The sequence below is a fragment of the Podarcis gaigeae genome, assembly GCF_964106915.1.
Source record: "Podarcis gaigeae genome assembly, chromosome: 1".
NCBI classification, from domain to species: Eukaryota; Metazoa; Chordata; class Lepidosauria; order Squamata; family Lacertidae; genus Podarcis; species Podarcis gaigeae.
Window position 1 is genome coordinate 56,683,591 of NC_139678.1, and position 144,179 is coordinate 56,827,769.

The following is a 144,179-nucleotide window of genomic DNA, read 5'->3' on the forward strand; positions in this document are numbered from 1 at the left end:
AAATGCTTTTTAAATGTTACTAAAAATGTGGGTGCTTGTCAAGTAGCTTTTACTCAGAGTAGACCTATTGAAGTTAATGAAAAAACATGACTTATTAAATCCATCAATTTTAATAGCTCCGCCTTGAGTAGTAGTTGAATGCTACCCTGCGTGTTTAAACATCTTATTTCTTTATTTCATAGTCTCTCATAGGCTGCCAGACCCTCCAAGTGTTCCTATTTTCCATGGACATCCCTGATTTAGGGAAGTCATCCCGGATTCTGATTTGATCCTGGAATGTCCCACTTTTCTTTAGGATGTCCCTATTTTCATTGGAGTGTATGGAGTTATCCAGCCCCCGAGCCATCTGAAGGTTTTTTTTTTAACATTTAATGTTCTATTACATTTTTATATATGTTGGAAGCTGCACAGAGTGGCTGGGGCAACCCAGTAAGATGTGTGGGGTATAAATAGTAAAATTATCATTATGGAATGGGACGTCCCTACTTTCATTGGGGCAATGTTGGAGGGTATGGGCTGCAATCCAAATCATGCTTATCTGGCAGTACGTTCTGCCCCAGTGAATTCAATAGGACTTACTTCTGAGTAGACAGGAATGTGATGTTAGATTACTTGCCCTCCTCACAATATCATGACATTTACTGGGTGTCTACTAGCTGGGGCTGAGGGCATGGGTGTAGCCAGGATTTTTGTTAGGGGGGCAAGCCTTTTGTTAGGGGGGGAGGAACCTCATTTAGCTATGTAATTTTATTCATTTTTATTGATTTAGGGGGGCAGCTGCCCCTCCCTGCCCCCCTTGGCTACTACGCCCATGGCTAAGAGTTCTATTTAGACACAGTAGTTTAAAAATGGCCTGCAATGGAAGCATGCAAGTGGTTAACTGAATCCATGAGGCATTAAGCACCTGGTCTAGGGAGATCTTTGTTTTGCCTGAGATGGCCCCAGACAGCATTCCACAGCTCTCTCCTCACCAGAGTAGGGGGGAGGCAGAGTTTGCCTTCTAATCCTTGAAACAATAATAAGCTGCATTGCAATCACTAAGGGCTGGTTGCCGGGTTCCAAAGACTCGGTTAGGAATTTGGAGTCTACATTCTTAAGTGGAAGCAAGTTAACTTCAGGGACTCTTCACATGAACAAGCTAAAATGTGAATTGAGGTCAGATAAGCTGAGGACTGCTTCACAGAACTGGTGTGTGCCCCAAAACTCCTTGATGAAGCAGGAAAAAAAGGAGGAGCTCTTCTGATCTACTCAGTTCTCCTGCATGCAACAGCAGATAAGTTTCTCTGCTGTGATAGGAGGAGAAAGACCACCATTGAAAAACAAACAGGTTAACTGGAAGCAAAAAGGATCAGTTGTGGTTGATTATTTTGACACTCACTCTGCTTAGGAATTTAAAAGTGCACCCATATTTTCTGGTTTGCAATCTGGCAATAACCTGCTGCATGTCGTCCTAGTGAACACTAATGATTAAAGGGGAAATGAATGTCACACGATGGGTTCCAGTGGAATATGATGACACATGGTGGGCATCCAGCAACAACCACATCATTTTTACACCATACGATGAGGCCCTCATGAATGTCCTCACTGTGTGCCTCCGTCTTTTCAGTTGTCTGCAGATTAGCCATCTTGCCAGACCTTTGCAAAGACTTTCATGAATTTATGGTCCATTGACTGTACTCAACATCTAGGACTAAGGTAGGCCAGTGCAAAAAGGACCCAAGAGTCCTGTACCTTTAACATGTGGAAGAGAAGATATCAGTTGATTCAGCTTTTCCCACATCTGCAGGTTAAGCTGCACTTGCCAAAGTGCTCCTTTCTACACAGAAGACAAACACACACACACACTTTTCTATGTTTCCAATCCCATTAAATCAGGGATAGGGGACCTGTGGCCCCTCTCCATGTTGTTTGACCACAAATCGCACCATTCCTGACCATGCTGGCCACAGCCAATGAGAATGAGAGGCCACTGGTTTCCCACTCTTGCTCTAAATGCACATCTGTAAATGAAACCAAAATGAAACGTAAATGAAATGAAACCAGAAGTCTTAAAGGGAAGATTGGCCCTTTGAAAAGACTGCCTGGGAAAGCAAAACACCATTTATTCAGTGCAGTGCTTCAGCTCTAGATGTAGATGAAATGCCATGCACCTGTCATTTTGTCATCTATCCATTACTCTGTCTGTCATTTCCAAATGCATAAGTCCTCTGAAATTTCCAGGGAATGCTCATTTTTGGGAAAGGCTGGCCCCTTCCTCTCTGGATTTTAATATGGTTTGCAGCATCTCCTTTTTGCAAGCAATATGCACTGAATTTGTTCCCCACTTGGACTTGACTTTGCATAACAGGCATCAACACTAAAGCCCCCAGAATTTATAGACTTCCTCTTGGACCCTGTTTGGATTGTGTCTTGGAATTCAGATCCTAGGAAGCAAATGTGCTTGAGCCAGTTTTCATCCTCTCGTCTTTGCGACTGTTTATGCTATTACAGGATCCTATTACGACGTAATCCCGCCTGCTGTTAGAGAGGTTATGTTTAATAGAAACTTTGTGCAGAAAAATAAATTGAATGCACTGAAAAGAAACACTCACCTAAAGCTTGCAGGACGGCACAAGTGGAAGAAAACATTAATAAATGTCAAGCAGGGGCTGGATAGCAAATCAAATATTGTACAAGCAAGATAAATTGAAGAGCCACTTTGTCATCCAGGGCCCAGTGAAGTGGTCCAGCTTCCTTCCCGTAGTTACTTAGCCAGATGGAAAGAGCGGTTTAAGCTTTCAGAGACATTTTACAATGGCTTGTGTTCCAGGTGAAGCAAGTGGAAAGTGGAGCACGTGGTATACAGGCTTGGCCAAGCCTCTTGCTGTTCTTCTTGACTTCCAGCAGGACTGCTTGTCCTTTGAACCGCACACAGCCAGAGTCACAAAGCTGAGCAGATGTGGCTTCCATCGCTATTGTAGTAGCTGCCACCACACAGGTGCCATGACAATGAGAGAAACCGCTTCTGAGGGATATGTTGCCAGCCTGACTTCTTCAAGGCATCACTGGCTTCATATAAGGAAATAAATTTGTTAAGCAAAGAGGTTTATAGGCTTCTGTGAAGGTGAATGGAGACAATGGGGCACTTTACCACCATTTCCAAGTAACCCAGTTGGTCACCTTGGGCCTATTCCAAACTCTGTTTAGGCCTGCTACTTTCCCCCAGGGAAAATGCATGGTCTCCTGCTGAATCGGAACAAACAGCAGTCAGGTTTGCCACAGATTGCCATTTGTTCCAATTTAGCACTAAAGAGTGCATCTCCTGGGGGAAAGCGGCCAGGTAAAGGCAACACTGCTTGGACACTGCCTAGAAAGTGCAGAGCAAGCAGAAAGCTGCTCAAACCCATGGTTTCTATGTATGGGACAAGCAGAAGTGTGGACGAGCCCCTTGTCTTGCTGAGCAGTGAGGAAAATCATGCAAGTCTCCAAGTTCCTTAGATTCCTATAAGAGGCGGGCAGTGGGATGAGAGCCCTTGCTTTGTCACTGTTTTGGTTGCCTTCCAGTTAGTGGTGCATGGCTGTACGAAGCAAGGAACGTTTTTGTAGCAGGGGCTGCATCTCACACCTTCTAGAACTCTAAAATACCTGGGGAGGATCCATGGTTGGGGAAGGGCTGCAGCTCAGGGGTAGAACAGCTGCTTTGCATGCAAAAGGTTTCAATCAATGGCAACTCCAGGCAGGGCCAGGAAAGCAGGGGGGGCCCATGTTTGAAGCCTCCAAGGAGTAGCTGCCAGTCAGTGTAGACTACGCTGAGCTAGGGGGACACAGTATAAGGCACTTTCCTATACAAAATGGCTCCTTGCTTCACACGGGCACTTCCCACAAGCTGGAAGGTGACAGAAAGAGGGATGGAGCTCATGCATTTGTCCCCGCTTGCTCCCCTCCACATACCCAGTGTGTTTGCTTCCCTGTTGGTAATGCCTGCACAAGGCTATTGTCTTTACCACTTGGCAGGATGACGCAGTTCAGCAGCTTGCCAAGTCATCACATAGCACTTATTAACTTCCTCTGGTTTCTAAGCAGTTGCCCGCAGCAACCCTCACTCCCTGCCTAGTGCAGGGGGGGGGGTGTTAACCTATTATCTTTCCGATGTTGTTGGACTTTGGCTCCCATCAACCCTGGACACTGGCCATTCTGCTGGGACTGATGGAAGCTGGAGTCCAACAACCCTGTCCTGGAGAGAGCTCATGTTCAGCTGGCACCACATGCCATGTTTTGAGGCCTGAACGGAGTTTTCTCCATCCCTCCCTCATGCTACTTGGTCACTTCTTTTCTGTCTTCTTTCTGTGTCAAGGGTGCACACATTATCCATTTCTGCACAGCCATGGAATATAGTACTGGGCTCAGAGTTCATAAAATAGAACATTTTAGATTCCGTTTAAACACACACACACACACACACACACACACAGAGAGAGAGAGAGAGTGTGCTTTTTTTAAAAAAATGTTTAGGGGTTCTCTCATTTTCCTACTCATATTGAAATACTGCCCCTCAATGAGGCCAAACCTAGATTCACAAAATGTTTAGGGGTATGCGCCCCACTGCATCCCGCCCAGAAAAAAGCGCTACACACACACACACACACACACACACACACACACTCGGGTTCTTGTTTCCATGGCTAGATAGAGTGTGCAAAAGTATGTGGCAAATCCCTGATAAAACTCTTGGCAGACAGAGTGAAAACTTAGTAGGATTTACAATTATCAGAAGGGGCGGGAGGGGAAGTTTGAATGCCTCTCCCACAGCTCTTAACAGCATCACCCCACCCCCTTGATGACCCACAGGAAAAAAAGAGAGCAAAATAAGTACAGTGGTACCTCGGGTTACAGACGCTTCAGGTTACAGACGCTTCAGGTTACAGACTCTGCTAACCCAGAAATAGTACCTCAGGTTAAGAACTTTGCTTCAAGATGAGAATAGAAATCATGCTCTGACGGCGGGGCAGCAGCAGGAGGCCCCTTTAGCTAAAGTGGTGCCTCAAGTTAAGAACAGTTTCAGGTTAAGAACGGACCTCCAGAACAAATTAAGTTTTTAACCTGAGGTACCACTGTACGAAAACTGGCTTCAGTAAGACTGGTTATAACCTGCAAGCAGAGAAGCTGAATTCTTGACTGTTTTAGTTCAGAGCCTCGCAGATGGCATTCCCTACTTCCTGCTGAAATTTGTTGCAGAACTCAGTTATGTTGTGGGGGCTACCAAGATGGTCAATCCACTAAGTATCACTTCCCCCTTATCTATGCAACTGACTTTATTTTAAATATACACATATATGCAGACAAAATGCAAAAAGGTGTTACATGACTGGAGCCCTCTTCAAACTCAGGGGTTGCAAGGCCACACTTTTGACTCACACCCACTTGATTTTGTAGCTTGTGGTGACTTCCTTAGTCTAGATTGTTACAACAGCCACCTGAAAGATGCTATTAGTTTCACAGAGAAAACATTCAGGTACCACACACACACCTCAGTGTTTTCCCCACTGCAGAGTTAAAAGCAGTTTCAAGAGGAGAGGTTTAACTGAGAAGAGTGTAGCTTCTTTCCCAAGCACCACAACCCTGATCTTCAAAGTAGCCATGTAGGGCCTGCTAATTAGTTCCATACATATCTAAAGTAGGGAGAACCTGATCCCAGGTCTCCAGCATCTTACCTAGTTTATCCCCAAATGAGGATCCTAAGACAGGCTCCCCCCTCCCCACCCCAAACCATCACCACCACTTGGGGTTGATTTCTAGAGCCTCTGGAATTTACATACATCAAATCCTGCAGGAGGCAAAAGACTCAGGAAGTTTTAAACAAGGCCTGTCCTTTCATATGAACCAGGATTGCATTTGCAGTTCCAGAGACTAGAATAAGATGACAAGGTCCATCAATCCACATGATTTGAGGGAATAAACTGATAACCAGCTGGCGCTGGGAAGAAATATTCCTCCCAGCTAGAGTAGCAGTGCACTGCTCATTTCCACAGAAGGATTTATTCTTTCCCCTGATCCAGCATCACATCTTACCTTTCAGTGGAGAGGAGACTGTCAAGTTTGGATAGGTAGTTTATGAGCCACTTGTTATGTGGTTTCCCAGGACTAAGACATTACTGGGACAATAGACAGCAGCTGACCATGTTAGTGAGTCCCATTGAGTTCAACTGGGAAAATTTAAGCATATGCTTATTCAGCTTTATTTATTACATTTCTACCCCAGTTTTCCACTAAGGGGTCCAGGGTAGCTTACATGTTCATCGCCCCTCTCCATCCCATCTTCAGTACAACAACCCTACGCAGGGGCAGCACATCCTATTTTACCACTTGGGATAAAACAGGAAGTGTCACTCCACCCAGCTGCCGCCCCCCTGTCCTCCCACCTCCATCTCTGGCAGAGAAGCAACGCCAGCATCGGCACTGGTTTCTGGTGAGATTTTGTGCACTCCATGAGATCTTGTCAGAAACAAGTTTCTCCACCAGTGCTGATTCTTTGCTGGCGGTGGAGGTAGCAGGGTGGGCAGGGTACCTGTGGCAGCACCACCTCAGGGGCTTCTGCCGCCTGAGATGGCTGCTTCACCCCATCTCATTGTTGGGATGGGCCTAACCCCATGAGATAAGTTGGGGTGAGAGACAGTGAATGGTCCAAGGCATTCAGTGAGCTTTGTGGCTGAGAGAGGCTTCAAAGCTTAGTACCCCAGTCTTTAGTTCAACATTCTAACTCAGGTTGGTCAGCCTTGAGATGATTGCATAGAAGATGATTAATACAATAACAACCACCTATGGCCCTCCAGCTGTTGAATGATTCCAACTCCCATCAGTTCCAGCCAGCATGGCCAATGGTCCTCCCAGCTGTACAACATCCCCATCCCTGCCGTGTTTGAAACTCCCATTGTTCTAGGTGCATTTTGATAAGTTGCTGTTTTTCAATCCCATCATTGATGGGGGAATTTTCTGCTAAGAACAGATGAGGTGGCTCATGTGCCATTTGCAAAGAGATAGTTCACCAGAATCCATAAGGAATGATTAAATTCTCATTTGCTTTTATTTAATAATGATGGGCCAGATTCAACTCACCTGGGAGAAGCCAGCAAGGACTCCTACTAGCACAAAAGGACTTATGCCCACTCCTCCTCCTGCATGCCCCCACCTCCTCAAAATTCACTCTGGAGGGTCCGAAAAAAACCACCTGCCCACCTTGAACAGCGCATGGATGGAAGGAAAGTGGAGATAATTCCATCTGGAAATCAGAAAATATGGTGCTAATAGAATGATTGTATCAGTTTGACACTGAATTCCATGCAACGTATTTACCATCTGGGTTTCCTAATGTTCTACTAATAGCAGTTAGCAACTGAGTATTTTCATATCACCAGAAAACTCTCTCTCTCACACACACATTCATTTTTCATCTTCATCCATTGCCCTTGGCAGCTGTTCCACAGGCACAAATCTTTGAAAGTAGGGATGACTAACTTGTGGGACTCCAAATGATCCTGGACTCCAGTTCACATCGGCCACAGCCAGCATAGCTGAGGTTCAGGGATGACAGGAGCCTAATAACATCTGGAGGTCCACAAATTTCCCAGCCTGCTATAGCATCCCATTAGATATTTGGCCAAACTGCAGTGATGACCACCTCTAGCATCTGGCTACTTATGTATCATTAAAGCTCATGTGTTGGCAGGGGATGGGACTTTCCTAGTCCAGCCTGCTGACAAAGCAATGGATAGGGATGCTCATGCAAATGTCTGTGTTTCAATGGTTTCTCCAGCCCAAATCCAAGACTACTGATGGAATAAAAGAGGTGCTATGTGTACAGTGTATCCTTGGCTTCATATTGTCAAATCACTCTTCCCAAAACTGGCTGCTAGAATTGATTCTAAGGCTGCAGGAAGCAGAGATGCTTGCCTTCCATCGCATCATTTTCATCGAGCCAAAGTGTTTCAGTATAGTCCTTTGGCAGAGGTACGGGGTGAATTTCTGCAGATATATAAAAATATTTAATATGGCTGTTAAGAGTGTGCCAGTTCTGTCACTGATTTTTGTCAGTGGATGCAGGCCAGGTTGCACTGAAACCCTGCCACGAAAACTTAAGTTATGCAGAATTAAAAGCATCACGTATCCTCAGCTTTCTGGGAAGAAGCTAACAATAGAGTCGCTTTTTTTCTTAGGAGTGGCTTTCTGCACAGTTGAAAAAGAACATGCTCCCTACAGGATGTTGTGCTACAGACCCAAAAGTTCACAGAGGTAGTATACAAATCCCTGCTAGAGGAGAAGGGCATATTTTTTTCCTTGCTCCAGTCCTGCACCACAGTTTCAGAGTTGACAGGTTGAAGAACGAAAGGCGCACAACTAGTGAACAGATCTCATGGCTACAAATGAAGCTTCTGACCTTTCAAAGCGTTTGACTCTTCACGTCACCCCAAGGTGAGTAATGAGAATATATCACTCTGCTCTGCTGTGATTTGTTACGGTTTGATTTGTGGCTTTTGTAGATTCATTGGGAGTTCATATCTTCATTCTTCCTGAAACACTAGAACTCAAGAACAGGGGTAGGCTTGCCAAAAACTGGAGCAGAAAGATTTGCAGAAATACCTTGCTTTCCGGGATATTAAAAAAGATAAATGGTCAGTAACTGAGCTGCGTGTGCCTATCTTCCTCCCGACACTCCTGAGACTTAAAAAACATTCACATAACAACATGTAAGAACCTTTTGCTGAAGCAAGAGAAGTATAAGGCAGTACTGCAGTTCTTATGTTTTCTGTCAAGGATCACAGAATTGTAGAGTTGGAAGGCACCATAGTCCAGCCCCCTGCAATGTAGGAATTGTCAGTGTTTGTAAAAAAAGAGAAAGGGTTCTGACCTCCCTTTGTCGCCCCAGCCTGGTCCTCGGACCCTTGTCGGCATAAAAGAGTCCATGAGAAGAGTATCCTTGCAGAGTACTTTCTGCTTTTATTCTTAAAAGTCTTTCTGCAAAAGTGACTGACCAACTGTACACACACCAACACTACCAGCTTTCACTAACTAACCAACCAACCAACCAACCCAACAACAAACTAACATTTCTCACTCTATATAGACAACCCGGTGCAGGCCGCTGACTCATGCTGACCCAGCTTTTTAAGCATTAAAGAAACAGCAGCCAACTTTTAGCCATGACAGGAATCTTTTGCCCAACACAGGGCTCGAACTCACAACCCTGAGATTAAGAGTCTGGTGTTCTACTGACTAAGTTATCTCAGTCATTTACGGTAGTTTTTGTTCAGATCTCAGATATTGATCGCCATCTCTACTTTAAAAAGGAAAACTCTTATCTATTTACTTACATTTATATCCCATTTTTTGAGAAACCATTGAGCCCAAGGCAGTGTTCACGTGGTTCCCTGACAGTTGCTACATCATCTCCAAAACTCTCTGCCAAGGCTCCTGTGCTTAACAATGGGCTCTCATTTCTGTGGTGAAGCAGTGATCGGGTGGTACCTTAAATAGTATCAAGTTTCATATTCTTGCTTCATTCTTTTACCTTTTGAGTCACTATGGCATGGAAGGCCTCTCCAAGCTCCTGGAATAGTTGATGGGGCCCGTGTTCGCATTGAAAACTGCCCTCAGGCTTACACTGACTAGTAGGCTTTAAGCTGCTGCCTCTTCCCTACTGCCATTAGCCAAAGCAACAAATCCGAGTATCTCTCCAGGCTGTCTGCAAAGGGCTCTGCTTACCATGGCTCTCCTTTACTCTCTGGTGTGAGGCCCTGAGAACTCCAGAGACATGTCTGTCATGCCACTACAGGTAGCTTTCTGGTCCACCTTTTCAAACCAGCAACACTTCAGAGGAGCTTCTCTCATTTGATGGCAACATCTCCTCTTTTGGGAAGAAAACCAGTGCACAAAGGAAGGCAAGCAATCAGAGCTGGACCAAGGCATATTGTTATCCCAGGATCTGAAGAGTGCCTCTCAATTCCCTTGTAAGCCCGACCACATACTACATAAACTCCTATCTTTTTAGTCTATGTAGCAACAGCCTCCCCCCTTTTTTTATTAAGCTATGAATCATTACAAGGGAGGCTGTTTTCTGGTTTCCTGATAAAGGCCTCTTCAGGATTCCTCTGAGCAGCGCAGTCCCTGTCAAATCAAAACATAATTCAGCCCAATCTAAATAATACATCAGCGCTTGCACAGCATGGCCTCAGAACAAAATGGAAACAATGTAATTCTTTCGCTCGTGGACTAATGTGGTACTCGAAGAGTTTATGAGAAGCTGCTGTAGCAATCATGAGGAATAGGGCAGGGTTTAAACTGATAAAAATGCATTAAGCAGAAACCCCGCACATTTCCACTGCGCTGTGTTTAACGAATGTCCTCTTTCCAAGTTTCATCAGGTGTTCTGGACAGCAGAAGACAGGAAGAAGAGTCTGGAAATGATTCCAAAAGCATTAGGATGATTTTCAGCCTGGGATCTCCCCAGTTACAGATTATTGTAGGGTTTCTAATTTTGAAGTGCAGTTTTCACTTGAAAACTTGTATCAGGGTGAAACTTTTTAAAAAGAAAAATCTGAATAATTCAGTGATTAAATATGGTTTTATTTGAAATATGCCCAAAGTCCCTCTTGCAACTCTGAGTTGCTTCTGAGAGCAAACTCCTAAAGGGAACAGGAAACTGACATTTAATAAAAAGCTGAGCACTCGCATAGCCGAGATGGTCCCCACACAATTGCTGAACGTTATTACAAAGCTAAATTTCCCAATACATTATTTCCTTTGCTTGCTTGCTTGCTTTTAGAGAGAAAAATCTTGACTTCTTTTTAATATACCCATTGATGGTTACATGATGGTGTTTCAGAAATATGGGGCTGCAACAGCAAAATTACCATCATCAGCCAACAGAATAAAAAGTACTTCTGTTTGGCCCATATTATAACCTTTAAAATGGTAACCACTCAGTATTGCAGGGGGCTGGACTACATGACCCTTGGCTCCCTTTCCAACTCTATGATTCTGCGATTCAGCCCTCCTCTACTCTTTCCCCTGGACAAAAGAATTCAGCATGGGTACCTGATCCCAAAAGGGCAAGGAGGACCTCCAGAGCTGTAAAATCCCATTTCCTGGCTCTACCCTTCTGCAAGAGCACCACACTTGATGGAGGAACCTGTGCAATGCTGGATTCTTGCAGATCTTGCATATCAAGCAATGAGACTTTTCAGACAGGGCAAAAACCCAATGTGAGTTGTCATGTAGCACACCAGAAACCTGAGGCTTTACTAATCGGATATACATGGGGGATAAAATTAAGCATTGCCTGGACTCAAGAAAATGGGGGGGGGGGGAATAAAAAACAATGAATGCCTGTAGATCTCTCAAATATGGTGGGGGCCATTGTCTCTCTTGTGTGGTGTGGTGTAGTGGTTAAGAGCAGTAGCCTCGTAATCTGGTGAACCGGGTTCGCATCCCCGCTCCTCCACATACAGCTGCGGGGTGACCTTGGGCTAGTCACACTTCTTTGAAGTCTCTCAGCCCAACTCACCTCACAGAGTATTTGTTCTGGGGGAGGAAGGGAAAGGAGAATGTTAGCCGCTTTGAGACTCCTTCAGGTAGTGATAAAGCGGGATATCAACTCCAAACTACTACTACTACTACTACTACTACTACTACTACTACTACTACTCTTCTTTCTTCTTCTTCTTCTTCTTCTTCTTCTTCTTCTTCTTCTTCTTCTTCTTCTTCTTCTTCTTCTTCTTCTTCCTCCTCCTCCTCCTCCTCCTCCTCCTCCTCCTCCTCCTCCTGGCTTGGTTCATAAACCAAATGCCACCAAAAAGCATTATGTAAGGTCATATGTGTGTTATCTCTGCAATGGCCCTTTCCCATATGCAAGGCATCAATTGATGTTGCTGTTATTAAGTGATAAAGCCAATGTGCAAACAGCCCGTCGTCATTGGAGATGGCGAGTGCGCTTTGATAATAATTTGAACCATGTGTCTCAGCAATAGGTTGGTAATGTAATATTAACTTCCAGAACAGAGACAGCTCATGGGGCTCATCTGAAACCCATTACAGTAGCACAGGAACTGACACAGGAGTCGTTTAGCTTGAACACTTGAGAGAGGGGGTGAAGCAAGCACACACTTGCCTTCCTCGCAGAGCATTCCTCAGGAGATTCAAGTTACAATCTATTCTCCGTCTGCATCGGTTGAGTTTTTGCATCTACGTGAGAAGTTATTCATATTGCGTGGTTCCCCGAAAGTCACCCTGGACACTGCAGTTCTTAAAACAAATAGCAGCTAGGCTATTTCCCCCCTGTATAAATATTTTATGTTTCCAGAATGAAGCTACTACAGTTTGGATAATGTAATGCGAAGGACGCAAACTTCAATTAAGGGGGTGGAAAATAATGACTGCACTGAGTGCCTCGTTTGGACAACCATTTGAGGCACCATAAACCGTGATTTGTGAAGTTGTGGATGAATATTGGGGCTGGGCTCTCCTCCCCTCGCCCCTCCTCACCCCATTCTGTCACGTGCTGCCTTCGGCACAAAGATCCTGACTTTTATTAAGCAGTTCCCCCGGGGGGAATTTAGGCTTAATATTGGTTAAGAAACCCTTTTGAATATTAATATTATTGTTGAAACACCTGGTGCTCACCATCTTACTTGAACTCCTGCAGCTATATATGCATACACTCACGAGTAGAAAAGTCCAAAATAATATTCAGCGTGGGTTGTTTAATCCATAGATAGGAAATGGGGAGACAGGGGGAAAAGGCACAGAAATAAATGCACACTTGTCTTTTGCCTTAGCCTCAATGGCTGTGCTCTACCTCCGTGGTTAGAGCCAAAAAGCCTCTCAATTCCAGTTACTGGGAATCACAGGTGCACAGAGTGCTGCTGTTCTCCTGTCCAGCTTACAGGCTTCCCACAGGCACCTGCTATGAGAACAGGATGCTGGACTTTTTGGTCCCTTGGCCTGATGCAGCAGGCTTATGTTCTTACCCCTGTAACTACTGGAAATATTTCTTCTCACCTCACCTCCTCGCAAAACGGATACAGGCAACTCCCCATTTGCACGTGTTCTAGTGGCACACAACTGCCTAGAAGTGCTTTACTTTGCTGTTAGAAGAAAATATTGAACTGGTTTCAGACCACAAGTTATGCAACCCATTTCTGTTCACTGGAAACCAGTTTCAGACTGGCATGGATGTATTTGAAGCTTTGAGCAGAAGCTATTAATATTGAACCATGCGTCATCTAGTCCTATGCTTTATTTTCTCTTACTTAATTAGCTTGCTCTTTGAAAGGAGGCTAATTTTCCGGATCAAATTCCCTTGCCTTTGTTACTTTTCAATATATATTTTATGAACATATTTATGTTGCTACTTCTCATTAGTATCCTCATTATCTCTCAAGGATTTATTTGTCAACATCTTATTTCAATAATTAAGAGCAGTTAAAAACAAACTAAAAGGCTGCTTTCGTTTTTTAAAAAACAACAACACCCCATTTTAAATCATTTTTTTCTGGCCTAGAGTCTTCACTTACAGAATGCATTTCATTTCTTTTTTTGCAGCTCAACATTCTTATAATTGATACTGAATTTAATATTTTATATGCAGGCAGACAGCATCGCATCTCAGGGGCAAAAGGCATTTGCACTATTTGATCTGTCGTTTTAAATGGGAGCGTCTGCTGGGAGTGTTGGCAGTGGCTTGGACACACTGCAGAGGGTTTGGAGCTGACCTTTTGCTTAGGGAGCTCTGCCACTGGATTCTTTGCTTAGAAGACCAGAACTGAATTCCGTGTCATTTTTACTGAGCCAAAAGTGAGGAAGAGGTGTCACTCAGCCCAGGCATGAAAGGAAACTGATATTGTGCTAATAGAGGACCCTGGGCAAACGGTGTGGGGGTTTGCCATGCCGACAAGACCAAATAGAAGCTTCTTACTGAGAATAGCCATCGGCTCAACGAAAGGCAATTTACCCCGGAAAGCCCTTGTGTAGCCAAAAGCTTCCTATATCCAATAAACATTTTATCACCTCCTTCAGAGCATGTCTTCAGCATCGTATCTGTGATAGACAAGAAAGCCTTTTCAGATGATTAAAAACCCCTGGATTTATTCCTTAATGCTGCCCTTGCTCTTCTCTATCCAAGGGTAGTAGCATGTAGCTGCAGCGGACTTTGCAATACCACTGTCTGCCTCCTAAAAATACACACCCAAATACTGTTGAATGATGGGCACACAAGACTTTAGGAATCTGTATGCCAAGCCACAATTTATGGGACGTTCTGTGTTGTAAGGAAAGGTGGTCACTGGCAGAATTCTAGGAGCCCCGTGTATTTAATTGTAGAATTGCTGTTGTTTTAATGGGATTGTTTTATTACGTATTTTAATTATATATGTTTATATTTAAATTTTTAAAATGGGATTTATTGTGCATTTTAATTATGGATGTTTACATTTTTATGTTTGCCTAACTGGTTTTTATACTTTGGAAACCACTTAGAAGTCTATGCTGGCATTCAGCAGTGTGTGGCTAATATATATTGCTAATAACTGAGGTGACGAAAGTGGCTGGGTGACATTAATGGTTCAGTATGGTAATTTCCATTGCAAGCGCTATGACAACTAGCCTGTTAGGTCCAGCTGCGGAAAGCTTAACATCATTTTCATTTAATACTCTAAATTCCCACTCCCAATTCCAGCGAACAACTTCACCTGGGAATACCAATTCTCTGCAAGCATTCTTGGTCTTTGTTGCTCTCTCTGGGTGAAAAGAGCTGAATAAGCACACCTGCGCTTTACTGATACAGCAGGTGACCACAAAAGCCACTGAAAACAACCAATTGCTTACCTGTAACTTTTGCTCTTCAAGCAGTTATCTGGTCAGACACTGCTGGTTCTTTACCTGTGTAGTACCTGGGAATCTGTCTATAGAGAAGTAGCTGTATTGACTCCTCTCGGGTACAGACCTTCATATTTCCTGTGCATGAGTCGAGGAGATGGAGGACAACCTTCACAGTTTTTTCCCTACAATGCTAGGAAAATTCCAGCGCCCCAAAAGCCACGACATCATCAGTAGGAAAGGAGGGCGACTTTTGTGACTCCCCAAGGTGCTTAGCCTAGAAAGTTATAGGTAAGCAATTGGGTTTCCTTCTTTGTGCAGTTATACAATTGGTCAACTGACAAGCTAGCATACCTAGAGGTATGTGCTGAAACAGATGCTGGAGAGCAGCTTTTCCATCCAATGTACAACACTGAATGAATGTCAGAAGAGTGGCCCATATGAACATCTTGGAAAGCTGTGAGAGAGGGACTCTTTGAGAAAAAGCAAGAGACAAATGGGAGGCTTCAGAGGAACGTAAGAGCATCCTGCACAGTGGCCAAACAGATGCATATAGTAAGTCCAAAAGAAGGAGCTAAGCACAACATTACTCTCCCCTCCTGCCATTTCTTCCTGCTGGCTTTCAGAGGCATATTGCCTTCAATAGACATAGAGCATAGTCTTTATGGCTAGTAGCCACTGAAATCCTTTTGGGAAGACAGCAGAGAGGGGGTGTTTGCCTATATTTTAGTTTTGTTTTGAAGTTGTAATTTTATTTTTTCAGAATTACTGGTATCTCTTATTGTCTGTTTTCATACAAAGCACTTATTGCATCCTTTTATGTGTCTGAGGAAAATAAGAATCTCAAATATAGTTGTCAATCATTATATAAAATTTATGATGTTTTTCAGATGCCGCTGGAGAACTATTGGCTTGAAAAACCATCAGATTCATCTCCTGCACTTCTGGGCCAAGAAAGGTCTGCCCAATCATGTGATAGTCACATGATTCATGCACTTAAATGTATGGTGTATAGTAGTCTCATTGCAGAGAAATGACATGCAGAGTTCAGTGGAGTGGGAGGCCAACCAGAAAAGACTCTGAGGTGTACCTACCTGGAGACAAAGTCAGCATTTGAAGTAAAGGTCCAGTCCTAAAGACAAGGAAACAGCAAACCATGTGGTCAGATGATCCAGGGTTCAGGGAATATGATGATCAAGGGTCAAGATGAGCAGGAAGCAGCACGGTAAGGCCAGGAACTACAAGCATAGTTTCCAGCATCTGACTGCTCTCTGCTTAAGGCGGCTGAAGCCAGCTGGTTCTCATTGTTGCCTTTTCCTGTGTCCTTGAAAGCTGATCAGCTACAGGTGGAGGAGTCGCTCCGCCTTCTCTCCCTTCAGACTGCTGTTCAGCAGGTGAAGCTGACCCCTGCCCATGACATGGTGTGTCAAGTAGCTTCTTCACCCCACTCTTTCCAATGTGTGATGAATGGAGGGCTGAGAAGGGGAAGCCCAAGTGCCAAGTATTCCACACAAACTCTCAACCCAGAATGATCTGTGCATAGGCTTCCCTTTCTCAGATGCCCATGCTCAACATGTTGACACATTGCCCCTTTCTACGCACAGATCCCCTTTTGCATGATTAACACCCCAAAAGGGACTTGTGTGCCTATTTTTTCTTACTCATTAGATGCCTTCTAAATGCTCACAACCAAATTCTAAGTGATAAGTGATGGAGGAATGAAATATTATCCCTGCAACAGAAGCACTATGTTGATAAAAGTATGCCTGGAACCTGGAACTACACATTTCTTATGTGAGCGGGGGGGGGGGGGGAGCGGGAATGGCCTGGAAAGGCCCTCAGTATAATTTGCCTCCCTCCATCATATATCTCTGTCCCATTCTATCTACAGCACAATGACACTTCCTCTAAATTTTCCAAGGATTCCATAGGGTTATCAGCAAATGGAGAAAGGCTAACTGATGGCTTGTAGTAGAAAGGGGGAAAACTGTGCCCTAACAAGTGGGGCCTAAGCAGAGTATATGCCTGTCATGGAAAATCACTCTTTTCCCCAAGATGTTTTGTGTCCCCACATTTCATGCCCCTGAGCTACCCAGTTCTGTGTTACTACCAGCCTTCTAATGAAATTTTCTGATTCCTCCCAAAGCCCTCCAAAGTAGAAAGGAGGATAGCCTAGCACACATATGCATAAAGTCATACTGTCTCTCTCAGTACCGGGGTCCTTCAACCTTCCCTTTACAGACTCCTTTCACATCCCTTCCAACTATACAATTCTATGTCCGAAATGTTGCCAAACAGCTAGGCATGTTCATGGGTTTGAGAAATGTGCAAGTTCAGCTCAATCTAGAACGCAGCAAGTGGAGAAAATTGTTTTTATTGATAATGGAGAGATATAGGCAAATCATAACATAACACAGGCAATTGTGTGTGGAAGACACTAGCAACAGTAGAAAAGAAACAAAAAGCTAACTTCTATAGACAAGCCTTACAATGGGGTTGTTATATGCCAGACAGTCTTAATTGCATATTTTAGCAATCAGATGGACAAAAATTTCTGCTTGGAATTCTGACAGCATCTATAAGCAAAAACAAAAAACAAACCATTCCTGCCCCACCCACAAAAGATCCCAGGAAAAGGGGATATATATCTTAGCCCCATGGGAGCTGGCTTCTAGGAACTGAACCAATTTAAGATGCTAACTTCAGTGCAAGTCAGGTGGCCATGACTATTTTTTAAATAAAAAAATTGCCTTCACTTACTGTGCTAAAGAGATTTCCCAGCTGTGTTTCCTTAAAACATTAAAGAGTCTGGACTTGCAGAGTTTATCACTTTCAAGTGTCAGCCTCATTGATAAGGCAGGGGTAATTGGTTTGGGCCAGGGACGGTCATTTCAAAATGTACTGGCATCTCACCAAGTGATTTCCATAGCAAAGGACATTGGGCTAATTACCTGGAAATGCACATTTAAACCATTGCTTCCATATCGCTTTCAACTTACCTGCCTTTAGCATGGCAGAAGGAGTATGTATATTATCAACAAAAATAAAAAATAAAAACAGATCCTGAAAAAGACATTTTTGTAACAGGCAGTGGGGGAGGGCAGTGGGGAGCTAAGGCTGCATTGTGAAGGTAAGTTCACAGAACAATACCTGAGGACGTTCAAGGTGTGCTGATGTCATCCATCTACACTGGACTTTATGGGATGCTTTCTCCACCATGTAGCTCTGCTATCTGTTTGCAGCACTTGTAGCATAACAGTCCCTCTCTCCCCTTGTTACTCGATGATAGCAGCACTCAGGACACCACTTTCCACAACCACCGCTGCATGGATGCTGGCCAATGAGTCCTTTCAGATATGTCCACCTTCGTAGTATTCTGAAGATCTGAACTTTTTCTAGGGGGCATCTTTATTCACTGAGCCTCTGTTCTAGTTTGAAAGCATTAACTTGAGATGTCTAACTTGCTATAATTAGAAACCACCATTCTTGCACTTCCTTGATAGTTCCTTAAAAAAATACAACACTCCCAAATCCTTTCTCTAAATAATCAATTATGCAGCTTCCTCAAACATTTCCTATGTGGAAAAACATTTGCTTCCACCTTTCCCTCATAAGGCTCACAAGTTTATTGCTCTCATGTTCCATGATAATTTTAAGAATATTTTTAGGCCACCTTTCAGGGTAGAAAGTCCACTCAAGGAGACTTAAACAAATTGGAAGTAATCAAAACAACATAGGAAGCTGCCTTATGTGAAGCCAGAGCACTGGTCCACCTAGTATGGTCTATGCTGACGGGCAGAAGCTGTCCAAGGTTTTCAGACAGGGGTTTCTGCCAGCCTTACCTAGAGATGCCATTCGGAGCTGGGACCTTCAGCTTGTGAAGGATGTGCTCTGCTATGGTCCTTCCCAGAATCAGTGCCAGTTCCAAACACCACGATGTACCACCTTCAAATTTTGAAATTTTACTTCACCTACAGGACAGCTGTGTATGTTGCAAAGGGCGCAGTGTTGGCGAGACCCCAGCCGCCAATCATCTTAATTTGCTCAGAGACCTCTGTTTAAATTAGCATATGCAAATTCGCATCATGGGCTTATGCCCTTGAAGCTTTTAAGAACCTAGAGGCGCCCCTGTACCTAACCCTCAGGGTCTGCAACTGCAGTCTGCTTCTAGCAAACAGGCTCACTGAAATGGAAGGACATCTCAAGATCTAATATGGTGTGCATTCACAGATGATTCTTGTTTTGCCACTTTATTATCATCATTCGTACTACAGCATACATTATAATTATTCCTACTTGCCTAGAGCAATAACAATTCTTTCCAGTTTACTAGAAAAACTGCTCAAACCACTTGGGTTGATATACAGGTACACATCAGCAGGTAAAACTCCTATTAATTGTATACAGAAAAGCTTGAGGAACAAATTATCAAAACAGACATGATGACACTTCAAGGTCAGGAAGGCAAATAAAAAGTCCTTTAAAAAGAATTGTGAAGTTTAATATATTGGTCATCCCACACTGTAGTTTTTCAGGTTTTCAAAATCTCACAGAAACCCATAATGAGAGTTGATTCTAAAGGTCTGTAGCTTGTGTCTGATGCATTAGGCTCATATATATACTAAAAATAAAATGACACTGTTCCAAAGGTTATTTATAGCGAAAGCATCTTTTACAGTTAATTAAAATTTTATTCTCAAATATATCTTGAAAGCCTAATTTTTAAAAAGCAAACTTTTATTTCCCCCCATCTTAGCTGCACTGAATGATTGAAACCTAGTCGAGGACCTTGCAACTAAAATGAAAATATGAGCATGCTATTTCCACTTTTTACTGTGATGGCATTTTATATTCATCGTAAGCACCACGTTTTCAGTCTTGTCTTTGAGAAGATTGTTTGTCAACCCATAGAAATAAGGTGATTGATGATTGAATAAATCATTAGGCGTGAAAAGAAGTGTGCTTGCAAAGGATGTGTCTGGGAGAAGAGACAGGTTGTCTCGGAGGCAAGAGAAGCATACGGTAAAAGGAGAAGGCGACTGTTGTTTCTGGCAAAGATTCAGATCATCTTCCAAGGACTTCTTCACCGCAGGAGTTTTCAATGTAGGACCATCCTCTGCAAGGGAAAATTCCTGTGGGTAAAAGGGAAATAGGAAAGCATGGCGTGAATTCTAGGAAAGTCGCCAGTTTAGGTACTCTGACAGGGATGGGGAACCTGTGGTGAACCTTCAGATGCTGGACTAGAACTCCCAACATGCCTGGCCACCAGCCATGCTGCCGGCTGGTGCTGATGGGACTTAGTAGGTTCTATGGATTCAGGAGAGAAACTCAATACTATTAAATTCTGCAGAAAAGCAGTCATTTCATAACTTGTGGTGGTTGCTCTGCTCGAGGAGCTGGGTTAGAGGAGAGAGATGACCAAATATCATCTGACAGACCCAGGATATATTCCACTGTGAGTGTTTTGTGGCTACTATGATGTTACTGGGTTACAAACCATTTGTAAATTTATTGTTTCCACAGGTATTGTTATTTACAGTAGCTGTCTGTACCACTACATCATCCTTGACACAAGCCTTGTTGGTTGCCTTTATGACTATTCACTCACCATCTGTGGTGTGTGATAAAGGGAATATTTTGCTGCATACCATATTAACTGTAAGCTATAACCACTGCTTAAAAAAAGACAGTGGGTTTGGTTATTTGGAGCTTCCTTAGAGGGTAAAGATACAGCATTATGTCCTCTGTCAAAAATGTGCATTAGAGTCCATGCGAATGGTGTGCAAGTATATTCACGTACTCTAAAGGAGAAATTGTGCCGAAGTAGAGGATTTGACTTCTGAGCATCTTGCCTTTCTGCCTCTTCAACACTATATTTAAAACTCCTGACAAGAGTGTCTTCTCTTACAATAACCAACCTATAAAATCTACCTCCCCTGAGACTTAAATACACACACACACATCACCTTCTTATCTTGCTTAGATCTTTCAGTCTGATCACTAGCCAAAACCCTGGACCAAAAATGACTTAAGAGAAACAGAAATAAGTTGAACATGCAGTTGGAACATGCTAGGGTCTAGCAGGTCCCCACTGCAAGCTAAATAATGTGTATTACATTGTGGTTCTATCCTTCCTAACTCCTTTAAAGAAAGAAGACAGCATTCTCAGCCCAGCAGATGTCTTTGACAGAGATTAAATTTTAACCCATGGGTAGCTCCATGAAAAATGGGTTTTCAAAACCTCTGTGTTCTGAAGGATGCTCCTGAGATGATTGACACAAAGAGCTTGTTAAATTTTCAGTCAGCCTCCTGCTTCCTGCAAGGGCAGGACTGTCAGTTCTAGATACAGAGACGTTCCATCTATTCACAGAGCAGGTAAAAACACAGATAACAACCATGTAAGGTTTCTGTGACACTGCTCCCCATTAGTCTTTCCCACCCATGGCTCAACGAAGGTTTGGGGGCTTTCCCTGCTGGGACTATGTAACATTTCCTAAAAGGATGTTGGATTCAGGGTGTGCCAATACCAAGTCCTGCCAGCAAGTTCTGAACTAGGATAGATTTTTTTTACTTAAGAGTTACACCTACATATTCAAGTGTTATTTTTGGACATAACTCAGAGGTCAATGTTCTTTCTTTGGTCCAAAAGAACACCGGTTATTCCTTCAGCTCATCATTATGAGGCAGAGACACAGCTATCCACAACTTCTGGCAATCTGAATTTGCTACACGCCTCCAATATCTGCATGCTGGACATAATTATTAGACTAGAACTGTAGGGTTGGAAAGGACTGTGAGCATCATCTAATACAGTGGTACCTCGGAAGTCGAACGGAATCCGTTCCGGAAGTCCATTCCACTTCCAAAACATTCAGAAACCAAGCCGCAGCTTCCGATTGGCTTCCGGGTTTGCGGCGTTCGGGAGCCAAAACGTTCAACTTGCAAGGTGTTCAGGATCCAAGGTATGACTGTACAACCCTCTGCAATGCAGGAATATGCAACTAGCCCATTGGGGGATTGAACCAGTGACCTTGGCGTTATAAGCACCATGCTCTAACCAACCCAGCTAACCGGCAACTGCAACGTAACCCCATGGGATTTAAAGGATATTGTTTTGACTTCTATACAAATGCCTTGATGTTTCATGTGATTTCCACTTTCCATCTGATTCTGCCCAGTGCATGCTTCTAAAAAGCCCTTGCTACAGCTTTGCATTTGCCCACTTCCTACTTTGCAATGGCCACATTGTATTGAGCTATCTAGCAAGGACCTAAGCAGCAAGTTTGAAAAGGCTATTATTTATTTTGATGGCTTGCTGAAGTCAGGAAAATAATACCCTCTTTTAAATGCTGTTGCAGAAAAGAGTCAATTTTCATTTTAGTTAGCGACGATCAGGATCTATTCCTAGATTTGCTGAATAAAGATTTAATCATTAATTCCGTGGCGGAAGCAGAGGCATCACAACATTGGAGTAAAAGCAGGCAGGCTTAGATAGATCTTCTCTGCATTGTGGATTCTCCCCTCTTCCCCTAATCCAAGGTGTCTTGTCTCAATATCATTGGACCGTCACTAAACACCTCACTGTGTTCTTCACAATGCAGAAGCTCAGCACCCTAGTCTGGAAAGCTGGGAGTATATAATTTATTTTTTTGTTTTTGGAGCACTTGGTCTTAGTCTCAAGCAGAAAGAAGCACAGCAGGAAAGTCAAAGCAGATTGTGGATGTTGGGAGGGAGAGAGATGAGAAACGTAATAAAACCAGTCCCATAAATTTAGGCCAGGCAAAGGTTTCTAGGAAACAAGATGCGAGTTGGTGGAGACGAGACAAGGCGAGCCACACCATGCATAAAAAGCAAATCCTCAGAGCTGATCTCCACCCCTTCTGCCATTCCAAGCATATCTATATGAAAGTGTTTTGTGAGCAATCGGGAAACGGTGCGACCCTGGAGAAATAATTAAGAAATGCGCTCTACTGGCTGGTGGCATCTGTCCCGAAAGGGAACAAAGTGTCTTTTGTGAAGCCTTCTCCGCAGGAAAAAAAAAAAGCCTCCTAGAGTTTGAACAGCATCCACAGCCTCCCCTGGAATTAAACCCAAAGCAAAGCTTTATTGTTCCCTTTCACTTTGACTGCCGCGTGTGGGGGTGAAAAATCCCAAGAGGTTTTAAAATATTACTGATAGGCTAGGCTTGGCTGCTTTTTTCCCAGGACATGAATCAACTTTATTGCGAAAAACAAAAAGCCATTAGTGTTATTGAGGCACAGACAGTGTCGGTGAATATACGCAGGGGTGAAGGGGTAAACAAATACTTTCAGCAGCATGAAAATACGCTTCTGCTGTTTTAAAAATGGACAGAAAAGGGATATTTTAAAGAATTGCCCAGAAAGTAGTGTTGCAAAAATTTCAGGCATGAACAAAATCTTAAGAGGTAAAAGATATGAAGCATGCCACTTAAATGTCCTGAATCTCAGGTTTCAAGGGAGGGATGGACTCCAATTCTTGCATTATTTTGGGATCCTTCGCACATGACAATTCCTCTTAGTAGATTAGATCCTGTCAGTCAGATTCTCAAGTGCCCTAAGCAACGAACAAGCTTCACTGCTTTCAAGACAAGAGACTGGAGGAGAGGTTATAAAAAATAAAGTCTGCCGCAGGTAAGCCGTGCTTACATGTCATAGCAGAAGGCAACTCCATTGCATAAAAGAATGCAAATATTATTACTACTACTATTAATATTATCCATGGAGTTTTCTTGGCAGGGATAATATGAGGGCACAAGGAGAAGGGGATGACAGAGGATGAGATGGTTGGACAGTGTTCTCGAAGCTACCAGCATGAATTTGACCAAACTGCAGGAGGCAGTGGAAGACAGGAGTGCCTGGTATGCTCTGGTCCATGGGGTCACGAAGAGTCAGACACGACTAAATGACTAAACAACAACAACTATTAATATTATTACTTATTAATAAACACTCTCAACATGTCTCAATCACAAGTAGATAAAAATGGAGTACTTTTCCCTAACAGATCTGAAAAGACTATCACTGCATCAGCTCTAATTGGTTAGACATTTTGAGATATAAAAGTAGATTCCTTATGGGACAAGTTAGAAACAACTTTAGTCCAATTGATTTCAATGGTAAGTAAGTTCAATTAACTCAATTTGAATCCAATTCATCACCTTCCTGATTTGATCCCATAATGTTTTCTGACCGTGAAACACATTGGTTCTGTTGCTCTACAACAGCAAACATAATAAAAGACCTTTACAACTTTGGGGATTTTCACATCTCTTTGGTTGCCTGTGAATTGGTCAGTACTCCTGTTTCTCAGCTGATGTGACCCCAAAAATATCTCTGCGATGTTTCACTAACATTATGGAAGCATCAAACACATTACTTTGACTTTTTAAAGACTTGTTTTCCTGGCCACAGGACAGATCACAACATGTTCTTGTCTCAATTTATCCTAATGATCTTGTGGATTAGATTAGGCAGAGAGATAATGACTTGCTCAAGGCAACCCACAGAAAGCTTCTTGGCTCAGAGAGATATGAATTCTGACCTCCTACTACTCAAACCATATCTCTAACACTTACCAGGACCGCACCATACATTGCGTGCCTGTATTATAAAGTTGTAGCTGCTAGATAAAAAAAAAATACCTGCACCATGTCCTCAGAAGCTCAACAACCTTTGCTGATTCAACAGGGTCCATTGGCAGGCGAAGGATCGTCATCGTTGTATCGCCTATTCCTTTGGCAAGGACTTGGTGAAGGGAGAGAGTCAGCCCTAAATGGGGGGGGGGGGAGAGAGAGAATAAGCAGAGAAGTTTTCAGACTTGCCTTTAAACCTGTGAATTACAGTAGGAAAAGGGATTATTACTGCATGTGATGTCAAGGCCTATGGTGTCCACACATTCACACCAGAAGTATGAATACCTAGCTCATAGACTTAGGCTGATGTAAGGTATATTCAAAATGACATCAAGAACTTCCCATCAAAGGCAAGGTGATGGCCATTAAATGGCTAAGCAATGCTTAGCTCCAAGAACACACATGCACCATATTCCAACCCAACAAAGATGGTGCTTTCAGTAGTTGCATTCACTGTTCTTCTACAGCTTCCACAGCCTCAGTGAGGGAGGAATACGGCTGCTTACTGCTATTGCTAAAAAGAAAACATCCCTTGTCTTAAATACTACTAGCCTCCCAAGTTAGACCAAGAGCTGGCAGCTGTTCTGCAGTGATTAAAGGATTCACTCATCTTCTAGTGCCTTGCCTTGGCTGTGCATTACACAAAGTTTTTTTATGCTATTATCACATAGCTCAGTCCCACTAGTTTTAAGGATTCCATCAAGTTAAAGGATTCTTTAAAATCCTCAATTCATTTTTAATCTTAAACCATTGATCTCTCTCTGTTTATTTCTTAACACTTCTTCCTAAACAAGGTAAATCTTTATGAAACACCTTGAAAAGGTTCAGCTCAAACAGAAAATGATGGTTAAAGACATTCCACGTCAGGCTATTCATTCATTTAGGCCTAGGCTGGAGTCCCCAGAAAGCCACTGCCAATCAGAATACACAATACTGATCTCTCCCACCACTTGCTACTAAATCCTTTAAAGTGGAGATGGCAGGAACTGAACCTGGGGCTTTCCGTTTGCAAAGCACGCCTTCTAACCCTCAGCTAACCACAGTTTGCCAAGATATTCATACTCATGGAACAATGGTTTGCTTAAGGTTTCAAAGCAAAACAGGAGCAATCCTTCACTGCAAATCCTGGCCTTTTCTGCACAACTATAGTTTATGCAAACCACAGTTTCCTGAGTTCAGACACCACAGGAAAGCCACGATGCCACCATAGTCTCTTAGCCTGACATGACATGGTTTGAACCTTGGATCTTCTTTTTTAAAAATAAAAAAAATACTTTATTTAGAATTCAACAATAACAAAGGAAAAACCCACAGTAATTGCTACATCAATACATTACAATTAACCAATTTTAACAATATATAAATAGTAACAGAAAAATTACACAACATCACTTTTAACTTACTTAAGTTTTCATATTACACTTTTATGTCTTCATCTCTTTCTTAACAAATCAAAAAGAGACAGACCAAGAAAGGAGGCACAAAAAAGAAAAAAGAAGAGGAAAAAGAAAGGGTGGATAGAATAAAGAAAAAAGAGAGAAAAGGGGGAAAGAAAAAAAGGACAAGAAAACAAAATAAACACATTTGACTTCTGATTAGACTCATTGTGTTATTATTTCTACTATTTTTTCACACACAGATTGTATTGCTTTCTCTGTTTTCGTCACATATTAAAAAAAATAATATTTGCTGTTTTACAAGGATCATTCTATTTCTGTCAGGAGATATTTGTTATTGTACTGTTTTTCCAGATACTCCATTCTTTCTGTACTTTCTGTTTTGGATAACCTCTAATTCTCTCTGTCATCATGGCCATCTGTAAATATTCTATCATTTGGACCTGCCACTCATTTATCATAGGTGTTTTGTCACTTTTCCAGTTTCTTGCAATTAAGATCCTGGCTGCTACTGTTGTGTACATAAAAAGTGGCCTAATTTCTTTTTTGATTTCTGGTGACATTATTCCCAGGAGGAAGGTTTCGAATCTTGGATCTTCTACAGGCAAGGCATGTGTTCTCTAGGGCTACACCCCCTTCACACCAAAAGAAAAACTCGTATCAGGCATTCCTTCTTCCCAGGGAACCCACACCTGTTCTCCAAAGTATCCTAACTGTTGGAGTGATAGGGTATACAGAACAAGTATATCAGTCTGAAGTATAAATAGGGTCTAAAATCAGATAACCATTGGGGGGGGGTGTCATGCAATCTATGAACCTGTTTTCCCCCACTGTGAAAGTATGTTAGGTAGACTAACAGTATGTTATACCTTGAGCACAAACTGGTGTCTTGGTTCAATGAATTGTGTTTGCGGGTGGAAAGGAAGGAACACAGCTCACCCAAGTAGGTCAGGATTTGCAGCTGGAACAGCCAATTAACACATCTGTTTTTTTCAGGTTAGCCTTAAGGAGAGAGGGGGGACAAAGTTTGTGCAGACTGAGAAAAAGCCTCTCACAGTAATTAAGTGAATTGGGGTTGAATAAACTAATACGCAGAATCAATGAAGATAATGAAAAGATGAGATGGGAGTTAACAGAGCAGGCAATAAAACTGAAGCAGATGTGGAGAGAAGGCAGTATCTAAGCATGTTGTAGACATAAGCAAGAGGAAAATGAGGAGCACCTTTCCCACCCAACGCAAGGAATCTGGTTAAATCTATACACATCTGTGAATACAAAATCTGCCTTTCTCATGAGACATCCGCTTGTGGCATGACCTGCCGTGCTCCAGCTGTGAGCAGCTTTCAACAGATATGCATCCACATCTACCAACACTCAGGGAAATGAGGGCAGCAACCAATTGCAGCAGACAGGTATAACAAAACAAAAAGCAAAGCAAAGCAAAGCAAAACGAGAAAATTAGACCAAGTTAGGGAGCATTTGTATTCCCAGCATGAACACTGGCCATCTCATGGTCCCTAGAGCATTGGGCAACCACTTTGTGTTAACCTGTAAACAGATGTTACTCAACTTATGGGGCAGACCAGCCTCTTGCTCTCATTTGCCTCTTGCTCAGCAGAATAGCAAAAGCTAAGTCTCAGGCACCGTGGTTCCTTACGGAAACTGAAATACAGCATCACATAAGCAATAGTATAGGTGCAGAGTTAGTGTGATGGGAGAGGAAGGCAGAGACTTGGGGGTTCAGTGGGACTGCAGACTGCCCCTTGAGCAACAAGGCCCAAACCAAAATAATTCCCTCTGAGAAACCACAGCCTTCATTCCCCCTTCTACTCCTCTCACTTTTAATACACCATGATTTTATTGCTATTTTCTGGCCGTCAAGTTTATGTAGCTTTTTGTTGTCACTGTCACTGCTTGTACACCTGCATGTAACCATAAAGGTTCGGGGGGAAATCAACAGGCAAAAGAAAGGTGGCAGGAGGGGTGCAAGTGGCACATCCAATCTGCCGCAATCCATTTCTGCAGAGCGGCAGCAGAACGCTTGCTAATGCAGTGAAGATCCTGGGAAGTCTTGAGTGTTTTGTGACACATGGCGAGATGCTCCCCAGTGTATTCATCTTCCACACAGTCTATTTTACTGCCTATCCATCATCTGGAACAGGCAAAAAATGAGAAAGAAAAACCCACACCAACCAACCAACCAACTCCCCTTCAAGGTGTCTTGAGAATGAGTTTATGTAAGATATCATTCAAGCACATATAGCTGTAAAGCTACTGCTAGGGGAGAAATGCTGGTGGGGGCGGAAACATAGGTGGGATATTGGAAAATATTTAACAGCCAAAGGGGAGGACGTGGCATCAGGAAGCAGAAGCAGGAGACAAATTCAGGAGCTAAAAATCAATGAACTGCTTTAAGGGCACTTACAGATTTGATAAAGATTGTAGTATGTAGAGACTGAGGGCATTTCATGAAAATGTAGCCCCATCAACAGCCCCATATATACTCCCTTGACTCTCCAGTTGTAATCTTAATGGTGGATCATCCTAACTCAGAAAAGAAGTGATGCAAGGCTGCTCAGAGCCCGGCCTTCCACTCCAGCCTCACAACTGGAAATGGAGTCGCAATGGCAATTCCTCTGGCCTGGCAGAAAGATGTGCTGCAATGCACAAGGAACATATGGCTCAAGAAGTTTTAATAGAAAGGAAAGGATCAAACAGACGTGAAACCCCACTGAAATGCAAGTGTAAATGGGAACTCCAGGTGCATACCAGAGTTCCCATACCCATCACAGGGAAAGATGATAAGTAACTCTTGAGATATTTCATCATCTGACAACTTGAAACTTATGCTATTCATTGAGTGACACCAACAGTAACAACATGAATCACCATGTCCTTGTTAGAGGTGCATCTTAATAAGCATTATGAAGGACTGGTGTACACTCAGCACCCACAGTCTCCATGTACTAATGTCTACAGCCTACACCTTGTTTTCATAGAGTCATAAGTGTTGGAAGGGAACTCGAGGGCCATTTGGCCCAACCCCCTGCCATCCATGAATCTTTTGCCACGGCAATGTAGGAATCTTTTGCCCAACGTGGGGCTTAAACCCACAACCCTGAGGTTAAGAGTGTCATGCTCTACTTCCTGAGCTATCCACAGGGCACCTATGTTACACCTATGTCTACCCTTTCTCAACAGTTCATTGGGAGTCCTTCTTCATTCCCCCCTTCTCCATCCCAGCACTGGTAGTTTGCAGGTACCCACTTTGAAAATATCCCTTTAAGGTGGAAATGCTGAGGAAATATAGGGAGCTATTGTCCGGACTCAACCTACATATGATTCCAACTGCTCCCAATACATTAATTGATCTGGATGTAATGGCCTTCCCTTGGAGACAGCTGGCATTTAGTTTTAGTCATATTGGTCTTCTATAAATGATTTTAATGGTGTTGTTGGGAAAGGGACTTGAAGGCACTGAGATGCGGGAAAGGGATGTGCACCTGGTCAAAGTGCTCAGACCCTAAATGAAGCAAATGATGTCATATGCTGAGTGGCCATTTATGGCCATGCAACCAAATATACTGGAAATGGGATGATGGAGTCAATGACCTCATCCTGTTCTTTGCTTACACAGCCAGAGGTGGTGAGGGCAACATGAATAACTCCATCAATTTACTTTCCTATATTTTTCCATGGAAGCAAAATCATTTCCCTTAGTTGTTGGACTAAAGAGGATTCCAGAATAGGATGGGGAGGAGCCGAAGGAATAGCCTTCCTGTTCTAGGAAAGGAAAACAGTTCAAGACACAGGAGGAAAACTCGCTCTTCTTACTATGAGCTGCTTCATACAGTAGAGATTTCTATACAGATTGGCACTTCTGTGTAGAAAATAGCTGCCGTGTCAGTCGGGGTTTTCCGTTCACACCTGTATATGGCAAAACGGCACATATCTATACTGCATTCTTCTCACGACAGTAGAGCTTTCCCACAAAGAAGCACATGAGTTGGAGAGGAAGAGAAGGGGGGAAACTTGCAGTCCTTGAACTGTTTAGTTGAGTGGGGACAGGGGTGGTCTGAAGAATGGATGGGTGGGTGGGTGGTCGTGGCACCTAATCCCTATAATCTCACCTAAATCCCAGCAGAGCCACCACCAGCCTCCCTCAGGCAACCAAAGCTCCCACCAATGCTGCCTCAAAAGTCTGTCTTATTTTGGAAAGAACTCAGCTGCTGTGGCTGAAAAGGGAGGTGGGAGAACCCACCCATCCCACTTGGAGAAGCAAGGATGGACACTCTGGGTTTCCCACTGGTATTGAAGAAGATTCCTGGCACAAGATGCGTGGATGGGGAGTAGAAAGAGTTCTGGAAGCGAGAAGAGCAACTAGGAAGGGCACAGGGAGGAAACCAAAAAGGGACTTTTGTGCTCTCTAAGGGCATGTTATGCTGGGAGTGGAGGCAGTGGTCCATGTCTAAAATGAATGGTGCTGGGGCTGAAGCCCAAACAACTGTCACACCATGAGCCTGCACGTTTCTAAATTTGCATGTGGGCATGGATAACTTCCAATTGCTCAGTAGTCAAGATAATGTGCTCCTAGCGTACTCAGAGGTATTTTCTCTCACACATTCAAGGACCCAGCCCTGGTAATTGAAAACAGATCCCTAAGAGCCCTAGTATAATGAAGCACCATTCTTTTTGGGCAGAGGAGTTCCTTACAGGTATTTCATTTTTTGGTACCAAGGTAATGTGTATGCATGGCAATCCATTGCAGGTAACTCGCATCTTGAGTGAAGGTTTGGTTAAGGGGGAGCACACATATACATACAAAAAAGCCAGGATCTCCTGGAAAGGGATGCTGTTTGCCTGGCTTTGGGAAAGAGCCATGAGGGCTCTGGCAGTGTCCTAGAGCCCTCACGCCTCCTTACCAAAGTCTTGTAAGAGCTTGGCCAGCTTTGGGAAGGCGGGGGGGGGGGGGAAACTCTAGGACCCTGCCAGAGCCTGGCGCCTCCTTCTCAAAGTTCATGGACCTCACTTACCTGACTCTGGGCTGGGGATGTTAGGGCTCTGGGATCCTGTGAGGCAGGTAAGCTCACAATCATCACACACAGAGAGAGATTCACTTTAAAGGGGTAGCCAGTGAGAAAATGGGGCTGCAGCAAAATGTCCCACACAATCTTCAGACATGAGCGTTCTGCTATTGTCATCAACAGAGTGGAGTGGACACGCCAGAGAAACGTTTGGAGGCTACAGACCCAGGAACCCTAGATGTGCATGGAGGGGAAAGTGGTTGAGTTTTACATACTGATTGACAAAAGAAAGCATCAGGCAAACATCTCCCCCCCCCACCCCTCTTGTGGCTGTGACCTGTGGGTGTGACAGTGTATGTGAACTTCTTTATGCATTTCCATGCAGAAAATTAGACATGTGTGAAGCAGCTTCCAGGTTCTATCTTTCAAAAAACACAAGCTTGAAATGTAGATGGGGGGGGGGCATGTTCACAGCAGCCCTGTTGAAGGCAGCAAAAAACGCAGCTGTTTCAAAAGCAGCTCACAGACTCTGCCGTGCGTGGCGCATTCTCACCTCAAAAGCTCTCAGAACAATTTCTGTACATTATATGCAATGATGTTTCTTTGGAACGGCAGCGCGTGTGCCACTCATTAGCATGTCACCAAGAGCAACATCTGCAGTGATGAGCCAGAATTATTATTAGTGCTCCTTCCACCCAGCCCCTCTTTTATCACTCCCCCTATGCCTCCAAAACTTATTTACCAGAAAACTGACACTCTCGCTGAGGAGATCAGATTCTGGGAATCAGGGAATATGACAGTATTAGTAGAGAAGCTTCCCCAAACCCTCTGATGCTCTTTATTAATTTAGAATCCCATGAATATCAATGAAAAATTGAAGAAAAGAGGCATAAGATGCTTGTCTCTTGTGAGGGGTGAATGATGTGGCAGGTTTCAGTCTTTTTGCATGTCATATTATTTTATATTTTATATTTTGCTCTATGCACTGTGATGCTAACATAGACAAGCATATTTCAGGGGAATAAAATGATTTCTAGGTTGTGATTTCTGTATGGTCAAAACTCCAGATTGGGCCAGTACATTTAGTACTTGGGTAGCCTTGCAAAATAAGGAGATGACACAGTTGTTTCCTGTTTCCTGTATGTAGTACCTTTACTGCTGACCCACCTTCTCCTTGTTGACCACCCACAGGACTATACTGTCCCCAGAGCCCGCAATTGTCAGCAGCACACATGTCCAGAACTAACTTTGCTGCTCTGCAGAATACAGAAGTGTTGGTGTTTTATTCCATACCACAGTGCTGTTAACAGCCTATGAAACAGAGATATACATCAGCTGATTAAGACCTGTCTCTGTTGGATCGAACCAAGTGGTTGTCTAGCACTTCTAAGGCCTGCTTCAGATGTAATGGGGAAACCCTATATTCCTGCTAGATGGATCCCTGACCCCTCCATGCACATCATCCCTGACCCCTCCCATACCTGCTGCTCCTGGTATACAAAAGATAAGAGGAGGTTAAAGCAAAAGAGATACTTCCAAAGTAAACCATATGTTCACATACACATGTAAACAGTCCTGTTCACATTCAAAAGTGGCTTGTTTAATTGATAGCTCATTAAAGGAAGCCAACGTTTGAAGCCACAGTTTGATCTTGGCTTCAGTTTAATCAAACTACAGTTCCCAATGCCTGAACAGGTCAAGGAACTGTGGTTTGTTTTGAAAGTGGAAGCAGATGCATCCAAGTTCCTCTTGGGTGCCAAGACGGAGAGAGCAGGGTGGAACACCTGAACCCAAGACCTCATTCACATGGCAGGAAGCCATTGATGCATCTGAACTGGGGCTTAGCAACAACCAGTTAGATGCCCCTCAAAAGTTCAAAAGCAGAGCAAAATAGATCGTCCCCTGTTCTCTGGTAATCAAAATCTTAAAGTATGGCAGCAGCAACGCTCCAGGGAGTGGAAGAGTGAACCTTCAGCTGAATAGCCACCAGTACCCTTCCCAGCAACCTATTAACAATCAATCAGTTTGATTGTACGTCTTTTCCAAAGTCAAACAGATGAGCAAATCTCTCACCTTTGTGGAAATTCTCCTGATTAGCTGGTAATGGGATGTGTGGCTTGAATAAAATTAATCTGTCCCTAACAGCAAAAAGCTTGTGCAGCAGAGATGACAAATAGCCGATCTAATTCACCTTCATATGACCAAACTTCCATTTTATTGCATTCAGTCTCCTCCCTTTCATCTCTACAGTAGCTACTCACAAACAATAATGTCAGAGAAAAATGTGCTAAAACAGGAAGGGGGAAAGGACTTTGCAAGTCCTTTCACTGGAACTTCAGGATTTGCTACTGAGAAGCTAAGGAAAAGGACACAGAAAAGTTTTTCCCACCGGAGTGTCTGCTCCGATAAGACCTTGCAACTGACAGATGAGAATATGCTGTGCGCTTGGTTTATAAATATATCTCGTCGTCCCCCCTTCCTACATACTTATATATTACTTCAGTGCTTGGACCAGGCAGAATCTTCTCTTGCTGTCATGCTTCATTCCTCAGAGTGCAGATTAAAGGCAGGAAGCAAGGAAGACACTGGGATTAGCCTGAAGTTCTCCCTTGAAAATCAGGAGACCAGACACAAAAGATTCTTGGGGACATATGAACAAGCAGCTGACGTCTGTCACCACAGACTGCCAGAACATGAATAGACATGTTGGGACAGGGCTTGCTTGTCCCTGTATCCAGAGATTTGAAACAGCAAGGCAGCAGGTTGGTAAACAGAGGCGAATTCAGAAGCCACAAATATGCTGGTATTCTCAAAGATTCTATTATGCCACCACTTACAAGACATTCAGCAGCAGGCCTTTGTTTTAGTTCCACTGCCAGGGGAACTGCATGGTGAGGTGGCACGACATAGGGTCTTCTCAGTGGTGGCACTCTGGTGTCTCAAATGCCTTCCATTTGAGGATTCACCTGGTGTTCCATCTTACTTGAGTTTCAAGCTCTAGTTAAAAACCCATCTTTTAAGCCAGGGGTTTGCAGGAGGTTGTGATGTGGTCAGCCACTACTGTGTACAGTAACACAATTGCTGTATTACTATATCCCCCCCTTTTTGTTTAAAACAAACACAAAACAACTGCATACAGTCAGAGAATCATCTCTGTGCTATATTACTATGAATTGTTTTTTTTTTTTTTAAAAAAAGGGGTTTAAATTGTAACATTTGATATGTGTTATAACCCACCCTGGGATATGGATGATGGACAGACTTATAAATAGAAGCAAACAACAGTAATAAAAAAATAAAGGGACTCGGGTCCTCTCTGACCTCTTTATTACATTCAACCTTCTTCCTAAGAACTATATAGCACTGGGAAGCAGTTGTAGAATGATTTTTACACATCCTCCTGATCCACAATTGTTCTGCCCCTCAAGCTGGCCTGCTTATCAGTATTTCCAAAGCTTCCTACAACAAGGAAAAGTCTGGTGTTTTGATTAAACTTTGAAAGGCATTTGGCTGTCCAAATACTGGAATACTGGACTAGTCTGATCTTGCTGGTTCCAACCTTTGTGTTCTTATATGCTCTCATGTCCTTTAGCAAGGCAACTTTGCAAATAGTTAACTTGCCAGTCTGCTCTGCAATTTGCCACCTCTTTTCTTTTCTTTTTAAATACATTTTTATTAGTTTTTAACATATTAATTAACATTCATACAACAGAACTTCACATCTTATACAATATTTTTTGGACTTCCATCAACGCCTCTGATGATTTTCCATTCTTATCACTTATTATGCATTTCTGAATTTCATATTACCTTTAATTGTCTTTAATAATAATTCTCCTCATTGTCTTTTTTGCAATATTTCCAATAATTCACCCTACAAAACTTCTTGCAAATCTACTAGCATAATCTGTCCATCACAATAACATTTCAAATAGTCCGTAAATTTACTCCAGTCTTCTGAGAATCTCTGATCCCACAGGTTTAGAATCCTTCCTGTTAGTTTATCTAATTCTGCATAGCCCATCAATTTCATTCTCCACTCTATTTGCCACCTCTTTTCTTTCCACCACCTCAATGGCATCCTGAATTTTCCTCAACTAGAATAAATGCACTTTAATTGCCATGATTTCAGTGGAATTCAGTACAGGTACACCTGAATTTCCAGAATTGCATCAAAGGATTTAAAAAATAGCAGTACATGGTCTACACTAACTCTTTGAGGTGAAGTTGTTGCTGCTAACTGTTGATTCACAGTAAATGAAAGTTGTCTGCCAAAAAGATACACATGGAAATGGCATTGTGTAAGGCATTCTAGGGAGCAAATTATGATTCACTTTGATTATTCTAATGATCCTATAGAAATAATCAACAAATTTCTCCTTTAATATACCACCAGATGCCTAGCTCACAACTCACAGATGGGCTGATGAGATGGATTCCTAGCTCTGGAATTTGTTCTCTCTTCATGTTAGGAGGCAAACAAAAATTGAAAATAGGGGGCATTCATGTGGTTTGGGGTGTTTTTTTGGGGGGAGGTGTGTGTGTGATAGCTGTCAACGTTTCCCTTTTTTAAATAGGATTCCTCACAAGAAAATGAAAAAGTTGACAGCTATGGTATGTGTGGGTGTGTGGGTGGGGGTGTATGTTTGATTGGACTGCTGGAGATGGAACAGATGGGGTTTTGAAGACATTCTGTATGTACAATTCTCTAATGGAATATGCTCTTCTCTTCCCAACTAATGCCAAGATCAAACTCTATTCTGGTTGTGTTTATCACAGTGAGAGATGAAAAGCTGGAGCTCGCTCACAGAGGTAAATAATCGGAGATCAATCAGCTACTAATGGAGGGACCACATCATTTTGCTCTGAGTGGGAAAGGCATGCTGGTTTGGCAAAAGAACAGTCTTCTTGATCCTTCTTCTAAAAGCTACCCATAGAGGTAAATCTATTTTTAGCTAGCTCTTGCCAATTTAAATGCAACCTAATGATAAACCCAAGCATGCTGAATATGCAGCTCGAGAAAGAGACAGACTGTGAATTCTCTTTTTACAACAGACAACTAGAAAAAATAAAGATTTTGTATTGAGGAAAAACTGCTGTAAATTTGCTAGGCACTGTTGGAATATTTCATTTGCATAGAAATACAGGAGCTGAGAGTGAGAACATTGGCCTGCCTGTTCTAGCCTACTGTGACTAGCTGCAATTCTCCAAGATCTCCGGCAAGTGGACTTTTCTCTGTCCTGTACCAAAACATATTTTAACTGGAGATATTAGGGATTGAACCTGGGAGCATGTTCCTTCCTTTTTCTTGAGCATTCAAATTTTCACACTATATTATTGTCGCTGCTGCTGCTGCTGTAGCACTTCTCCATGTGCAAAGAATTTTACACCGTTTATCTCAAGTTGCCTCAACCAAATCCTATGAAGCAGGTTAGGTTGCAAGATAACTATTTTCCCCAAGCTATTTAGTGAATCTCTTTATGTTAAACCAAGCTAAAAAAATTCAAAAACAAAGTAAGGTAGTAACTGCTCTAAAATGCACTTAGCGACACCCTCCTGCAATATGTTTCCTCAGCATGACGGTTGCCATTCAACACAGCGTTAACATTATTACTATGCCATGGATGTCAAGCTAGTTTGAATTCAGCCTTGCTCACTGACAAAACTGACTGGCAAAAGGCAGCACACAGGCAGCCATTTCATTGCCCTTATGAAAGCCGGCTCTGTGTTGTGCTGCTTGCATTCCATTTCTTGCAAGCTCAAAAATACACTGCTCTAAATTATAAGTGTTGTATCTGGGAAGATGCAAGTGGAAGGGTTTTTTTAAAAAGAAGAAGAAGAAGAAGAAGAAGAAGAAGAAGAAGAAGATGATGATGATGATCATTAGGAGCTCCACCACCTCTGCTCTTGATTGCCAGAGAAAGTTCAGGGCAGTGACTCATCCAGTCACTTGGTACAGCTTTGATAATGCATAAAATTACCAATAAGGAGTCAGGCTCATGCCACACTGCAATCATAGGAGAGGCTGAAACATGGAATGGACTCACTCAGCTCAGTATAACCAGTTGTTAAGCACTGTTATTCTTTGAAAGGTTTTATATTCTGCCATAAGTTCCTGATATTCTGAAGTTCAAACTGAATTTCTTCAGCGACAAGGATTTTTCTCATGGTCCAAAAAATTGGCTTACTGTGCTACCTCATGGTAATGTAATGTATGTTCAGTAAATAAGACACAATTTGGTGGTCAGTCAACAAATGTGCAGAACTATCTTTTCCTCCTGGTTGCCTTCTTTCTATTTACCTGACTATGTGTGTGCCAAATGTCCTGTAATGGAACCAGAATATGCTTCTTGTGGAACAAATTTAACTTTCAACTACTTGAGTTATAAAATGGTTCCAGAGTGCAGTAGCTAGGTCAACAAGGGCAAAGAATTTGATTTCCATTTCCCAAAATCAACTCATATATGGGTAAAAGTAAAGAGTCCCTGGATGGTTAAGTCTAGTCAAAAGCGGTGCTCATCTCACTTTCAGGCCAAGGGAGCAGGCGTTTGTTCACAGACAGCTTTCTGGGTCATGTGGCCAGCATGACTAAGCCGCTTCTGGAGCAACGGAACACCATGATGAAAGCCAGAGCACACAGAAACGACATTTACCTTCCCACCACAGCGGTACCTATTTATCTACTTGCACTGGTGTGATTTGAACTGCTAGATTGGCAGGAGCTGGGACAGAGCAACGGGAGCTCACCCCGTCGCAGGATTCGAACCACCGACCTTCTGATCGGCAAGCCCAAGAGGCTCAGTGGTTTAGACCACAGTGCCACCGGCATCATACATAGGAAGGGACTAGAAGAACAATAGGTAAATAAGCCTTCTTAGGCCCAAACTCAAAGGTTGTGGCATTCTTTCCTCAAAGCAGTACGAATACTCTGCAATATCCCTTGGAACGAAACAAATTTCAAAATGACAAGAAGACATATTACAGTTGGTGCCTTAACACACACACAGGGAAATGGGCAATCCGAGAGACAAAGCAAGGATCTCTACAATCAAAAATCCAATATAATTCCTCAAGGGCAGCTATCCATACAAGCCTACACACAGCATCAGGCTCTTCTCACTGCTTTACTTCAGAACACCATTCTATCACGCCAATATTTTTTTGATGCAGCAGAAAAAGTGAAGTCATTATTTAGCTTGTGCTCAGTTTCTTACTGATACTTCCTGGAACGAAGCTGCTAAAAAACCTAGCTGTTGCTCTTCCACTGTTTCATTATGCTTAGAATGGGGCACACTGATCAATGTGCTGACATGGCATAACAAATCACAATCTTACCCTGATGTAGCCAATAGCTTAGTCCAGAAAAGCTGCATCCAGATATAAGGAAGCAAATATTTAGGACTGGGATGTGAGAAAGAAAATGAAAACATTCTCACCAATTTCCTTCAGGCAGAGTGCCTTTTAACAGGCAAGAATTCCACCAAATACCAGCAATACCAGATCTTCACTGAACACCCCCAGCACTCAATGTCTCTTATTGTATACATTACAAACTGTGTTCTCAGAAACTTCAATCAGATAAGGTTAATGTTAATTGGAATTGACACTGATGGAGAAAATGGTGGAATAGGAGCTTTCTAGAGCTCTGGAAAGATGCATGGTGTTGAAGCAGGAGACCCAACCGTTTGAGCAGATTCCTGAAAGTCCCAGCAAAGGCTAACAAGGCGAGTTAGACCCCTTGGCTCCCAAGTGCTGGCTGCTGACCTACTTTTGGAGCAGAGCATACCACAATATTATGGTAATGTATTCCGTGTGAGCCAAGATATACTTACTTGACTCTAATTGTCCAGTCACGTTGTAGTAAAGTTAGTAATATTTAGAAAATTATTCTTTGGTCAAGCAAAGAGAGTGAGGCCTTGTGGGAGTTTCATCAGCCACAAGGACCCTGGGAAAGGAGTTGTGTATCTTTAAAACCCCAGACTAGCTGACTCCTCAGCTGAAAGGTTTATTAGAACCAAGGAAGTCTTGATTTAACACCTGTGTTCGAATGTGTGAACATCCCCCCTCCCAGTGATGCTATCTGTCCTTGAATTGCTTGGGAATGTATCGCTGGTTAGTTTCCACGGAAGGGAGGAAGCCTTTGATTAAAAGTTGAATTCTAAATTGGCCCAGCTGTCAAAAGGTAAATTGATTGACCAGCAAGCCGATCATTGGTGCATTCAAAAATAATTTGAGTCTTATGATTGGCTTGAGAGTTACGACGCAGGTTGCGAATTGGGAATAAAAGATCAGAGGATTATCTGCTCTTTGCTCTTTGCCTTACTCTGCAAACCGCAAAGATGCCAGGCTCTATTGTTCCAGCTTAATAGGCCACTATTCATCTTTTGAGATGGAGATCTTCAATCGTCTTCGACTAGCAGAGTCCTAAAGAACTTCAACTGTCCTATCTTTGTGTTAGAGTTGTGAGTATGTAGACTTAGTCATACTATACCAATTTGTTATTTTCTTATCTGTAATGCTCAAAAGAAGTGCCTGCTATTTTAGCATGTTTCTTATGTTATTTTAAAATAAATCTTTTTAGTATGAAACTGTTTTAGTTGTGTGCCTTTCCGGGGGGAATAGCTAAGTCCTAGCCTTACGCCTGGTTACGCTCTACCGTAGAACTTCAGCCTGCAAGACTGTAGATACAGCTTGTGGAGTAGGGGGACGGCCAAGATAACGGGTCACAGCCTTCTCCCTGGGTTGTGATTTTGGGTCCCCTGGACAAGAGGGAGTGGTGGCAGCTCTACTGAGACCTATTTGTTGTGTTTGATAAAAGTAATACGTCTGCCAACCCTGCCCTGGTGCGTCCTTGCCTGGCCGGAGAGCAGAGGCAGGAGAAGGGAGGGGCAAGAGGTTGGAGGCGACCGTTACTACACACGTCCTGATTTGAGAAACTTATATACATTTTTTTTCAAATCAATCTAAGCTATAATTTGGGTAACATTTGCATCTAGGCTTTGCTTCACCTCTCTTCTCTTCCCTCAACAGAAGAAGAGAAGAGTTTGGATTTGATATCCCGCCTTTCACTCCCCTTCAGGAGTCTCAAAGCGGCTAACATTCTCCTTTCCCTTCCTCCCCCACAACAAACACTCTGTGAGTTGAGTGGGGCTGAGAGACTTCAAGGAAGTGTGACTGGCCCAAGGTCACCCAGCAGCTGCATGTGGAGGAGCAGAGACGCGAACCCAGTTCCCCAGATTACGAGACTACCGCTCTTAACCACTACACCACACTGGCTCTCCAGATGCCTTTATGCTTTGCCTCATCTGTATCTTGGACAGTAGTACCTCAGGTTACAGACGCTTCAAGTTACAGATGCTTCAGGTGACAGACTCCACAAACCCATAAATAGCACCTCGGGTTAAGAACTTTGCTCCAGGCTGAGAACAGAAATTGCGTGGCGGCGGTGCGGCAGGCCTCCTTTGCTGAAGTGGTACTTCAGGTTAAGAACAGTTTCAGGTTGAGAACGGACCTCCAGAACGAATTAAGTTCTTAACCCGAGGTACCACTGTACTAAAGTGTTTTTGGAAGCGGATACACTATCTTGTACCAGGTAAGCTATCCCACCTACAAATAGCTATTTATTTATTCGTTGATCACTCACAGCCGAGTAAGATTGTCTTCCATAAACACGGTCTTAACCGTGAGTCCGTAAGTGACCGAGGAGGCCAATTCTGGATCCACACATCCTTCCATGGTGGGGACAAGAGACTCACCACATGGTCTTTATAGCTATATTTCAAGTCTACCTTTGCAACAAAACCATACGGCAAGCAAACCAGCCTCTCAGTGTTACCCTCTTGTGAATGCTGCTGCTGCCTTTTGACTACTCATGTCTACTTATTAGGTGCCCAAACATGGGACATTTGCTGGCATTCTTCAGCCAAAGGACGCAGCAATGAGTGGAGAGGTGGTAAAGGTAAAAAATGATGGGAATGAACCAACACTGGTATGCTCATCTGGGTCAGCACTGCACTGTCAAGTCTCTTTCTATACTATATCTGTCTAAATCGCTGCAAAAAATGGCAGGGGGAGTCATATAAAAGCCTTCATGTGTTATAGTGGAGACAGTGTTTTCTTTTTCTAAAGGTCACGTCAGGAAGCAAGAGACAAAGCAAATGCCAACAATTACAAATTTAGTTTGCAATGGGGAATCTCTTTTCGGTATTAAAAAAAGCCATTTAAAGCACTTATGGGAGCACAGGGCTAGAACTGGTCAAAAGATTTAGGTCTCAATGCAAGTGATACACTGAAGAATTTAAAAGACCTTCCAACAGCTTTATAGATTAAGACAGCAGGTCTCATTCTGGTATTTATTGAGGTATCTGTATGGTGATTTTGCATTCTAAGTGTTTTACATCTGAGTTCCTAAACAAAAAGGCACATGTTAAGCTGTTATTTAAGTTGGCTATGGAAAGTTTACTTATGTGTAAGAGAATACTGTATACCCACATAAGTGAAAAATTAACTAAACATAGTAAGTCTTAAACTAACAAATGTACCCAATGGAAATGAAATCCCGCTGTTGGGAGTTATTTCACTGAAAAGCTTGGTAATCACTGGTGTCAATTACCGATATTCAAATCACGGCCAACACCCTCCTGTGTTGCTAGGGCCAGATGTACAGACAAAGGTAGTTATCAGTGGAATGTGCCAACCCTTGTATGAACAAGTACTAATTATTAACCAACAGGATATACTTCACTGAACTACAATCTGCCACTGTTTGCTTTGAAATCCAACTATGCCATTCAAGAATGGACTTGCTTTCATTCTTAACACAGCAAGAGTGCAAGTAAAAGGTTGCACTGCAGCCTCAGAAGTCTCCAACACACAGTCCTGACACATATATCCTAAGGGGTTTAAGCAGGCAAAAGAAGAAGAAGGAGGAGGAGGAGGAGGCCTTCCTCTGTAGATCTCTGCCTGAATAAGGACCTGTGTTGCAGCAACTCTCTACTGGAAAGACTACAGTTGAATTCTTCCAAAATCTTGTGCCCCCCCCCCCCATTCCACTGTAGTTCAAAGCAATTTGCAAAACCACACAAAGTATTTGAACACCTTGCTTCTATGATTTTTTAAAATACATAAATAGGAACTGAATACAGTCAAACTGAATGCAGACAACCAAGGTGTGGCTTAAGATTGGCTGCAGGAACTTCCTGCACTCAAGTGGAAGCTGCGTCGGACTTTTGGCTTCCGAAAAGTGTTCGAAAACTGCAACACTTACTTTCGGGTTTCTGGCATGTTTCTGGTTCCCAAAACAGAGGTGTTTGGGAACCGAGGTTTGACTGTACCCACTTATCATAAATATATATAAACTGCATCAAAACCCCACCCCACCCTAGCCTGGTAGTCTCTTTAACCAACGGCAAGGCTTATGAACCCATGATTTGTTAATAAATGCAGGAGGTAGTGAGCAGGGAGAGGTCATTCTCTTGAAATAGTCTGTTTTTCCTTGCTTGCCCAGTTCCAAAGTAATGGAAATGCCAAGAATCAGACTGTAAGATCTGTACAGGAGGGGTGGGGGGGGGGGAGAGAATGTTTTCAAGGAAAGAATTTAGTAAGAAGAAAATTAAAATGTTAGAATTTGAGACTTATTATTCTACCAGTTATAATTAAAGTTAACTAGGAGAATAGTCATGGTGGAATGATGGAACAACTGCATTCACAGGGCTGGAAATACCCCAAGCATTTGTCTAGAAACTAAGAACTGGGAATGCAGAGTGTTGGTATCTACAGATTTGACTCTTTTGAAATATTTTTCCCACCCAAAGCATATAGTATATGAAAGATGGTTTGGTTTCTCAAAGTTTGATCAACTCATGTGCTTGAAAGAGGGGGCACCACTTTAAAGCCACTGTTCACATCTTCATCATTTCTTCCTTGCCTCTGAAATGGCCTTTATGGTGTGATGGTGCAGAGTGATCCCACATCCTTCCAATCCTCATTCAAGTTGTTCGTGCATCAATCAAGGCCTAGCCCGTCTAGGGAATAAAGCTCTGCTCATCTCCTCCCCTCTCTCCAGTTCACTTGCAAACAGATCTCTTTATGCTGCTTCAGCTGTTTCGAGCAACTCACAAGTGGCAAGGTGAGGAGAGAAAATTACAGGCACGGGGAAAACAGTGCTGTGCTTGCAGCTAAAGTAAAAGGGTGTTTCTCACATCACTCCCATTAAACAGAACAATTAGTTAAACCTAGCAAAAATAGTCATTACCGGTCCCAGCTCCAGCCACCTTGGGACTGACCCCAATAACACTTCAGCTTTCAGATACTACAAATTAGATTCAGTGATGATACACACAGCATAATGTTGGATGTGTTGATGGTGGAGACACAGCATTACGGGTAGGGGCTCCCTCCTTAGTGCTTATTCACAACACTAGCATTTTCTGGGGTGTTCCATTAGTGTTCTTCATTCCCCCTAACAAAGGCTTCACTTCTAGATTTTTACGGACACCATATAACTCTAAAGGTTAATGGGAAAGGACCTGGAAGTCATGCTTATTCCACCTCAGCAAGACGTACTGAATTTCATCCAATGCTGGATGGCATTCTAGACTGGTGAGCAAACAAAATAAATAATGTGTACTCTACATATTCAGAAGAAAGGAAAGATGTGGCACATTTCAATTTGGGAATGTACCAAAACAGAACATGAGGGGCTGTCATATGACATTCCCTGGCATCACAAAATGTTTCTTTATGGAAAGCTAATATGTCAAGCAGACCGGGACTGGTTTTCTTCCTTACCTGCTAGTCTTCTTTGTGCAGGTAAGTGAGGCAGAGCTTACCTTTATGCCTTTTTGTACTCTAAACCAGGCACGGGGGAACTTTTAGCCCTTAAGCCCAGTTAGGCCTGTGAGAGGTCCTAATCTGGCCCAGAAGGCCATGCCCATGCTTGAGATCACACCTGCCATCAGGTGTAGAACCTGAAAAGCTGTGCCTGGAAAGGAGCAAGGAGTGTTTACTCTGAATGTTCTTCTGCAAGTGCAGCTTCCTTTTAAATGTAGTGCTAAATGTAAAACTACTGGGCCAGCTCCCAATCAGAGCTTCTGAGTGGAACCAATGCTTGCCACAATCAAGAGTTTACCTTTAGTGCTGAATTTGAATTGCACTCAAGCCGGGCAACAAAGGAAAAATTTTCCTTTGCAGATGCAGCTTGAACCCAAACCATCCCTGCAAAGAACTGGGAAAAGACTCCTGATTCTCTCCTTCGAAATTGAGCCATCTGAAAACCAGAGTGTTGTCAGGTGATCAGACAGATGTGGTAGGTGCCCTACCAACCTGTCCAAGTGAGGCACAAGGGTAAGAGGGGTCTGGACTTGGCCTGGTGCTTCCACAGCTCTACACTACGAGTGCAGGATTTTGGATGCAATAGTGGAGGTGAGCAGAGCAAAGAATCTCTGTGATCTATGCCCATGGGGAAGTGTCCAAGTCATGCCATCTTTTCCCTTTCACCATCGGCCAGTGAGAAGTGCTGATCTAGACATAGGAGGTATCTCCACAGAGATCTGCTGCCCACTGTAGTCCTCCTTGAATCAAAGCACCCCATGTCTTTCACGCACCAGAGAAGATGGCGTACTCTCTTCTCCAGAAACTGCCTCTTCTTCTGAAGGAGGTTACCCACAGCCTGAGAGAATGAAAGGCCTTACCATAGACTGCTTCATTCGTGAGAAGGATGAAGTAACTGAGAAGAGGGCTGAGTGACTTGCGGTGACTGAGGAGTGCATGTGTGCACACCGAGAAGACAAAATAGTTCACTATTTGTTATGAGCTCTATCCGTCTTAGGCCACTCATTTGTCTTCTCACTCACTTCACACTTGTTATATCAAATCTGAAGAGGTCATGTATTATTTGAACTCCAAACATCTGCCATCAAATTATTTTTCTCTCCCGGTTCAGTGACCTGTGATTCTGCATCACTGAGCAAAGGAGGGTTTATCTGCAGACAACAGGCTTGTCAGTGGAACGCCTGTCTCTCTTAGCTTAAACGCTGTGGATTCATGATGCCTTTTGGTGGGGGGAGGGGGCTGGAAAATGCAAGGGCTACTCCACCGATGACAAGTTAAGAAGCTACCCCCACCTTTTAACTTGACCTGAACAATCCAAAATAGGTACTTGAGATGGTAAGTGATCTGTTAAATTATGTCAACCGCTGAAGTAACAGCAGAACAGCTACAGTGAAAATGAGCAAATCAGTCAGATATGCTGTGATTTAATTATGCTGTCAGGAGGAAACAGTTCATCAAGCAATAATGATTGATTGCTGATTCCCCCCCCCCCCCAAGATGCAGCAGCGTTTTCTAGCTGAGAAAAAGAAGTGATCAACTCTGCTATCCCACTTTGCCCCTTGCTCTCTTGCTGGATCAACAGGCTCATGGGCAATGCTTTTAAGTGTCCATTTACTGATGTAAATGACAGTGAAACAATCCAAAAGTGCCAGTGACATCTGCATGAATGCAGAATGAATTCATTATGATTGGCGTCGTTACAACGAACAGCAAATGTATCCATAAGAGCAAGACATTTAAAAGTAATGGGTTTCCAGATTCCTTGTCCATAAAAGTGATAATGAGGAAACTCGTGTACTACATAAATTAGAAAAAGGCTCGCAAACTGGCAAAGTGCCATTTCAAGGTGTGGGGAGAGGAGTTCATATGCTGATTTCTCTTTAGGAAGGACAGAATTAGGCCTTCTTCGGAAGGCAGCTTCCCCAGGGACTGTAGCATTAAATGTAAGATAGAGCGGGGGGGGGGGGGGAGAGACATGGGAAAGAGAGGAGAGAGTGAAAGATTTGGCTGCTCTCCAAGTGATCGTGCCACAAGTGCTAATCTTGTGAGCCTCCTTGACTAAAAGAAGGTGGGTACAGTTTGAATAAGAGACACTGATTCAGAGTGTCCTATCCTTGCAAACTCTTCCATCTGTATGTTTCCTTACTGTTTCCTCTTCTACTGTGAGCTGCTTGGGCTTTCTACCTTCAGCGATTCAAACCAACAGACAGTGTGCTATATTGGCTAGTGTGTCAGTCTCGGACCTGGAAACCAAATCCCCAATCGGCCATGAAGCTCAATGGGGAGAACCTTGAGCTCCAGGGGTGGGGTGGGGAGACATAAATGCAATAATTAATAAATAAATAAATGTTACATTTGGCGTCTCTGATGTATGAGCTTATGAGTAGATTGCTAGGCTGATGCTCATGAGTATAATGGACACAAGGTGTGTTGAATGGTTGTGGGAACCATGTGTTGGTAGGTGCCTGAATGAAGACAACCTTGTGTTGGTAGGTGCCTGTATTTCAATGTTTGGGAAGAACAGTATTTAGGGAAATGGTCTGAAGACAGACCCAAATACAAACCTTCCAAGAGCCTTGGGAAAACAAGGTGCTCTTATCTGCAATGTTTCCAGTCAGATCTTTATCTACAGTGACTTGGACATATTGAAACATATATGATTTCATATTGAGCTTTCAGCAAACCACAGGCAGTTCCATGAAGCACTGGGTATAGGAGTTTGTCCTGCCATTTGTCCTTCAGGAGAAGGCTTCTGATAAGTTTTTAAGAGGAACTCCAGGAAGTCTATGCTGACATAAAAAATGGATTTTGCTCACAAGCCTGGCTACATAAACTCTTCCGGCTGTTATGAATATTGATTGAAAACTTTTTAATTGGTGAGGGACTGTAGAACTCAGAAGACTAATGCGTACAGTTTGATGATCCCAGATTTTGTATAGTTTCCTATATATTGATTACATTTGGAGCCTATAGCCATAGGTTGCCAGAGCGCTCTTGTCCTCATGACAACACAACACAATGAGATATTTCAGTTTTGTAAATGGGAACTACAGTAAGGTTGGGAGAATATGACTTTTGCAATCAAGTCCATTTCTATGCTCAAACTAGCAAAGTATCTAATTTACACTCTATCCAGTAGAGTAGATCATTCATGAAAGACCGGTCCATATTAGGACTTCAACAGTGTGCAGAACCACCTCATTTCCCAGCTATATCCATATTCAGGGTTGTACATGCATGTACACAGAAGTGTTAGCAATTTTTCAGCAGGAGTGAATCAACCACATAGCTTCCTTCATTATAAAGAGAAACCTTCACGGCATACTTGGCAGAGATTTAAGAAGTGTAGCTCTGATGTGTATATCAGAATTATTCACTCTTTTTGATTAGTGTCCCATTAGCTCAGCTATACGGACCAGGTCCCTGAATTCTGCTTCAGCAGTGTGCAACATTTCGCTTCACCTGCAAGGATGCTCTGCCAGAAGCCGATATTTTTCCACGCTCTTTACTATCAGTAAAACACAGCAATGGTTGGGGGGGGGGGGATTGTTACTGTGCTTTCAAGTTTCAAATTATTGTTTGTTACAGGTTTCAAAGAAGAAGCGGAGGCAGCGGAGGGAACTACTGCAACTGGGAAAGGAAGGAAGCAGGAACACTGAGAGTCCTTTCTGCCTACTAGCATAAAACACAACTAAATGGACATTCGCAAACTGATGTGCATCAAAGCTGATATGACTTTTCACTCCAAAGACACATTACTCCAAAGACATATTGCCATTTGTGCACAGGGTCTGGAACAAAATAACTCCACAGTCAGCAGAAAAAATCCTTTGGACCTCAGTAAGAACTGTTATTATTACTATTACACTACCTGACTACTCAGTTCAAATAAATACTCAGTTTCAATAGACATTATTAAAAGAACAAATTAATACACAGATAATTAAAAACGGTATGTAAGTGTTTCCAGCTAAACCAAGAAAGCAATATTTGAGCTAAAAACTCAGCTTAGCTTTGCTTCAGCCCTGCTTATAAAGGAAGTGCCAGAATTTTAAGAAGCTAAAACAGACATATCTTTTGAAGAACAAAGGATTTGTTTTATTACTCAGGTCAAATCAAGTGCATTAACAGCAAACCAAGAGGGATTTCTTCACAAGGGGGAAACAGTACAGATGGCCCAGGCTGTACCATGGATTAACTCAAATGCTGCATGTAGCAGCAAGACATTAATTTGTTTGCGGGATCAAACATCTCAGGAATAGCAAATGCAAAGTCAGAGATTAACCAAAGGGCATGGGAAAAGGCATTTTCCAGAGAGCAGTCTGGATTCAAAGTGTATTTTACTACTGGCAAAACTCACCTTGATTAAAGTTGGGCTCCATAAGGTCAGCAAAAAACCCCTTCACCTAGTGATCCTGAATCCAGTAGAAAAACACAGTATTTTTACCATGTGCTGGACACTGTAAAATGTATTCTCTTCTACTGTCCATTGTACAACCAGCTACACAAACACATGCTATCCCCTTTTTTTGGGTAGTCTAACATCATAGCACAATGAAAATATCAGATTCTATCTGTCTGACATTAACCCGGAAGTAACTGCAAGGGTGGCTGAGTTTTTGTCAATAGTATCTCTTAGAGTGGTCAATGACACTATTTAGCGGGAAGAAATCCCAATGAAAATCCCCGTTATTATATATTTTACACGGCTGTTTATTTGTATATATTTATATTTTAAAATTTTATATATCTTTTATGGTGGCCTATACTTGTAATGCCTAATAAAGGTTTGGCGAATTAAGTAAGTAAGTAAGTAAGTATTTTTACCATGATTCTAGAAATCTATAAACTAGAAAAGCAGACTTGGAACATATGCATTTTTGACGATTTGCCTTCCCCTGTGCTTACTTCCTGCCCTGGATGTAGTTATACTCCCTCTAAAGGAGCAGGTCTGTAGTCTGTGTGTGCTTCTGGATCCAGTCTGTGTGTGCAGTCTGGTTTCTCTCTGTGTATTTTGTCACTGTGGAACTCAGTGGCTTAGAGCACCTTGCAACCAGCTGCAACTGGTACATCGGCTGAAGTGGTTCCTGGACTTGGATAGCTTGACTGCAGTGGTCCAGGAACTGGTAACTTCAAAATTGGAGTACTGGAATGCACTCTGCGTGGAGCTTCCCTTGAACTTGGTTTGGAAGCTGCAGTTAATGCAGAAGGCTGCAGCAAGATGGCTGACAGGCATGATAGATTCTTTATTGTCATTACACAAGTGCAACATTGCACAAGTGCAACGAAATTGGATGCCATCCCTTAAAAACAACAAAAGCAACACAACAACAACAACCAAACAAACCACATTCCAGCCACACCCACACCCACACCCATCAAACTCCCAGGTCACACTATCGAGTTACTGCATTTAAGAAGGCCACAGCTCTTGGATAGAAACTATTTTTCAGTCTATTTGTCCTTGACTTGATGTTTCTGTATCTCCTGCCAGAAGGCAGTAGTACAAACAGACTGTGTCCCGGGTGAGATGCATCCTGCAGGATATTATTTGCTTTCCTAAGACAACGGGAACCGTACAGTTCTTCCAAAGATGGGAGGGGATGACCAATAATCCTTTGGGCTGTGGTTATGACCTTCTGGAGCACCTTCCTCTTCCTAGAGGACCTACTAGCATATTCCACCCTGCTCAGAGATCTGTATTGGCTGCTGATTTGTTACCAGGCCAACATTAGAATATAAAGCCCTCAGCACCATGGGACCAGTTTACTTGAAGGATCATCTTGCCTCATACATGCCCTATGCCTGCTTTCATCTGTGGAATTTGCACTTTAACAAGAGCCATAAAATGGTTCATGATACATCTGCAATGAATCAATCTTTTAGGATGGCAGGACCTCTTCTCAAGAACTCTCTGCCTATTAATGTCAGGCAGATCCCTTTATTGTACTGCTTTTGACACCTGCTAAAAACTTCATTTTGGCAAGCCTACCCAGCCATGTAGTTTTGCCATGTATACTTGTTTTTAAATTCTGTTGATTCTATCTGTATTTTTATAAATGTATTTTAAACTATTAACTGCTTAGAAGTTAGTTTGTTTTTGATATAGCACTTTATTTTTGTTGTTGTTGTTGTTGTTGTTGTTGAAAAGTATTTTCCATGTGATTTAAAACAGAACCACCCAGATATTACAACTTTTACCATTACTGGCCCCAATGCTCTCTTTAGCAATGACGAACTTTCACAAGCGAAGAAGAGCCAAGGTGTTTTATTTCTGATAACAGTGGCATCCAGGAATCCTCATCAAAATTCAGCCCTATTGCTTGAGGCAGCAACATTAACAAATCCTGTCCCAAAGAGCTCATACTTTATTTCAATATGTAATGTGTTTTATCAGAAAGGCTCAGGGAAAGTTGCATAAATATTTACACTTCTGTATAAAAGAAGAAGAAGATCCCCAGCTCCACAGGCATGCCACCTTATTTTTATTCTACGAGAGACGTCTTAAACTCAAACCCAAGAAATTCATGGTTGGCCAAGGTTTCAAACTCGGCCTTCTCTGTTCTAGCATTATAGCCACTGGACCTAAACATTCCCTTTCAATCACTGACTTTAAAACGCAGAGATTTTAGAGGAAAGAGGTTCAGTTTTGTGAGATGAAAGACTTACAGATGCACTTACAGAACAAAACTTCTGGCTGGTGCCTTTATCGGTTACTAAGTTTTATTAATAGGAAATGCAGCATGTGTCTAGCTTCCCCCAATCCACATAAGAGGGTTCTGAGGTCCTGCTGCTCCCTGCCCACTTACAAGGTAGCTGAGGTATTATTGTTACCTTCATCAGTTGAAGTGGCTTGGATTCTACAGAGACAGTTCAGCACCCTCTCCTCTATCTTCCTCCCCGCAGGTAGGTAGGGGTAAGAGTGATCTAGAGTAATGAAGTTCAACCCTCCATTTCAGTCTCAATGACAGATGGGCATCATAATTAATTGGGGCTACTTTCAATATCAATGAGTAGCTATGCTTAATTAATAGGGGGGTTATTTGTTTTGTTCTTCTTTTGATTATGCATTTTGTGTTTTATGTTGAATTCTGATGCTGTGAACCACCCTCAGATCTACCGTATTTTTCGCTCCATAAGACGCACCAGACCATAAGGCACACCTAGTTTTGGGAGGAGGAAAACAAGAAAAAAATATTCTGAATCCCAGAAGCCAAAACAGCAAGAGGGATCTGGCTTCTGGGATAGCCTCTCTATTTTTGAGAATCAGGCTTTTCTCTCTGTCTCTCTCCCTATACAAGTTGACAGAGAGATCATTCTCTTCATTAACTATCTGCCCAGATGCACATGCATGTAGGTGATGATGATGATGGTTTTAAAAAGGTAACCTTTCAAGGACCAGCCACTTTCCACACTGTATGATAAGGACAGACATTACGGTCCACATAACTAAAGAGTCTACCATTTTTTACTGCACTTCGTAGTGGCATGTAGCTGGGAATACCACTATAAACAAGGGAGAGAAGCATTTCGTGCCCCATGAGCAGCACCAGTGTTTGCAAAAAAAATACCAATATTTATTTTCATTCTATTTTTTGATATTTTTGTATGCTTCACTCTGGAGCACAAGGCAGCCTCACATAAGAAACCATTGAACAACCTTCTAAAATAAACAACAGTGACAAAATATTTACATTTCATTAATAATATGACTGCTGCAAGTGAAAGGAATCAGCTTGTATGCATGAACCACCGCTCATTTCTTGTTTTAGAAGGTACGAAGACAGAACTGGGAACTGGAGTACTCAGGTCTCTGTTGACAGGTCTCTTGCCCTACAGGAGCTGACAATTACCAACAAAAAGCTAGGTTGTGAGAGGCCTAGACAATTGCGTGTGTGCCTGTGTGTTAAAATGATAAGGCAAGACAGGAATCCAGTGTGAAAACATAAAGAAAAATATAAGATCAGGATGAGTAACAGATGATGATATTGTCTGGAACGTATCAATTTGTTTAGAGAAGGCTGTGCATGATGCCGAATAAATGAAAGGACGTTTCAGGAATCTCTGAACATAAATGTTTATATCCTGTAAAAATAAATGGCCACAAATAAGAAGGGAAGGATCAAGTGCAGATTAGTTGCAGTATACAAACTGAGAGGCCCAGCGGTCTTCACCCCTCTTTTTAACTGCAGAGCAGGTAATTAAATTAGCAAAGGCATCTCTGATAAATGTGTGCAATCACATGAACTCACCACGAAATAAAAAAGGACAAATGTTTCAATAATTAAGGACCAGAAAGGGGGACAGTGTACAAGTACACTGAAGTAGAACACACTTGGTTTCTCTCTGTGTGTGTATTTTGGTTTGTTTTACAGAAACGCATCAGAAAGTAGAGCATTTTAGTTTGTACAATGTATATGAGCAATTTCTATTGCAGATTACACAGGTCTGGTGCTGAGACACTCTAATTAGTCCTGTTTCAGGGCATACAGTGAGGCCAGCGTTTAAACCTCACTGCTTAATTTGTGATTGATCAAACCTAGTCATGTACTATTGAGACTTTCACTCCATTCCTGAATTCAAGGCAGGCAATAAACCAGAACTATAAAGCATCTTGTAGGCTGCTATATCTAACTCATGGACTGTATTTGGCTTGGTGGGTTCATACACTTATGCATGCCTTACTGGGCATAGCACAACTTTAGCATTTCAGACTGAAGCAAAGTTTGAAAACCAAATGGAAGCAAAAGAGGACTGATGGTAACTAGAAGAAAAACAAAAAGTTGGCTCTTTTGATGGGGTTTTTGCACTTTATAGTCTTTTCCAGGAAATACTATTTGTTCATAAAAGAAAAGAAGAGAAAGAAGAATGGCTGCTATGGGACAGAATTTATTATGCAGTTCTTTTCTACATGAGGCAGGCATGTGTGTAGATAATTAGCACTATGTTTGGAAGTAAATAACATTGCATGTGCTCAACAACTTGAGTCCAGGATACCATAAAAACTGCCTGAGCCTTTATTATCTGAGCTCATTCACTGAGATTTATCTGAAAGAGCACTGAGAGTTGTCCTCCATATTTCAGAGGCCCAATGAACTAGAAGTTGGGCATTTAGAGCCACTGGTCCCATGATCTGGAACCCTCTTTCAGCAAAGATCTGGCAGGGATGCTCACTTTTTACTTTCAGGCATCTACTGAAGATTTTTTTATGCTGCCAGGCCTATGTAGCTGTTAGAAGCATTTTTGACTGGACAACCATTTTATAATTGTTTTGTACTGATTTTAATGATGTTTTGTGTTTTATTGTTTTACAGTGCCCTGATATTATAAATGGTAAGTATTTATTTTTAAAAAAAACCTTTATAAAAAATAAATTGGTACACTCTGAACGTCTTCTCAAATCTAAAGATCACAGTGAGCTTCCACCTTGTACCAATTTCAATACTGTTTTTGTTTACATACTTAAAAGCAATTCACAGCAGATCCATCCAAATCTTTCAGTGGAGATAAGCAGCCTTATTTATGCTAGCACAGCTGTTCTATACAACATAAGAGACATTATTTTGGATACTAGTGGGATAATGAATTTCTGCCTCAAAATGCCATACCTATTTGTTTAGATTCACAGTGACAGATAGAGCTATCCAAATCACCAGTCTGCCATGCTGGATGTGGTTGGGGTGGAATGGAGGTGATTTCCTGCCCAGTCCTGCTCAACTCTGCCAGACTTTGCCAGCAAAGAAGCTCTGCTATCATCAAGGAAGCCCAGTGGTGTGGAGCATCCTGTTATGTCCACCCAAATGGTGGGTGGGCAGGCAAAAGCTACCATTCAGGACACCCCCGACAGTGCAAGCCAGCAGAACAGCCCCTGAACAGGCCATTTCAGGAGTGGGACTGGAAAGGCACAGGTTGTGCTGTTGTCATGTGACAAGAACACACCCAAACTGAGCCTCTATGCTTCACCAACCGGGGAGTGGTGCCCCATATTCACCTGTTGGCCTTGCCAGCATGAGTTCTGGGGCTGTGAATGTGCACTGCTTGCGCTGTTCCATCAAGACCTTCTGATGCCGACCAGGGGTTATAATTCCATCTTAATTTTATAAGATTAGACACCATAAAAAGAAATGTGTTTCTACCCATTTCCAAGGCTTTGACAGCAGGCTGCCTATACCAGCTTTCCATAGAGCCTCCAGGGGTGAGATTTATTTTATAATGAGTTGTGCCAGAATATGTTTATTAATAGCCTCTTGAACAAAGTATTTTTACCAACAAGTGTTCAAGGATATGATGAGGAGTAATGCAAGCAGCAAGCAGCCCTGGCTGTTCCTGGCTGTCTTTGTTGAGTGACCAAAGTCATTCTTTGCACACTTCTGCTTTCTGAAGCCTCTTTGTGCTCATTTACTGTGTCCTTTCGGTACTTAGAACTCAGCAGGACGAGCTGAGAGATGATGATCCACAAAATCTATTCAAAAAAAGTGCTTTGGGAAGATGAGGCTTTCTAATGAAAAAGCTAATTCTGATCTGGGTAATGATATTTACAATTCATACACCAATGTCCAATGTCATTTAGCAGATAAGGAACTGGCCTAGAAAAACAATCCAAAAAGACCTACTTCTAATCAATAGGTATAACCACTACTCTGAATTCCCTGACACACAGAAATATAGTTCATACAGGTCAGAATGTGAAATGGTTTTTTGACTGATGAAATAGTGAAATTGAATGTAAGAAGATAATGGCTTGGATCCTAAATTGTTCCTCTGTTCGCGTAAGGGGTGGGGAGGGGTTGTTGTTGTTGTTGTTTAGTCGTTTAGTCGTGTCCGACTCTTCGTGACCCCATGGACCAGAGAACGCCAGGCACCTCTGTCCTCCACTGCCTCCCGCAGTTTGGTTCCGACCTGAGGGGCTCATCTTCCAGCGTCATATCTTTTATATGCCTGTTGTCTTTGTCCATGGAGTTTTCTTGGCAGGGATACTGGAGTGGCTTGCCGGTTCCTCCTCCAGGTGGATCACGTTTGGTCAAAACTCTCCACTATGACCTGTTCATCTTGGGTGCCCTGCTCGGCATAGTTCATAGCTTCTCTGAGTTCTTCAAGCCGCTTCGCCACGGCAAGGCAGTGATCCATGAAGGGGGTGGGGAGGGGTGATTCCCATCTAATCTCTGCTCCACCTGCACCGCCTAGGGCCATATATCAAACCATTTTCATGTTCCTCCCATCCCAAGAGCATTTTGTGAGGGGACAAGGGATTGCAGAGTTAAGCAGGAGGCAGGGAAGCTCTGCTGTGTGAAAAATGAACTCTGTCCTGCACAAGGAAGGAAAATTAGGATCCAAGTCAATGTATTTCTTTAGAACAAAAGGACAAATACATCACCCTAACAGCCTCCTGTGTTTTGACCCCTGAGCTAATCTTATTAAGAGACAGGTTACTAGGCCCTTTGTTGGCAAATGGCACATTAATGAGATCTCCTTGAAATAATCCCATCTCTACTACGCAGAGAAAATTACATTTTCCAGTATGATTATTATGTCACTCAAACACCTCAACTCCAGCATTCAGTGCTTCTCTCCAAATTATAGTGCAGCTTGCCAGGCAGCAAATAAAACCTCTGAAAAAGAAGGGTTTTTTGGAAGAGGGGGGTACAAGGAAATAAAAAGCAGGGGATGCAATAGAGGGACTATGGCAAAGTTAATTGCGCTTTTAAATGAAGTCCAACACAGAAATGCTTTGTTAGTTGAGTCACACAGATCCCTTTGTCTGACACAGGAGTCTAAGAAACAGACCAACAGATTGGGCAAAATTAGGTCACTGCCTTAACAAAAACGACATTCACCAGTATAAAACCATTCCTCAGGAACCTCTACAGGCTTTCGCACGCGTGTCTCATGAAGGTAAGTATGCTACAAAACTCACCTTAGCAAATAACCTATATGCCATTCTACCTATCAAGATGACTTGAAAGGTTATGATTAGCTCATCTGCACTGCAACATTCCTCCAAGGAGCTGTAAGTGACTTTTATACAGTCTATCCCCTTGTATCATTACAAAAGCCGGGAGAGAGGCTAGATTAAGAGGTGATGATGAGTTTGGGAACTGAAGCTGAAGGTTCTGGCAGCAGAAATCTGCAAGTGGAGAACTGTCCAAATTTCTACAGTGAAACTCCTACAGGTGGCAAGACAGTGGTGCTGCAGCTTTCAACCCAACACAGACTAGGGTCTCATTTGGCCTCATAAAGCTCTTGATTCTGGATGGGCTTCCTGGTTCAGGTGTAGACAGGTTGTTCGATTCCTTCACTGAAACACCTGCCTTGCTCCAAGTCCCCAGTGAGCTTCACGGTCAAACACAAATCTGACCCCAGGTCTTCCTGGCCTAAGCCTGCCAGCAACACTCAAAGAATGGATGCCAATCCATACCAGCAGCATCCCTCTCTTCCTCCATTCTTTTATATTATGTTAGTCCCCTTTTCAGCAATCAGATGAGCTAGTTTAGATGGCAGGCTGGATCATTATCTCCCCCACCTCTCACATGCCCAGTTTGACAGGAAGGCATCAGATGTTGGGTGGGTGCAGCTTGGCCAAAATTGCCTTTCAGGTCAAGTGAGGAAACTTGGTGGGCTTAATTAGGTTCCCCACCTGCGAACTAAATATTGCCATGCTCCATTTTATTTCCAGGACACTGAAAGATATGGGATACTTATTTTATCAAGTATCTATGAGAAAGGCAGCAAGCATCAAACCCTCATCAGGATACCCAAAAAGCCCACACTACAATTTTATTCCTAGTCAACAAATGCAGGCTACCACTCCCGTGGCCAGAGGGAGTAATACTATGTTGGGACACCATGTTGGATATTCCTGCCTTAATATGCAATTGCTAAGACAGATCAGAAGTACAGTGTTACCTTGGTTCTCAAACTTAATCCATTCTGGAAGTCTTTCCAAAACCAAAGCATTCAAAAACCAAGGCACGCTTTCCTATAGAAAGTAATGCAAAAAGGATTGATCCAATCCAGACTTTTAAAAACAACCTCTAAAACAGCAATTTAACATGATTTTTATTATCTAATGAGACTGTTGATCCATAAAATGAAAGCAATAATCAATGTACTGAACTATGTATTGTAGATGATAAAAATTAAAATTAATTCTTTTTCTTGCCCACACTGATGATAAGTCATTGTTTGGATGGGGGGCTTTTAGCCATTTCTGCAGTCACGCAATCAAGCAATCAAGCAATCAGTAGCTGAACTGAGTTCCACACAGTCACAAAACCAAATTAACCGAAAAAGCCTCAAAAACAAAAATGCAAAATAAATAGCAAAAACAAAAGTGGCAAACTTAATCCGTTCCAGAAGTCCATTTGACTTCTGAAATGTTCGAAAACCAAGGCGCAACTTCTGATTGGTGCAGGTGCCCCAGAAACAATAGCCAACAACCACATTGGACGTTTGGCTTCCAAAAAACATTAAAAAACCGGAACACTTACTTCCAGGTTTTCGGCGTTTGAGTACCTAGGCGATTGAGAACCAAGACACCACTAGGTGTGTACGTGCAAATGTTTACTGGGGTGCCATCCTCACTGTGAGGCAGAGGTGTGTGTGTGTGTGCGCGCGTGAAAGTAAGTAAGTGAGTGAGAGAAGGTAGGGGAGAGAGTGCCAACTCATCTGCATTCCATGCTCTCCAACCGGGACATTTTGTGTTTGTCTTGTAAACGGACTATGTTGTCTACAGCACTCCAGGTGCTACCCCTTGTCTAATGATTTTTTGCATGCTGCCCTTCTGAAAGGTGAATCCCTCCCCTGCCATCCCCCCCAAGGAGCTCATTTAACCTGCTTGAAACTACATTATCTCGCATTTCGCACCACTTTGCAGACTGCAGGGACTTAAATGGCTACGTGGGGTATGACACACCAACAGCATCTGCGCCCTGCCTTTTCATCTGCGCTGCACTCATATAATTACTGACTTCCCCTTTTCTCCTGCAATTATCTCCTCTCTCCCGTCCCCCCTTAACGATCAGCTGCGGAATTAAGGCGATTTCCCTCACTCTTCCCATGTTGCTATGACAACAACAACTTGCCTGCACCTGCTGCTAGATGAACAGTGACACTTTTTTTGGTGGCGGGGGTGGGGGAGGCAGAGAAATAGCCACAGTGGGAACACTTTCCTTCCTATTAGCAAAGCATGTGCAGTAAAATGTCAGGAGAGGAAAAGGAAGTGAAACGAGGGACTGTGAAATGAAGACACGCACCCAAAAATAAGTTTGTACTGAGCTTAGGAGGGACGTAATTTCTTCCTTTCCTTCTGATCCACAGGCAGCCTTGTAACACAATGGTTAAACCCAAGGTACATCCTGCATAAGTTTTCAAAAAAATAATAATTGTGAGAAATAAGCAGAATAGGGTCAGACAAAGCGGGGGGGGGGGGGTGTCCTACCCACTTTGCAGGACAGGACAAGCTTGCTGTCATGTAGGCTGTAAAAGCATCACTTCAGAAGAACAGGCGTTCCTCTTTCAGGTCCGCCATGGAGCTAGCCCTAATAAAATAGCCTTAGTTTGTGAACTTTAAATCTAACAAGGGGCAGAGGTGTCTTTCCCTTCATTTCCAAATGTGGTTGCTTCCCTGCTAGCCCTATAAAGCTCAATGGTGCAAGAGTACGTGTCCCCACCAAGGCTGGGACTGTGTCTCCTCAGAAGGCAAGCCCCCAGTAGGATATTAAGGCACAATCCCAGCCACTCAAAAGTAAGTTCAACTGAAGTGGGGCTTACTCCCAGGTAAGTGGGTTTAGGATAGGAACCTTAAGTCTCTGGGTACCCTGAGACAGAACTCCCTTCATCACAGGTGACCTTCTGCCCAATGAACTAGGCGTCAGAGTCCAAAAAAGCTTACCTGAAAGCATGAGGAGTTTCTACAAGCACAGTGACTGTGTTAAAGTGGAGCTTTAAGACCTAGAGGCAGATCTTGTTCCCAGTCCTGTGCCAGGTGCTTCAGGCATGTTTGCATCCCTGTGCAACACCCCCCGCCCCTGCTCCCTCAGCTGGGGCCTTGGTCTCCCAGCCACTTTCATCCTAGCCATATTAAACATAGTTAATAATGATGGTGGTGATGTATCTGGAGGCAATAGCTGCCCTTCCCTTGCTCCCTGCCCTTTCACGCTCCAGAGAAACACAATCCAGTTGTTTGTGTCTTCTCCAAAATGCTTGTTTTATTTACAGGAGCAATCCTTCAGGTTACTTCAAGGACAAAACTATGGTTCTGTGAGTTGCTCCAGTGACAAAAGGAGTACAGTGGAAATTACATACATATCTAGTTTTTAAAAAGAGAGCTACTGATAGCAGCATTTCTGTGTATAAATTCTTCTGCCAATATGAAATTTGTCAAAGTTAAAGATCTGCTGGAGAATCTTCATGAATGATAAAATTGGAAAAACTTGTTACCCAAGTAGGACATGGGTACGCTGAGAATCCCCATGCTAGCAAGGAGTTAATAGTTGGTCCAGCAATATGTATTTTTAAAAGCCCATGACAAACGTTTCATCTGCGCAAGCATTTCAGGGTGAGGAGAGGGAGGAAAGTCCTGTAGCACGTGCAGAAGTCCTTGTGTAAGGTTTCTGCTTGTTAGCTGAATCCTGCCCACAAAGTGCATTTATCTATATTTATCTATAGTCTTGCCCGAACATGCAAGGCTAATAAGGGGGATTGATAAAAACGTCCCTGAAAATGCAGGCTGCTCTTTTAGACCTTTGCTTGTTTGGCATGAAGGTCTGCAGAGGGTATCTAAGGGCCGTGAAACATGCTTAGAAACCTCCCTGCAATCAAAAAGCCTGATAAGATAACGCATGAGATTTCTAAGTGTGTTCATCACAACACACGTAGGAACCTTTGGCAGAGCTTTTTGCTGAACACAAGGAGTTCCAAAGAGGCGCGCTTGAGACATGTAGGAGATAGGGAGCCTTGCATGCACACCCTGACCCTTTGATTAGCCCTCACATGCTCAGGTAAATACCCGAACCGAAGACAGATTTTGTGCAGCTCAGAAATTTAAAAAATCACACTTTCAGCCTTTGGAGTACAGTCATACCTTGGTTCTCGGATGGAATCCATTCCGGAAGTCTGTTCAACTGCCGAAAACATTTGAAAACCAAGGCACAGCTTCCGATTGGCTGCAGGAGCTTCCTGCACGCAAGCGAAGTTCGGCTTCCAAAATTTTTTTGAGTACCAAGGCATTCGAAACCAAGGTATGACTGTATTAGTTCATATAGCAAGCAAAATACTTGGGGCAGTGGCACAGGATAGGGACTTTTCAGTAGTGGCACCCTATTCCAATTATGGGTTCCCCTTCAAAGTATGTCTGCTGCAGAGATGGTTTACTTTTTGGTGGCAGCTGAAGACACATCACTTTGCCCAAGCCCCTGAGTATGTACGGAGTTCACATATCAGTTGCTATTGCTTGCTGTTAATACTTGGGTGTTGCTGTTTTTTACATTCTGTATTTTATATGTTTCATTTGATAGTTGTATTGTTCTTTTATGTTAACCTGCCCTACATTAACAGGGGCATAAACTGAATTATTAAACAATACTGGATTAATACTAAAGCTGCTGTCATCTTACTGTATTTTGATTTCACATTTCTTACAACTGTTGTCTCTCAAAGTGACTCAGTTACTACTACCAGTCATAGTAGTAGCAGCCATGTTGTGTATTTGTTGTTGTTCTATATATATATATAAGACCAACATGAGTCCTTTGATTCATCATGAACATCGGAAGAAGCTTTTCAAAGCATTACCATGGCTTCAGATGGAAGCAATGTACAGTATTAAGAATCATGGTCCCTTTATGTTCCACAGCAAGTATAGGCCATTTATTCAGTGGATTCCAAGCACACCCAGCTGCTGTGTCCCCTGAGATGACAGATAAATTTGACAAAGGACAACCTTTTTCTCCGTTGCTATTCTAAAGATATCTGCTGGTGTCAACTCAAGTCTCCTGAGCACCGCGCTCTATGGGACACAATACAAATGACTGCCCAGAATTAGACATCTCAGAAACCAAAATGAGGCCACATAGAAGAGACCATTTAAATCCTCAGTCCTAAAACAAAAAAGGGACTTTTCCACTTTAGCTCTTCTTTTCAGATACTTGCATGTTATACTCAATTACAACAAATCCATATTTTCTCTGTCTGCAATTTGAGGGTGATAATGATGCCTCCCTCAGATGGCTGTGGCAAGGATTACTGAGATAATGCACAGGAAGTGATTTGAGCACCTGAAATGTGCTGTAGAAATAATAAGGATCACCAATCCCATTCTCAAATCACCTAGATATTGGGCTAGTTACATGAGGGGATTTACAGAGCCCTTTTAGGGAGAGATAAAGTCACATTCATTGCTACAATAAAATTCTAAACCCTCCCAGTGCAGACATTCTAAAAATTGCGGCCAGCTGTCCAAGCAAATTTGTGATAATCAGCTTCTCCCCTTTTCATTCACAGAAGCTGCTACTATATCTTTTTTTTAAAATATTTTTTATTGCTTTTTAACATACATATCATACATATCACAAACATACTTACACAGCCAAGAAAAAAGGAAAAAAGAAAAAAAAAAGAAAAACGAAACATGTAATACATAAAAACATAGACAGCTCAACTTACATTGACAAACACTCATCGACTTCCCTTTATCTCGATTTCGGAATAAAGTTATCATATTTTTTATCCGCAGTGTCTCATTTTTCAAGCAATTTTTACGTAGTAAGCGTTATCTCATACCTACTGTGAATTTTTCAAATATATATTTGTTTTTTATCAACATTTTTATTTTCCTTTTATTTCTGTTTCCATATATAACTTAAATTTATCCCATTCATTATTAAATTTTGTACTTTTTTGATTTCTTATTTTCTGTGTCAATTTTGCCAGTTCTAAATAGTCAAATAGTTTAGATTGCCACTCTATTATCGTTGGGATTTTAGACGTTTTCCAGTACTGTGCTATGAGGGTTCTGGCAGCCACTGTTGCGTATTGAAAAAATGTTTTATCTTCCTTTTTGATTTCTTCGCCAATTATCCCCAGGAGGAAAGCTTCAGGTTTTTTGCTAAAGGTGTATTTGAGGACTTTTTTTAATTCATTATAGATAGATTCCCAAAATTTTGTAAGTGTCTCACATGACCACCACATATGTATAAAGTCGCCCTCCTTACTCTTGCATTTCCAACACATTTTATCACCTGTTTTATAAATTTTATCCAATTTTACCGGCGTCATGTACCATCTGTACATCATCTTATACATGTTCTCCTTGAGTGTTGTACATGCCGTGAAGTTCATACCTTTACACCATAATGCCTTCCATTTGTCAAACTCTATATTATAACCTAAATCCACTGCCCACTTCCTCATCTTTGGTGTCCCACTCAAGTAACTGGTTATACATTTTTGATAGTAATTTTGTTCTTCCTTCTATTATTTCAATCTGAAATCTAGATTTCTTCTCATTTATCCCAATCTTTTTATCTTCCGTCCACATGGAGTTAATTTGGTGATATTGAATCCAGCCAGTCAACTTATTTTTTATTTCTTCATATGGTCTGATTCCCCACCCGGATTCATTTCTAACTAATAGATCTTCATATGTCCATCTTTCCCCTTCAGTGTTTATTTTCTTTTTTGTCAGTATATCGATTGGTGATAACCACCAGGGGGTTTTCTGTTCCAATAATTTTTTATTCCTTTCCCACACTTCTAACAGTGGCCCTCTAATAATATGGTTAGAAAAATCTTTATGTTTCTTTCCTTTATCCCGCCACAGATAGTCATGCCATCCAAATCTTAAGTTAAAACCTTCTAGATCTAACAAATCTTTATTTTTAATGACAATCCATTCTTTTACCCAACAAAGGCATGCTGCTTCATAATATAACTGTAAATTTGGGACCGCAAATCCCCCCCCGTCTTTTTGATCCGTGAGCAATTTGAATTTAATCCTTGGTCTTTTTCCTTGCCAAATAAATTTAGAAAGTAGTCTCTGCCAATCTTTAAATAGTGAAATTCCCCTAATTATCGGTAAATTTTGGAATAAAAAGAGTAATTTTGGTAATAGATTCATTTTGATCGCAGCCATTCTCCCCAACCAAGAGAGGTGTATTCTGTTCCAAGTATCCAAGTCCTTTGTTATTTCTTTCCATGTGTTCTTGTAGTTATTTTCAATCAGATTTATGTTCTTCATGGTTAACCAGATTCCGAGATATTTTACTTTTTTGGCAATTTTAATCCCTGTTTGAGTTTCGAGATCATTTTTTGTCTTTTCTTCCAGATTTTTGGTCATTATTTTGGTTTTTGCTCTGTTCAATTTAAAACCGGATAGTTTTCCAAATTCCTCTAGTAGTTCCAATACTTTACCAACACTCTTTTTTGGGTCTTCCAGCGACAACATAAGATCATCAGCATATGATTTCAATTTGTGTTCTTTCACTCCTATTTTTATACCCCGAAGCTGCTACTATATCAATGAGGAGACGCACAGCTAGATATAATCTATTGCCCCAACATGCCCATACTGAAGTGTGCCTTGCTTTGATTTAAAGAGAGAAGTTTGTCTCCCTCTCTCATTATACTAGACTCAATGAATGGCGGGAGAGTCAAGACTCAAGACAGACAAAAGGATGCACCTTCTTCATACCATGCCTACTTAAAATCTATGGCATCCCACTACCAGATGGTGACCTGCAAATGATCACCAACTTAGACAGCTTTCAAGCTGGATTAGACCAATGCATGAAGGATAAGAATTTCACTGGCTACTAGTCATGATGGCAGAACAAGCTTTGAATATCAATTTCTGAGGAACAGCAGCAGAATCCTGCATTGCTCATGTCTTGCTCTTGCATTTTCCATAGGCAACTGGCTGCTGGAAGTAGGGAAGTAGGAAAGAAAGAGTATGATGGATTAAATTGGCTCTTGGCCTGATACAACAAGGTTCTTATTTTGTAATGCAGTTATGTTTGAGGATTCAATACTAGCCCCTCTGGTTTCCCCTTCTGCCATGTAGACAGGAAGCACAATCTCATGAAAGCTATATAGTTCAGATTGCAACTGCAGCCGAAGCTAAAGCAGTTTCTACAGAGGGGCAGTAGAGATATTATAAGCATCTCAGTTAACTGTGAAGTGTTCTTTCCCCCCATTCTTTGTAACTATCCTTATTCTTTTTGCAAGGGGGTGGGGATTAATTCACTCCAGTCACTGTTTACTCATTCCATCTGGCGCATGTATGGCCGAAGTCATTTCTACATAATGAGATTAACAGAAACATGTAAGTTTTCATTTACTGACGGAATATGCCACGTGGAACTAAATGCAAGCTCAATATAGTTTTTTTCGCCTTTTTTCCCAGTGAGAAAAGAGTAATACTGCTTCTGGAAATCAGTATACTGTAAAACAGTATACTACTTGAACACGCTCATTCTTTCGCCATTTTCAGCTTCAATCTTTCATTGTTTTAAATATTTTAGAAGATCCTTAATTGGAAAGAAAAGTCAAGAGCAGCAGTACTCTAAACCCAAGCAAAGAAGAAGAGGGCTTTCAGAATTAACATATAATATAAGTAAGCACAGAGGGAGTGATTACAGGTTAGACTGCATTTGCTCGGCAACATACTGAAATGTACAAAACCTTTTTTTGGATCACCAAGTTTTAAATGATTAATCGCAAAGTTCTGCTTTGCCCGTTGTTTGAGACCATTAGCGCCTGAATTCTGAAATGCAATGTACCTATAGTGGCACAAAGGAGAAATAAAGCATTGCCAAGAAAGGATAGATAATTGATCTGCAGCTGATGGGTCAGGACCCAATACTGGGTTGCAGACTGAACTACAGGCATCCCGCACTTACGTGCTTTCAACTCGTGCACGACTGTGCATACGTGCAGCGCCGGGAAAGAAATACCGGTAAGTAGATTCAAACCAGGAAATGGCAAGAGAGAGTTGCGAGAGTCCTCGTGGGTCATGAGAAGATCCACGTGCCCAAAGAGGACTTCAGTGAGGGTAGAGAAAGCCCCAAAGAGACCAGAGGCACAGCGGGGCTTTGTTTAGGCTGCTCAGCCTCCCTGCCTAGCAGCTGATGCGAGTGGCAGTGCAGCAGCAGCCATTGTTCCGCGCTGTCCCCAGTGTGCCACAGAGCTTCAACTTTGGTTGAAGAGAATTTGTGGAGAAAGGACAGAAGAGAGAGCTGTGGTGTTGGGAAAAATGGGTATCTAGAAGCCTTTTAGAGGGTGCTCCCCACTCACACAATTTTCACTTAGGCACATGAAACCTGGAACATAACCCCCACATAGGTGGAGGGACGCTATATGGTAGGTTGCAGCATACAGTTCCAGCACCATACAAATGTATGGTTAAAACCTTAAGTAATGGGTGCCCAAATGCATGTTTGGGCTGAAGATGGGTCCTGGATTTGAAAAGGTTGAAGACTAATGTGCCTACATGAATGGACCTGCACCTAGTTATGCTGCCAAGGAACACTAATGAACATTAAGAACATAGTACTGGATATGCATTTGCCCTGAAACCGTGACTATCATGAGGAAACATTATCACAATCTTTACTGGCATATAGTAGTTAAACTATTCTTTTTTAAAGAAGAGCAGTCACTTTTTACATAGGCAGAAAATATGTTTTCTGGATACTGTGGTTTCTCCATGTCCTTTTTTTTGGAGGGGGGGATTGGCACAGATTTGTATAAAGGCCTACATGACATCTGCTTCATGAGAAAAGAGAATTTTATATCTTAGCAAATTTCTACGAATGCTTAATTTATGCTCTTCTCAGAGGGAAGAATAAAAGGAAACAGCAAACAGAAGGGATTTCGGAAAATATCTAGGAACAGGAAGGGAAAGACAGAAAAGGGCTGCCTAGAGTAATTAACTTTCTTGTTTAAAAATTTCCCTGTGGAAAAAAGGCCTTTAGAAAGGAGTGACTAAGCACTGGTTAAACCTCAGTTTTCATGCACATCAAATGGCTCTCACCTCAGCCAGTTCTAATCAAATAGAGATAGAGGCAGGACAGATGGAGAGACAATGGACAATTACTCCCTTGTGGGAGAGCCAGGCTATTAACTCAGAGCCAATCTGTGTAAGGTGAGTAGATTGGTCCCATTTGTAATTTCAGGTTCTGCTGGGATCCTGTTAACAATGTATTACTGTCACAGTGAGAAATTTAGTGAGACTAGGACTCCCCCTAAGGCTGCAGTGTTTAAAGGGTGCCTGAAGTCTCTCTTGTGGAAGTGCTTTTAGTAATACCACTCCTCATTACACTGAAGGGTAGGGAACAAAACAGTAAGTCAACTAGCCATGGTAAAAAATAGCCTCTCACCAATACAGTAAACAATATGCAATGCTGCTAAAACAAGTTCCATACTGACAGGCAGGATTTGTCCCTGTTCATCCTACCCCCAGTGGTTCTCAAACCCACAACATTCAGCATCCACTTACGGCGGCTGAAAACCAACAGGTCCCACCTAGAGATTCGAAGGACTTTTAAAAATGGGAAAGAGAACCATATTCTCCTCTCTCACTGCCATTTCCTCCAGCCCTTCACATTTCTAATCCCACCAATCACAAAATGGTGGCAGATGCAGGCAGAGTTAAGCATAAATGGCTGGCAGTTTTAGATATTATTTTCTACTGATACCTAATTCATTTTTTTAAAAGTCTAAATTCTTTTCCACACTGCTTTCCTTGTGGCAAGGTGCAACATAGATCAGCTATCCTCAAGCTAAGTATAGACATTTGCTCTTGAGATATTATGACTCAGGCTCCCTGTTTTAGGCAGAATTTGCTGGTCCAAAGGCTCCAAGTGGAGAAGGCCATTTTCTATCATATTTTTCCATTCCCACCACCAAATGCTCCTCACAATATTTTTACTTATCTCCTGAAACTTCTGCTACTAGTCACATTTCATGTTCATCCCCTGCCCCGCAAAACCCCCTACTTGCATCCTTTCTCCCTGGAGCATCAGTACATGGGGAGTTCCTGGCGCTGGCAGTGATCCAACCAATAGGTGATGGTATGGCTAGGGGGCAGGGTAGGAAGGTGAGGCAGCAGCAGGTGAGATGGCAGCAATGGCACAGGCAAAGTGTGGGTAATTTATTTTTGTGCACAACGTAATGTCTAAATTCACCTGATCACACCCTAGCTAAATAAGCCAGGTTCCACACAATTACAGCCCCTTTGCTGCTGCTTCACTACTCCCTTTGTGCAAGCAGTAAAGCAACCCACAAAGCTGGAGTTCATCAAGACTTCCTGTTATGTGTGAAACGTGAATTACGGTTAATGGTTTCCAAATGAGACAGGCTTTTAATCTGGCTTGTTCTCTCACTCTACAAACAGCAGCAATGAGACCAAACTGGTGGGGCCCCCACAGGAACCAAACTGCAAGCCCTAAAACACAACAATTTTTCCAAAGTGGAATTCTTTGGAAATTTAACAGGACTTCTTCTCTGAGAACAACAGACACGATTCTCTGAAACACAACATTGATCAATATCCACCATTACTGATTGCCCCCGTAGCATAAAGTTGCAAGAGAGCATTGAACACATTTGCGGCACACAATCTGCAGAGCAACAGCAAAGCCTAGCAAGGCCTAATGCTGATTCACAAAAAAGAAATTTCCCAGCTGTCCCATGAAGGTCTTTTGGCAGCTAAATCGACATGGAACAGGCTCGCGGAGACCAAAAAGTGTGAAGATCAATGCCCCAGAATCATATGTGATGCATTTGAGTTCACTGACAGGCATTCCTGAGCAGACAGGATTCCTTGGATGTAGGAAATCTGAAGGTCACTGTCAGGGTTTGCATGATTTTGACATAGGACATAAATATGACAAAGATAATAAGAAGAGATAGGCGAGCAGCAGCAGAGAAGGCCACTACTGCAGAGTAAGTCAGCATATGGAAGACAGCTACAGAAAGGAAAGGGCAAAATGAAAAAAGCAGAAGGACTTGGCATTGGACAGGATGTGAGAAAAAGACTACGCCATTAAGAAAGGATACAAAAGCACCCTTCGCATCAAGAGAGAAGATAGCAAATTAGGTTGGGTGGAAAGTTTAGAAGCTTGGGGTTGTTGTTTTTTTCCCTGAGGGGGGCAATGTTCAGATAAAGCACGATGAAATAAAGAAACTGAGAGGAAGTCTGATCCTTTGGAACAGAAATGACATCAGAAAGAAAATATGGCATGCATAAGGAAGTTATTTTTCCGATACAGTACAAATGCAAGCGTGAAAATATAATCCAGGCTACTCTTATTAGGGAGAGCTCTCGAAAAGCTGCCATCAATGAAAATAGACTTGCTGCAGAGACTTCCCAGAGCAACAGCAGTGGATACAAGACAGTTTTTGTTTAGAAACATTCTACACTTCAATTCAAAATGTCCTGGTCAGCTTACAATAACTAACAAGAGGACCGCAAACAGCAGTCCTATAAGCAACCACACTGGGGTGGGAATATTGGGAAGACAGAGGGTGAAAGCCTCGGAAAATGAAGACATTATCCTAGATGCCAGGCAAGTTTCTATGAGGCGATAATATCACAAGGGAGGCACCACAACTACCTCATTCTGGGTATCCAGATAAGAGCCTCAGAGGAAAATCTTTGCGTATAGGATCTTTGTGTATTCATTATTGCAGCCTGTGAACAAACTATTGGATACCAAACTAAGAAACACCAGGACTGGTTTGATGAGAATGACAGTGAGATTTAATGTACTATTGACAAGAAAATGAAAGCCTTTCAGATCTGGCAAAGAGATAGAAACTGCGCCACTAAGAAAAACACCTCAGCTAAGGCTGACGTTCAAGAACAACCAGAGAACTAAAGAACACCTAGTGGATTAAAAAAAAGCTCAAGAGATCCATCACTTAGCTGACACTCATGATGCACAGAGTTTCTTTAAAGCCACAAAAACAATGTATTGGCCAATAAATTATGGCATATGCCCCCTATGCTCAACAGAGAGTACCACACTTCTAAAAGATGAAAAAGCTATTGCATTGCACAGGAAAGAACATTTGTTGTTTAGTCGTGTCTGACTCTTCATGACCCCATGGACCAGAGCACGCCAGGCACCCCTGTCTTCCACTGCCTCCCACAGTTTGGTCAAGAAAGAACATTACCAGTATCTTTTTAACTGCAACTCCCCTGTAGCTGCTGAGTTCCTTTCACAAATTCTGCAAAAACAAACTAGAGACGTGCTTGTAGTATCTCCAAATCTGGGAGAGTTGTTATTAACCAAATGAAAAACAACAAAACCAGTGGACCTGATGGGATACCCGCCAAAGTCTTCAAAGTGGGCAGAATTGAACTCGCACAACAACTTCACAAGCTCATTGAAAAAATGTGGGAGAGGAGATCCCAGCAGACTTTGGGGATGCCAAAATTATCAGTCTCTTTTTAAAAGGTTGATAGAACGGATTGCAGAAACTATCAAGGCATCTCTTTATTAGCTGCGGCCGGCAGAATTCTTGCAAGGATCTTAGCAAACCGCCTCCTAACTATATCCATGGCCTTCCTGAATCCCAAAATGGTTTTTGACCTTCTAAGGGGACAGTGGATATGGTTTTCACTGCTCGGCAGCTTAAAAAAAAAATGCACATAGTGGAGAACTCCATTCATTTCACACCAAACCCACCCCTTGCTGATTAAGGAAAATATCATCCATAAAGGCTTTTGCCAGTTCTGCAGCCAACTCTGGCCCACTCCATACTGCAAGAACCAGAAAATTACAAGATGCAATGTCACCTTTCTCCTTACTTTGAAGAGAAGTTGTCTTACTATTGATATTTCTTTCGGATGTGCCATTTCAAAGCACCATGAACTACTCAACACAGATACATTAAAATCGCAAGGTCTGCAGTGAGATAGAAGAGCAACATAAAACAAGCTACTTAGACACCAATAAATTCAGTTGAACAACTCAGCCTGGAAAATTCCATGCCAATTGCCTTGAGTACTCTTAATATCAGTGTTAAACAGCGTCAACATGTCTGCAGCCAACAGAAAGGCACAAAAATTTGTGTTCTAGCTCTGCACGTCATCATCTTGTTGACTTAATCCATTTCCCTTTTCTCTCTTTGTGAATGGACACTTCCCAACTCCCACAAAGTCAAAATTGTTCCCCGAGAACAATGCAGAACAGCCTATGCTTATTGGAATGATGGGCATGCGCAGTACTCACCTGGGCATTCATTTGGCTGGCAATCTGGAATGTGTATCAGGAATGCCAAGCTTGCCTTGTATTATTAGAGCACGTCTCCCCTCCTACTGAGGAAAGTATATGGCTATGAAAAATAAGGCCCACAGGGAAGAGAGGAAGAAGCAATCTATTCAGCCTGTCAGCCTGCACCAAACTCAATGTCAAAATAGTGGAAGTCACATTGATAGACTTCATAAGGATTGCAGCGGGCGTTGTCCGAATGAATTCCCCTTTCCCTGCTGTGGTACTGCAGGCAGTTGTGTGTGTGTGTTTTAAAATGCAACAGAAAATAAATGTGATGAAGCCCAATATATATTGGATTAACCTTCCCACAAATAGGGATTGGAGAGATTCACAGAGGAGAGAAAAAACAGTCAAATGATTGTGTATCTATAAACGCATAAAACAGATAAAGAGCAAAGAACTGGTCACAGCAAGAGGTAAAAAATTCATAAACCTGTACAAAGTGCTGTTTTTAACTCACAGTGGCTCAGAACAGCAATACCCAAAGAACATCCTCTCCCCTACAAACCTACCCAGTCTTTTAAGGGCATCATCTGAGGCGCTCCTCTAAGTGCTCGCTCTGGAGGGGGGCAACAAGAGGGAGGGCCTTCTATGGAATGCTCTTCCCAAAACAGCCCACCTGGCTCCAACATTGCCATCATTCTAGCACCAGGCAAAAACTTTTCTTTACTCAAGTAAAAATCACTGGAACAGATTTTGTATGTGTGCTTTAATCTCTGAATTTTACATCTGATTTTGTAATGATGTTATCTTTATATTGCACATAACTAGGAGGTGATTTTTATAACTTGGAGGTGATATTTATAAGGCCACTAAAAATCTAAATAATTAACATTGTTTTAAAAAAAGAAAAAAGTGGGGGAGGAATCTAAGACATCTTACTTTTGGGTACAATAACATGTGAAATTAGCTTGATTTCAGTTTCTATACTTGGCAATAACCACTGTCACAAGATTATATATAGACCAATATTGCAACTCATATGCCTTTAGACCATAACAGCAGCTCATTAATTGTCCAGAGGGGGCACAATTAGGCCATGGTAAGTCATTGTGAGTTAATCTTATTAGGTAGCATTTTGTTAGCTAAATATGCAGTGTAGAGAATTCAAACTAGAATCAGTGGTTGGACGAGAAATATTTCATTTCATGCCATACTAGCAGCTCTCGGTGTTGCTTGCTTGAACAAACTTACAAACTGGTTGGATTTTTTGTTTTGCTTTCACTATTTAATACACATGCTTCCTTGCAATTGGGCAAACGCTTCTAGATCCCTTTGTGAAAAGCTGATGGGAAGAGTGTTAAAAATATGCCTCGCCCACTCCCAAACAAAACACTGCACAGAACCTAAAGTCAGATCTGGAGCTGTAAAAAAGGAATGCAATCCCAAACACACACATGGGATTACCAGAAAATACCAACAGGGAAGAAAAGCTTACTGCTTCTCTTCCTGACTATAGTTCAAAGCATCAGCCACCACACAACACAGCTGACTGCCTATCTTTGTCCCCAGTGTTTCATGCCTTGACTTTCAGGAACCACACAGAGATTCCCCTAACCACTGGAGATAACAGGTGTACCCTGGAGGATCCATGGTAGCAATTACCAAAATGAATTATATGTTCAGACTGAAATGAACAACAAAACCCTTGCTTACAGGTCTAGTTTTCACATAAGGGATTCAACGTGTTACTAGCTATAGCCTTGGTTGAAAACCCAAACTTCTACAACAAGGAAGAAAGGCGAAAGCAAGAGAAGGTTCTTTTTATCATATGTGGTGGTCTTGTACTAAGGTTAAAGCTAACTGGGAAATGATAGATAATGAAATGAAAAGGATGTTTAAAATAACCTTTGTTTAACAAACTAGAAGCTTTTCTTTGGGGAATTATAGGGACAGAACTACCTAAAATGTATAGAAACTTATTCATGTATGCTACTACAGTGGCAAGAATGTTCCTTGCCACAAAATGGAAAGAAGCAGAAGTCCCAGCAAAAGAAGAATGGATACTAAAAGTTATGGAATATGCAGAAATGGCAAAACTTACTGAAAGAATAAGAAATCAAGATAACAGGTTTTTATAAGAGAATGGAAATGGGTTATTGAATATTTACAGACACAACTGTAAACAGATAAGATCATTGGCATGATTATTGTAATAACCTGCAGTTTTATAAGAGTATATATTTAAAGTAGACGAATAAATGAACAAATTAAGTTAATTTGGATATGCAAAGGTTATTAAAAATAAATTTAAGGGACTCCAGAAAGAGAGGGAAGTCAAGTTTTGAAATGTTAACATGACTGTAAAATTAGTGAAAAGTATAAAACTAGTGAAATGTATAAACTTGGAAAGAAAGAAGTCAGTGTACTCACCTGTTTTCTTCATCTGTTCTCTGCAGGAAAACACACAAACAAACAAAAATAAAACAATGTTGAGAGCAGCCCTGCAAACACTGATTTTCATGTTTAGACTAGTGCGAGTAAGTCATGTATGACAGTCAGGTGCAAGGCTTAGTGTCCAATGATAAAAAGAGAAGTTCCACTCAGCTAATGGAGGTCATTATCATTACATTGCAAGCTGCAGGCTACATGCAACCAGGAGGGCACACAGAAAAGCTCATTTATTACACTGGGCCTGCGGCAGTAACAACAGCGATCATCTCCCCATTCATCCATTAAGCACGCTTGAGCCCTTCACTCTGGATTCTCAGGTCATCCTGGCCAGCTGAGAAGAGTTCTGGATGAAAATTGCTGAAGACACCACCTCATCCTGCTACGAATTATAGTTGATAACACTTATGCAGTGCTTGGGATGGCAGATGGCACATGATTGCACAAGGCCCTAATGGTACCTAACATTTCACATTATGGGGTTTTTTCTCCCTCATATGCCCTGGTGCTTAAATGATAAATACCTACAATCCCATAGAAATTAGGCTGGCTCCTTCTTGTCTTCACATAGGCATGCGAACTAAAGGCAACACATACGCTAAGGCAAAGAAAGAAGCTGGCTCGATGCTCATTAAAGCGTGGCGCATTAAGGACATTTTATATCACATTCTGAGAGAGGAAAGGGCATTGCAATAATCAGTTCTATGTAAATACCACTGTGGAGTTACACAAGCAACATTTTCTCTTCGGCTGAGAAAAGGGCAACATTAAACAAGCTTTGATATCTGCTCACTTTGAGGGTCCGATAAGGAGGAGATGAAAAATATAAACTTCCAGTTAATAGAGAAATTTAATAGACATTTGTTTAAAGAGACAAGCGAGCATATCCATGACATTAAAGAAATGCATATAACTCATCCATGCTTTCTTAAATTATTTGGTAAGCAACTGGTGTTTTTAAAGGCAGGCTTGGGCAAACATTACATCAGCAGCCTAGTAGCAGATGGAGAACAGAGAGCCAGGCTTTGCATACTGAATGTCCCAAGTTCAATTCCAAACATCTCCAGTTAAAAACACTCTTAGACCAAGCAACTGCCACTCAACGTAGCCAGCAATGGCTTAGGCAGCCTAATGAGATGATTCTGAACATGGAAACTTCATGTGTTCATAAGATATGGTGTGTAGCACATAAGCCAGCATCTTTCCATATCCCACCCCTACAACATGAGATTGGCAAAGACATGGTCTTCAGAACAGGAGTGGGGAACCTTTGGCCCTCCAGATGTTTTTGGCCTACAACTCCCCTCATTCCTGGCTACGCTGGCTGGGGCTGATGGGAATTGGAATTCAGCACTGCCGAGAAGGACACAGATTCCCCACTTCTGCCTCAGAATGTAGTGATAGAACAGTCCTATTTCTCTTTCTGCCCCCTTCCTCTCATGAAACCTAATTAGTCAGAACAAAAATAGGGCTATTACGTTATTTCAGTTTTCATGCATTAACCTAGCAGATCCAGATTAATGAAGAATTTATTGTTTTTAGATATACTGCATGTTTAAAACTACATTTACGAATTCATCAGTCATCTTCCAGATCTAGTCCTTTCTTGAATTACAGCTCTGTTTAAAATAATGTTTATTCTAGCACCGAGCCTACAGCAGAAGTGTTCTATTTCTAGGCTCACTGTTTCTTTGTATTTTTTAAAGGGCAGGGAGGAGAAAAAGTTGTATAATAACTATTTAGACAAAGAGAAATATTGCCCCACACAAGGCATAATTAGCATATGAGAACTTGGGAACACTAGGGATGCGAGTGGCGCTGTGGTCTAAACCACAGAGCCTAGGGCTTGCCGATCAGAAGGTCGGCAGTTCGAATCCCTGCGACGGGGCGAGCTCCTGTTGCTCGGTCCCAGCTCCTGCCAACTTAGCAGTTCAAAAGCACTTCAAAATGCAAGTAGATAAATAGGTACTGCTCCGGTGGGAAGGTAAACGGCGTTTCCATGCGCTGCTCTGGTTCGTCAGAAGCGACTTAATCATGCTGGCTACATGACCTGGAAGCTGTACACTGGCTCCCTCGGCCAATAAAGCAAGATGAGCACTGGAACCCCAGAGTGGTCCACGACTGGACCTAACGGTCAGGGGTCCCTTTACCTCTAGCTCACGGTATACAGTTTGCAAGAAACAGAGACAAGACGAAGAAGGTTGATGTGGAAAAATCAATGATTAACAGGACTTGGCATTTAATTTTTAAAGACGTGGGTGAACAAACCCTGTTCCTCACAAGACTAAAGGAAGAGAAAATCCCTTTACTCAATGACTGCTACAGAGACCCTTCCTTCTTGAGGGGGGAAAGCTGCAGAACAGAAAGTGAACAAAAGATACCAGGGTACTAACAGTAAAAATATTTCTGTGATCTATAGAGATCAACAACCTTTCCACCCAACTATCAAAGTACCTATGGTTCCTTTCCTAAGACAGGTGAATCAAAGGGTGTGGAATAGGCTCAATCTGTGCTTATAACATTTTAAAAAAAAAATCAGTGCAAGTTCTTTCTTAACTTAGTTTCTTAAAATCAGTGATACAACTTCTAGGAAGTACCGTATTTTTCGCTCTATAAGACACACCAGACCACAGTTTTTGGAGGAGGAAAACAAGAAAAAAAATATTCTGAATCTCAGAAGCCAGTTCAGCAAGAGGGATCACTGCACAGTGAAAGCAGCAATCCCTCTTGCTGTTCTGGCTTCTGGGATAGCTGCGCAACCTGCATTCGCTCCATAAGATGCACACACATTTCCCCTTACTTTTTAGGAGGGAAAAAGTGAGTTTTATAGAGCAAAAAAATATGGTAATTAAAGTTTCACCAAGGTTACATTTGTATTTTTATTCAAGAAGTTGGAATAAAGTCTTAGATGGGGAGTAAAGACAATCTTAACTGTAAGCATGTGCCATGAATGTGCAGGCCACAAATCAAGATATAATAAAATAGTACAAGATTCAAGAACTTATTTCTTATTAAATTTGTCTAGTAATATGAGTACTTAACCACACTTTAAAGTTATATAAGTGAGAGATGGATCATAAAGAAGGCTGATCGCCAAAGAATTGATGCTTTTGAATTATGGTGCTGGAGGAGACTCTTGAGAGTCCCATGGACTGCAAGATCAAACCTCTCCATTCTTAAGGAAATCAGCCCTGAGTGCTCACTGGAAGGACAGATCGTGAAGCTGAGGCACCAATACTTTGGCCACCTCATGAGAAGACTCCCTGGAAAAGACCCTGATGTTGGGAAAGATGGAGGGCACAAGGAGAAGGGGATGACAGAGGATGAGATGGTTGGACAGTGTTCTCGAAGCTACCAGCATGAGTTTGACCAAACTGCAGGAGGCAGTGGAAGACAGGAGTGCCTGGCGTTCTCTGGTCCATGGGGTCACAAAGAATCGGACACGACTAAACAACTAAACAACAACAAAAGTACCAGGGTCTATCATAGATCTCCTGTTTATGTTATTCTTAAACAATGTGGGCTCAAAGCAAACCAACATTCAAGTTTGCAAGCGCCACAAAATGATTCCGGATGGTGAAAACCAAAGCAGTCAGTTAAGAGCTCCAAACAGATCTCTCCAACAGCATTAAGGTCAACAAAATGGTAAATGATATTTAGCGCAAGCTCAAAGTGATGCCCATGGAATGCACATGGAAAGATATCACTGAACTGGGATTCAAACTTGTTTAAGATTCAGGAACCCTTCTGTACCAGTAAATGAGGATCCTTCATTATTATTAAGTTCTCTAGCGTGCTTAATTAAGTAGAATCTTCTAGCAAGCCTTTGTCCTGTCTGAGAACAGGACATGAGTTTGAGCCCTACAAGGATCAATAAAGAAACAATATATTTTGTACCACCTAGATATTGGTTAACTGACTTTGGATGTATCTCTGCTAGAGTAAGTGGGACCACCATTTCTCTATTGGTGATTTGGTGTAAAATTCATCAATAGAAAAGTCACAGAGTAGATCCAAGCATTTCAGTGGAAATGTCTCCAATCTGAGTAACTAATTTCTGGTATTCGATGGGGGAAAATATTGGATGGAAGGTAATTTTTGTTAATTACAACATTATTGTGAACCACCCTGAGATCTTTTGAAGAAGGGTGATATATAAATCTAATAATAATGGTGGTGGTGGTAATAATAATAATAATAATAATAATAATAAATTAAGCTTAGTGTATCTCAAATGGTGTAGGTCTGCTTTAGGCCTATTATATTATTAAAGTGATTCAGGCCAAGGGGCTGGATGAGATAATCCAGGCATAGGCAAACTCGGCCCTCCAGATGTTTTGGGACTACAACTCCCATCATCCCTAGCTAACAGGACCAGCAGTCAGGAATGATGGGAGTTGTAGTCCCAAAACATCTGGAGGGCCGAGTTTGCCTATGCCTAAGATAATCCATGCTTACTTTTACAGCCAGGTATTTGGATTATGTGAGTGGTTTGCTGAACCCCAAACTGAAAATATAAGACCATCATCGTGGCATACGGAGATAGTTACTGTATACCCAAAGTGGCTAAAACAGCTGTCATATAAAATTCATGCCAACCCGAAAGCTGTAATAAAAACACAGACCTATTCTAGGACAAAAAAGCACAGTATGCTCCTCCTTTAAAGGAAGAAAGGGAAGCCATCAAATATAACCAAAGTGCAACATTCTACTGCGTTCTTTCCACTTTGATAGAAAGCAGAATTGAAAAGAGTAACAAAAATGTGAAAAATACTCTGTATGAGTCCTGAGATACAAACATCATGCAGCAAAGCGCTGCAGCCTTGCTTTGAAATGGATGGAAGCAGTTGGCTTTCTGCCCTTTCAAACCACCTCAGTCAATTGGGTATCAACATAACCACACACAACTCATAATGTGTTATTACTTACAACTCTGCATATCCCCTTGGAAGTTTAGTGGATTTGTGGCCATCTTTAAATGCTGACAAGCAATAAAGTAGACTAAACCTCTGCATCCATCATAAAGCTTTACGGCCCTCTGCTGTTAACTGCTTCGCATGTACTTTATTTACCTCAGGCTTGAGCATGGCTAGCTCATTAAAGGTGTTCAGCTGCCTTGTGAGCTCTGCCATTTCTGTCATCAATTTTTCCATGCGAACATCAATTTCTGCCAGAACTTCTGTCGTGTGAGCAGTGGCCAGTGCTTCTTGGAGATCCACCAAGTGGAGAGCTCTGTGTTCCTCTTCACAAACCAGGCACCGTACTTTGTCGAACTCTTGCTGAATGCACACCTTCATGGCACTCTGCGTCACCTGAAGTATAAGAGAATAATGGGCTTTTTAAAAGAGAATTTCTCACCATTTAATTTATTTCACGTTTAAGCAGGAATAGTATTGCGATATGGAATTATCCCAAACTCAGGGGGGAACCCTAAACAGATCCCTTCAAAAGCCCGGTAGAACAAATATGTTTTCATATGGTGATAGAATCCCATCACCTCTCCTGGGAAAGGGTGCCACTATAGGGAAGGCCAAATCCCACATCACCACACTATAGTCACTGGTGGCACAGCAAGACACACACACCCCTGCCTTCAGGGACTGTATTTGCTGATATAAGGTTTATTACTTTCTGAATCAGGGAAAATCAGAAGTGCCACTCAGGACTTTTCAGTGAAACAGTAGGTTGAAAAAAACCTAGTTAAAACTCACTAGTTTTAAAATGGTATTAGAGCTTGATTGGTAATTTTGAAGGATCAGGTGGGCACTAGTCTATGATTCTAAGCACGGGTAAACTGTGGGCCTCTCTTGTGGATATTATACATCCCAGAAGCTCATTTAACAAGTCATCCAGGGAACACCTTCTTGTGGGGCAGCACCCCCACTTTGGAATACCCTCACCATAGAGATTAGAATGCCACCAACAATTTGCTCTTTGTGTTGCCTCTTCGACCAAGCTTCTTCAAGTCCAGATTGCTGAACATTGTTTTTGCTTGTTTTTCAGATGAATATAAGGTAGTCTTGTTGTTTTTAACTTGGTGCTTTGTTTTAATCTCTCTCTCTCTCTCTCTCTCTCTCTCTTGTACATCTTTGAATGATGGGCAGATTTTTTTTGGAAAAATAAATAAATAAATGAAAATGTGGGTGCAAAATTATTTGAATAAACAAGCAAACAAAGGACTTGTTTTCTTCCAGAAACAGTGGGTAGTTTATAAATTCTTTGAATAAATAAATAGGCTGCTGCTGAATCATTTAAATAAACAACCCAAGGATTAATATTCTTCCAGAACTTTGCAGAGTAGCTGTTGGGAGCTAAAATGTGTTCATGGTTAAAAAAAGGTTAAGGGACCAGTCAAAGGCGACTATGGGGTTGCGCCGCTCATCTCACTTTCTGGCTGAGGGATCTGGCGTTTGTCCACAGACAGCTTTCCGGGTCATGTGGCCTGCATGACTAAACCGCTTCTGGCACAATGGAACATCGTGACAGAAGCCAGAGTGCACAGAAACACAGGTTATCTTCCTGCCACAGCAGTACCTATTTATCTACTTTCACTGGCATGCTTTCAAACTGCTAGGTTGGCAGGATCTGGGACAGAGCAACAGGAGCTCCCCCCATCGTGGGGATTTGAACTGCTGATCTTCTGATTGGCAAGCCCAAGAGGCTCAGTGGTTTAGACCATTGCTTGACTACAACTCCCATCATCACCGACCACTGGGACAGCAGGCTGCGACTTATGGGATCTGGAGTCCAACAACAGCTGGAGGCTCAGAGGTTTCAAATCCCTGCTCTCAACAAAGAGAAGAATGGGAGTTTGCTGAAGGGTGAACTTCAGAAATAGAGTCTGCCAAGCAAATCTCATCTCAATTAAAATCTGAATTAAGGCAGAATATGCTTTTAGAAACAGTAGAACATCAAGTATTATTTCTTAAATGAATCTTGTCTTAAATGAACAGTAAGCGGTTTTTAAAGTACATCTTTAAATGTTGTGAAATTACACAGTCCAAATTGTGTCTTAAATGAACAATAAATTTTAAACATAAAATAAAATAAAAATTAAGGCAGAATATGGTTCAGTATCACCTTGTAAAGGATCTGGTTCAACGCAAGAACTTGTAAGTAATAAATAAATAAATATTTAAGGAGACATCTCAAGATGAGAAAACGAGCCTTAAACCAGAAGACAGCAACAATGCAGTCACTGTGCCAGCAGTCAATGTTAGCGCCTCCCCAAGAAATTTCTGCTAATCCTGAAGAATATCTGATTTCCTCCAAGCGAGAGCCACAAACTTGATGCATAAATTCACGCTTCTTAAATTGGATAGCTTATTTAAAGAATTAAGAAAAAGGCCTAGATTTCTGAGCAGTTGAGCTTCGCTCAAATTATCCTTTTTACACCCTCACTCCCAACTTCTATCTTGAGGAGGAGAAAAAACATGAAGGGTTTTGTCTTCTAGTAGTGCATGTACAAAAATACAGGTCGTATTTCCACAGGGTGAGCCAAGTGTTGTAATTTATTGACACATAAGACCTGAAGCTTCATGGCAGCAGGAGAGAGAAGAACTGCAACAGTGAAGACAAGCAAGGCTGATTGGAGCTGTAATGGCACTTCGGCAATCTGCAGTGGGGCAAAGCTGGAGAATTTCTGGAAATAAGTTCTTCCCACACCACACCTCTACTACTTTATGGGGGAATGAGGTGCCTCATGGCTCATCTTTTTGATTCCTGTTATGTAGAAGTGAGAGAAATGGAACGTATAGACCCATTCTTAAAAGAAGTACAGTCATGCCTCGGGTTACAGACACTTTGGGTTGCGCAATTTCGGGTTGTGCACCGCACCGAACCCAGAAGTACCGGAACGGGTTACTTCCGGGTTTTGGCGCTTGCACACGCGCAGCAGCGCCAAATCGCGACCCGCACATGCCCAGATGTGGCACTGCAGGTTGCGAACACTGTGGGTTGCGAACGTGCTTCCCGCACGGATCACGTTCGCAACCCGAGCGTCCACTGTACAGATCTGACAAAATTTCTGTGTAGGAAGCACTTTTACACAAGAAATCGTCACACAAAACACAGCATGAAATCCATGTGTACAACTACAAATGACAAGTGCTGTAGGGGAGCAAGACCTCTACTTAACAAAAAAGAAAGTGCACCATGCATTACATGAAAGGAGATTCCAACTAAACATCAGGAAGAAATGTCCACCAGTAAGAGCTGTTCGACAGTGGAACAGACTCCCATGAAAGCTACTGGCCTCTCCTTCCTTGGAGGTTTTTAGGCAGAGGTTGGATGACCATCTGTCATGTATGATCAAGTTGACATTCCTGCAGTGCAGGGGGGTAGACCAGATGACCCTTGGGATTCCTTCCAACTCCACCATTCTATGATTCTACAATTCATTTTAATTAACCCCCCTAGGGGTAGGGACCAGTCAAATCTGTTCTTTGTAAATAGATGGCACCATATTCACAGCAGCAGCAAAAAAGATGGGTGGTATGGCCTGGAAAGAGCTAATGAAATAAATGCAAGGCAAAGTTTTGCCAATGTCACAGCATTTCAACCACAAACTAGGATAAAAAAAAATGCAATACTCAGATGGCATGCTGCAGAATACTCAATCTCTCACATGTACAAATAAAATATTCAATTTCTAAACTAGTCAGAAAATTATATAAGTTGAGGTCGCAGGCACCGTCAAAAAGGTGCTCATGGCACTTTCATAATCACATTCCTCATTGCATGTTCATTGGCCTAAAAAAAAGTGCCATACTATTGTGATTTAAAAGACTTAGCAAATGTAAAACCTGCACATCAGATGTTGCATCTTGAGGGTGGCTGAATGAGGTAAGATCAGCACATGAGTGCAGAATGCACTACTATGTAAGGTAATCGTCTTCCAGCAAGGACTTTTTGTACAACAAAATTGGAAAGCATTTAAACTGATAAATCCGCTTCACCACTTCAGGACTGTACCATTTCATGCTGTTGAATGCATAATATAGGACTGAGTAGCAAGTGTCCATAGGCTTCACCATAGCCTGCTCATCTGGAAGTATTTGTCAGAACTACTGCACATGAGGAACTCATAAGAAAGCAGCAACAACCCAATGCTTGTGCACTCTGATGCAAGTTCCACCAAATTTAATGGACTTACTCCCAGGTGAATACGTACAAAACTGCAGTCTTAACGGTGCACTTCACTAGGACACGTAGGCTAGAAAACAAACACTCCCGGGGATGCTAGTAACAGGGAAGCTGAGTATCTGTTTCCTGCACACCAGGAATACCTGCCAAAGAACAACCAGCCCCGTTTTAAGAATGTGTTAGAAGTGAACGTTCTCCCACTGAACCAGCCAAAAGATTCCCTCCAGTTCTATCCCAACGCCTGTATGACTCCCGCAGCCAAGTATGCGAATGCAAACTGGCTGCAAGTAACCTATAAAAACTGAAGGTGCAAATCACTGGTGGGCATTGTTTGCAACACAGGAGCAATTGTACAGGCTGTGTGTGTGTGTGTGTGTGTGTGTGTGTGTGGACCCTGCAGAGCAACCACATTATTTTTGCAGCACTTTAATTGTAGGTGAGGGGGGGAATAGCAACATAAAACAGTAATATTTTTTAAAAAAAACCTACAGGTACTGGCAGAAGATGCCTTCTTTTGAAAAATGGCAATAGTTAGCACCGGATTTTTCCAGCGACTCTGGTGTCAGCAAGGAGCATAAGCCACATTCTCTATTAAATTAGCACCACTGAATGATGACGAAAAACAAGGCGTTGTGCTGGAGTTGTCCTGGAAATTGCTCATGAGGCATTCTGGGGGAGATGCACAGGTCAAGGGTAGGAAGCAGCAAAAAGAGAATGCTGAAACAGCTCGCTTGCTTCAGACACATTCATCCTATTAGCCAGATATCCTGCCAGGTAAAAAGCCAGCCAGCATTTCAGCTCCGAAATGAGGCATTGAAGCGACGGTGCAATTTCAAGGACAGTTCTAAAACCACAAATCAAAGCAAAAGCATCGTTAGGGATACTCATGTGAATGTACCTTTATTTATTTACAACTGTTGAGAAGTGCTTTCTCAGAAACAGTCTAAAGCAGTTTACAGCAATTTTTAAAAAGTCTACTAGTTGGAAGGGCTAAATCCCTATTAAAAAAAAGGAAAGCATTCCAACTTTTTTAAAACTCTAAAAGGGAGGCAGACTTCCTAACTTTTTCAGAAGGAGATTTCAGGGCATTGGGGCCATGATCATAAGGTTCCTGCTTCTTGCAGCCATTGTCCCACCAGAAGGACTGGCTAGAGAGCAGTGCCAGATGACTAGGTCGTGACTGGCAGAAGGGCTCATACAAAAGGCAGCTGTGGGTTTTAAGCAATGATAAAAACAGCAACCCTCATTGATTTATGCTCAAAAGCAGTGTGGTAGCCAGTGCTGAACCATGGGAATAGGTGATGGTCCATTAGTACCAAAGCTTCCAGGTCATCTTTGAGCATACGTGGTACCTCGGGTTAAGTACCGGTACTTAATTCATTCCGGAGGTCCGTTCTTAACCTAAAACTGTTCTTAACCTGAATCAGCACTTTAGCTAATGGGGCCTCCTGCTGCCACTGCGCCGCCAGAGCATGATTTCTGTTTTCATCCTGATGATTTCTGAAGCAAAGTTCTTAACCTGAAGCACTATTTCTGGGTTAGCGGAGTCTGTAACCTGAAACGTATGTAACCTAGGTACCACTGTACTGTCATATAGAACACATTGCAAAAATCAGTCCTGAAAGTTAGAGGAATATGGGTCAGTGTCTATCCTACCTAAGAGAAGCCAGCATGGAAGCCAGAATGAAAAAAGTGTCAAGGAAAGATGGGGTTCTTCAATTAAGATGGGGCTCTCTCAACTCACAATTAACCTATGGTTGTGAACCACCCTGAGATCTTGCTATTAGGGCACCCTATAAGTTCTGTTAATATTACCTGTTGCTTCATTAACCCTCCTTCTACCTCCATAATGCTTAGTCTAAACCCCCACCCCCACCCCACCTTGAGACATCCAAATTCTGTGAAACTGAAGCATCAAGTTGTAAACAAACAGCATGCTAATTCTGAAAGCTTACACAACCTATTGTGTATCAGGAGGAACCATTTTAAGCTTGCAAGTATTTAACTACCCCCAACCCACTCTCTAACATGCACTTGTGCCCAAGAAAATTGTCCCTACCCCCCACCCTGCAGTTTGTAACCCACTCTCCCTCCCAAAATACACTTGACCGTCCTTTGTTTTAAAAGGCTCATTAAACCGTTCAAGGCAAAAGTGGGGGGCAGTGGGACAGACATGCACAAAATCAAGACTGAGCCCATGTATCCAGGTTTTATTTTTATTTTTTTTAATATATTTTATTAAGGGTTTTCTTGTTTTACAGTGTAAGTGTAATGCCTCGTATTTTTTTTTTCCCCGTGTAACATTTTTACAAATCCATTTCATTTGTTGAGGCATTAGGGGGAGAAGAAAAGAAAAAGAAAGGAGGGTGGAAGGAGGGGAGATGGATGGGGATGGGGTCGGGTAGCGGTGTTTCTATTATGCTTAATGTATGTAGTTTGGTGTCAGCGTGCTTGTGTTGTTCACTTGTGTTCCTTTGGTGGTGAGAGAGGTTGGGGTTGGCCTAGGATGTGATTGTTTGTGATTGGCTGTGGTGATCTTTGTTTTCGTGTGTGAGTGAGGTGGGTGGGTGTTTTGGATCAAGTTAGCCATATTGATTTGTATGCTGTTGGTGGATTATTGTCACTGTCCTGTTGGGCTGTGTATGTGATAAAGGGGAGCCATACCGGGGTGAAGGTGTCTTCTTCTGTTTGTCCCCGTGTCACTTTCAGTTTGTTAGTTAATTTTTCTAGTAGGGCTGTTTCCCATACTATTTGGTACCATTGGTCCATGCTTACACCTGACAGGTCTCTCCAGTGTCTGGTTATGGTGTTTCTGGCTGCTGAAAGTAGGTGGGTTATGAGTTCTTTGTGGTGTAAATGGGCATTGTTGTCTTGGAAGATGTTTAGTAGGGCCAATTCTGGGGTGAAGTCTAATACTTGCTTTGTTATTTTACATATTTCTTGTATGGCTGTTGTCCAGAATAGTTGGATTTTGGGACACTCCCACCACATGTGGATGTATCCAGGTTTTAAAGCAGTACCAGGTGGTGGTTCTTGCTACCCACCTATACAGATGGCTGCAATGTGTCCTTGGATAGCACAGCAGGTAGCTGTTGGGAAAGTGAAGGGTGTTGGGGTGGTGAAAGAAGCTCAGCCAAGGAGCACAGGGGAAATGTCTATTTTATGAATGATTCTTTGGAACAGTGATTTGCATTAACGGCTCTGAAGATAGGGTTTCCTTGATGCAGAGCGGTGCAGCCATCAATATATGTCACTCTCGCTCTCTCCACAAGACGTTCATTGAAACTTTGGTACAAAACACAGAGGCAAAACAGCAACAGGGTGGAAAGCGCATCACCACACTGGTCTCTTGAAACATAGCCAGGCCTCTGCTCCAATTAAAACTAGATTCTCCGCTCATGAATCAAGCCAATTCAAAGAATTTCAGATTAGTCATTCACCGGCCTCCTGGCCCGTCTGTTTATAAAGCAATTTTGTTCCATTAGGAGTGATGTTTCTGACAACTGCTCAGCAAGCTCATTAGTGCGCTGTGCATTTGCCTTTTGATGGTACTCATCAGCGGCATCCGGACAACTTGCAGAGATATGGATGTGGTTAACATACTACAACGGATTCATCAAAAGGGTTCTTTGAAAAAAATAAAAATAAAGGTGCCACATCTGGGTATACAGAACTGCCAAGATCTCCAGAATGTGCCCACTTGTTCTGAAGGCTGGAACAGGTGCTGCCGTTTTCCAGTTCTGGTTTCAAAATAACTCAGCCCCCACGCATGAAGTCTCAGAGAACTAATTTTATTCAGTGGATATGTTCCCTTCGCGCATGAGAAGGGCCTCCAGGTAACACTAAAGCTACATGAGGAATAGGCATCGTATTGCCTTGCAGATGCTGTCACATCTGACTTCATGAACTATGCCACCAAACCAACAGCAACAGCTTTTTTGCATTTTCTGTAGCCACACCACAAGTCATCCAGAGAGATGCAGTTTTGCAGCATGCTCTATACAACCTAAACCAAGGGAAACTGCTCTAGGATCTACACAGAATACTTTGATTTAAAACTGAGACCAATTCAACAACAAAAAGTATTTTGGGTATACTGGACTATACAAAGTCTCTACAATAAAGCAATGTTTAAAGCAACTAAATGCTGGAGGTGTAATGCTGTGAATGTCTCACTGAGGAATCCTTTTTGGTTTGAAGTTAATGTCCATATTAATACGGTATTGCTGAAACCTCTGATATATGTGGATTTTTAAATTACATATATACCAGTGGCATGGGGACTTACAACAGGAAAACCCTATGGTCGCTAAGAGACATACTTCAAGCCTGTAAGGATAAATACTCAGCATCTATTATGTAATGCTGCGAAGATTTTAATGCCCTTGCTCCATCTGAACATTATTCTATAAACACCTACTTTGTTTGGATAACATTCAGGCATTTGAGTGGCATATATCCATCTGTACGTGTAAATTAATAGGGATGTATTGATGTTTATTGTATTGTGAATGTTAAGGGACTATTTTGTTTTTGTTTTCCCCTTTTCTCTTTCCTGCCCTCTTTCTTTAATAAATTTACAATTTAAAAAAATCATATTTTTTTTAAAAAAAGAGGAAATGAAATTTTGCAGAATAAAGTTAGTATATACTGTATGTTGCCAGAACGTTGACCCTCCTCATTCTACTAAGCTTCTTTATGACAAGAGGTGGGGAACTTTCAATCCATGGGATTAATTAGCCCCACTCAGCTAATTAATGTTTCCTAATTAATGTGTTTCAAGCCCAGCCATGGCCACCTGTTTTCTACCTGATCCCATATATATGACATCAGGTGTGGGGGCAAGTAAATATACAGCTCCCCGCAGGCCCTGCCAATCAATGGTGCCTGCAAAGTCTTGTGTCTGCATGGTTTGCTTTGCATAGAAGAAAACAGGTCACATGCATCAGTGTATTGTCAGGTACTGACAGCCGGCTGGTCTCACCCATCAAAGGTGGCCCTCAGGGGGAACTAAGGATATGGCTCTCTGGCACAATCCAATTCTCCTCCGCTGCTTTACATCAAAACACAAGCAAGAAACTTACCTGTACATCATTCAGAATATGTGAACAGTTTTGACTTTTTCATATAGAAACATGTCTATGTCCTCTTTGTTTTCATAAACATTTTGGCAAACTGTATTCTCATAAACATAATGCACGTAGGAACACTCCCAAGAAACCAGGTCCCAAGGGAATTTGTAAAACACCTGTTGATATGAATGCATCTTTTCTCAAAACTTAAGGGAAGATTAGGAAGGCAGGTACACTAGCATGATTTAAAGTATAAACTCTCTCTTGGCCTTAGGTTTTCATAAGCATTGTGCCAACTGCTTGCTAACATTTCCCCTTATCTACTAAACACCAACTGATACCAACTCCCTAGAGAGAGCTGTAGCATAGCTGCATTTATTTTCAAATCATGGCATTTATTTATTTTTTGGAAGTCGCCCCTATTTAGCTTTCAGCATCTGACAAGGTCGTGGAGATGGCAGTGCCATGAATATCCATAAGGTTAAGGCATTTGGGGTGAGATGGTTTGGGGGGTGGGGAGAAAATCTGCTTTCCAATTCATGGGAGAACAGCCTATGCCAATATTACCAGTGGCATTTTCTCTGTGCCAAGTCTGCTACAGATCAATGGAATGTGTATGCACATGGAGAACCAATTGTGCTGGGAAGACTGCAAATTGAATTACTCGACTGCTCTGCTCTTTGCTGCTGAGAGATCTCTCCTGTCTGTATTACCTTTACTTTTGCTGCATACATGTGCATGTGCATGTGCATACATACAAACACACACACACACACACAGAGAGAGAGAGAGAGAGAGAGGTTGCTCTGTGGATCAGTGTGTTATGTCACGAGTAAAAAAACCAATGAGTTTCATGATTAAATCATTCTGGGTCTCTTCCTCTTCCCCCGAGTATCTAGCTTAAGACACTTTCCTCAATGCAAATAAGGCACTTCAGTGCAATCTGAAGTGTGGGGACAATTGGAAGAATAAAGGTTCTGTCATAAGCAGCTCTCGGTTGCTTTATCTCCATTATCATTGCAAAGTCCTGTGAGTAGGTACCAAGGGCGCTTAAATTAAATGTCAAATACAATCTAGCACTGGAAACAAAAAGTGGCGTTGCTCAAGGGGAAAGAGCCTGACAGCTTTGCTCTGCTTGTCAAAAGTGGCATTTGCTTCATAATTATCCGTTTGCACAAATGAATCACCATTTGGCAGCGAATATTGCCGAAGACTTGAAATAGCACGAAATGAAAAAGAATTTAAAAAAAAAAAAAAAAAAAGAGTAAGAAAAAGTAATTTGGCCTGAAAAAAAATTCTTGATGGTGTTTAGCTCAAGGTTTCATCACTAAGAATAAAGAAGATAATGGTTCAACACCTTCTCTCTTCAAAAAATAGTAACTGGGTGAGGCGATTTAGCTATATACTCATCATGGTAGCTAAAACAGGGGAGGTATCATGGGTGATGGAGACAGAGTCTGCAAGAAAAACTTTTCTATATAGATATTCATGTGTTCATGGCAGCATATTCAGGGATCAAAATATTTCAAGCTTACAGGAAAAGGCACATAAACCATTTGCAAACTAGCCAGCAGATGTTAAGACAAATTAGTCATAGGAATAGGGTTCGCCCTGAAAATACATGTCTCAAGTGTCAAAGGCCAGGTTAACACCAAAAGCTGTAAAGTGAAGGTTCCAACTACCATATTTTTTTCAGGTGAGACAACTAGAACCTCATACAGCATTCCAAATGTAGTCACACCATAGATTTGTGTAATGGCATTATGATACTGGAACATTTATTTTCAAATTCTTTTCTAATGATCCCTAGCATGGAATTTGCCTTTTACACAGCTGCCACACAATGGGGTGTCATCTTCATAGGGCTATCGCCATGACCCCAAGGTCTCAGTCCTGTTCAGTTGTTGCTAGTTCAGTTCCCATGAGTGTACATGTGAAATTAAGATTTTTTGCCTCCAAAGGATCACTTTGAACTTGTTTGCATTGCACCATATTTACCATTTTGCCACCCATTCACTCTGTGTGGTCCCTTTAGAATTCTTCACAATCTTTTTTCTTTTTCTTTTAACAACCGTAAATAATTTTGTATCATCAGCAAACTTGGCCACCTCGCCTTTCACTCCTAACTCTAAATCATTTATGAACAAGTTAAAAATCATAGGTTCCAATATCAATCCTTGGGGTGTTATAAGCCAAAAATAGTTTATCTCCTGAGTTTATGCCAATAAAAAGGGACGTGGGTGGCGATGTGGTCTAAACCACTGAGCCTCTTGGGCTTGCCGATCAGAAGGTCAGCAGTTCGAATCCCCATGACGGGATGAGCTCCCGTTGTTCAGTCCCTGCTCCTGCTAACCTAGCAGTTCAAAAGCACGTCAAAGTGCAAGTAAATGAATAGGTACCGCTCCAACGGAAAGGTAAACGGCGTTTTCATGCGCTGCTCTGGTTTCACCAGAAGCGGCTTAGTCATGCTGGCCCCATGACCAGAAAACTAACTGTGGACAAATGCCAGCTTCCTTGGCCAGTAAAGCGAGATGAGCGCCGCAACATTGGGGTATATTGGGGGGGGGGAGGTTGCCCCCTGAGATTTGGACAACCCTTGGGTTCTGCCAAGCATGCCAATACTCCATTTTGTTCCTTGGTTGCTTTATTTTGGCACTCATTGCTCAAATTTGCTATGGGAGAGAGGGAAGAGTAACCTTTAATTTTAAAAAAGAAAATAGGCATGTCTGGTTGTTAATGGCAGGTCAGAGACTAAGAAATATGCTAATTTGAAAACATAATTAGATATTCTTAAATGGTTCTTTACTTATATTTGATTATGCAAAACACTTCTACACACACACACACACACACACACACACACAAAGCATTCGATTGAGCATTTGCCTTATATCTGTACCTAATCCAAAGCAGAGGGAGCTTAGCTAAATCAGTCTGTTCTCATCAATCTCTTAGTTTGGCACTTTTTTTGCAACAACAGCTTTGACAGTAGTTATAGATGCACATACATACACCCCATTAAAAATGCAGTGCGGAATACTCTGAAATATTATTACACCTTTCAATAAGCCTTCAGAAAATTAACAAAAAGGTGTGTTAAAATATATGCAATCACATTAATGAGGTGAATATTGCATTCCGTTTAAATAACTTTGACAAGCACAGTTCCTAAACCAATGGATTGCTGTGGATTCCTAAGAGTCCCAAGATGTCAGGATGCTGTCAGCTGCTCCTGGCTGGTTGCCCAGGAAAGTATAAAGACAAGGGAAAGTTTATTACAGTCCTTTTTTATTTCAAACTTTACAGAGAGATGCTATAGAACCCAGCCTTTTGGATACAGTGGTACCTCTAGATGCGAACAGGATCCGTTCCGGAGCCCCGTTCACATCATGAGCAGAACACACCCCGCGTCTGCGGGTCGTGATTCACCACGTCTTCGTATGCGTGTGACATCATTCTGAGCGTCTGTGCATTCATGAGCGGCAAGACCCGGAAGTAACCTGTTCTGTTACTTCCGGGTCGCCGCAGGACACAACCCGAAAAAAATTCAACCTGAAGCAAATGTAACAAGAGGTATGACTGTAATGGTATTGTCCTGAGTGAATCTCTACCCCACCCCAGTCTCTCCCACTGCTTTATTTATTGAGTAGGTGGTATATTAGAATTCAATATAGTGTTGTTAGCCACTATTGATTAACCTCATCCTCTATCTAAAACGTGGAACTCACAGAATGGCTGTAATGTCCACTCTACTCTTTAATATGGGAATGGTAACAATATTCTACATTACAGGGCTGTTATAATCCACCCTCTCTCAATCTCACACCCACCAACAATGTATGGATACTAACAATATACTGCTTTACAAGTTTCTAATACTTTCATTAGAAATGACACAATTATTCACGTGCAAATTTACACAAATATAACCCATCAGAAAGGGACATTGAGCCTCTTGGGCTTGCCAATCAGAAGGTGAGCGGTTCGAATCCTTGAGACGGGGTGAGCTCCCGTTGCTTGGTCCCAGCTCCTGCCAACCTAGCAGTTTGAAAGCACACCCAAAAGTGCAAGTAGATAAATAGGTACCGCTCCAGCGGGAAGGTAAACGACGTTTCCATGCGCTGCTCTGGTTTTGCCAGAAGTGCCTTAGTCATGCTGGCCCCATGACCAGGAAACTAACTGTGGACAAATGCCAGCTTCCTTGGCCAGTAAAGCGAGATGAGCGCCGCAACCCCAGAGTCGCCCGCAACTGGACTTAACTGTCAGGGCTCCTTTACTTTTTTATGGCAATAAAACTCAGAAATGTGAGGAGTTAGGAGTCCATTGTTGTTTATTGCAAAGCAATAGGTTATAGTCGGATCGTTCTGCAAAACTGCAAGCCCGCCCGGTGGTCCAGGCAGTGGTATTTATAAAATTTCAAACAAAGCATTTCAATTTTCACCAATCATATACATCATTACCTCATTTCATGTTTAATACACATGTGCAATAAGCACTCGCAATTTATGCTCATTAAGTTCTGATTCCCACCATGTTCTGTTACATTGTATTAGTGTGCATGTTGGGAACCTGTGTTACCTGTAGCCATTTGACCATGTACCAACTTACATTCTAGCTTTGAGCTGTATCTTTGTGATTCACATATTATCTATTTCTGCCCCAATGGGGGGCAGCAACTTGCAAAATAATCAGTTTCATAAAGTGGCAGGCTACCATAACTTCTCTATTTGAAGCACACTCAAGGATATACAGGGGTACACAGTATCACATTTATTGTGGCCCTTTGTGCCACTATCACATGGGGAACACCATTTTCTACATCCCTCCATTGTGAGAACTATCCATGTATTCCTACCCTCTGCTTCCTGTTACTTAACCAGTTCCTGATTCACAAGAGGGCCTTGTCTCTTATTTCATGACTGCTAAATTTACTCAGGAGGTTTTGGTGAGGTACTGTAGCACCCTGCTTGTGGTTAACGCTTAGCTGGAATGAAATATTCAACGCAGCACTAGAGAAATTAAAATAGTAATTTATTTGTCAGACAAATAAATGAGAGGCACAGTGGTATATGGTTACCAAGCTCTGGCCTGGCCTCCTGCCATTCTGGCCAGCACTTATATTTCCTTAATCCAGCCCCCTTGCTCCTCCTGTGGCTGCCTCTGTCCAATCAGCCTGGTTGAAATTCCTATTGGCTGTTTGCTAGAACCAATCACAAAAGATACACCCATTTCCTTTTGTCCTTTTATGGGAAACAAAAAGCTATATATTCTTCTATCTATAAATGACAAATAAGTAGTAATATATCTTACATGTGTCTCAACAAGGAATCTTAATTACCAGCTCACCTCTTGCCCTCCTTGCCCTATTGCCTTCCAAAACAGATGGTTAATCTTAAATTTTTATCTTAAACTTTTATCTTAAACAGATGTCAAGGATCTTGAGTTCACATCAACATTGAAAGATCTCCTTCATTTGGAGGTCTTTAAACAAAGGCCTGATAATGTTTCCTGCTTGGCAGGGGGGCTGGGCTGGTGGCTGACTTAATTTCAGGATAGTTACAACTCTTACAGTTATATGAAATAAGAACCCATCATTTCTTAAATCCTTTGCATAATTACATTTAGGCCAATATATTTAATACATAAATAACCTTTTAAAAGGAAAAGAAATCTTAAAAGAATCTCAGTTTAAGAAAGAAACAACTTTAGAAAAGACTTCCAAAAATCCTCTCTTCCTTTCTGCCAGCCAGATGCTCTTGGCCTTTTAACCTTAGGAAAATATGGCTCAAGTTTAATGGGAGGCACATGGTGTTATTTTACTATTTACCCACTCTTAATTATGTTTATCTCTGCTTTTTTATATTCTGTAACATGCAAGGTCAGTGTCCTGCTCTCAGCCTGTAATTCCTTTTTTACGACTTTGAGAATTGTTTTCTGCTATAAATCAGGGGGCCCCCTTGTCCAGGAGAATAAACATCTTGCCAAGGTTCTTTAGGCAGCTGGTATTCTGCCTGGCATGAAACATTTGAAAATCTTTAAGCTTTTTAAGATACAGGCCCTGATCAAAATATATAAGCTTTGATAAAAAATGCAGGCTTATGATTAGATGCCTCAGTACCTTGACAAAGGTTTTTTGAAAGCTGAAGTGACATTACGTCAGCTCAGTCACCACATCTGTATGCTTTTTACACTCTCAAGTCATTCTAATAGTTTAGAGAGACAGGACTTATCCTTTCAGAAGCCATGTTGGTTCTGCTTCAGCAAGGTTTGTTCTTCAATGTGCTTGGTTATTTTAACAATACTTTCCACCAGGACAGATGGTAACTGCCTGGAATTTTGAGGAGCCATTTTTTCCCAAAATCGGTGTTATATTGATTACTTTCCAGTCCTCAGGTGTGGAGGATGATCTTAGGGAGAAGTTACATATTTTTGTTAGAAGATAAAGAATTTTACATATGGGTTATTTGAGAACTCTTAGGTGAATAGCACCCAGACCTGGCAATTCACCAGCTTTTATTTTGTCTATTAGGCCTAGAACTTCGCCTCTCATCACAATTATTTGCCTCGGTTCTTTAGACTCCATTTCTGAAAAAGTTAGCTCAAGGAACAGAGATTTTATTGTATTTCTTGATTGTTGATATTATTGCAGATTGCCTTGGGATCTATTTTGATGAAGGGTAGTTTAGACATCATTAAAAAAATGAATAAAATAAATGTCACAGTGCTAAATCCAATACAATTTTGAGATTAAAACATGGGACAAATACAGCATCTTCGTAAGTGGCATTATTTTCTTATTTATTTAACTCACATCAATTCTAGAAGCTTAAAACTGACTTAAGATTCTCATGGTTCTTAAACCTCAGGAGCAAAACTCAATTTTATACATGGAAGTCTGATGGGTAAAAACCACAAGGCATACGTCAATTGAAAACAGGATGTTTTCATGCAGTCAGAAATAGATGTTCCAGACAATTAGGAAGGATTATATGAAGTGAAGAAGGTGGTAGTTGAGCACACTCACACCCCCCGCTTTCTCATCAACTTGTTCAGAAACTGCTTTTTTCCAGAGCAAGACCATTGGAATCGAGCTACATGGGTTTAAGGACTGAACTAGATATGTCACACTCTATCCAGATAGTACAATAAGAATCCTTGCTTATGTCTCCAACTAGTTTCATTCAAGATTTTCAGGATCTTAGAACTTTTAATTAAAAAACAAAAAGGGCTATTTAAGAGCTGGCAACTATGAAGGAGATGCTGTTTCAGATGCAGCTGCTGGAATGCATCCAGGTCCCATATATAGAGAAAGGCAGCTAGATTTTTTACTAGACAAAGCCATAAATCTTCACCCACCCTTTGCACAACCATAATGCTAAAAATAACTACAGTGCCTGTGGGACATCAGCATTTGGATTAATCAAGTCCTGTGATGCTAGCGGGAAATTTGCTACAGGAACAACAGCGCTGGAGGATTTTCGGAGCCAGATTGTACAAGTCAAGGATGCGGCAGCATCCAGAGATTGAAGCAGTTTGTTTCTTTCTTAAATAGCTCTTCCAAGACAATTAAAGCCAGCAGAAAAGGAGACAATTTCACGCAAGCACATAATAGCCAATTAGACGTGTGCAAGAAAGGAACAGAACGGGGTGGACTGTTAAGATCTGAACATAGTTAACGCCTTGGAGTTACAATCTCATTTACTTATACAGAATGCTGGATATTCAGAGTTCCATGTTGAACAGCAAAGCTATCTATAAGAGACAGAGCTTCTTAAACACTGTAAGAGTGTCGTCTTTAAGCACATAAAGGAGGCATTCTGGTCTGAGTCTTCCCAAACATCAACACAAGTTGCAGTGCTTGTATTTTTCATCATGCATCTTTTACATTTCCCATGACTTAGGTCCAGGAGGTGGCTAACTTGTGGAATTCCAGACACTGCTGGACTACCACTCTCATCATTCCTGACTACTGGCCATGTTGACTGCAGATGAAGGGAACTGTCACCTGACAAATGTTGTTGACCACCAGGTTTAGTCACTCCTGCTTTAAGGAGTCAGAGAAGAAACATTTTTGGAGAGCGGGGTAGATAACAGCTCCATTTATTTCTAGCTCAGACGCCCTGCCCCAAAATTAACAAGGGTCAATGCTGAAACTTCCAACTCCAAATGCATTCTGGGAATAGAAAAGGGAGCCTAAGCCACAGCCAACTGTTTATACATCACTGGGGGGGATGGCACTTACTTGACATGCTTTTGTGCACTCTTGAGAGAGTCAGTGTTGGTTATGAACCACTACCACAAACAAAAAATGGCATCATGATGCTTGCATGCAGTTCTTTTTTCTGGGGGGACGCATCCACCTAAACATTTTGTGAATCTAAGTCTGGTCTCACTGAGGGACAGTATTTCAATATGAGTAGGAAAATGAGGAGTATCCCTAAATATATTTTTTGGGGGGAAAGCACTGCTTGTGTGATACAGATTTCATAAATAAACTTGAGAGGGTTTCTTCTTCTACAACTGTCCTTTCTTCTTTGTTAATATTCCGCAAATATCACCTATTTTATTTAGTACTTTATTCTCTATTCCAACCTTCATCCTAAGTACAGCATGTGTAAACACCAAATTTAAAACAGCAGTTATAGAAAAAGAAAGCAGTAATCTATTAACACAAGATACAATGGTCAATCGCACCAACTTAAGCAGCTGGGGGGGGCAGGTTTTCAAATGGTATGTATGTTGGCACCAACCTAACCTCCAAAGGGAATTTTTTCCACAACCTGGGTGATATTATTGAGAAAGCCCTTTGATGGGCAACACCAGTTCCCCAGGCATCACTAAATATACCTGTCTTAATGAAATTAATCTCTTAACAGAAGTATTACAGTCATGGATTAACTGCCTTGCTTTTTACTGATGAATCAAGTCACATTTAATCAGTTGGCAGGCCTAAATCACAATATCAAACCCTCCCCCAGTACAACAACTTGTATTTATTAATTCTGTACAGATGGCCAACCTAGTTCAAGAGTGTGACCCATAAATCTTGCATCACACTCTATGATACTGTATTACACAATTACCGTTCTCTTGACCCTGATGACAGCACTTCTCACTTTGACTTTGAAAGCAGAGTGAAGAGCCCACTTCATAATATTGGAAGGGCGCAGCCTACGGAAACCACACAGCTCCCATGTTGGCACTCAAAAAGTCCCCCTTTGGAAGAGCACAAAGCACATAGCAGGTGCTTAAAAACTCAGATTGGAGGATAGTTTTGGAGGTACATACTCTGCACTTGACAGCTGACAAAAAAAGTAAACAATTCACTCTCTGAAGTGGGTTAAAGAATTGCAGAACACCAATGTATAGATTAAGAACTAGATAAATATTAATCTACTTTGTTATAAAACATAAACATGCTACCTTGTAAGCCAGCGTGGGGAATCTCTGGCCCTGGTGCATGTGTGCATGCAGAAACATCTGACTTTTGTGTGTAACCTAAGGTAGATAGGTTAAAGCCACATCCATTGCTCTGCCCACTTTTGCCCTGGGCCCCACTCTGCCTTGGGTCTCGCTTACAACTGGCAGGCAGACCCCTAGAGAGTTGGGACACAACTCTCAAGAATTCACCACCCCTGTTGGAGGCAATCAGCAAAGGCTTAAGAACCAAGGCAGATATAGGCTCAGACTGCACACATTAAACCATGGTTACTTGAACAAACCATGCTTAAGCCAAATGATGTTCAGCAGACCATCAAAGAAACTATGGTTTGCTTCATTACAGTGGACGCTCGGGTTGCAAATGTGATCCATGCGGGAGGCACGTTCACAATCTGCAGCGTTCACAACCTGCAGCGCCACATCTGCACATGTGCAGGTCGCAATTCGGCACTTCTGTGCATGCGCAAAGTGCGATTTAGCACTTTGCGCATGTGCAAGCACTGAAACCCGGAAGTAACCCGTTCTGGTACTTCCAGGTTCAGCGCGATGCGCAACCCGAAAACACGCAACCTGACACGTCTGTAACCCGAGGAATGACTGTATATAGATTTGCTTCTACCACACCTACTTCCCACCATCAGCTGTCTCTGTGCCTGATTACCCTTAAGCATCACACAACAGTCACTGGCGCCTTCTATTCCCACCAGAAAAAACATCCACACTCCTTTTCAGCCTGTCATTTAACCCTTTTCTTCCACTTCTTCACTCTACAATCACTTTCTATTTTTCATTCCCCAAACCACCATCATAATTTTTCAAGCAGCCATATTTTCTCCCCTTTACGTTTACTTGAAAAGCTGCTCACATTTAAAGGAGGCACATTCCCCAAAATTGTTCATTTGCCAACCAAACCAACCAAGCACCCAGCAGCGGAAATGCCTGCAAAAGGAACAGCTCAAAGAAATTCCTTTTAAGTTTTCAGCTCCAGCGCATTATGCAGCTGTGAATCAAAGAAGGGTGTGGCGGATTTGGGGTGGAGGGCCCTGTTATCAAGCTGTTAGCAGTGATGTCAGCTTCAAGAATAGCACCAGTGAGCTGCTGAGCATTGAAAGCAGCATAGTTTTCCAGTCGCTCTCGTCCAGCATTTCTGTTGCTTGTTGGACAATTTGGGTGGGGTGATGAAACAAATCACAGATATAAACTACTGTTAAAAGAGGAGCCACGTTCATACGTAACTTCAAGCTATAGGCAACAATGAACCATGGCTTATTTTCACAAACCATGGTGAAAGAACAACAGATAAGGCCCCTGTGCTAAGCTATGTTTTATTAGCATGACATGCTAACCAGGTCAAAGGGGTGCTAAGGTCCAAAAAAGGCCATCAGTCCACCCCTGCTGCCAATACAATGCATTCACTAATAAATAAGTAGCCACACAATCTCCACATCAAAACCTCTAATGAAGAAAAGTTCACCAAACAATCTGCATCATCAAGATGTTATTCCTAACGTTTAGTCAAAATCCTCTTTCTTGTAATTTCGACATGCTGGTTTTGAGCCTACTCTCTGGAGATAGACAGCCCTTCAAATATTTGAATATGACTCTCATATCACATTATTCTACTGACTAAAATTTTCAACCAACAGGTATCCAACTTTCTGTTTGTAGCTAGATGGGGCTAAAAACCAAAAGCCAGTGCGTAGGCAGCTCCAGAAAATGGAATGGTGAACAGAAGAGAACATCCACCTGACAGCTGTTGCTGTTTAATTTGTAGTTTTAAATTTTCTGTATTGGTTTGCATGCCTCGTGTTATTTTAAGTTGTACTTTTTGTCTCTTACTCCTCTGCGAGCTGCTCTGGGAACATAAATAGATGTTGAAGGTGCAGGATATAAATTATGTAAAAGAGGGGGGCGCGAGATCATTGGTTTATTTCATTGGTGGCCCCGAAAGCCTCATTGCTTTCCATGACCTATTTGCCCAGAGCAAATAATCCGGGGTTTTTTGCCCCCAGGAGTGCTCTTCATTAAAGTAAAACAAAATGTGTTCATACATTCAATACATAAACATATAAAGATTTGGTTCAGAGGGCATTCGATTATGTCTATGTGGACTACTGTACAAGAAAGCCAACAGCCTTATCAACTCATTGAAGTGAACATCTTTGGTACCCTAATACAATGTTTACTGTTATGGTGCACCACCACTCCCTCCCACAGCAGGCTGATTAATAATTATGCACTCCAAAAGTAGATAGGCCCCTAAGGAAATGAAGCCAGTATACCTCAGTAGACCAAGAGTTGGGCCTGGAATTAAGCAATCTGGGCTCAAAGCCTCCCTTAGCCATACAGTTCAGTGGGTGACCTTAGGCCAATTATTGTTCGACAGTGGAACGGTTTCCCTCGGGAGGTTGTGGTCTCTCCCTCCTTGGAGATTTTTAAGCAGAGGTTGGATTGTCATGGATGCTTTAGCTGAGATTCCAGCATTGCAGGGGGTTGGACTAGATGATCCTCAGGATCCCTTCCAACTCTTATGATTCTGTGATCATACCTCAGCGCGACATTGATTTTCAAGTGGTGGGCCTAGAACCCACTACTGATTTGCAGTCTAATGTGGGTAACAAAAGCAATGCTATCACAACAAAAATATATGGGTTTTAAACACTAATCAGTTGGTCCCCAAATCTGTGTTTGGGTTAAAGGTAGGCACTGGGTCTGAAAAGGAGTCCTAAGTTACAAGAGGCTTGAGCTGCAAATGCTGTGCAAATCATCTTGGAGGAAGGGCTGTATACGGATGAGATAAATAAATAATATAAAAATCATAACCATAATTATATGCTGTTTAGGGAAGACAATTACGGATTGTGCATTTCAAGCCATAAAATGAAAGCAGGCAGGCAAGAGAGAGAAAGAGACTACTTATCTCTAGGCACATACAAAGCTGGAAAAAAAAATTGACTGACAGGCTTAATTAGATCTTAATGTAATGTGCAGATAGTCGTTAGCAAGCATTTTTCTCAAGGAGAATGAAAAGACAAAAAAAAGAAGAAGGCAGCAGGCACTTTATTAACTTACTTTGGGGTCTGCGCACTTGAACTTTAACCTTTCCACCATATCTAGCATGGCCACCTTCAGGTCCACATGTTCTCTGTTCTGAAAGACAAAGAGGGCAACGGTCATGAGACTCTTTTCAACTCTACAAACGCAACAAGGATTTCCACAAGACAGCTTGGAGGGGGGAAAGGAGGGGGAGCACCAATCTTTCAGCACTTTCTATTAGCTAAGTTGCTATGAGCCCCTGAATACATTCACTCATTCTTCTGGGACCGAGGTTAAGCAAGCAGAGGTCTCCATGAAGAAGAAATGTCTCTGCCAAGAGCACTGGGAAAACTATTGGAATGAAAATTAAATGCAATTGCACAGGCCAAATCATTCATTGCTTGTGTCACATGGCTCAGCTTCAAGCAGGCTCAAATCCTGTTAGATGCTCAGCATTTTTCACCTCTCACCGAAGTCAAGAAGGCAGCCATCTGCAAGGGGTGACTCAGTACCCTTCAGCGTAAAGGCCGTGCTGAGAATACGCTAGGCAATGGTGACCTGGCTCCATGTTTCATTTATTTTCTGTAATTGGTATTGGCCGCCCGATAATTTAATCCTGCACTTCCGTGCTTCCAATTGTAAGATGGAGCAGACGGAAAGAACTAATTAAGGAAGTAATCAAGAGTTCACACTTCAAGAAAGGCACAAAGCACAAAGCACTTGTAGAATCCCGGGAATATTTGTTACTTTTGCTTGAACTATCCTCTCTCCAAAACTAAATTGCAGCTCATAGCTAGGGGATGGGGGAGGCCCCAGTGGTGAAACAAGCAATTCAGAGAGGCACACTTGGACTATTTAGTATTTTTCTGTCCTTCCTAACATGACTTATGGTTTAGATTGCCTTTTTCTGATTGCCTGAAAAGAGATTTTGAATTTTATCCTCAGTATTTGTCAACCAAATTTAAAGATCCAGCATTAGCTCCTGAAAGATATTTTGGACTTTTCAGTGTCTATATAAGGATGTCATGCTAAACCAATGTTTTATCATGATGGAACAAGATTAGGGTTGCCCCCCCCTCGTTTCCTCTTCACCCCTCCAATACAGCTGAGGAGCTGTTCACAAGCTTTCACTTCCATTTTCGATTAGTCACACCCTGCCGCATTGTCTGACTCTGGCAAGCTGCAGTTAGTTTTAACGCTGGTTTGTTGAAACAAGCCAGCTTCAAACCACGACTTACAAAGCTGGCTTGTTTCCACTAAGCACAGTTAGATTAATCAGAGTTTAGGGTTTGGGCCTAACAGTAAACCAAGGGTGAGGAAGCTCTTCAAGCCTAAGGGCTGCTTTCCCTCATATGCAACGTTCTGGAGACAATGTGCTAGTGGCTGAGAGGCAAAAGTGGGCAGGGCTTGAAGCAAAATAGACTGGAGCAATGGATGGGACTCTTAACTTTGTGCAGAAGGTTACACTCCAGCCAGCATTTGAATTTAGCCAGGTGCAAGGTGCAGTTTGCACCTATTGGCCCCCTGAGACCAAGTAAAGTTGCCAGGGGCGCCTGATGTCTCCACCATCTGGAGGTGCATTCCTGGGGGGCATTTAATCTTTCACACACTAATATATCCCCTCCTGAATAATTGTATCTGTTATCTTTTATCTGCCCAATCATAATGAATTATAGGAACCAAAAGGTTGTATTGAAAAATATGATTTTCGAGCTATCTGGCCCCAAAATGGCAACTAGATATTCTATTTGGGGACTGTAACCCTGGTTTAAGGAGCCATTCGGCACCTAGCTTATAGATCTGAGTTTCTAACACTGACTCCAGCCACACAAAAGCCAGAGGTTCTGCACACACAAACCCCCCCCCCATCTTCATCAAGGGAAAAAAGAGGTGTTATCACAGTCCAAGGGCAATTCCAGCAAGGCAAAAGCACTCTCAAAGAGTAAAGAGTATGGGCCAGTGCTGGTGAGGGGTTGTGGTTTCAAAAGAGTCTCAAGGACTAGACAGAGAGGCCTGGAGGACCACATTCAGACTTGTAGGCCTGAGGTTCCCCACCCCTGCATTAGGCTGCTGTTAACCAAAATCAGAAGCAAAAGCTTTCAAACTCCTCATCAGTTATACCAGGGGGGGGGGGGGGGGAAGGGGAGCATACAGATATTCAAAGAGGATAGGCTTGTTCCATTCATGAGAAACCATGGTTTGTGATGTCCAAACACAGTAAGAATAGGACACTTTTGCAAACTGTTATTTTGGTGCCTAGATAGTCACCAGTTTTGAATTCTGGCAGCTTTCCAATTCAACTACATTACGGTAAGCACTTCATCCAAGACAAACAGTCACCAAAACAATGATCTATTTTTACTGGGCTGCTCCCAATGAAACACACTTTCTGTAGTTATACACAATTTGCATATACTTCCTCAGCATTTTCCAACAACAATGAAGGCAATCACTCCCACATTCATGTCCCCTGAAGGCTTCGAAAAACTAGCTGCCTGTGACTGTGAGGCAATACTTAAATATTCTCCTATGTATGGCTAACTCATGAATCGTAGCCAGTAAAAATGAAATCGGCTCCATATGTCCAACATTTGGAAAGATCCAAGTCTAAACATTTGGTTGTGCAGGCTTACATGTTCAGGTGTTTTAGAAAAATTAAATTCAGTAATCTTACATCATTTCTGGCCCAAAAGAGCACCTTGGAAAGAAAGGTTGTACAAACCAAAACCAACTGTAAGGATTAAATGAGAGCTGCTCTAGGATATAGTCTAGGTTCATGTGCCAAGTCATTCTTGGTTCAAAACCTACCTTAGTCATGGTAGCCTGAGGCTAATAAATATTTTCTTAATAGGCTCTCATCTGCCATACTAGAACAATATTGACTTGGCTTACAGGGTTTTATAAGGGTTACTGAAATAATGTCTGTGAAACACTTCAAACATTGCCCCCCTTCCACAGTAAGGAATAAGGAGGAGGAGGAGAAACAAAGTTAATGAAATAAGAAGTTCAAACTTGCAAGGGAACTTGATTGTGATGACCTCAATATTACACAATATTACATTAGCTCAGTCAGTACAGCATTAGACTCTTAATCTCAAAATTGTGCGTTTGATCCTTTGTTGGGGAAAAGATTACTGCATTTCAGGGAGTTAGACTAGATGCCTCTTGTGGTCCCTTCCAATTCTATGATTATTTTCTACCTTAACCAACCCTTTATTTGCTTAACACTGAATCTGCTTTCATAATCAGGAGGGAAATTCAAGATTGAGCTATACTAAGAGTGAGGACTATGGCAATGTCACATGACCATATGAGCATACAACATATATATCCAGATTAGGCAGAGTTATATGTCAGTAGGTTTTCCATGTGCCTGCAAATATGAGAATCTCTTGTCTAAATAACATGCAAAACTTGTCCCCAGCCAGCCTTGCGGAACTAATGTTCCACTTCCAGTTTATTATTGTCTGAACAACACAACTTGTTGCACACAGCACTCAGACATGATACTCTGATTTGCATACTTGTGGAAGGTAGCCCATGTCTTCTAAATGTTGCATGATAAGCACCTCTTAAGAGGCAGCAGAACAGATGGTGGAATGAGCTGTGACACTTCAGACTACAGGTAGAGAATCACAATTTTTTAAAAAATGTTTCTATGTGTAAAATAACTCCCAAATAGAAATCAATACAGCGCAGAGAACTGAGTTGAAACACAGAAAAATTCTTCTTGATAGTTTAGTACATAAAAGGATATGTCTTACTACCCACTGATGAATTAAAAATCATCATCGTCATAATATCCCTACATACAATGATAAGTACATTTCATTCCACCACTTCTTTCCAATTTACGCACAAAGTGTCTCTCCAGGAGCCAATTTATACAGAAGAAACAAAAGGGCATTTCTTGTGCAAATTTCCAATGCATGCCTTGTCACATTTAAATCCACTTCCTACACACAGTAGCCTATTTTCATATAACATCATCGTATCAGTGGCCTAAGCCATAGATCACTGGTGTGACCATGAATGTGGAAAACAGCCAAACTAACTTTGCATTACAAGCAAGCCAGCACTCATGGCTTGCTCCTCTTCAAGCAAACACAAGAAAATTTGTTTGTGGTAACCCATAGTTTGTGTGGAACTGTGGCTTACTCTTATGTGTACAAACAGGGCCACTGCCAATGCACAAATTGTTACTTGCAGCATGAAAGTGAGAAGTGCAATGCAATTGCCCACATGGTCAACTACAAAGTCCTCCTCTTATTTATCAGCCATAAAGGGTGCTGAGGAACGGTTTGCATATTACTTTCCCCTTCAGTTTCCACATAAGGAAAAGGAGAAGAAATGGCCAAAGCTGCAAAGCTTTGAAAAAATGATTGCAGGAGACCTTCCTTACACACCAGACTGGCAATGCTTCTTAAAACTTGTTCATCAGTTTTGTGTGTTATACAAGTATCAGTCCGACCAATCCTCTAGATGCCCACTTTTTCCACAGTCTTCCTGAATATCTTGAGGGAAATGAAACATTTCATCCGGAAGTAAACAAAAGTTGTTGCTGTTGTTTTAAAAAATGAACTGTAAGGCACAGTATTCTGTGGGCACACAGTAAATATGCTGGAAGTTAAAATAGGTCCCACATCCCCCACCCCCATCTATATGCACTGAGTCCTTTTAAAAGCATACAAAGAACAAGAGGAGTCTGTTTCTCACTGGAAGTTGCAAGCCTGCAGAATACCTCCTCCTCCCCCAAATCTATTTTGGCAGCTGGAAAAGTTAACACCATCATTGAAACACCTCCTACAGTTCTGTGAACAGCTACTTTTTTCTAGGGATCGCCCAAAAACAAACTGCTTATGTTTGAGAGAAAGCCTAAAATTAGACATATCAGCTGTTCTTTGGTTTGCATGGGATATTCTGTAGCAGCAGACTATGGCAATGTTGGCCTCTCAGTCTCCGTTTCCTGCCTGCACAAGAGGAAATAGACACATTCAGCAAGAGAATGGGGAGCCCCTGAAAGCTACATACTACATCAGGGGTCAGCAAACTGTTTCAGCGGGGGGCCAGTCCACTGTCCATCAGACCTTGTGGGGGGCCGGACTATATTTGGGGGGGGGGGGGGAATGAACAAATTCCTATGCCCCACAAAAAACCCAGAGATGCATTTTAAATAAAAGGACACATTCTTCTCATGCAAAAACACGCTGATTCCCGGACTGTCCACGGGCCAGATTTAGAAGGGGATTGGGCCAGATCCGGCACCCAGGCCTTAGTTTGCCTATCCATGTACTATACAGTCAATAGCAAGCTGTTTCTATTCAGTAAACAATAGGTCATATGTTGCCAACAAGCCAGGATAAGGAAGTGATGTGTTAAAATTGGCTTATAAATCCTGGCTTGCTTTGAAGCCATTGACTACAGTTCCCAATTTGCATATAAAAGGAAACGATGATTAAGTCCAGCTTCTTGATTTGTTCTTGATTTGTTTCCCTGCTGGTAGGAGGGAGCTGCATGTGAGCACCTAGCACATGTGCAGAAGGTTCCTATGGTGGTGTACACTTAGCAGATGCCAAGATAACAACAGCTAGTGAGAACTATTGCCTTCACGCCCTGTTTGAAGGCAACAGGATAATCACTGCAGGAAATGGGACACTAGGATAAATGTACCACAGGGCTCTTAGTTCTTATTCCCAAATACCAAATGTATTTGGCAAAAACAAGGGGCAGGGATTGCGATAGCAACATACATGCTTGTCAGGCAGCAAGCAAGTTCCAAACACAGTGAAAGCAACAGCAAGGGATACATTTTAATCCAGATTTCCAGTGGTGACAGCTGCATAAAGCCAATTCCAAAACCACCTTCCCCACCCCTTAAACTGACATGCCTTTCTCAGCTGCTTGATGGGCAGGAAATCAACATGTGCACCTCTCCTGAGATAGAATTCAGTTATGGGATGAGCTGCTCCCATTGAATTTTTCCTGTCATAGCAATGTGAAATGCAGACAGGCTCTTTCAGGAAGGATGGTAACCTTAGCAGATGTATACCGCTTCCACCTGGTTTTATAGGCATGGTTCTTTACAACAAAGTTAACCCAAATTCCTTACTCATGGACATTCCCTCAAACTTCTACCGCTACATACTTCTGGTCAACTCCTCAGAGCTACTTTATAATAACTGAGGATTAAACTCAACGGTGCTCAACTCAAGGCCTGTATTGTTGTTTCAGTTTTTTGTACACCGCTTGGATATTTTTTTATATATATTAAGTGGTATAGAAATTAAATAATCACTCAATCCCTGCAGGACATGATCCTCAGGGCTCCCATTTTGCCATCAATGGTCTTGTTGAGGAGAACCATTGCAATCATAAAGTCTGCTTACTGCAGGGAGCGAAAGGTAATGAACCAATTAACTGTAGTTCTTTCTGACCATAGAGCCACAGAAAATATGCATTCAACAACCTTGTGGTAAACAGAAAGTCGCTAACAAGGAGTCTGAACGCACTTCCTGCTTGATCGGCTGGGGAAAGCACTTTTAGAGCCTATTTCTGAAAAGGAGAAACGGGCCATCAGAGACTTCCTTGCCCCGCCCCCGCCCCCGCCACATCCCTTTCCGCTGGCCCCAGTCCTTCCTTCTGCAGCTGGACCAAAGCTCCCGTGACTCTGCGAAGCGACAGGGGAAGGGTGCACAAGCCACGGCACGCAGTCAGAGGGGTGGGACTGGTGAATTCTGCTACCCAGAAGAACGAACACCCGATAAACCTTTCCAGCACCCAAACTTCCCAGTGCGCTTATGAACACGCCTTCCGAAGTGGTCCCCGCCCACAGCCCTTGAACAAGTGCGCTTTCCGGGGTGCCATGCTGCCTGCATCCAAACCAAAGGAGCGCCGCTGGCTTTCGGGCACCACGCACTCCTAGCCCACCTAGCGCCTGCTCCGGATCCTTACCCGGACGGCTTCGTAGGCGTCGTTGAGCGTGATGATCTCGTGCTGCTGGTGGGAGCCCGAGACGGCGCACAGCACGCAGATGATCTTCTCGTGCTCCTTGCAGTACAAGCTGAGGTCTTCGCCGTGCTCCTCGCACTTCCTGCGCTCCACCTTGCGCTCCCCTTCCCCGACGACCCGCTCCGGCTCCGCGGCCTCACTGCCCGGCGGCTCCGCAGCAGCCACGCCAGCCGTCCGATGGGCAGCGTACTTGCGGCTGTGCTCCTGGGCGTGAGGCCCGCAGAAAGAGAAGCCGCAGTCCTCGCAGGCCTGCACGGCCCTCTGCGCCTCGTCGGGCTCGCACACGTCGCAGGTGCCATCTTGGAGACACTCCTCGCCGCTCGCTCTCCTCTCGGAAGCCATCGCTGGCCGAAGGCAGGAAAGGCCCTTCGCTGGCCGGCCCTGGAAGGGAGCAAGTGGGCGGGGAAGAGCAGGACGCCTGGGCCGCCTCGTCGCCTGCAAAGCGGAGCTCGCTCACCTCCCGCGACAACTGTCCAGGCTTGGAGACTTGGAGCTCTGCGCTGCTGTTTTGCTTTCGTTTGCAAAAGCCACCTTTCTTTCGGGTCCTTGTTTGTTTCCTGCCGGTTTCTTAACAACTTTGGGCCAAGATCTAACACACACACACCCAAAACAAAATCCCTCCCCGTGCACCCCTTTATCTTATGGTTTGTTAATAGGTTCTGCCCCACCCCCCGCTTTATTCCGTAGCAAGCGCGCTAATTTCGCTTCTGGAGCGCAGGGCCCGTGTGAGTGTGCTTGTGCATGCGCGTGTTTAACTTCCTGAGTCGCTTAAAGCGGCGATGCTTTTGCTCCTCTGCTCTTGAGGGGCTGCGCGGCGCGCATCGCGAGCGCGGCCAAGCCATGGTGGTTTGAAAAGGGATATCCTCATATGGGATTCATTAAGGCCTCTTTTTTATAAAGAAAAAGAAAAAAAAGAGATTTCCTCTTGTGGTGAGGAGGAGGGAAATGCGCGCGCGTTTCTGTACCCGGTTGAAAAGCCAGGCGTGTTCATTGGGAGCGGAGCCTCAAGCAGCCTAATAACCGGTCTGGCAATAATCAGCAGAAGCTCTTTGAAGTCGAGAGAATGTTTTCTTTTTCCCACTATTGTACTAAGAGGAGATAAAGGAAAGAAGCAAATTGGCTGGTTCTCTTTCTTGGCTTCAGGGTGCTTTGAAAACTAGGATTTGCCATTCCAATAAGGAAGTTTTTCTTTTTCTTTTCTTTTCTTTTTAATGCAGATTTGTTTAAGCCTCAGTTTGCAGCTAGTACTATAGCAGGAGTGTTTCCGCCTGGCCCCCAAAGCTCGGTTTCCAAGCCTGTGTTCCAGAGGACAAAGGAGATGAACTGTGGCCGAAAAGGTGGAGGAAAGGGTTAATTGGCCATTCCCACAACTCCTTCTGTCACTGAGTTCAGTGAGTTACTTCCAAGTAGCAGAGTAAGGGCTAGTGTGTAAGTCCTATTGCCCAGTTACCAGAGAGTTGTACCCACTGAACTCAGTAGATCAGCCATTGCCAACCAGTTCTGGATTAAAACACCCATCACCGGCTGCACTTGCAGAGGCTGATGGGAGTCGTGGTCCAAAACATTTGGAGGTGGTCAGATTTGCAAAGGCTGCAATAGATAATACTTCTGCATGGGCTATATATATATATATATATATATATATATATATATATTGATCAATAAGGGCTCTAAATGTTTACATTGTTGGAGATTTGTTGCCTCAATCCGCAAGTGTGTTTCAAAGAGGTAGTTTATAGCAGAAAAGTTATGTTGCCAATTGGGCAGATAGTATGTCCATTGACATCTGAGATGGCAGTCATGACTTCATGTTTTGGTCAACCTTTCAGCCCCTCTATAGCTAGAAAGTTAATTTCAATGGCAAACCCAGCATTATATGATCTGAGATCATAACATTTCCGTTTATGGTAGCCAGGAATGGATTCAGCTCTGACTGAATTTAGTTTGGCTCATAATTAAACGCCCAAACAGTTTGCAAAATTGCTACAGCAACTCTGCTCTGCTTCAGATTACTTGAACATGAAAACATCCCATGGCGATTGCTGGTGCGTGACTTGCCCTGATGTTACAGCGGAGCCAATAGCATCAGGAAATCAAACAAAACTCAGGAAAAACAACTTGGCATCTGCACAGTGCCTCATATGTCATGAAGCAGATTTGCCAGTCAGAGGTGTGCCAAAATTGCACCTGCTGGAAATGCACAAGTATCAAAGATACTTGGGCAGTTGTTTAATTTGCCACTTATGAAATCTATAGGGGACGCGGGTGGTGCTGTGGGTAAAACCTCAGTGCCTAGGACTTGCCGATCATATGGTCGGCAGTTCGAATCCCCGTGGCGGGGTGAGCTCCCGTCTCTCAGTCACAGCTCCTGCCCACCTAGCAGTTCGAAAGCACTCTTAAGTGCAAGTAGATAAATAGGGACCGCTTTATAGCAGGAAGGTAAACAGCGTTTCTGTGTGCTGCGCTGGTGCTGGCTCGCCAGCTGCAGCTTCATCACGCTGGCCACGTGACCCGGAAGTGTCATCGGATGGCGCCGGCTCACGGCCTCTAGAGCGAGATGAGCACGCAACCCTAGAGTCAGACACGACAGGCCTGTACGGGCAGGGGTACCTCTTCAGCCATTGCATTTTGGGGGATATACTCCTTCCAGGGGGTTGTTAGGGGACGGTAGTACCTCATGCTCCTTCCGGAGTGGTTTGTCCACCTTGGGTCCCCACCCTGCACTCGGCTCTCACCTGTGGCTCATAGAAGCTGTCAGCATGTGACAGCAACCACACCCTGGGAAAATCTTCAACTGGCCAGCTAAACCAGGAGAGGGTAGTTGATGAGTCTCAAACCCTCAGTGAGATCAGGTGGTCCCCTGCATGCAAGGACAGGCTCCAACAGATTGAGAGGATGAGACCAAGAGTGGGTCCAAGGATCAAGAAAATGGTTTCTGCATGAGCTGTAGAAGGAAATGAGGGGTAAATGTTACATTAAGCAATGGGTTAAAGCCTCAGCGCCTAGGACTTGCCGATCGAAAGGTCGGCGGTTCGAATCCCTGCGGCGGGGTGCGCTCCCGCTGCTTGGTCCCAGCGCCTGCCAACCTAGCAGTTCGAAAGCACCTCCGGGTGCAAGTAGATAAATAGGGACCGCTTACCAGCGGGAAGGTAAATGGCGTTTCCGTGTGCGGCTCTGGCTCGCCAGAGCCGCAATGTCACGCTGGCCACGTGACCCGGAAGTGTCTCCGGACAGCGCTGGCCCCTGGCCTCTTGAGTGAGATGGGCGCACAACCCCAGAGTCTGTCAAGACTGGCCCGTATGGGCAGGGGTACCTTTACCTTTACCTTTTTAAGTTATAAAAATGAATGGGAGTGTTGTGACTGCCTGCTTAATGTCAGCATTAGGGTTATTGTTATTTTGCAGTTCCCTTTACAGCAGGAGTGGGGAATTCTTCTCAACTGAAGGGTTGCATTCACTTCTGGTTAGCCTTACATGAATCTGCGCACCAGTGATGGCTTAGGAAGAGGTAAAAGTGAGCCGAACAATAATTGTAAATTTTATCCTTCGACAGTATGCTAGTTTCTACACACACACACATACCTCTCTTTATCCTCCATCCATACAAGTGAGAGGCATTGCTGGAGCTCAAGGACATGTCCCAGCCAGGCAGAAACATTCAAGGAGGGTACAAAGGAGACATGTGGCCTGGAGAGGAGTAAATGGCTGGGGAGAGTCCCAAAAGCTAGATAAGGCTTGGAGGGCTGAATTTGGTCCCTGGGCCTGAAGTTGCCCACCACTTGTGTTAAAGTATAACATGGTGGGAAGAGAGCTCACAGTTTAGACATCAGAGGTGAAGCACTATTAACTAGATGAGAGGGAGAAAACAGAATGAAGAGAAGAAGCAATGTGTTACAAAAGATAAATGTGAGCAAATAAAAAAACCCAAAATTTAACTTTGTTTTTGGATGTTATTAGACTTCATTTTGGTTGGAGATGAGGACTGGGGGTTAAGGACCAAGGTAAGGTAAAGGTAAAGGGACCCCTGACCATTAGGTCCAGTCGTGACCAACTCTGGGGTTGCGGCGCTCATCTCGCTTTAGTGGCCGAGGGAGCCGGCGTACAGTCATGTGGCCAGCATGACTAAGCCGCTTCTGGCAAACCAGAGCAGCGCACGGAAACACTGTTTACCTTCCCGCCAGAGCGGTACCTATTTATCTACTTGCATTGGCATGCTTTCAAACTGCTAGGTGGGCAGGAGCTGGGACTGAGTAACGGGAGCTCACCCCGTTGCGGGGATTCGAACTGCCGACCTTCTGATCGGCAAGTCCTAAGCTCTGTGGTTTAACCCACAGCGCCACCTGCGTCCCTTCTAAGGACCAAGGAATGATCCGTAAACATCCAATCCTTTTGAGTGTGAGTTAAGGAGTTAGTGATCTGGTCTAGAAGAAGAACATTGTGATTTTAATTGGGCTATTAAAAGCTTTTTGTGGGTATTTATCTTGATCTTTTATACATTGCTGCCTTTTATCTTCCATAGCTCAAGGGCCAGTTCAACAATTACTATCATAGCTTGTGAAAAATAGCTTTTGCAGTTCTACCCATTGGCTATTACAGACAGCTTCCTTATCATATGAACACATTCTCCCAGAATATATTAGGGATGGCAGGTCATAAACCAAGGCTCTTTGAAGCCCGAAAATTGTCTGCATTGTCACCTAGCTCCCTTCTATCATCCTGTTATGCCTTACGCTCTCAGGGTAGCTAATGGATTGGTCCTATTGAGGGGGGGGTCTGATACTATCTCCGTTAACTAAGACATGTTAGTCTTTGGTGGCCTTTGGTTTGAGGTATCCAGCTCTCACCTGGATAATACTGTATACACACAGTGGTCTTTAGTTTACTGCTAACTTGTCTACCAGTTGACCCTTCTTATACGTTCGAGACTCACTTCTTCATACACCCTGGTGTCCATCTTGTCAAAAGTTGCCTGGTACGATATCTTTATGTCGGCCATTGTTTTCCATTTGTTTTCCAGATATTCTGGCTCTTTGCCCTAGGTACTTCTTGGATACATGTGTATTGGTTCCTATGTGTTAACCATCACCATTGGTGTCATTATCTATGTTCCTCTATTCTGATCCCATCTACATCTTGATGAGCCCTGGTTGCTGCTGCCCTGAATCTACTTGAGAATCCCACTTTCTTGGTACATGCAAGTACTGTGCTTGACCGGCAAGCCTGCTTCAACAAGCCTGCCTTTTTCTGTAAGTTGTATCTACCAACTCAGTTGAACACATGAATTGGGCCTTTTTAAAGCTATAGTCTCCTTATGAGTAGATAGTAGATCGTACGCCAGGGATGAGAAATCTCTAGTTCTCCAGATGTTCTTGGTCTGCATTTCCCATCAGCCCCTCACCATTGGCAATGCTAGCTGAGGCTAATGCAGACTGGAGTCCATCAACATCTATAGAATCACAGGTTCTCCATCCTTTACAGAGACAGATGACAGGAAGTTGTAATTATGAAGGATCCATCATAAAAGCTCTTGGAGAAACATGGTGGAATAAGCCCATTCTCTTCTTCCATCCTTTAGTAAGGTTAAGCACCTAGAAGTGCACACAGAAAGATACTGCTTCTTCCTGGTACAGACCCTAACAACTGGTTACTACTTGGTCTCAATGGACCAGTGATGGTGAAGGAAGCACCATTCATCTCCAAACTTAAGTTGCCACTTGACTGCATGTTAAATTGCAGTAGCCCACCAGCTCTCATCCCTGTTTGCCTACTGTGGAAGCTTGGAAAAGACGGTTCATCATGACAAGCAGTCTGCAAGTAAAATAAAGCCTAAAAGAACCCCATATGGCCATTTTCATACCCTTTCCCCTCTTGCCATGATTATCTAACACTCCACAGAAATATCTTCCCAGCCGTATCTGCACTGCAGGGGCTGCGGGACTGAGCTTTCATAAAAGGTTTACAAGATGCTTCCCCTCTTGGGTGTTAGTGCAGGCCTCTGCCATTCCTGAGGAGTCCTCTGTTTGAACTCTTAAGCTGACAGATGTTTTTGTGGTACCTAAATGTTTTAAAATGTGTTGTCTGTATTGCCGGAAATAACATGTTTTGAAGTGAACAAAAGAGGATAACAGATTTCTCGGGGTATGGTTGCCAGATGAAAATACTAAAAAAGGAAGAAGCAACAGGCACTAACTGCTGCAGCATTTGCTCAATGGAGCTACAGTGTTCTGAAATGCAGGAGGCCCATTGTGTTTTCCTAAGGCTATGGTGTTCTAAAATAACAAGCGTCTTTTCAAATGTGGTGCATTTGCAGTTGTTTGTGAGAAATGAGTAGGGTTTTTGCATGGCAGCTCCATCTACATTTAGACTTAGATTTCTGCCTCAAAACCTAATGGCACAGCCGAGAGCCATTTTAATTGGTTTGCAACTTTACCTCTCTTTCTTTATAATGTTCCTTTCACCATTGCACACAGGCCCAGTTTGCACATAATGCTAATCCAAACCATGACTTAGTGTGAGCTTGCAGCCTCCTGTAGAGAATGCTGGGAGATAAGCCTTGGTTTGAACCCCAGACACTGGTTTCTGTCAATCGGCAAACCATGAGCTGTAGCCAAGGTTTGTTTTTGGGTTATAGCTCATGGTTTGCCTTGTGAGCACTGGGAGAAGACCTCAAGGGTGCTATTTTGCACATGGATGCTACCTTAGTAATCCTTGATCTTGATTTTAGATTTAGATTTTAGAAGCTGCTCAAAACAAAACTTGGTTTTACTGTGGTTTGTAATGCTGTGTGAAACTGTTAGAGGCACATAAGCCATTTTAAGTTTTTTTGACTGTACCTTTAAAAATATACATTTCTTAAAATATATATTCATGCGACAGAAGGCAGTGGGAGGGAAGAACCCAATAATGCATCAAAGAGTAGGAGTTGAACTTTTCCCTGTACTACCTTTGAATATACATGGCAGTACATGTAGGCATATTTTGATATTTCCCAAACACCATCCATTTAAACACCTAGTCCAGAGTATGCAAACACACATGCTATTGGCACTGGTCAAAACACAAATGATAGTGTACACTGTAGACACATCAGACAAGACAGAAAATAGGAAGAGAACATGATACATTTTACTATTTTTTACTTATTCTTCCTGTAGACCATACTGCAGTCGGTTAGGATTTAATGCTTCAGAATAAGAAACAACACACAATGTAATGTATAATTGTAAGACAAAAAAAATTAGTAGAGCTGGGTACAGGTACTAGGTTTTTTTTTTACCTGCATCTCACTTTTTCTTCTAGGAGCTCAAGGTGGTCCTCATTTTATCTTCACCACAATTCTGTGATGTAGTTTAGACTGAGAGTCAGGGAGTGGTCCAAGGGCACCCAGGGAGCTTCATGGCTGAGTGGGGATTTCGAATCTGAGTCTCCCATGTCCTGGCTTAACACTTTAATCTTGGTGTACAAATCCTGTTTTGTGTATTGAGCACAGAAGGGTCTGGAATGCAGCAGAAATCTCTTACATTTTCATTTACTGTGCAAATGGCTAAAATTGTACTCTCAGGGTATGGAAGTGGGGAGCCAGGAGCACTGATTTGTATACAATGGTACCTTGGAAGCCGAACCCGTTCAACTTCCAAACCATTCAGAAATCAAGGCGTGGCTTCCGATTGGCTGCAGGAAGCTCCTACGGCCAATCGGAAGCAGTGCCAGACGTTCGGGTTCCAAAAGAACGTTTGCAAACCGGAACACTTACTTCCAGGTTTGCAGCGTTCAGGAGCCAAAACGTTTGACTTGCAAGTCGTTTGTTAACCAAGGTATGACTGTGCTGTAACAAAGCAGCATGCATGAATAAAATAGTGATGATAGAAGGATGCATTGCACACCATACATTTTAAGCACACATGCCTGACAAAGGATCCGGGGAACTGTAGCCTGCTAAGGGTGCTGCAAATTGTAGCTCTGTGAGGGGTAAACTGCAGTTTTCAGGATTCATGTGTGCTTTAAATGTGCTCTAAATGTATGACCACAGAATCATAGAATTGTAGAGTTGGAAGGGACCCCAAGGATCATTTAGTCCAACCCCCTGCAATGCAGGAATCTCAGCTAAATCATCTATGACAGATGGCCGTCCAACATCTGCATAAAAACCTCTGAGTGGGGAGTTCACAACCTCCTGACTCTCTGCAGTGGAATGATCCTACTCCAAATCTGGGCACGTCAAAAGCAATCAGCCATGCAGTTTCTATACTTGAATGTCTTTGGGGAAATTATGAAATAAGCTATAGGTTCTAGGACAATATTCTGATACCGAAAATTTCCCTTAACTGATATATTATGGAGAAGAAGTGGCAGGTTTTTTTATTTCTGAAACTATTTTCATTGGGCTTTTGCATATAGACTTAAATGCTTTCCCTGAAAATAATTGTAGGCTAATTTTACTCATAGCATCACTAAGCTATTTACCTGCTTCCACAAAATAGATTTACTTACTCTCTTCTGCAGAGAATCTTATAGTACGTTAAGTGAGCTATACTTTTTATTCAAAAATGACTACAATTTCCAGTTTGTTGGATTAATCACAAAGCTATTTGCATTCCTTGCCACAGTAACGAAAAGAGTAAATTCCAGAAAGGGAGTGGGGAAATCATATTTTTAATATTGAGACTGTAAAGCAGATAACTTTTTCATGCAATACAAGCCGTGAGAGTTTATGGCCAGTTTCATTTTAGCAGGCAGTCCCCGAAGATCACCTTATCTGATTTCCTGCTGTTCCCATATTAACTGATATCTTATCTTATTAGAGTGCATGGCAGCAAAATGTAATGTCCTCTTGTTGAATAAATCCATTTCTGAAATGTTATGAATGAAAGAGTCACAGCTGTCGCTAATGTTCCATGTCTGTGGATGAACATAACCTGCCAGAGTTGCCAGAGAAAGGGTTTGATTTAACTCCTAAATATTCCATCCTGCAACCTGAGAATATTCTAAATAAGTTATTTTGTGGGCTAAGCTGACTTATTCACATGTTCGTATTGCTCCTTTTATGCACAGTCACAAAGACAAAAAAGAATAAGGACAGAGCCATTTAACAACTCCCGAAGCTATGTTGTCATTTGGGATGAAACTATTCCTTAATCATCATTTTCTCTAAGTATTGTTGCACATTGCTTCATTGTAAACAGTATCATCTAACTAGAACACAATGACATCTACCCATATTTAGAAATCCTTACTATTTATCCAAGTTGATTTCACGTAAATGGAACATTGTTCTTATATATTGTTGTTACATGCCTTCTAATGCATCTGCCCCTTGTTGTAACACACATTATGTGAACATCTGAGAATAAAAATATACTTTCCAGGAATTATTGGTAAAAATGTGATGATGCTCAGCAAAGGCATGGTAGGTTCCTTTTCAGGGTTTACCATTTAGGCCAGTGATGTTCAAACTTTCAGATATGGAACATTTTCTGAAGAACCCCTGTCGAAGAAGGAACCCCTGAAATCCCCAAGCAGGTCCATTTGGCCCCACAAACAGAAACCCACACAAGGACTTCTGCTACCACTACTCTCCCCCTAAATTGGCTTTGTGGGGGTCAGGAGGATACAATGCAGAAGAGTCTAGGGCAGTTGCTTGAGCACTTGCTCAGTTACTGTGGGACATTGGACAACTGGCTAACAACACAGAAATCTACCGTTTGCCCAGTCACAACCGACTATGTGTGCTTGATTAGGCTCACCAGACCTCGGAATTTGGCCCGTGAGGCCATTTTGGATCAACACTGCCCACCTGATATCCCAGTGGAGATCTGTTATCTCCACATTAAGGAAGGAATCCAACACAGAGGAGATTGTTCCATCAGCACATGCACTGCAGCTTGCCAGGCAGAATGCTGTCCCCATCCTCCTGTTTTGTGTTGTGGGACTACACTACTTGGTACTATTGTGGAACCAAAGATGTCTACTCAGAAGTAAGCCCCATCAACCTCAGTGGGACTTATTCCAAATTAGTGTGCACTCTCCTCTGTGCCGCAAACCATACCACTGCTTATTTAACAACTCATTGCATTAGGTCACAACCTTAGGTCTGCTTTTGATGTTTCTTTGGAACACTTTGAGGTCATTTCTTCAGTCGCATGCATTGCCTAAAGACTCTTAACATGTAAGCTGGGAAATTGTGACATCCAACTTTCTAATTGTCAGGTACATTTGAAACTCCTATGATTCCTGCATTTTCTATACTTCATATCCATGAGCTTACATCTACAACAGGACCGTTTCATGAGTGAAATTTTTAGAACATTTGTGAACCCAACCATTTGATGTTAAATAAAATCCAGCCATCCTGACCTCAATTTCATCTGTCTACTTTTAAAGGTAAAAGCGAATTATGAACAAACAAGTGCTAATGCACTGCTATAGACCTTCTTTCAGCAGTGACCCTCAGACTTCCTTTACTTCAGGTGTGGAAAAGCAATTCTTTGCAGTAAGAAGTTAATTTGTTCAGTCTTGCTCTGTGTCCCTTTGGCTTTGATATAATAATTCTATCCACCCAAGTCTGCAAATTATTGGCTTCCTTTGATCCCCCAAGCTGAGATTTTCATCCATTCCCTAATAATTCATTTAACTTCAGTGGGAAACTACCGTTTCTAGCAGTAGCATTCAGGAGCAAGCAATAATCATGCAACCAGTGGGAAAGGATAATCTGAAATGAAATGAACCCATTTCAGTGAAAGCCTGCTGAGGTGGGTTTGATTTTTTTGCTGCTCTTCAGAAACCCTCAGCCCAATATAATTTTGAGAGAAAACTCATACTGTTCAACTGTATTTTTGCTTCAGCTACAAAAACACATTTAAGAAACCATGTGAAAACGACACTGGAAAATGGTAAAACTATGGTTTGTTGGTTTTAAATGCAGGTATGTGTTTGTCAATGGTACATTTGTTACAGATAGTTTAGTAGTTCCTTTCAATGAACTTCTGGGGTGGGGAATTTTTTCAACTTGAGGGTTACATTCCTTTCTGGGAAACCTCCTGGGGGCCACATACCAGTGGTAGGCATGGCTAGAGGCAAATAAGTGGGCAGAGCCATGTATATAAATTTTAGCTTGCAATATGAGGCTGGTTTCAATACATGCTCCCACACTGCTCTCTATCCTCCATCTAGTCAAGCAGGAGTTATCAAAGTTCAAGGGCTCATTCCAGCCAGGCAAAAACATTTGAGGGATTATGAAGCAAGGCTGGGGAGAGGCCTGGCCTGGAGAGATGCCCAAGAGCCAGAGAGGCCTTGTTAGGTGTGCGTGCAGGAGCCAGGCCCTGTGACCAATATGACTCTGCAGGACTGGGGTCTTCCTAAGTTTGTTCTGAAGAGGCAAGGTGCGGCCCACAGGTGAGGCCGATTGGTAACTCACAGCACCTGGTGGCAAGAGCCGGGAAGGGATATAAGGTCAGCATTTTCCCCTTCAGCTCTTTGCCACAGCAACACTTTCCCTGCCTTGCTGCGTTTGACTCCTTGACTTCTTGATCCTTGGACCCTTGACTTTGTAATTCCTTGCTTCCTGACCCTCGGACCTTTGGCTTCTTGACTCCCAGCTCTCTGACCCTCGGACTCTTGGCTTTCTGACTCCTGGCTTCTGGACTCCCGTTCCTGCTCCCATCCCGCCATCTTGCCCCAGGTCCAGATGTCCCCAGCCGGAACTTCAATCGCCCGTGAACCGGACTGTGACAGGCCTCCCAGAGCCTGAGGTTCTCCAGCCCTCTTTTAGAGGTTATAACATAGTTTTGAGTCGTGGGGGCTGAAGGCCTCATCCTGCAGCAGGAAATGAGCCATTCGCCCTTTCCAGCACTTCCTGCTTTATCATAATGGTAGCTTCTTAAATCTTGGCTGCTGGACCCTCTCAGACAGGTGCTAGGGAGCTAGAGCATCTCAGCAATGATACCATTCCCAGGCTTGGCGTATAGGGGTGGAGCATGTGAGAACAGGAGTCCCTTGTCTTCCTCTTCTTACTGGCTTGGAAACCAAGACACGGCTTCTGATTGGCTGCAGGAAGCTCCTGCAGCCAATTGGAAGCTGCCTCAGACATTCGGCTTCCACAGAACGTTCACAAACTGGAACACTCACTTCTGGATTTGCAGTGTACAGGAGCCAAAACGTTTGAGTCACAAGGCATTTGGGATCCAAGGTAATTTCTTCTTCTCTGAGCCTGGTATTTTGACCAGTGCTGGTATTTTGAGTTCATGCCAAGTTGGCCTTGTTGTAGCAATTGTACTAGTTTGAGGACTTGGGGTCTAGGAACTGTTCAGATAGTTGCTTTTAAAAAAGCAGCAACAACCCAAGTTGGCTAAATCTCATGAATACTCTGAGATGTGTTTTTCAAATGTGGGTTTGTTTTTTCCCCCTAACATGCCAACCTACCAGCATCCATCTCTTTGGAAGATGACACATAGCATCTTCACATGCCACAAGAAGATTGTGTGTGTGTTCACTCCTGCTTCCTAAAAAAGTTGCCAGCCAGGGAAGCAAGCAGAAGGGAGAAGATCTGTCAAGTCCAAAAACTTGCACAGAAACCTTTCTGCAGCCTCCAGGAGCAGCGGAGGAGCTTTCATTGCTGCAGTGTTAAACTCCCGTCCCAAGGAAGAAAGAGTCTCTGGTTCTGTCTTTTGCAGGATCCTTTCCCTTGCCAAAAAAAAAAAAAAATCCCCTCCAGATGTCTTGTACCTCCCTCAGAGAGGGATCTGCCTCGCATCTGGGAATCACTGTGTTAATCTCGTAATGCAATAATCATGAGCTGCAGAGAGAAGAGAAAATTCCACATCTGAGAACTGGCAAGTAACACAATCACGCCAAGATTTATGACAATAAAGACACAGTGTAATCTTATGCTTAGACTTTCTGCAGCATCTTAATCACCTAGTTAATTCTGGTTATACCCTTTAGATAAATATCATTAACCCAGTTTACAGATGGAGAAACTGGGGCAGACATATTGTATAATTTGTCCAAGGCTGATTCAGCAAGTGTGTTAATATTCAGTACACTCTGACACTTAGATAAATTACGTGTGCACACAAACACACTTCTCGTTTCTCATGGTTCTTAATGGGACTACTTTGCATTATATGCTATATGGACGCTTGTCTTATGATAAATCTGGGCCAATTCATAATATATCCCACTGCCACCACGTGTAGCGATGTGTATGTGGGAATGCAGGTGGAAAACATTAATGACTTTTATCTGTTCTGCTTGTGGAGATTTCTTTTCACATGGATGGATGTTTGCATGTTTTGTGTGTGACTAGACTGGAAGCAAGGTAACCTAGGTGCTGTGGAGTAGACCACATGGTGCACAGTTCTAGCCGCTTTCCCATCTCCAGCCCTACATAATATTCAGCAGGTGCACATTACGTTCGCACAACTCCACAATACGCAGCAGCACTCCAAATCGGATATCCCATTAGCTGGTAGAAGAGATACATTTTCCCCCTCAGAATATATTGTGGATTTTAAACTCTGGGGGAAAGCAATAATCTCAAAGCTGAAGCACTTTCTTGGGGGAAGTCATATGCATCTCACATAGCAAATGACTACCACCTGTGCACTTGTTCATCTGCAAAGTGATCCTCTGAAAAAAGCCCTTAAAGATCATTAACAGCGTTTTGATGGAAACTAAAATGTCAGAAACAAAGCGTAAGTACCTATCAGTAGAAGATTCACAAAGGGAAAATATGATTCCACACCCCCTTTTGACATTTTTCATTGATGGGAAAATGTCATTCAGACCTAGTGAAATGTAACTTAGTACTGTAATACCTCTCTGTCAGAGCATCAAAAACATGTGCTTCCATAATGTCTTCTTGTAAACTTGAATGCTGTCAGCTTTTAGGCCCACTCTTACCTATTGGATTGTGTGAGGTGGTGACAGATTTTGGGATAGTGTCATAGGTGAGCAAATTGTCGACAATTTTTGACAAACTTTTGTCAAACCAATACATGAATCGTTTTAATACATTGTGTTTTGGCCACCGTTTGGATTTTATTTTATTTTATTGCCTCAGGCACCAAGATGTCTGAGGCCACCACTGTCCATTTGCAAATGACAGGAAAGCCTTTTTGTTGAGATAATCAATGCTGCCCTCTCCGCCTTCAGAGCCTCAAAGCATTTGCTTGTGTGATACAGTCAAAGAACTGAGGAGAATTTTCAATCAGCCTGTGAACTTTAGAGGGCCCAGCCAAGGATCAAATGTCTGTGAAGGTGACACCAATCCTTCGCATGGACAGCAGTATGTTATCACAGGGATTGAACACCATGCATAATGTAGTAAATGGTCTACAGAGGGTTCTCTGAAAGAGATAAAACTAACAGGTTTGGGGGGGCTGCTCTTTATGAGAAATGAGACTCACAACAACAAAGCTGTTGACGCAGAAGCAAGGAGAACTGACACTCGCAGCTTTTGACTTTCACAAACTGTTCTGCCAACTTTCTGTACATTAAGTGGCCCCCTCAGCCCATAAATTAGTTGGCATAATGCTTTCATCACCACAAAGGCTCACAGTAAAGTCACCATGAATCATGAAAGGGGCAGTGTTGGGTGTTCAAGCTGCTCATGTGCACTTGAGGAGCCCTAGCAGGATCAAATGCCATGCTCTTTAGTTTATAAACCATCCCCGACTCTGCGTTCATCATCTGAGGTCCTTCTTCATGTGCCTCCTCCAAGTAGGTCTGGAGGGTGGCAACAAGATTTTTATGTAGTGGTTACCCATTTGTGGAATGCTCTGCCCAAGGAGATTCACCTGGTGCCTTCATTATATTTTTTTAGGCACCAGGCAAAAACGTTCCTTTTCAACCAGGCCTTGGGCTGATTAATATTCTACAGCCTTTTAAATGTGTCTGTGGGAAGCGGGGATTATTGTTTTGCTGTTTTGTTTTACTTATTTACTCATTTTTATCCTGCATTTTATAAAATAAAATACTGGACTTAGAAGTGGTTTTACTGCTACAGTGGTAGCTTGGTTTTCGAGCGTCATGGAAGTTGAATGTTTTGGTTTTCAAATGCCGAAAACACAGAAGTAAATGCTTCCATTTTTGAACACGCCTCGGAAGTCAAATGGCTTCCACTGAGTCCCCCCCCCCCCCCAATTTTCTCTTGAATTTGCCAACCACCCTTTGTGCCTCGGTTTTTGAACATTTCAGAAGTCGAATGGTCTTCCAGAATGGATTACATTTGAAAACCAAGGTACCACTGTATTTGCCTTTGGAGCAACATTTCCCCAACTTTGTTTTTCGAGTACGACTCCCATCACCCCTGGCTAGCAGGACCAGTGGTCAGGGATGATGAGAACTGTGGTCCAAAAGCAGCTGGAGACCCAAGTTTCGGAAACCCTGGTTTAGAGGAATGTCAGATGATTGGCAGGTGCTCACTTCTCAAAATACTTTGTGCAGCGTTTCCCAAGTGCTTGGCAATGAGCTGATTGTCTGGTGCAAGGGGATTTGCCAACCCTGTGCTTGGTAAAGCACTGAGCACAGGCCTGGCAAAGCTGCTTCCTGTAAGGAACAGCTATGTGGCCAAGTTATCTAGCCACATTTCTGCTTGCCTCATATCTGATGTCACATAAGATGTCAGGCGTGATGCAAGTACCTGCAGACCCTCCAAGTGTCCCTATTTTCCAGGGACATCCCTGATTTAGAGAAGCCATCCCGGTTTCTGATTTGATCCCGGAATGTCTCACTTTTCCTTAGGATGTCCCTATTTTCATTGGAGAAATGTTGGAGGGTTTGGAGTTATCCAACCCCGGAGATGTCTAAAAGCAATCCTATATAGGGAAGTTTTTTAATGTTTGATATTTTATTATGTTTTTTTTATATGCTGGAAGCCGTCCAGAGCGGCTGGGACAACCCAGTAAGATGTATGGGGTATAAATAGTAAAAATTATCATTATGGAATGGGACATCTCTATTTTCATTGGGAAAATGTTGGAGGGTATGTAGGTTTGGTCCAGGGAAAACAGCCTCCTGAACCAACTTGCTAGACCAAATGTGGCTTGCAAGCTCAAGGCTGAAAGTTATCTGTGCAAAGGGCATTGATAAATTTGTGGCAGGCAGGTGGTTGCTGCTGCTGCCATGTAGTTGTTGTTTAGTCGTGTCCGACTCTTCGTGACCCCATGGACCAGAGCACGCCAGGCACTCCTGTCTTCCATTGCCTCCCGCAGTTTGGTCAAACTCATGTTTGTAGCTTCGAGAACACTGTCAAACCATCTCGTCCTCTGTCATCCCCATCTCCTTATGCCCTCCATCTTTCCCAACATCAGGGTCTTTTCCAGGGAGTCTTCTCTTCTCATGAGGTGGCCAAAGTACTGGAGCCTCAGCTTCACGATCTGTCCTTCCGGTGAGCACTCAGGGCTGATTTCCTTAAGAATGGATAGGTTGGATCTTCTTGCAGTCCATGGGACTCTCCAGAGTCTCCTCCAGCACCATAATTCAAAAGCATCAATTCTTCGGTGATCAGCCTTCTTTATGGTCCAGCTCTCACTTCCATACATCACTACTGGGAAAACCATAGCTTTTACTATACGGACTTTTGTTGGCAAGGTGATGTCTCTGCCTTTTTTTGCTGCCATAGTCCGACTTATTTTGCATGCCATTTTACTCAGAGCAAAGGAAAACAAAATACTGAATGTGAAACGACTTCAGATTCCAGGAGTGCTGGAGAGAGGGAAGCTGAGGAAGGAGGAGGGAGAGAATGGATTGCCTTGAGGTGAGATGTCATGCAGAATTTTTAACAGCAGTCACCCAACGAGTATTGATAGAACAAACCTGCTGCTCTGTGAGAAGCATATGAATGTTGATGACTACTGAAGCTTTCATTAAGAGCAGCTTAACTCCAGATATAGTGTTATACCCACAAACAAAACAAGTAAATAGACTCTTTTTTAGAAAGCAAAGGGGTTGGGGGTGGTATGACCTTAGCAGGAAGATCATCGAACTCAGGAATTTGAAGTTATTGCCTGGAGACTTCCCATGATACCACCACCATCTGAAGCATATAATTCTTAAAATACAGTACATAACAGATGTTCACCAGGTCACAAATGACAGGAATGAGAGAGTAGTTTGGGTCTATGCACTCTGAATCCCTCTTAGTTCTATAAAACATGCATCCCAGGAAGAACCACAGCTCAGTGGTTCTACACTCCACAGCTCATAGGCAAAAGGTTCCTTCCATGTCCAACATCTCTAGGCAGGGTTAGGAGAGTTCTGATTGAAGCCCTGGGAGATTGCTGCCAGCCGGACAATCCTGAGCTACAGTAGATGCACCAATGGTTTGACTCTGTATGGGTCAGTTTCCTATGCTCAAAGGGAAGGGTGGCTAGGACTGTGGCTCTACAGTTACATCCTAAGTATCGTTATTGAGAATCTAGTCCCTCTGGCTTCAATGAGACTTATTATCTAGTAAATATGTTTTGTAGTGTAATAAAAGTTGACTGGTTTTGGTTTTGTTTCCCCCCCAAAATGTCATTTGAAGCTGTAGGATCTCTTTCCATAAAGTGCTTGGAAAAGAGTAAATTACAATGTTGTTTTTTAGGTGTTTTAACAGTTTTTAAATGGTTTAAATATATTTCATAACCTTTATGGAATGTTTTAAATATGGTGTGTCCCCCCTCCCATAGATGTGTTTTCTGCCCTGGGATCCTTTGGGAGGAAGGGCAGGAGAGAAATTTAATCAATAAAAATAAATAAATATGAATCTGTCAGAATCATTTCCAAATCTAGAGAGTCCTGCTTCTGCAGTACGCTGTACTAGGTGTCTAACCGGATGATACAAAGTCGGTATAGTATAGTTGGTAGGGTTACGCTAATGAGAATTTGTCTATGAAAGCCTGTAGTTGTAGGCAAGTCACTTTCGTTGTCTTACTCCCTTACCCCACCTGCAATATATGGGTCATCATATTTATTTATTTTTCATCATTACCTTTATTGCCACAACAACCCTGGAAGTAGGCTAAGTGACAGTGACTGACCAAAGATCTTAATGACCACAAGTACCCAATACATTTTAGCACCTGAGGTGGATTCCAAAATGGCGCCTCCTTCTCTGCTGGGGAAAAAGGGGTGATGAAGATCTACATCAGGAACAAAGGGGTTAGAAAGATCTACATTGGCATCTGCCTGCCCGGTAGATCCTGCTGACAGAAGTGCCATCTTAGCTGGTCTCATGGGTGGGCCGGCCCTGACTAAGTATATAATAAGGGTGGTCCATAAGATGACTGAAAGAATGTATCCAAAGTGCTTTAAATATTTTGGGAAAGCTGTTACGTAGGTACCAAGCATTGTTACGTCAGTATTGGTCTCTTCACATGAGCAAGAACCAGGTCCAACTGTTTTCTAGTTTCCCGGTACTAAAGGACTGGTGTCCAGTTACATCTGTGTGCGCTTCTAAGGACACTTACCCTGCCATCTTGAAAGGTGTATTCAGGTCCTACAAATACTTGTCCATCATTCAATTATCATGGAAACAAGCCCCAGTGAATTTAGCCACAGTTTGGCAAGAGCTCAGTTAACTCCTAAGCTACAGATAGTGAAATGATAGAGTCTACGTGCTAAAAGCTGGGGCAGATTAGCTTCGAACAAGAAGCCTTACTGCTTCCAGAGTAAAGTCTTGTTGTCTTGTAATTTCTTAATTTCCTGAAATTTATGCCCCAATAAAAGATTTTCTTTTCAAAATTGCCATTTTAAAGTTCTGCATATTACTGCAGTTAAATTAAGGGAATATCATAAATGTGTGTTATATGAACAGTAACATGGCTAATTTCATACTGCTATGTCCTTTTAATAGCAATTTGCAATTTGCGCTTTTGCAAACTGGTAGGCATCCTGATTAGCGAAAATTCTATAACCTCATTGTGTTGGACACCAAACCAAAAGAAAACGCATTGTGTGGGAAAGTGTTGGCAATGCTAGATATGAAATCATGTATAACTTTGAAAGACCCAATCTTTATTCATTCTCCCATACTGATAATGCCTTACAGTGCAAGGCTATACATGCAAAACCTCTAATCTTCAAAATGCTAATTTCATGTAAAATGTGTGTGTGATTTTATTGTCCATAAAAGGAATTCCCCCCCCACACACACACACAAGGGGAAATCTGCCCATAGATTGATGGGCAGCTTGATGCAGCTAAATTTATTCATTTAGCACCACCAGTGTGCCTGTGCTTTCAGAGTCCAAGGGGACAGGTCTCTGTCCTGAAAAGCTTACAATTTAATATTCAATGCAGGGGAAACAAAGGAAGGTGAGATCAATGGAGCTGGGGGGGCGGGTGGAACAGGGAAGAAACAGGTGGTTGTTTAGTTACAGGCTCAGTTACAGTAGAGCAAGGGAACTTAAATTAACTGTGACTAATTCCATTGGAAGCAATTGGTTTCAATTGCACAAGCCGTCTTATACACATTTACTCAGAAGTGGCACTTAAGTCAACAGGATTATTTAATTCAAGGTAAGTGTGCTATCTTGATGCTTTATGCTACAACCCCTGTTACCTGAGAGCTAGCCCAGCTGAATTCTTTCTGGGTGGACATAGTTAGGATTGTGCTATCATATTCCTTTTAGTTGGATTGAAACCGATGGTGGCTGGGAATGGATTCAGATCACTCCTTTCCCTTTTGATATCAGGAAGGAAAGTGAAGGTCATTTATGGGTTCTGATGAGCTGCTGTTGCTGCTGCTGCTGTTCACCAACCTAAGTCCTACATCAGACACTTTTCTTGGACTACCCTAATATTTTCTCTCCTGGCGCTTATCTACCGATAGCACCAGGCTCTCTCTTTTCAGGTTGCTTTCTGCTAGCAACAAAAGTGTGATGCACCATGGCAGTGCTGAGGAAGTGAAAGCCATTCCATCTGCTTAGCAGCAGTAGCAACAACAACAACAACTGTGGAACAAACCCCTTCCCCCATCCCAGCAATATGTTGCCCTGAGCCACGCAGGGTTGACAAACGCTAATCTGGCCAGGCTGGTTTCTCCGTTAAGCGAGCAGCAAAGCACAGAACTGCCCTCCTTGTAGCAATCAGGTTGTCATTTCCCCTCTTAATATTGTCCTCCCCCCCCCCCCAACTCATCCTCCTGCCAGTAGTTGCTTCTTGATTTTTGCAACTATCTCCCTGGCCACTTCAGCCTTTGGAAAGCTGGAAGTGTGCCTGCCCTGCCAAATCACGGCAAAGGTTGCTTTTTGAGTATTTCCAGCACTACTGGGCCTGGCCTTGCACATGGCAGAGGATGTACACACTCATCACATTATGGGTTGGAATGGCTGAGAATCAGAACAGGCAGTGGTTTTTCAGTGGCAAACCACAGGCTGAAATTATTGTGCATGTCACCCCTGATTAGCTTAGCTTGAACAACATGTAATTTGCGCACTCCACCACAACCCTCCGCAACACAGGTTGAGCTGTGCAGAACAAACTCCAGAGGGCAAAGGAAAAACATCAGCTTCCTTGAGCTGATACAGGGATAAATTATCTATGCCTCCTGTTTTCATTAGCACATTAATTTTCTTCTTTGAAGGACTTCTGTCAAACTTTTGTTCAGTTTCTTCAAAGTCCTTTGAGATCGGTGGATAAAAGGTGTGCTACTATCTAAGCGGAAATCACTTTTTTATTATTAATTCACTCCTGAAATCCAAGGCACGGGTTAGCGTTAATAACAATTATTATCTATGGTCTATTTCCCCATCCTTTTACAGGATGATGTGAATAAATCCAATAAAATTTGTGAACGTAGAAAAAGTGAAAAGATTAGTAGATATTGTCACAGCTAAAGGAATAGAGGGATCCATTGGGAAATGTGTATTTGTTCTTGTATTGTCCTAATGGAAACAATTAAATGTTGATGAACTTTCTGATCTGCTGTCTGCTGTGATCAGTGAGCAAATTCCTTCCCACACTGAAAATAAATTCTGCAAATGATAAGGAACATATTGATACTTGCCGTTAACTGAAAAGAAACTTACGATCGCTATTAAAATGCCAGTACTCTGGAAAATAACAGTGAAGCAAACACTTATGTGCACATGGATCATAAGATGGTTTCTCTCACTTTCTCAATATATCACCATACATGGTGTTTCAGAAAGGTTTCTGGAGTATCAGGTATACTTCTAGAAGTGTACTTTTAGCCACAGAGAAAGCACTGGGTGTGATAGTGAAGGAGACAAAGGAGCTGATGGTGGAACTGGACATATTAAGCAGTTCCATACTGGGGGCTCAGCTTAACATCACACACTAATATGTGTAACAAAAGTCACATTTGTATTGCATTTGCAATTGTCATACCAGAACAGCTGGAAGATAACAGGGTCCCTACGACTTGAATAGCTGTGGATAGTCTCTGGAATAGGTAATTCACATATAGGACTGGATGTTCTGATCTGTGTTACAGGGAAAGAAATCAGAGCCAGATTTAGGGCAGCGTGGCTTGTTCCCCCACACTGGGCATCGGTAGGGATGCCGCAGGGTTCCACTGAAATCTAAAATACCAAAGTCAGCCCCTGAAGAAACAGCAGTTCTGGTGTTTCTGGAGAGAGGACAAGCTGTGAATTTAATGTACAGTATAGTATAGTATCTCCTTCATGGATCACTGCCTTGTCATGGTGAAGGGGCTTGAATAACTCAGAGAAGCTATGAGCTATGCTGTGCAGGGACACCCAAGATGGACAGGTCATAGTGGAGAGTTTTAACCAAATGTGATCCACCTGGAGCAGGAACCGGCAAGCCACTCCAGTATCCCTGACAAGAAAACTCCATGGACAAAGACAACAGTCATATAAAAGTAATGATGCTGGAAGATGAGCCCCTCAGGTCGGAAGACATCCAACATGCTACTGAGGAAGAGCAGAGGACTAGTACAAGTACCGGTAGATTCAGAGCTGATGAAACGGCTGGGCCAAAGCTGAAAGGTCGCTCAGTTGCAGATATGCCTGGAAGCGAAAGGAAAGTCCAATGCTGTAAAGAAAAATATTGCATAGGAACCTGGAATGTAAGAACCATGAACTTTGGTAAGCTGGATGTGGTCAAAAATGAGATGGCAAGAATAATTTTTGACATCCTGGGCATCAGTGAACAAAAATGGATGGGAATGGGGAAATTCAGTTCGGATGACCATCATACAGTGGTACCTTGGGTTACATACGCTTCAGGTTACATACGCTTCAGGTTACAGACTCTGCTAACCCAGAAATAGTGCTTCAGGTTAAGAACTTTGCTTCAGGATAAGAACAGAAATCGGGCTCCGGTGGCGCAGCGGCAGCAGGAGGCCCCATTAGCTAAAGTGGTGCTTCAGGTTAAGAACAGTTTCAGGTTAAGAATGGACCTCCGGAGCAAATTAAGTACTTAACCCGAGGTACCACTGTATCTACTACTGTGGGCAAGAATCCCATAAAAGAAATGGAGTGGCCCTCATAGTCAACAAAAGAGTGGCAAAAGCTGTACTGGGATGCAATCTCAAAAATGATAGAATGATCTCGATACAAATCCAAGGCAGACCTTTTAACATCACAGTAATCCAAGTTTATGCACCAACCACTGGTGCTGAAGAAACTGAAATTGACCAGTTCTATGAAGACTTACAACACCTTATAGAAATGACACCAAAGAAGGATGTTCTTCTCATTATAGGGGATTGGAATGCTAAAGTAGGGAGTCAAGAGATAAAAGGAACAGCTGGCAAGTTTGAACTTGGAGTTCAAAACGAAGCAGGGCAAAGGCTAATAGAGTTCTGTCAAGAGAATAAGCTGGCCATCACACTCTTTTCCAACAACACAAGAGACGACTCTACACATGGACATCACCAGATGGGCAGCATCGAAATCAGATTGATTATATTCTCTGCAGCCAAAGATCTCCATACAGCTCTATACAGTCAGCAAAAACAAGACCTGGAGCTGACTGTGGCTCAGATCATCAGCTTCTTATAGCAAAACTCAAGCTTAAACTGAAGAAAGTAGGAAATCAAATCCCTTATGAATACACAGTGGAAGTGAGGAACAGGTTTAAGGATTTAGATTTGGTGGACAGAGTGCCTGAAGAACGATGGATGGAGGCTTGTAACATTATACAAGAGGCAGCAACGAAAAACATCCCAATGAAAAGGAAATGCAAGAAAGCAAAGTGGCTGTCCAACAAGGCCTTACAAATAGCAGGGGAGAGAAGGCAAGCAAAATGCAAGGGAGATAGTGAAAGATACAGGAAATGGAATGCAGATTACTGAAAAATAGGAGAGAGAACAGGGTCTTCTTAAACGAGCAATGCAAAGATATAGAGGAAAACAATAGAATAGGAAAAACCAGAGATCTGTTCAAGAAAATTGGAGATATGAAAGGAACATTTCGTACAAAGATTACCATAATAAAGGACAAAAGTGGTAAGTAACTAACAGTTGCAGAAGTCATCAAAAAGAGGTGGCAAGTATACCCAGAGGAATTATACCAGAAAGATATGGATGTCTCGTACCCCCCCCCCCAGGTAGTGTGGTTGCTGACCTTGAGCCAGAAATCCTGGAGAGTGAAGTCAAATGGGCCTTAGAAAGCACTGCTAATAACAAGGCCAGTGGAAGTGATGATATTCCAGCTGAACTATTTAAAAGTATAAAAGATGATGCTGTTAAGGTGCTACACTCAGTATGCCAGCAAGTTTGGAAAACTCAGCAGTGGTCAGAGGATTGGAGAAGATCAGTCTACATCCCAATCCCAAAGAAGGGCAGTGCCAAAGAATGCTCCAACTACCACACAATTGCACTTATTTCACACGCTAGCAAGGTTATGCTGAAAATTCTGTAAGGCAGGCTTAAGCAGTATGTGGACTGAGAACTCCCAGAAGTGCAAGCTGGATTTCGAAGGGGCAGAGGAACCAGAGACCAAATTGCAAACATGTGCTGGATTATGGAGAAAGCTAGAGAGTTCCAAAAAAAAATCTACTTCTGCTTCATTGACTATGCAAAAGCCTTTGACTGTGTCAACCACAGCAAACTATGGCAAGTTCTTAAAGAATTGGGAGTGCCTGATCACCTCATCTGTCTCCTAAGAAATCTCTATGTGGGACAAGAAGCTACAGTTAGAACTAGAGATAGATATGGTTCAAAACTGGGAAAGGAGTATGACAAGGCTGTATATTGTCTCCCTGTTTATTTAACTTATATGCAGAATTCATCATGCGAAAGGCTAGACTAGATGAATCCCAAGCCGGAATTAAGATTGCCGGAAGTAATATCAACAACCTCAGATATGCAGATGACACAACCTTGATGGCAAAAAGTGAGGAGGAATTAAAGAACCTTTTAATGAGGGTGAAAAAGGAAAGCACAAAATATGGTCTGAAGCTCAACATCAAAAAAACTAAGATCATGATTCCATCACCTCCTGGCAAATAGAAGGGGAAGAAATGGAGGCAGTGAGAGATCTTACTTTCTTGGGCTTCCTGATCACTGCAGATGGTGACAGCAGTCACGAAATTAAAAGACTCCTGCTTCTTGGGAGAAAAGCAATGACAAACCTAGACAGCATCTTAAAAAGCAGAGACATCACCTTGCCAACAAAGGCCTGTATATTTAAAGCTATGGTTTTCACTGTAGTGATGTATGGAAGTGAGAGCTGGACCATAAAGAAGGCTGATCAACGAAGAATTGATGCTTTTGGATTATGGTGCTGGAGGAGACTCTTGAGAGTCCCATGGACTGCAAGAAGATCAAACCTCTCCATTCTTAAGGAAATCAGCCCTGAGTGCTCACTGGAAGAACAGATCCTGAAGCTGAGGCTCCAGTACTTTGGCCACCTCATGAGAAGAGAAGACTCCCTGGAAAAGACCCTGATGTTGGGAAGGATTGAGGGCACAAGGAGAAGGGGACGACAGAGGACGAGATGGTTGGACGGTGTTCTCGAAACTACCAACATGAGTTTGACCAAGTTGCAGGATGCAGTGGAAGACAAGAGTTGGACACAACTAAACAACAAAACAACAGTATAGTATAGTATAGTATAGTATAGTATAGTATAGTATAGTATAGTATAGTAATCTTTATTGTACTGAGTCAGACCATTAGCTCAGTGGTGTCTACACTGAATGGTAGCAACTCTGAGATTTCAAACAGGGTTCACTCCCACCCCTAGTTGGTGAAGCTGGGGAATGGCCTTCCGTATGCAATGAAGTTGTTGCGTAGCTGAACTACAGTCCTTTAGAGCCAGCTCCTGTTCCAGGTGCAGAAACTAGTCTTGTGCAATCTGCTTTGGGGTGTGTGTGTATGCTTGCCTCCACTATCCTGCACTTCAATGTACATAAAAAACAAGAAAGCAAATATTACAAAGCCAACGTCAGCCTCCAGTGTTCTCATCCAAAGGAAACAAAACCCTGTAGCATTGTCCTCATAACATTTTACTGCTATAGGAAGCCACAAAGTACCTTGTTATGTTCCTTGTCCATGATGGATGCAGTGCAAACAGAAAGCTAGTGGACTACATAGCACGGTGGTGTAAAAATAATAATAAAATACACATGTCAGTCTTCAATCATGAAAGGTGCTGTTAATAATACAGTACAAAGATATGTGCTTAAATTCTCCGGAGGTACAATCTACAGCATTCAATTTCACCCTTCCATATGCTTCCAGGCTGTCAGTATTTTTTTCCTTCTTTCCTTACATTCTGCAGATCAGCTGTGCATCACAAGCCAGTGTGAAAGCTGTCAGTCATTAGATAACATCTTTTGTCACCTGCTGACAGACACTTGAAAAGCCACATTAACGCCTTTAATGGAAAGCCCTCGCCCAAATCACAACTGTCAGATTTCTCAGATTTGCTCTTCCTCAGGAAAGAATATAGCATGCAAAATAAAGTTCAGGACAGAAAAATCCATTTAAGAGTTCTAATGCGGCAATGCAATTTGCAAAAATTGTGAGATTGTTTAACGATTCTAGTAGGCTTGACCTTTCTGGTGTCTATACTTCTCCTTCCGTGCCATTTACTGAAAGCATAAAAATGTATAATGTGCTCCTGGTTTGGCTTTAGAATAATTTCCAGGAATTGAAAAAGTACATACCTCAGCTATAGTTTTCACCCAAAATCTTGTTAAAAGCAGAAAACCTCCTCTCTCTCTCTCTCTCTCTCTCTCTCTCTCTTGGGTAAACTAGTCTGGTTTGTGTTCCTCCAGTTTTCCATTCACTTCAGGGCTGTGGATATTTGCCTGTCAGGTACCTAATTTCTCACAAAAGAACTGAATAGTCTTCTTTTTTTCTGTGAACATATGTTTCCAGGCTACTTTTGAGTAAGTGTTGAGTTGTTAACACCTGTTAGCAACCATGGAATGAGACCTTGAGTCTCCATTTGCACATTATAAGCCCAGCAGTAATACCAACTATGTACTGATTACAAAACTGTATGATTCAGGCTGCATATAGACTATATGCATGTCATCTGTCACATGGGATCTCACTTCTATTTTAGAACTTTCTGTTCTCCACAGAGAAGGAATTTTAAAGAGATGATTCTTTCAGGCAGGTTTTTCATTATTTAGAAACTAATTACACAGCAGACATCTTTCCTGAGGTACCCATCTGCACTATACATTTTAAACAGTATCACACCACTTTATTATTATTTTTTTAAAAAATAATTTTTATTAAAATTTTCCAAATTAAAACAAATTAAATCCAATTTATACACTTCTTCCAATAACCAGGACTTCTCCCTCCCACCCCCTCTTGTGTTCCAAATCTTCTAAATAAACAATTAAATTCAACAAGTTCTTATCCCCAAATTACAATCATCGTCAATAACCCAATTTTTTCAAATTCCCATCCCCTAAGATCTGTTTATTCCCTTCCACGAGTTCCCCCCTTTCAAATATAGTGCAGATGAAAAGAAAATAAAGAAAATAATTTTACAGCCTTTGGATTCCAAATTTCCCTCCCCTCTTTCCCTGTTGCGTTCCTTCTATCCCTCCAATTCTAATATCTTCCTGGGGTTCCCACATTTCACTAAACCCATATCCCTCTGATTCTTTACCAGTCATTTTTAATCACAAGTGTCCAATCTTAGAAGGAGTCTATCTCAAAAAGGGGCCCATTTCTTCTATCCAGATTTTTGTATCCAGGAGTAAAAACTCCAATTTTATTTCCATAAGCTTGTCAAATCTGGATATCCCAAATGTCCCCACTTCCAGTTCTGTCCAGTTCTTGTTGTTTCCTTATTCTTGTCGGTCACTCTCCTCCTTTTTGTTTCCCTGTTCTCCCGCAGAAAGGTTCTTTTTCCAAAAGCTTCTAATTCCTCTGCAGAGGCTTGTTATTCAGGAGCAAAACATTACGTCATGTCCCTTTCATTTTCCAACAGATAAATCCATTGTTTCTTGTAGTATGTAGACCTCTGTAGACAAAATAATGTTCCATTTCTGCAGTTTCCCAGGAGATTGAAAGTTCTGTTCAACTGTTCAAGTTTCCTGACAAAAACACATGCAGTATCCCTCAGCTCCTCTAGATGGATTACAGTAACTGAGTTCCCTTCCAGATCACATCCACCAGTCCAAATAGCTTGTTGATCCTTATTTGAAACAATTTATATCCAATATATCCAAATGTAACTGGCAAAGTCCTCAAAACACCGTCTCTATTTTGTTCTTCCGTTTTGACAGCTCTTTGACAGCTGTCAAAACCTCCATTACTCTTCTCCAGGTATTCTCGCGAATCGCTCCAGGGATTCCGGGGGGGGGGGGTTGCTTTTTAATGCAAATTCTCCTTTTCTCCTCCAGCTCAAACTTATAATTTTCCCTCGCGAAGTTGTTAGTTCATCAAGATAGGGTTACACTCGATCTTAGTTGTCAAGTCCTTTGTTTTGTCTTTTCTACAATTAAGGGGGGGCTGACTTCCTTTTTCCACCTCCCCCGTTTGCTCCAAATTTTAAAAATTTATCCCTCTTTTTAGTCCATATTCCAATTACTCACGGGTTCTTCTTTTAGATCCAAATTTTCAATAGAAGAAGCCAGCGCTCTCCACCGAATGGCATGCGGCTTCGCTCGGCAGGGGAAGCGGCGGACTCAAAGCACCACCACCCCCCAGGCGCCCGTTCCTTAGCCTTTAAAAAGGCTCTTTCGCGGGCCGGGGAGGGGCGCAAAGGTGCCAGCCGAGTCACCATGTCCATGGGGCTCCGTGCCCATGGCTTTTGAGGGTCCCCGCGTCGCCGGCGCGGTAGAACCCAACCCCTGCCGAGCCGGCTCCCTCCGGAGCACGGAGGGAGCCCGCCATTCGGCGATGGCGCCAACCCGGAAGTCAGTATCACACCACTTTAAACAGTCATGGCTTCCCCCAAAGAATCCTGGGAACTGTAGTTTGTTGTACTGGGTACCAAGAGTTGTTAGGAGACCCCTATTCTCCTCACAGAGCTATAATTCCCATTTTCCCTGGGAAGAGAGATTGACTAAGGACACCTTTCTGAATCATTGGAAGCATCCAAATTTATTTATATTTGATTAATTAATCAGTGTGAAAAATCCCACATGATTAATCAAGTAAATGTTCTCTTAATTGGTTGACAGACCTTTTAAAATGACTTATTGGCTTTCAAAGCAGTGCCCCAAAGGAAATGGCAAATAGTACGAAAAAGAAAAGTGATTCATCACTTAAAAAAAAAAGTGGAAGCATAGTGATAGAAACAAGGTGGAGCAGTATGCTTGTTTTATTTGAGATTTCAATCCTTCCTGGATTCAGTATTACTGTTCTTTTGGGACCCATAATCAGCTGGATATCTTTTGCCGATGTTCATGAGCTGGAAAGGGCCATTGTTCTTGAGGGCTTCCCACAGGCATCTGTGAGAATGGGATGTTGGAATAGCTACTGATCTGTTCCAGTAGGACTCTGCTTGTGCTATTTTGGGACAACATCCCCTAAATTGATTTGTACAGGTCAAGTGTCCTGGGCACTTTCTGCCTCCCTCCTGCACACCGACTGACACAAAACTCCCAGCAATCTGTTTTACAAACCTGGAAGTAATATGCTAGACTTTCCCATTTTGAACTTTCTTTTTCCTTGCTTGTAGTTTGGATTGATTTCGATAGAAGTAATTGTTTTTTATAAGCCTGCAGATGACTGCTACACCTTCTTTGTGGCCTCTACAAATAAAAGCCAATGATAAAGCAGTTCATAAACACACACACACACATCCTTGTGTCCTGGCCCTCTGAATTCTGCAGACATATTTGTCTTTCTCCTAGATGCTTGGCAGCTGCCAGTGGACATTCTTTTGCTGCATTTCTGTTGTCATAAAAGAATAACAGAATAAGATCATACAGTGTATAAGATACTAACCATCAATGAACTCTCATTCAGTTATTAAGCATCGCTTGAGTAGAGGAAATGCATTTCAGCTCGGTTTGTTTTTTTATTAGTCACAAATTTGGGGGTCAGTTTTCCATTCCTCACCAGAGCCTTGTGCAAGATGGCAGTCAGAGTAATTTGACTATCCTTTGCCTCCACTAATACTGGAGTTGAAACAAGCATCTTATGGTAGCTAACAGAGTAGGTTGCAGTCAGTGTGTGCTTGGTTGCAGTGTGCTGTGGCCACCACAACAGTTTCTCCAATTTACAAATGTGCCCAAAGAGGTTGGCATCCCCTGCGGTAGAAGTTTGAAGGACTGTAACTGAGAACTGAAACAGCTCCAGGGAGTCACATATGCAAGTTATGTTAATTCTACCATAGAACCATCTGAGTGTCCACCGTTTTTTGGATGTATGTGGGTGTGTATCACCCTCTTCGGGTGTTCATATCTCATATTAACTAAAGACACAAAGTGGGGAGATGCAGCAGCGATGAGCATGCTAAAGCTATGCTCAATCCTTGTTTTCAGTGTTCTCCACAAGCTGGAGGGTGACTGTATCAGGGAGCCTTCTGCTCTTGTGGAAACTCCTCCTGTGTTTTAGAACCCTGGAAAATAACTGGTGTTTTTGTCGCTTGAGCTGCCAAACATGGGTCAGATGACACACTAAGCCAAATAATAGCTTAGCTCAGATACAGGGGTTCCTGGAGACAGGGCCGTCTTAAGCATATCTGGCGCCGTGGTGCAAAGATCCCTCCGGTGCCCCCCCCCATTTCCCAGAGTTGTCAACCTTTTCCCAAGCCCCCCGCGGGGATCGCTCTCCTCCTGCGGAGGCTTGGGAAGGAAGCTGCACATCCACCAGCCATTTGGTTGGCGAGGTGCAGCCGGCTGGTGCAGGGAAAGGGGAGGCCGCTGGCAAAGCCACGCAGCTCCCCCACTCACTGGGGCGCCCCTGAGATGCCTGTGCCCTGGCACAACGCACGACTAAGCCCAATGGGAAAGACGGCTCTGCCTGGAGAAGAAATTGTAGCTATGCTGCTCCATTGGTACTACTGTTACTGCACTGCTGTGAGCTAAGCCAAGCTTTGGCTTAATATGTTGCCCAAGCCCAAGCCACAGATCCTTTGCCACCCTTTGTGCAATTGGTCAGGCATGTGTGTCTGCTTTGAACATTGCCAACACCAATACAAGTAAAACCTGACATTGTGGCTGGCCTAGCATAGTGAAATGCAAAAAATGCATCCTGAGTTTAAAGCAGTAGAAATGGGTTCAGTGGGCTGGTGCTGCATAGCTGCTCCCCCAACAGTGGCATCACCTCAGTGGTAGGGCTGCTTGGGCATTCATTTTGCTGCTGTGACCTCTCAATCTCCCCTCCCCCCCAAAAAAAACTCCCATGGACAACCAATGAAGCTGAATGTTGGAAGATTCTGGGCAGACAAAAAGAAAGTACTTCTTCACACAACATAGTGTTAGAACTATGGAACTCACTCCTGTAGGAGGCAGCATCGCCCACCAACTTGGATGGCTTTCAAAGGAGGCTGGAAAAATTCATGGATTAGGCTATCAATAGCCAAGATGGCTATGATCAATGTCCACAGTTGGAGGCAGCATGTTTCTGAATGTCAGTTGCCAAAAATCACAGGAGGGGAGAGCGCCGTTGTGTTCAGGCTCTGCTTGTGAGTTTCCTGCTGGTATCTTGTTGGCAACTGTGAGAACAGGATGCTGGACTAGATGGGTCATTGGCCTGATCCAGCAGTCCCTTCTTATGTTCTTATGAGGACAGTTCTACGCCTCAGATCAGGAGGACGCTGGAATAGCGACCTCAGTATACACCCTATATCAGTATACTCCCTTTCAAATCCATCTGTGATTTATGAGTCACATGATTTCGTGTTAGGAGGAAAAGGATAAACACAAAAATATTTGCCAGGCTAGCAACTTTTTAAATACCACATTAGCAATGCAAAGGAAAGTGTTATTTCAAGAAGAGAAAACTTTCAGAAGCCTAAAGGTGACAGAGCTACAAATGAAAACAGCCAAACAATATTCAGCAATTTGAAAGACCGCGACTGAAAGGTTCCCAGCTCAATTCCAAAAAGCCATATGCACCAAAGGAAATAAATTTGCACCAGCAGCTTTGAAATATAGTTTATTAATGCATTTCTTCCCCACAGCAGGACACAAAAGAGGAAGATAGCAAGACAGATGCATTAAAAAATTATAACTCCGACAAATGAAATGTACAGGCACAGAAAGGAGCCACCTTGCCTTTGTGCTGTGTTGAGATGCCAGCACAAGGAATGTCTTCAAAGCGCCTCCACTAAATGCACCATCTGTGCTATTAGCCCACTAATCCCACTTCCTGTAAGTGCCTAAGTGTCTGCTGCTTTCCTAGGATTTGGGGAAAGCTTTGCTGATGCGTGAAAAAGCTTTTTGATTGGAAAACGGAAGAAACAGCAGCCCACATTTGCCTCCGTCTCTTCCAATCTATCGGTTTATCCAATATCATTGTGAGTTCCTTAGTGTACACATATGGAGCCCAATCTCTGGCTCCTGGATGCATTTATCTGACTTTAACATCTACATATGCTTCTTTCCAAGCATAGCTCTGTCTCCCCCAGAGATCCTAATGGTTTTAGCATGTCTGCTTGCTTAAAATGTGTGTGAAGCCATTTCATCTTAAAGGCATGTTTAGCAAAAAGTTCAATAGGGCTTATTACTACATAAATGTGCATGAGAGCCCAGCTTCTGGGAGAGATTCCCTCCCCTAAAATAATGATGAAATGAACTGTACAGGTCTAGATTTACCTGTCGATGACAATTCCAAGTTGATATGCCAAGTTGCTAGATCTCAATGAGTAGAATTTTCCTTTCCTTTCCTGCCCTATCCAATCCCAGATACTGCAGTTTTCTTCAAACTCCATATTCCCCTCTCTTTCATTCTCCCAGTCCCTGTGCACCCCTGGAAGCCTCTCCCAAGTGTGGTGACAAGAGGCTGCTTACACCCCATGTCAACCATGTTGGGGACCAGAACGGATTGAAGTTCTGCACTTGTTAACTGCAGACGGTAAAAAATGTTGCATGAATGCCTTTGGTGTTTGAGCCTTCAAATGAATGCTGCTTGACTGTGACCTATGTTTTCGTCTTTGCATGATTTTCAAACATTTTAGTCAACTGGATCACCACCACCTGCAAAAAAAAGGGGGGGTTGTATTCTGTTGCTTGCATAAACTGAACAAATTATCACAGGGTGCTTATTTTGCATAATTTCCTCTGGTTCTGTAAGTTATGGGTCGACCTGTGTAATGATGGTGAGCAAAGAGGCTCTACCACTGATAAAATGTCTTTTTTCTGAGACCTCTCCCATCCCGAGTTGCATCAGAAGACACTGAGGCAGGACTTCCTGCAGACAACTCACTGGATCTGATCCACACTCTCATCCCAATTCTCCTCCCACTCTGACCAGACCAGACCTGCCAAGAACTCTCCATGGAGCTCATGACATGCTTTTGAGCACTTGTGGAGTGGTGGCGCTCATCGTCCTGGCAGGTTACTAAATGGAAGTTCCGTTTGGGAAGATATGGGAAACTGAATACAAAGAAGTAGTACAGAATGTTGCCTGCAGCAGTTTTGACTGCCTGCCTACAGTTTAGGATGGTAGCCTGCTGCCTGTGTGAATCTACCCCGCTGCGTGGCCTCTCATGCCTGTAAATCTAGGTCGCGTCCCCCATGCAGATAAGTCCTTCCTCGCTAATGCCTTGGGCCAAGGAACAACCTCAAGGTAAAAGGGTTTATAGGTCGTGGCCAATCCCTGCCATCATTCTTGGCCTCAGCAGGAGCTGCTAGATTACACAGTCTGCCCTGTTATTGTTAAGAGACATTGGCATGTCCTCATACAGCTTTGAAGCCCCAGTTAAAATTGCACAGTGTGAATCCAGAACAAGACACAGTAACACACCAAATGGAATTAGGTCCTAATGTGATCTCATAGTCAAACAAGGCCTGGACCCACCAAGCATGAGAGTGGGAACATTGTGGATGTGATCGCCGTGGAGAAGACAAGTCCCCAAGGAAAACGAATCGCAAAAAATTCCTTTCTTTTCCTGGGCAAGCGAAAGGTAGCATCTGCTGCCAACCCCAAGGAATCCAAATGAAGCTGCTATCTTTATCCCTCGTTGCCGGGCACTGACAACATTTTCAAACTGTTAAGTGATCAGACAGTTCTCTGTTGTTGATGCAGCAATGGTAAAATGTTACTTGTGCAAATACTGAAATCTGCCCCATCTGCGTCGCAGCAGCTTGCTTGGAAAACAAACAAACTACCAGCACTTTGGGGAATTTGGCAACTGGAAAAAGTTGTTCAGAATGAGGTGTGATGCATTTCCCAAAGCTAAAAATCCCAAACGATTTTTGAAAAAAGACTCGGCCTCTATACATGCAGTAAGAATATGCCTAGTCACAAACCACTTTAATGGCAGACATGCGGGGTAGATTTGCAGCAGCGTGTTATCTAGCAGTTGCAACCATCACTGCATAAGCTGGTCTTCTGAAAATTCAGAATGCTGCCGCCTGCAAGGGACACACCAGCAAATTCAACATAGTCAAACACACTAGAAGCTACTTTGTGAATGTGATCATTACATGTGAACTGATTAGGTAGCTAAAGAATATGCTTACTCAAACAATAAGATAAGTATATTACTATTTATGAGATCCTCAAGTCGCTGGTGTTCAAACTGTGGCTTAAAACCTATCAAGGGATCATAGAAACTAGATGGATGTGTTGCTCTTAGCCAATGAAATTGCGGCAGATGAGCCTGGAGGGTGTGTATGGTCACTTCCAGTTCCAGGACTTCAAGCAAAGATAGAATCCGGAAGGAATCCCATAGGTAAAGCACTTGAAAGCCACTTCCAAATTCAGCAGGATGTTTGTCAATGGAATCTTCAACTTGTTTGACAATTAATAGCAGCTTAAACTGTTTGACAAGCAAGCAACTAGAGAACCGATTTTTGCTGAAACATGGTAAGTGAATGAGCTGGGGGCAGGAAAAGGCAGTTGAAGATTCCATTGACAAACATCCTGCTGAATTTGGAAGCTTGGAAGAGAAGTTGCATTGTGCAAAACAGCCAGCCATATAATCACAGAATTGTAGAGTTGGAAGGGACCTTGAGGGACATCTAGTCTAACCCCCTGAGATGCAGAAATCTTTTTGCCCAACATGGGGCTCAAACCCATGAACCTGGGATTAAGAGTTGAAGTTAGTTACCCTTCTCCTTTGTTCAGAGACACTAACCATCTTTCGTTCATAGGAAAATGTGCACAGGTTCTTTGTGTGGTTTGTGTGTATTTAATAAATTGTTCTCCTTCTACCAGTTCGTTATGTGGTCAGTATTTATTGTCTGTACTGAAATGGCATGGAGCTGTAAGCAGATCACAGCTCTGCTTTAGAGACTCTGACCTCTCCAGATATAAGTCTACAAACTCACCTGATTCCAACCTTCCATATTGATTCCACCTCCGCAAGAATAAAAAAGCCCTCTCTTTTCATGTCAGTACAAATAAACAAGGGATCAACTTACAAAAGGAGTCTGCACACATTTTGCCACTCTACTGTGATCCTGATCCAGATGCATTCTGTGCTGGTTATTTGCATAAGGGGGAAAACTCCCATTGGAGCAAATGGGAACTCCCCCCCCCCAACATAAACTGAAGGTGGACGGGGCCCAGTCCAAACTAGGACGATGCCAGATGCCACAATCCCCATTTGGATTCCCCCACCCCCATTAAAAAGCCAATAATGCAGTTGCTAAGTGTTTGATTGGTGTCTCATTCAGTCTGACCCTTAGTTACCAAATATATCAAATTCAGATTTGCAGTACATCTCCGCTTCAAACATGGCAGCATACTACATGGGTGAAGGTGAATAGTATACTCATTGGATCTAGTTCCACAGGACTAGATGATTCACAAATGATTCATAATGGCCTTGAATTAATTAGTGAAACAGTATCAAATTGAATAGCAATATCGTGCAACCTACATGAATGACTAAACTGAAGAAGCAGATAGTGTAACTATTGAAAATGTATAGGTATGAAGAGATGGTTTCAGCAGGACCTCTGCGCTTTCCCAACACTTCTGAGTGTGCTGTATACGAAGTCACCCTCTGCAATTGAATGTATTCTTACTGTCACCTGTCCCTTTCCCCAAAGCCTCCAGATTCTGAGGAAGGAAACCCAGCATTACAGAATGATCTGTATACAAGTTAGGTAAATTTACACAGACATGCCCGCATTGGTAATTTTCTTTTCTTGCAAATAACTTTTCCATTTATGTTTTTCCTCCATTTTGCCAATCAATCTGCTTTACCATTTGTGCTCAAATAAATGGCGGAAGTTACTTAAAGGAAGCCACACTAGCAACGATGCTGAGAGCACCATCAGTAAAAAGCTTAGAAAAAAGTTTTGATTCTTTGGGTTAAAAGCAGCAGAAGTTCAGGCAGGGTATTAAGCAGGAGTTGGAATCCAAGGAATGTGGCAGACCAAGAATGCATAAGAGAGTGTTCTGTTTTAAAGGAATGGATGAGGGAGGGTTCCTTAACTTGATAGGAACTGAAGAATGTATTTCTCAGAGACCCAAGGTCCCTGGCACCAGCAGATTAATCTGCAGAGAACCCCACACTATTTTCTCTGCAATTCTGAATTCTGTGTTAAATGCCATAACACAGTTTAGGTATTGGTTAGGGTGCTTCCAGGCTGTCACTATTTTTGTTTGGGATTCAGTCACATACCAGCAAATTCAGGTTGCAAAATTACAGTTGGCTTTTGCAATCAGGGAAGTGCTAGGGAAATGCCCTGAGCAGTGTGTAATATCACTGACTTGGATGCAGCAGCATCTAACCTCTCTGCAAACAAATGGGGATGATCGCTGACTAGATGGGTCATCTGGAAGCAGCCTTGATCCCTCAGATTCTTGCTTCTTAACTACTATGGAATCTAGTCCAAAACTAGTGTGTTTAATCTCTGTTTAACTTTCTTTTTGTGTTTTCCATTGGCAATAGATAAGCCAGAGTTCCCCTTGATTTCTCTCCTATTCTGAAGCAGCCATTGGCAAGCTGTCCCACACCCCCCTAAAGAGGAGAGGACGAGGAAGGACAAAAAGATGTCTTACTCATAGATTTCAGCCCCAGCTGAGTGGACTAATTGGTTCTTCCCTCCTGTCTGCATTGGCTTTCTGCAGCTGAATCATTCCAGAGGCAGGGCAGAGGGGCAACAATGAACCAGCACCTGATCTTACAGAACTAATCGGAATGCAATTCAACACTTATTTAGAACTGGATAGCCTCAGCTGCGCCAGAGCTAGGGATGTTCCTTTTTCAAAATACAGCGGCCGAAGCAGATTTAAAGCTTAGTGCACAACATACTATGACGCATTTTATTAGAGCAACTGCATAGACACCAACAGTTCAACAACTGTGGCTAATCCTGTTGCTGACCATCTGCCTGGCCCTGGGAAAGATGCTGAGAAAGTTCAACTGATTTGCATCCACAGCTTGATTCTTAAATTCAGAATAAAATGGGTTTCCCTTTATCAATGTACTGTATAGGCCAGAAAAGGGGGGGGGACATGAGGCCCAGGGGCCAAGTGTGCCCCCCAACCTCTCTCTTTGGCCCTTGAGAGTCTCCCCAGGCACACTCCCTCCATTATCTTTGAGTGCTATTGCTCCACTTAATTTTGCATTTGGCCCCACTCACCGTCAGGGTGTGGCTTCTGGAAGGCTGTCCACAACAGACTGTGGCCCCAGGCTGAGAGAGTTCTCCTATCCCTCATATCGGTTATGGTACATAACGCTGTTTGTGATCAATAGCAGAAAGCCAACGTGGGTCAAATTCTTACTGAGGTTCTATAGTAGAGTCAGGGCTGTACCACGTGACACAATGCTCTTCCACAAAATAAAGTTTTCTACCCACAGAAAAGCAGAATGTCAAATTGAATGTTTGCTTGGAGCTTGACATTTAGCTTCCTAAGCAGAGATATAGGTCACATCCAATGACATACATTAACGTTTCCTCCACAGAATCCTGAGAACTGTACTTTACGCCTCACTGAACTACAGTTCCCAGCACCCTGAACAAACTACAGTTTCCAATATTTTCTGAGGGGGGGGAGCCATATGCTTTAAATGTATTCTCCGGATGTGACCCTATATATCTTTGAGTGGGGCAGGGGTGGAGAAAGAATCCTTAGTCCTAGGAGGCCGTACTTGTAGGTTTATGTGGTGGAGCTCAAGTAGAGAATCACCAACTCATTGAAAGAGATACAAGAGCAGCTATGGTATCAAATCAGCCAATGGGATTAAGGCAGGGGGGACCAGCAGAGGTGAGAAGCAAAGGAGGGGAAAGAGGGGAGGAAACAATGGGAAGTACAAGTCGACTCAGTGGTACTGAGAGCATGATCTCAGGGTTGTGGGTTCAATCCTCACATTGGGCAAAAGATTCCTGCATTGCAGGGGGCTGGACTAGATGACCCTCATGGTGCCTTCCAACTCTACAATTCTATGATTCCTGGCCCTAATAAATTCTAGTCACATGCTCTGAATCTGGTGGAATACAATCAAGCTAACGGCCTATCTCCCCTACGAAGCCATTTCCCTCATTTGCAGATTTCCTGCCCCCCTCCAGCATCATCCACTTAAAACCATTCTCCCATTT

The 144,179-nt window shown here is 42.6% G+C and overlaps 1 protein-coding gene and 1 long non-coding RNA gene across 3 annotated transcripts; one reads left to right on the forward strand and one right to left on the reverse strand.

Annotated features, from left to right (window-relative positions):
• Positions 1-17,205: 17,205 nt before the first annotated feature.
• TRIM44 (tripartite motif containing 44) lies at positions 17,206-108,358 on the reverse strand. Of its 2 annotated transcripts, XM_083752727.1 has the most exons (6): positions 106,063-108,358; positions 99,148-99,225; positions 77,491-77,730; positions 72,401-72,420; positions 24,509-24,635; positions 17,206-19,979 (listed from the first exon to the last, which is right to left on the reverse strand). In XM_083752727.1, the coding sequence occupies exons 1-5, from the start codon at positions 106,459-106,461 to the stop codon at positions 24,548-24,550; spliced, it is 825 nt and encodes a 274-aa protein (XP_083608853.1). In that variant the 5' UTR covers positions 106,462-108,358; the 3' UTR covers positions 17,206-19,979; positions 24,509-24,547. The 2 variants fall into 2 exon arrangements, 1 of the variants encoding a protein (XP_083608853.1); XR_014567428.1 differs by lacking the exon at positions 72,401-72,420 and having other exon boundaries at positions 77,482-77,730.
• A 1,118-nt stretch (positions 108,359-109,476) lies between these two features.
• Positions 109,477-115,486, forward strand: LOC310851165. The gene is made up of 2 exons (XR_014567602.1): positions 109,477-110,119; positions 110,482-115,486. It is a non-coding gene; the product is annotated as an uncharacterized lncRNA (long non-coding RNA).
• Positions 115,487-144,179: the final 28,693 nt, after the last annotated feature.

What these genes read in the sequence shown, in the direction of transcription:
- TRIM44 (XM_083752727.1), bottom strand. Translation starts at nt 106,461, where the DNA reads ATGGCTTCCGAGAGGAGAGCGAGCGGCGAGGAGTGTCTCCAAGATGGC. An exon ending in TCAAGTGCGCAGACCCCAAA is followed by an intron (nt 77,731 to 99,147) that starts GTAAGTTAATAA and finishes CTTATACTTCAG; the next exon opens with GTGACGCAGAGTGCCATGAA. An exon ending in AGAACAGATGAAGAAAACAG is followed by an intron (nt 24,636 to 72,400) that starts GTGAGTACACTG and finishes CCCCCCATTTAG; the next exon opens with GGCTGACTCTCTCCCTTCAC.